At 38.8% G+C, this 144,179-nt stretch overlaps 1 protein-coding gene across 1 annotated transcript; it reads right to left on the reverse strand.

The window, feature by feature from the left end:
- Positions 1 to 8,517: 8,517 nt before the first annotated feature.
- Positions 8,518 to 77,002, reverse strand: LOC150076832 (ras-related protein Rab-37-like). Its single transcript, XM_090386777.1, has 8 exons — positions 76,206 to 77,002; positions 62,743 to 62,853; positions 44,481 to 44,522; positions 32,524 to 32,590; positions 31,624 to 31,676; positions 14,206 to 14,328; positions 10,983 to 11,059; positions 8,518 to 9,313 (listed from the first exon to the last, which is right to left on the reverse strand). Exons 1-8 carry the CDS (start codon positions 76,344 to 76,346, stop codon positions 9,196 to 9,198), a joined length of 732 nt encoding a protein of 243 aa, XP_090242903.1. The 5' UTR covers positions 76,347 to 77,002; the 3' UTR covers positions 8,518 to 9,195.
- Between the last annotated feature and the right edge of the window lie 67,177 nt (positions 77,003 to 144,179).

Consider the following 144,179-nt stretch of genomic DNA (forward strand, 5'->3'; position numbering starts at 1 on the left):
GGTATAAATTAGTCACAAAGCTCAAAAGACAGTCACCAGAAGTACAGCAAATGTCTCTACTCTTGATCTTTTCACGAAACTGCTTTTGGGTTTCTTGGCAGAAGGGAAAAAAGAAATCATTAAATAAACATAATGAAAGAAAACATATGGAGGACATTAGTGGGTAATAAGCATTCTTTAATCTGTGGCATGTTTATTTTTCCCTCTCTTGTTCGTACTTAGAAAGCTCAAAGTAATTTTGCAGGAAAATCTCTGAGAGACATTTACTTCTGGTGGCTATCCTTTGAGCTACAGCTAATTTGTAATTAACTGTTATCATTTTCCAGTATATTAGCCTTGTCAAAGTTAAGCCGTGGTTTATTAAATGTGTCATTTTTCAACTAATGTAGGATAGTGTATCATTTTATACATTACATTAAAACAGTTTATTAAAAGGCCCTTATAGTTATCAAATAGCAGAAAAGAGATTTCTCCATTTAATTTAATTTTCCCTCATAAATTATCATTTTGTGAGTTGATATTCAGGAATTTTGGGAACATCTGTTTATATGCTAGACACAACACAGTATGCAACACAGTATGTATTTGTGTATGCTAATTAACTAAAGGCCAGTCCCTAAGGGAATTGGATGGCTTTTTAAAGCATGTTTCAATATCTGGTCTAATCACTTGTTAGTTAACATTTCTGCTATTACAAATGAAATAAAGCAGTTGCTCCTGAAATAAGTAAACGGAACATCTTAAACATTTGTTTAATGCAAAAAATAGATTAATATTGGAAAAGAAACTACTTAAAACTATCGAGTATTTATTTACTTGTTATTACTGTTTATTGTACTTGTTTCTTTTCAAATCATTATTCCCTGAGTGAATACTCCTATTGCTAACCTCAAGTAAAAGTAATTTTCTATGCATGAAAAGTATATTAGTTTAAAAATTTGCATGATCATAGTGCAAAAATGTTTAATTCTTATCATAATATTAAAAAGACTAGAAAAGAAAAAAAAAAATCTTTTCAGGGCTTTAAATGTTTTGCTTGTATGAAATTTGATATATTTTTTAATGTATTTTCTAAATAATGAATGAGTTCCCTCCCCACCACATGCTGAATAAAAATCAGTTGACTGCTTTGTGCTTGTTTTATTAATGTACATACTTGCTTTTTTAAATTAGCACTGCTTATGTAAAAATAACCTAGAAGCTCAAGAAACCAGTTTACAAAGAAAATCATTATTTATTAAATCTGTTTTAAGTATACTGCATCACAAAATGTAAGCTGAAGATTATTATAAAATAATTACAGCTTGGTATATATACTGTAATGTAATTAGCTTAGTGTAATGAATGACCTTTGTTAGGAATCCGAGCTGTAAAGATTTTCCTATTTCAACTAACTTGTGCAGTGTAAAATAAATTTAAAAAAAAAATTGCACAAATAGCACATGACAAAAACTTTATGCATGATTTTTTAAAAACTTGAAGGCATGATTTATTCAAGTCATGCTTAAATTAAATAAGATTAATCTGAGCATAATACCTACTGTTTCTACCTTGTGTTATGTTGTATTGCTATCTGCAAACAAATCCATACAAACTACCTTAATTGTGGATTCTTGGTGCCAGCATCTGGCACCCAAGAATCCACAAGAATCTATGCTGGGGGCCCTGGCATACTTATTTTTAGATTCTCTAAAATATTTTAAGTCATCTAAAGCATCACCACGATAAATAAGCATCATGTTACAAACCCTATACGGTACCAGGTTCTTATTCACGTGCACAAGGATTACAAATTTGGTTTTCTCAAGTTGCTGATGTCATATTATAAGAAGTGTCACTAAGCAATTCTCATAGCCAATTGTTCTCCAACCCCCCACTCCTTTGCTCCCTACTTAATCTTATTGTTGAAAAACCCATTCCTGGGCTTGAAAAACCCTTTTCAATTCCCATTGAAAAAGTCAAATTTGCACTCCTTTTTTTACTCATTATGCACAAGTACACAAACCTGGTATAAGATTTTGTAGTGTGATGATCATTTAAAATATTGATCATGATGTATTGTGTCAGAATAGTTTATTTCTTGATGGATATCATCTGGAAAGAAAGCAGGTGATATTCATCATTCTTAATTCCAGTGATTAAAGCACAATCAGTTGTAAAATTTTTATCATTAAATTTCTTTAAAATCATTTTTACTAAGAAGTAATATCAAGTAAAGCTTTAGGAAAATAATACTCCACCCCTCATATCTTCATTTAAAATTACATTATTACAGATTTGTATAAATCACTGTGAATTTAATTTACACCTTGCCTCTTAAATGCACCTAACTTTTGCAAATATGTTTGCCATTTTAATAAGGAGTGAAGCTTCCATAATCAGTTTTTTGACATGAGGAATCTTCAGGAACTTGCAGTAATAGCAAGTTGTAGATAAGCTTAAGATTTGATCTATTTCTTGCAACAAAAATGAAGAAATCTATAACAGTAACTCATTTAATTCTCTCTTCCCCTCCCCCCATAAAAATGAACATGGAGAAACCATGCACATCACAGTAACAACAAAAAATCATTTCTTTAACAACCTTCTATTCTCAGAGTTGACTGTTATAATTGATCGAAAATGGCTTTTTAATCCACTTTTGCAAGAAGCTTTTGTTTAGTTAATAAATGTGGATAAATTGATAAAATTCCATCTATCTAATGTTCTAACAACCAAAACTTCAAACTTCTTGTAGTTGAAAATACTAAGCCAAAATGGGCCATTATTAAATTTAGCTGTGGTTACACTATTTCTAGAATCCAAATTTTTTCTAACTTTCAATAAATTGTCTTCACTACCAAAAGTAGCAAAGACAGGTAAATTACATTATTATAATCAAAAATGATCTCTGCTGTGAGATGCCATTTTATGGCAATTTGACCCCCCCCAACACAAAACACTAGCTTTAAGCAGATTTAGATTTATTGACAGAAAAATATTCTCAGCTCCTGCATTAAAACTAATCCACAAGCTTAATCTTGACCATTCCCTTATTCCTAATAATTCTAGCCATTCTAAAAAAATTATTAAACTGGAATAAAAAATTTCAGCTGAAAGTGTTTGTGAATCGTAGTGCAGTCCTACTTTATGCTATTAACTTTGTGCATTGCTATTTAAAATTTGAATATGCTCCTGCTCTCACATACTCAGAGAAAAAGGTCTCAATGAATATAAATATTAGCTACAGTTGTTTTTTTCCTGCTGTAATTAACATTTTTTTCCATTCCCCCCCTTTTTTTTATGGAAACCTCAAACATAAAAGGCATTAGAAAACCCTATAGTACTGAGTACTGTGCATGGGTTGGAGGCCAAGAAACCAGAAGATACTTGTTGACATTAGACTTGGACTGTGAATGGATGCTGACTGGATAAGGCATGTATTCAAACGAGAGTGAAGGAATTGCAGCTGCCAATTCAAAAAAACAGTGCCCATGGAAGTATCTTTAGAAAACGCATGCAGCAGAGACTGAATATTGATAATAGAGTGAAAGAGAATTGGAGATGTAAGAGACAGGTCATTAATTAATCTGCCCTCTTTTAGATGGAGTCTAGAAGCTTGATAGAGGTTTTGAAGGTTCTCACAGGGGTTTGGGAGTTCTGGGGTTCCCACCCCAGATGTGAGAACAATATTCCATGTAGGGCAGATTTGAGATTTGTAAAGAGGTAAGCTGCTTATAAAAAAAGTAATGCTGAAAGCAAAAAAAGAGAGAGAACCCAGTTTTTTTGTGATGTGCTTCTGCTAAGAGAGATTAGAAGTTTGGGTAGTACTTGATAGAAATAGGTGATCTTATCTAGAAATCTGAGTGTCATTGAAGATGAGCATAGTAAACTCCCCCCAAGAAATAAGACACTTAGGAGGACTGAAGTTAACTAGGGTCCACCCTTTTGGAGAATTACCTAGAGATCAGCATTTAAAAAATTGGTGGTGGATATTTGAGAAGTTGAAGCTGCTTGTGTAGAGTAAGACTTCTCAAACTGGAAGGGGGAAAGTAGTGTGCTGTCATCAGCAAAACTATGCATAATATTTCTAGTCAGTAGAAGGGTATTAATATACTGGAGAAAAAAGAGTGGGAGAACTGTACCTTGGGAAACACCAATTTAGTGGAGAAGTTAGAAGGCAACGAGCTGTCTATGATCACCTGCAGTGAGTGGTCAGAGAGAGTTTTTGCCAAAGTTTTCCATATAATTTGGCCAAAAGTGACTCCGACCTACATGCTTCTGGAATATGTAAATTAGTACGTATTAACATGTAATATTCTGAATGTCATTGACATTTGGGTGGGGGATAGGCTGTTTTCACAGTGGTAGAGTTTTTCAAGTGAGTGTTGCATGGTTTCTTTTTACCAAAAAGTTTGTCTTTTCATCCAGCAAACCAGCTGTAACATATATATGGTTTATAAACATCATGCTGATGAGCCATGGCCTTTAATGCATTGGTGCATATACTAAAAACACAAAATCTCAATGTAATATCAAGTTTAACATTGAAGTTTGCAGATAATACAAAGGTTCATCGACAGTAATTAACAGTAATCAAGGTAGGCTACTGCAACAAGATCTACGAAAATTAGGCAGATGGAATAACAAGTGTAAATTGAAGTTTAACATTGACAAATAGGTACTGCAAATGGGTAGTGGAAATCCTAGAATAACATGGCAACTCTACCACCACAATTAAGGTAGTAGAGAATGAAAAACACGTGGAGTAATTGTGCAGTCAGGCATGACAGTTTCCTTCTTTACACCTTAAATTATGATGCAGTCAAAATTGACACTTAGAGAAAGAGTATACAGTAATTGCAAACAAATTTGTTCAGAGAAAAAGAGAAAGTAGCAAAAAATTCTATAACAGTTTGGAATTCTTAACTTGTACTGAAAGCTTGGTTAGAAATAAAGGAATTGATCAAAAATTAGAATCTTTAGAAATCAAGTTATATGAAAAAAATTTGAAGTAAATCCAATCAAAAATATGCAAAACAAAGTTAAGATGATATATATAGAAAGTGAGGAAAAACAAAGATTATCTAAACAGATATTCAATGCTAAAATGAATTGTAATAGGCCTAGAGGCAAACAAAGAGGATGGTGGATTAATTGTGTTAAGCAAGCATTAGAGAAAAGGTCTACTGTGGGCTAAACATTTTACATGATTAAGCAGTAGGCCAGCATGGAAGAAAGCAGGAAGAGGTACAAATTTGGTGACACACCATTTTCTTGTTCAATCTTGTTCTTATTTGTGAAGGTTTCCTAGGTTTTTTTCAACTTGATAAATTCTTAACATTCAGGAACTGGTAATTAAGTTTAAAAAAAAAGTATCACTACATTGTATACACCAAAGAATTTATGTAGCCAGTTTTGGTACACAGCAGCATAACATATTTTCATCTTGGCTAATTCTAATATTACTGTTCTAATTTTTCCATTTAGTGTAAAAATTATAACAGTAATATTAGAATAATATTGAGAAATTTTTCTCTATGCATGTATATATTTTTGTGTTTATTATTATTATTATATGGTGCAAGGAAGCCGAGGAGCCTCCGTAGCCAGGTGGGCAGGAGCAGCAGTGTGTAGCACACACTTCTTGATCAGACAGGGGTTTGAGCCCGTGACCACCAAATACGGAGGATGCGGAAAGGTCAGGAAATGACCACCACATATCCCCGGAGCAATATGGCCTTAGTTGCTAATGCTCCTAAAAAAACCAACTAACAACAACAACAATAATAATAACAGCAAGGAAGCCTGAGGCTTATGCTGCACCAGCCAAAAAAAATTCCCAAGTTACCCTGTGAGAGAGAGAAAGACAGACAGAAGCAGAAGGGAATCACCAAGAAAGAGAAGAATCTGGTGAGTATGGGCTTGGCACACCCAGGGTCCTGAGCTGGATATCAATATTCTTCTCTCCCTCCTACTTCTCTCTCTCTCTCACAGGGAAACAAAAAATATTTTTTGGCTGGTGCAGCATAAGCCTCAGGCTTCCTTACACCATATGCTAATAATAATAAACACAAAAATATATACATGCATACATATATTTTGTGTTTTTCAGTAATAATTTTATTTTTATGAAAACATGCATAGAGAAAAATTGGTTTTCTATTATTGTATGTTTATTTTGATGCATTCTTTGATCTATGCCATTGACAAATTCGCTTGTAATTGTGATGGAGAGAGATGTGGCAGCATAACTTTATTTTTGTCATTTATTTTTTTTTAAAAATGATTTTTTTTTTTTTTTTTTTTTGTAGCACTGCATCTGTGTTTAAATTTCTTTTTATCACGAACAGTTTTAAACTCAGGAAATGAAAGCCAAGATATACAGAGCTGTGAAAAATGAAAACAAGTGTACAGTTTTGGCAAATGCAATGGTTAAAAACAGAAATCTAGTGGGTTAGTGCAAAGAAGAACATCAGCCACAGTACACTACTGCTTGTTTTTTTGCCCAAAGATTTCTTTTGGATAATAGAGAATCCAGGCAGAAATTTATTTTGGCGGCTTTTGTTAATTAGTTCCCTTTTTAAAATGGTGGGAAGAAGGTAAGAGTAATGCTAGAATTTTCACTTCTGTTTAGATTTCTAAAACAGTTGTTCCATACATAACCTGTAACTGGTCTTTTTTTTTTTTGTCCTTCACACTCATGCATGACACTTGATTAAATAGGATAAAAGGTAACCCCATTTTTAACCTAAAAATCGACCAAGGAATACCGTAATTCAAAATTGTTCACTTTTTGCCCTTTATTATTTTCAATCTATTATGAACACGAATGTATTTTTTGTGATCCATTTTTATATTAAAAGCATATAATTTTAATTATTTTTTGAAAATTACATCTCTACGGCACTTTATATTTTTCACCTCTCTCATTTCCGATCTGAATAATATATCCCTTATTATCTTTAACTGACAACAGGCAAAATGTCAATCAAAAAACTGTGTGCTTCAACAACTTTAAATATATTTGAAAGTCAGCCAGATTCTTTTACAACATGAAGCCAGAGAGCCTTAATAACTGGATGCACTGCTATAAATTATCATCGTCTCTTGAGAACACACTTCGATAATTATATGCAAGAGACAATGATAATTTTAAATTCGTGTTTTTCCAACACATGAATAAGCTTAACTTTATCAGAATTTTTCCTGTTTGCATAATAATTAGCATACTTTTGGGATTTTCAGTGGAAAAATCAAAGAAAACTTTTTTTTTTTTAAAGAATTGGGAGTTTTAGCTGTTGCAGCCTTAGTAGATATTATTATTATTAGCCATATGGTGCAAGGAAGCCTGAGGCTTATGCTGCACCAACCAAAAAAAAATTTCTCAATTACCCTGGGGGCGAGAGAGAGAGAGAGAGAGAGAATCAGAAGTAGAAGGGAATCACCAAGAAAGAGAAGAATGATGATATCCAGCTCAGGACCCTATGTGTGCCAAGCCCACCATACTTACCAGATGTGAGCCCCTGGGGTTGAAGAACATGAAATTGCTGAAATCATGCAGGCTCTCGAAGACTGTGCACCCAGCTCTGGGTTAAACAAGCCAGTTGTCAAATATCATTTCATGTTTGTTTTTTTTTTAATCTACTGTAATTATTTGTATACCATAAAATAGGAGTATATAAATATAAACTAATGCTGGGAAGCCCATGCCAAAACAAAAAATACTACCAAATGCTCTTATTTTCTGTTTATTCTGAAAAAACATCACTTATTAAAGAAATTTGGATATAGTTAAGTCTAGGGCAAAATTCTGAAGCCATAAAATCATTGTAATGGTTGCTCTTTATGATCACCGTACTAAGTAGTAAACCTAGTTTGCCAATAGCTATGCCTGACATGTACAGTAATTTTTTATAGCTTTCATAGCATGAAGCTTTTTGTCCCAGCTTAATGGTCTACTTCAGTTACTGCACCACCTGGTGTCATATTATGGCTCTGTCTCATGGGGTTGTTCATATCTTCACAGTGCCTACCTGCCCCAGTGAGATCATAAAAAAGGCTCGAAACCCAGGTCTGGGTAGTGGCATACACTTTATATAAAAAGCAACATATTCCTCGTTGGAATATGTTGAGTAGTGCAATACCAAAGTAATGCATGGTGAAGTGCCTCCACAGTATGAGATCAATGCACTAACAAATCCAGAAAGAGGCTATGCTCAAAATATGAATAATAACTAAAACAGTGTCCAGTGTGATAATTTTTCCTGAAAGGGCCACATCACAGATAAATATATTATCATCACAGTTATCCTTAAAAAGAAAATAATTTTTCCTTTCCTGAATAATCTTTATCTCTGTCCTGTCATTTTGAAGGTAGTTAACTAGTTTACTTTCATGTATGACTTATTTCATTTTTGAATATTAGAAACAGTCATTAAAGAATCACAGCACACATTTTTTGTTTATAATTATTTATTTTAAATAATTTAACAAGTTTTTATAAGGATATTTTTAATTTCTTCCAACCACAAACACGTAATTTAAGAATAAATGCATCAGGTTTTTGCACAGTAGGAATTTTTCACTTAATGACAAATTGATGTTTGTAAAAGGAGAGAAGGTGGGGGGGTTCCTTGATGTACTATAATTGTAGTGAAGATAAGGGAAGTTTCAAACTAAGAATTACAGCCTTTTCAGAGAAGAACTTGGACATTCAAGGATAGAACACAAAAATTAAATCTAAAAGTTTTAAAACATGCAAAAATCAAATAGTTTCTTTAATATGAAAAAATAAAAGGTCCTATCTTTGAAATAATTTTCTTTTGCGTGAAGCACCACAACGCCACCTATAAACGGCACAAGGAGGCTCATAAGCGGGCAACACTATATATTTATATATATATAGTATATATTCATTTTTTTTTTTCAAACAACTATTATATTATATCAAACATTAATCTTTTGACAACAATATTGCAAACCTCACAGTATTTTTTGTACCGTATTATTTCTTTCGGAAGCGCCACTTTATTTTGTCCTCAAGGATGGGAGAGTTCCGGATTTGTCAGCCAGTGTTTTTGTACTTGATTCCCACTTGTTTTGGGCACTAGGATTCCAAACATCTCGTTACCAATGACAGACACAGAAAGTTGCACTCGTTCAGTAGAGTTCGTAATTTGAATCATTCCCGGGTAACTAAAATTAGATGATATCTTAACTGTTACAGCAACCTCCACTGCTGCCATTGCTTTTCTGACTCTCTTGTCTCACAAATTCAGAAACATTAAAGCTGCTTTCATCTGGTTCCTTGTTTTGTCGATATAGAAGATCTCTGTAAATATAAAAATTCAAGCTAAAGGTGAAGAAACAATGTACTGTATAGTTGCAAATATTTTAACATTCATGTTATTAATATGATAGCATATTGTTTTCATGTTGGCACATATGTACAGGAATTATTCGGCAATTTTTTTTTTTTTTTATACAACTAGATTAATATAAAAAAAGGTTTTGTGATCACTGAATTATGACCACTCCATCTGCAGTGGAATGTTATGCTAGAGAAGTGGTAATTTGCATCTTGTCATGCAAGTCAAAGTGATAAAATAAGTCACAGACTTTCAAAAGGGCATGATTGTGGGAGCTAGCGCATTGGGTGCTTCCACATCAGAAAAGGCACATCTTGTCATTGCTCGTGGCATAATGTTAAGGTGTACAAAGAATGGTGTTGAACATGTAAAGCACCTCTCACCGACAGAACTGTAGAGGCTCACGCAAGGTGGATATTTATAGTAAGCACATATGGGTGGGTTACTGTGAAACAGTTGACATCACAATACAATATGGGGAATGCAAGAAAAATATCCCAAATGACGATGTGTTGTGCACTCAGACATATGAGGATCCACAGCAGGTGACCCAAGAAATGCCTTCTCCTCATTGCTGATCATCGTTGATGGTGAATGCTGTGGTGTGAACAATGCACTGGTTGGACACTGGAAATGAGTGCTGGTTGGTTGAGTCCAAATACCTGGTGCAACATGCCAATGGACACCTTCATATGTGATGCAAGCAACATGAATTAATGGACCCATTGTGCATTATTTTTGCCTACTATCCAGTAAGGTGGTGGTGGTTGCTTAATATGGGGCATGTTTTGCTGGCAAGAACTAGGGCCCCTGGTGTGTATGACCATTGTTTCACTGGTGAGGTCTATTGGCAGGTCTTAGGAAACCATGTGTACCCTGCCATATTGTATTTTTGCCTAGCCAGAAATGGGATCTTTCAAGAATATTTCAAGCTGATATGTGCTGTGTCATCATGCCTGCGCTGTGCACAAGTGATTTGAGAAACACTGAAGATATCACTCATCTTGATTGGCCATTTTTCTGATCTTCAATCCAATTGAACACCTTTGGGAAGTTTTGGAATGGGAAGTAAGGCATATGGACATGCAACTATCACCTATTCTGACACCGTGGAGTCTTGCAGGTAGCATGGCTGCAGATCCCTATGGACATCTTCAGATATCTAGTGAAGTCAATGCCTAGGTAAATAACAGCTGTTATCTATGCAAATGGTGGTCCAACACAGTATGAGGTAAAAAAAAAGTAAAGTAAAGTGCAGCCATTATCAACCCACTGCAGGATGGAAGCCTCCTCAACAATTCATGCTGAGGGAAATGGACCATAATCTGCCACGCTGGTCCAGTGCGGGTTGGCAGATCGACCGTATTCAGCAGTCAGGGGCTTGAACCCCGGTCTACTCAAAGAGCGTGTGCTACTGCACTCCCGCTCCTGACCACTCGGCTACGGAGGCAGGTGGTTATAATTCAGTGATCACTTAGTGTATGTCAATGTTTGGATTCAAATTTTAAGATACACCATTATTAACATTTTGAAATTAATATAAATATGAAATTAGATCAGAGAAGAAGAGAAAAGAGAAATCTGAGGGAGGGGAGAGAATTAAGATAAACAGCAGAAGGAAATAAGACTTACCTAGCAACTGCCATGAATGCTAATTCCACATTCATACCCGTCTTTGCACTGGTTTCCATGAAGGCAACTCCATATTCCTAAAATATAAAAATTATGATGTGCATGAATTTATGCACATTATATATATATTTTTTTGTTTTTTCATTGAAACTTTTGGTGCCATAAGTAATGGTGATTGCATTTATAAACTAAATTATTAAAGAAAAATTTTCAAGTGATGTTTCTGCTGTTATTTTTTCTGCTTATTTTTACAACTTCGGCAGTAGATTTTAGACGTGTATGCACAAGTGTCTGTTGTCTTCACCATATCTTTCAGTCCATCTATGTATAATAACTCTAACTCCTAATGTACAAATTTTCATGATATTTTATATGTAGGCTTTTGTAAAAACATTTGTCATGCCATCCCAAATTTCATTAAAATTGGAAAAACAGAAATTCATATATTATTATTTCACTGATTGGAGGACCGAATGGACAATACGGTGGGTACACACAAACAAAATAGTCTACATTCTTGGTTTGCAAGTAAAAGTCATTAAGGTTTGAGAAAGTCATGTTTCTGTAATCAGTTTACTAAATACAACATAAATCGTCAATCTATTGGCTTATGATATTAATCACAGCAGAAATTTTAGATATGTGTTATATTTAAATTGCTATTAAAATCCAGTAAGAAATAAACAAACTGCAATTTGATAGCATTAACAGCATTCTACAATTGTTTAATGTAACATATTCACAGAGCCTGAAATATGCAAATTGCCAATTAACCTTTTGAAGGTAGTAATACCAAGGCAACTCGTTGCAAAAACTTGTTTTTGCAACGAGTTGCCTTGGTATTACTACAGAAACAAAAACAGATGCACACAGTCCAACTTAGCTGGACTGTGTGCATCTGTTTCTGTTGATGTTAGTTTTTGTCCAAGTTGATGTTAGTTAATGCACACAGTCCAACTTAAGTTGGACTGTGTAACATCAACTTGGGGCAGTGAAAGCTGACTGAATTCAACAGAATGGAACCTTTTTTTTTTTGGCATGTTTGCACAAGCAAATGCATTAACCCCAGGGGCTCACATCTGGTGAGTATGAGCAGGGTCTCTCTTTCTCTCGCTCTGTGTGTGTGTGTGTGTGTGTGTGTGTGTGTCCTGACTGTTGGATTAACTATGGCTTCAGATGTGATACTGGTTTTCAGTATTTGCAACTGCAATGGATTTGCATTTAGTAGTTATCCACAAAAGCAATTTGAGTAAACAATATACTGCGATAATACTAGAATCTGTTCTGCCTACTGATCTGTTTGGTCTTAGTGAATTTGACTCACCTTACTTACAGCATCATTGCCACCTTGGATGCCCAGAGAGTTTTGCCACTTACCACAATTTATGTAAAGATTCAGCCGACCGGGCTAGCCAGGTGGGTAAAGTGCCTGCCTGGCAACCCAAAGGTCGCGGGTTCGAATCCCGCCTCGGGCTTGGATCAAAGTACTGCAAAAACCTTGGGAGGTGCACTATGGCCACAGAAGCCGATGCACCAACAACTACCAAAAAAAAAAAAAAAAATGTAAAGATTCAACATGATTTTTTGCTGTCATCTTTGATTTTGTTAAAAATAAAAATCCCAAAACAAAGAAAGCTAAGAGCCTAAAGAAAAAAGACAGGCTAACCAGTCACAAGACTCTTAGCTTAGTTTTAGATTTTTGCAGAAGAAACTTGAAAGTTTAAAATTACTAGAGGATGTTAAAGGTATGAGGGACATAGCTTTTGTATTGCAGGTTTCGATTTATTGTTGAGCTTTTGTTTAAAACTCCTTCATGCACATGCCCTAAGTGAGACAAATATATTCGTGGCATCTGTCAGGTACCTTTTTCAATTATAAAAAATTACTTTTTAGCTTCTTTTGTTGAATTTAAAATAGTGTTTTATTAATTATGATTTACATAACCATAATTAATAAAATAAAATTCCACTCTACAAAATCCCAATTCCACTCTCATCTCCACGGAGTGACCCCTGGGACCTGAGCAACCTAGAGGAAGGTTGGGTTACAATCTAGGTCAGATGCTGATGAGAGAAGGAAGGATATGTAGGACCTTCCCTTCAACATGCTATGAAGACAAGGCCTACATATCTGGTTACCAGTAGGTAGGTTGGTAATCCAAGTTTTGGTGGCGGAGGAACCTAAACAGGTCAGCAAACATGGCTTCAGTTAGAGGAAGCTACTATCAACAGGGAAAGAAACGGGAAATTACCCTGTAAACATATCCCAAGAAATCCAATGATGAGGAAGCAAGAGAAGATGAATGAACTGGAAAGGACAACGGCGGAGACAGCTCATCAGAGGAAGTAACCAGTCACAAGACTGACTTACTGGATAATGATGATGAATTAATAAAACTCAATCAAATACTAAATACTGTATAAGCACTTAGAAAATACTAGTGGTGAAAGGTGCATGAGAGTACATCATTTTATTTCAAAATCTATTCCATACAGAAATATTTTAAAAATGTGACATCGGTCAAATGCCATGCTAGTGGTGTTGAAGAGCTGATTTGATCAAATGCATTAAACAAATGGTATATTTTTTATATGATATTACTGAACCCTTTTTGTATGACTTTATACATGATTGTAAGTACTTTGGTGGTTTTGTGTATGGAACCCCTGTTTTGTCATTATATAATAGTTTCTCCAAATGTTCTGTTTATTGAGCTGTTTCTCAGCCTTGCTGAGAAACAGCTCAATAAACAGAAAAATTTAAAAACACACATTTTATGCACATATTCAAAAACAGCGAAAACAATACTGTGTGTCACAAATTATGCATCACTAATTGAAAGGTGTTACCACTCAACAAAATTATATAGTTTTTATACTAAGGCGCATTTAGGGCTAGAGCCTCAAGCTGCGAACAAATTTAGACTATGTATATAAAGTGCTTAGCATCATAATACACAGCCATTTCTGAATAAACAGAAAATTTTTAAGGTGGCATCGTTTTAGGTTATATCTCATATTGTGAATACCTTCACAACGAGTTGCCATGATATTGCACTACTTCGAATAAGCTGTATAGTTTTTATACTTATATCCTAATCTGACAAAAACAGAAAATCAATCTCCTAATGTTTCAGTTTTTGCTATTGTCTGGTTTATTTAATTTTTTTTTTATTTGGTACTAAATTCTCTAATTTTATCCTTGCTTTGTTCTTAGGACTTACTTTTGATAGTCTCTCGCCATCTTCATATCCTACTTGTCTCTCACACGAAGAATCTGCTTTATTTCCTATAAGCATGATGGCTACGTCATCTTGAGCATACTCATTAATTTCTCCAAGCCAGGCCTATAGAAAAAAGAGATGGGTTAGTTAAGAGGGAAAAAAATAATAATTGATCTCTATAAATATTCAAATCTGAAATGCCAATTATACACCAATGAGCCAAAATATTATGATCAGAGTCATTATGCAAATTGAAGCAACTGCAGGTGAACTATGACGTGTGTGAATCGGGACATGGTATAAAAAACACCTTAAACTGAGCTCCGTTAATCAGTGTTACTCTTGTTCTTCAGATGGGAAAGGCAGCGAACTTAAGCGAGTTTGACAAAGGCCAAATTGTAATGGCCAGACAACTGGGTCAGAGCATATCCAAAAGAGCACGGCGGGTGGGATGCTCACAGTCAGCCGTGGTTAGTATCTACTGAAAGTGGTCTGAGGAGGGAAAACCCACGAACCGCCGGCGAGGTGTTGGATGACCACGGCTCATTGATGCTCGAGGTGAGCAAAGGCTCTCCCGGATGGTACGTTGGCAACAGAAGGGCAACTGTGGTGCAAACTGCAGGCCGCTCCGAGTGCCCATGCTAAGCACAGTTCACTAGCAACAATGACCACAATGGGCACAGGAGCATTGAAACTGGACCTTGAGTGATTGGAAGAAGGTCATCTGGTCTGATTGATCATGTTTCCTGTTGCACCATGTGGACAGCTGCATACGTGTGCATCATTTACCTGGGGAAGTGATGGCACCTCGATGCACCGTGGGATGAAAACAAGCCAGTGATGGCAGTGTCATGCTTTGGGCAATGTTCTGCCGGTATATCCTGGGTCCAGTCATCCATGTGCTGGGCACTCTGACGTCCACCACCTACCTAAACATCGTTGCTGACCAGGTACACCCTTTCATGGTAACGGTATTCCCATCTGGCATTGCCGTCTTTCAGCAGGATAACGTGCCATGCCACACTGCCCGGATTGTTCGAGACTGGTTCGCGGAACATGAGGAAGACTTCCAGGTATTGCCCTGGCCTCCAAATTCTCCAGACATCAATCCCATCAAGCATCTGTGGTTTGTGTTGGAACGGCAACTCTGATCTGTGGCGTCTCATCCACAGACCTTACAGGAGTTAAAGGATCTGCTAGTTAGGTGTTGGTACCAGATACCACAAGACACATTTAGAAATCTTGTGGCATCCATGCCTCGCCGGTTACGAGCTGTTTTGGCTACACATGGAGGGCTAACATCACATTAGGTAGGTGGTCATAATGTTTTGGCTCATCGGTGTATGAACCAGTCAGGAACTGATATATAATGCTACCTACATATATTTTACCTATACAGACAATAATGCTTATTGTGATAACTTCAGGACACAGCTTAATTGATAACAGTAACCGATGAAACAAAACTGCAGCTGTTCAGTGTAGTTTATTGATGCTGAGCGGGCAAAAATGTGTATATAAAAAGTTGTAAATGGACAGAAAGAAAACATTAAAATCAAGATATATAAAATACTTTAATTTGACTATCCATTATTTCTTAAAAAAATTCATCAATAAAAATTTTTCTGGAAATAGTAATAGTCACATAGTACAAGGAAGCCACATGCTTTTGTTGCACTGGCCAGGGGGAAAAAAATGGGTAGATGAAAAAAACACAAATTATTTGCTTCCCTCCTCACTAATGTGAGGAGGGAAGCAAACTCACACCTTTGAATTTATTCAAACTGTCAGCCTCAACTACCTGCAAAGGCGACCTGTTCCAGCAAACAATGACTCACTGGCTAAAAGAAAACTTCCTACAATCTTTTCTAAACCTCTTCCCCTGTAATTTGAATTTATGCCCCCAAGTTCTAGAATTCTCTATAACAGTGAAAATTGTGCCTTCATTCTTTTAATAACCACTCTCAGAGACTTATAAACCTCAATTAAGTGCTCTGTAAGGTGGGTGGTTGCCAAGCTCTGTAGCCCACATATACGGAGTCTTTTTCATATGGTCGCTCTTTTGCCAATGTCACAGTGCAAGTTGCCTGTCTTTGGATCCTTTCAAGAAGCACAATGTCTTTTTTTCAGATGAGGTTTCAATACTTGAACACAGTATTCCGAATGTGGTCTTACAATTGCCTTATACAGTGGGACTATGACTTCCATATCTCTACAAGATAATGTTTGATAAATCATCAATACTAACACCATGGGCTTTCCTAGCCATCTGTTTACACTGCTTACAAAACTTTGTATCTGCCCATATTGTAACTGCCAGATCATTTTCTTCCTCTACTGTTTTTAATTCAACCGCATATTAACCATATAATAATATTATTATATGGTTATAATAATATTGTTAAATACTGAGGAAGATATGTAACACATAAAACAAGACAATACAGCAAAAATTAACTGTTACCAAAAATGGATATTTTCAGAAGTAAATGTGAAACTATAATTTGTGATATGTCACTTTTAAACTTGGAGAATGTATAACTCTGTGAAATATTATGCATCTCCCACATTGTAGGCCACATTTTTGCCATTTTCACTTTTTTTTTTCACATTTTTCACATGTAGATTACACACAATGCTATTAATGCAGCTAAGGCAATCTCTTATTGCTAACTATATGGGAAACATTGCATTCATTACATTAGCTGTAGTAGAGGCATATGATGCAAGAAAGCAAGCCTATGCAGCATCAGCCAAAAAAAAAAAAAAAAAAACCCGCTCCCATTTCACCCCTCTGTTTGTTCCAAAAATGGACGGGTGAAATTGGAGTGTTTTTTGGGAGCAAACTCCTCTGTCCAGCCCAGCCTTAAATTTATTTAGGCTATCAACTTCCACAACAAAGGATAGAAATCTGTTCCACCAAACAACTACCTGCTGGCTAAAGGCAAACTTCCGCACATCTATCCTACATCTGTCTTTCCTCAATTTGAATTTATGCCCTCTCAGGTGATTATTCTGAGCAAGAGGAAGAATCCCATCAGCATTGAGTATGCTCAAACCATTCAAGGCTTTATACACCTCAATCAGATCACCTCACAGGTGCCTAGTCTCCAGACACTGTGATTTGCAAAACTTAAGCCTTTCTTCGTAAGAGAAACCCTTTGTTCCATTCACTAATCTTGTTGCCATTCTCTGTACTCATTCCAACAGCTCTACATCCTTCTTAAAATGAGGCCTCCAGACCTGTATACAGTACTCAAGGTGTGGCCTAACCATTGCCATGGGTTGCACACTCCTGGCTCATGTTAAGTGGCAGCTGCATGACTGATTACACATAGGGTGGAATTGTAATTTGCAGAAAAGTTTTGCTGAGACCTACTGTATTTATACACAGTGTATAAACACAGTATTTATACAACTGAAAAATAAAAGTCAAGAACCAAAATCAAGCTTTTGTAAGTTTTGGATGTGCTAATGTTTCTTAATGGTGAATTTTTGGTGTAAACCGAATTTATTGTGTGTGTGTGGGGGGGGGGGGGTGCAATTCAAATAATTGATGCAATGTCACTATTTATTATCAGCATCTTTGCAAATTTGCTAAAAGCTACAGCAAGGACAAGTGAGAGAAATTTGGCCGGCATAAATAAATTTAGGATGAATCCGATTGTATGGTTAAGGGTATTCAAAGGTATGGTATTAAGGGTATGGTATAAGGCTATTCTAGGAGTATTCAAAGTTTTCTAGAACATTCTAGAATCGTCTACAATGTTTCACAACATTCAGGAATCTTCTACCACATTGCAAGTGCCTTCTATACCTTTCTGGAACATTCTCAATTATTCTAGAAATTTCTTAAATATTATTTAAGTTTTTTGATTTTTATACATAATAGAAAGTATTTTAATATAAATAGGTAAAAGAGTTGGTCCTATTTTAATAAAAATTTTGAAAATTAAGAAAAATTAAATGTGATTACAGACTTTTAGACAGGAGAGTATATTCACTTATTTAAGTGCTTATTTAATCACCACTTTAGAGTGTGTTCGACTAGTAGTTTCAAAGTTTACAAAAAAGAAAGGAGCACCAAAACGTATTTTGCATACAGCAAGAATACCTTGGTATGAGTCTGAGTATAAGTTACATTTGAAGTTCTGCTCTTTTACAATTAGTCATCAAAATGACATCAGATCCTGAGAGATCTGATGTCATTTTGATTACTAATTGTTCATACTGTTTGAGCCTCAGATCCTCACTGCAAACTTTTGTTGTCAAGGTTTTGACAACAGAGAATATACAGGGTGGGTATTTAATAAACTTTTGGCCATACTTTTAGGTGTGATTCAGATTTGAGATCTGAAAACAATGAAAACAGGTCACATAAACATGTGCCCGATTCTAAAGTTATAGTGCTATGGCTAAAAGTTTCTAAATTTTAAAAATGGCTGTGGAGTTTTGAATGGCAAAAAATATATAAGAATAAGTAAATATATATCTAGTGAATAAAAATTTTATTAGAGGTACATATCTGCATTTTCTTTTATTATTTATTACCATAATAATAAATATGAGAATTATCTCAATATCCAAATAGGGGATCTTTTTTCAATTTCTGGGATAAAATCAGGTAAATTAAAAACACTGAATTTGAATAAATAAATAACTTAAAATACCTTGATATGCTCGTACTTCCCATATGTGAATCCTCCAAGCACCGGAACATGCCGACATCAGCCAGTCCCAAACATCAGATAACCCACCCACTAAAAAAGACTGAGCACATTTCCATCAAAAATAAACCTTATTTCTTATTTTCTAAAGCACATTTCCATCAAAAATAAGGTTTATTTTTGACAGAAATGTGCTCAGTCTTCTTTAGTACGTGGGTTATGTGATGTCTGGGGCTGGTTGATGTCGGTGTGTTCCGGTGCTTGGCATGTTCCGGTGCTTGGAGGTTCACGTACGGGAAGTATGAGCATATAGAGGTATTTTAGGTTATTTATTTATTCAAATTCGGTGTTTTTAATTTAATGTAAATTTAATTTATCTGATTTCATCCCGGAAATTGAAAAAAGAAGATCTCCTATTTGGATATTGAGGTAACTCTCATATTTATTATTATAATTAAGAAAAGGGAGATAGATTGAGATTTTCATCTCTTAGTATATATACCCATCTATACCCATTTATTTTTAAAATTCAAATAGCCATATCTCTGTAACTGTTTAGAATCATTGCATGAAGAATCAGTAGTGATTCTTCATGCATTAAGAATCTGCAGATAAAGGAACCACTAAGTGGCAATGATCACAGTGTGCTCAAGTGGGATTTACTCAAAGAGGTAACTACCATCAGGGATAAAGGGAAGGGTTTTTGCTTTCGTAAAGGCAACTACGATGGTCTGAGACAGTATTTAAACTCTATACGGTGGGACCAACTGATGATGTTACCAACAGCAAATTCAAAATAGGAGACATTCAAAGAATTCATCTTGGAAGCTACTAGGCTTTTCATACCAACTAAGAAATATTGTTCAAGGTTTACGCCTAAATGGATGTCAGATGAACTAATTAGACATGTGGCAGAGAAGAAAAATGCATGGGATACATATAAATTAATGGGTGACATGGAAGCCTATGATAGATATAAGCTGGTCTGTAACCAATTCACAAAGGCGGTTAGGCATGCAAAGGCAGATTATGAGAAATCTTTGGCAAAGGATGCCAAGAAAAGCAGCAAAGAGTTCTTTACTTATGTAAACTCTAGAAGGAAAGGGATGAATCTGATTGGTCCACTGGATATTGATGGTTCAACTGTTGATGATCCTGCTCATGTGACTAACAAACTAAATGAGTATTTTGCATCTACATTCACACATGAGGAGTTATTCAGGGAGGAGAATACCAGAGGTGAATTAAACTCTGGCAGTGAGCTAGATGATTTTGTAATAACTGAGAGGAAAGTGGAGGAGAAGTTGTTGAAGATAAAAATAAAAAAGACACCTGGGGTGGATGGGATCTATCCAGTTATATTAAAGGAGGCAACAAAGGAAGTAAGCAAACCATAATTATGAGAGCCATAATTATGAGAGCTTCCTTGGACTCAGGGGAAGTACCCATGGACTGGAGATGTGCAAATGTGACCCCTATTCACAAAGGAGGATCAAAGGATGACACAAGTAATTATAGACCTGTTAGTTTAACTCAGTGGTTTTCAACCTTTTTTTAATAACGGCACCCCTAAGTAATTTATTTTATTTTGCGGCACCCCTACTCAATTTTCTGCCTGTTAGATCCAATTCTCTTTCTGTATATATCTATATATATATATATATATATATATATATATATATATATATATATACAGGGTGATTCACTACCAGTGCGAAAAACTTGCAGGAGGTGTAGGGGCACAAAGACGAATTGGAATCACATAGCATTGCAGGATCCGAAATGCCTTTGTCATGTGGTAGAGGACGTTGAACGGGAGGTCGTGCGAACAGCGATCCCACTGGAAGTCAGCATTTGCGAACCGTTTCTGTTGAAGAAACCAAGTAGCAAAAGTCCTCTGGAGTGGATAATCCGCAGGCTCCAATGATTGGACGCGTTGCAGATGGTATGAACTCATTTGGTTTGTTGACAGTATCTTCCATACAGTGGATTGGGAAATACCCAATCGTTGGCCTATTGCTCGAGTACTCATATTCGGATTGCCTTCTGCAAGACGTAGGACATTCTCCTCATTGTTTGGCATCCTCATCGTTCGCTCTCGATTCATGGTACCTCTCGTGAAACAACCAGTCTCGTGTAACCTGTGCACACGTGCGAAAATCGTATGACGAGGAGCACGCCTGTGTGGGAAATGTTCCTGGTACAAGCGCAGAGCAGCGCGCCCGTTACAGTCCGCAGCTCCATACGTGAGGTGCATGTCGGCCAGTTCAACGTTTGAATACTCGTCCATCCTACTGCCTCGGGAACTGGTTTGCAAATGCTGACTTCCAGCGGGATCGCTGTTCACGGAACCTCCCGTTCAACGTCCTCTACCGCATGAAGAAGGCATTTCGGACCCTGCAATACTATGTGATTCCGATTCGTCTTTGTGCCCCCTACACCTCCTGCAAGTTTGTCGCATTGGTAGTGAATCACCCTGTATAATATTAAAAAATATATATGTTAGATGATATTTATTACAATAATATAATTATAAAAATTACATTTCATAATACAAATTATATATATATACAGTATATACTTTTATTCTTTATATAGAGGTACTAAGTAAATATCAATTATAGATCACCACAAAATTAAAAAGATACTGTACACATTTTTATAATGAAATAAACATATAAATTAAAAAATAATAATAAGTTTATGTAACTTAAACCCAAATTACGTGGCACCCCTGGAATGTTGTTGCAGCACCCCAGTTGAAAACCACTGGTTTAACTTCTGTTCCAGAAAAATTAATGGAGACACTGGTTAAAGAAGCACTACAGGATCATCTAGACAAGACTTCAGTTATAGGTCGGACACAGCATGGTTTTGTTAAGGGAAAGTCTTGTCTGACCAGTTTGATTGGACACTGTGATGTGGTCACAAAGGAACTGGATGCAGGGAATAACTTTGATATTATATATTTGGATCTTAGAAAGGCTTTTGATACTGTTTCACCTGGAAGACTACTGCACAAATTGGAGCAGTGTGGCATTGGAGGCAAATTTCTGCTATGGATAAAAGGATGGTTGAGTGGGAGAAGACAGAAAGTGGTAATCAATGGACACTGCTCTTCGTGGACTAATGTTATTAGTGGAGTCCATCAGGGTTCGGTGTTGGGTCCATTATTGTTTTCTGTATTTATAAATGATATTGATGATGGTATATGAGGCTTAATGTGCAAGTTTGCAGACAATACGAAGGTTGGCAGAGTTGTTAATCACACTAATGACAGTACGCTGCTGAAACGGGATCTAGAAAAGTTGAGCAGATGGGCTGAGAGGTGGCAAATGAAGTTTAACATTGACAAATGTAAAGTACTACATATGGGAAGCAGTAACCCCAGAGTAACGTATCAACTCTGTGGTACTACACTGACAGTGGTAGAGAATGAAAAGGACCTTGGGATAATTGTGCAGGCAGATATGAAGTTTTCTGAGCAGTGCAGATGGTCTGCAAGATTAGCTCATGGTGTCTTGTCAATGATATACAGGAATTTTTCTAGCAGGGATGAGGAGGTGATTATCCCCTTGTATAAGGCAATGGTCAGGCCACACCTCGAGTACTGTATACAAGTCTGGAGTCCTCATTTTAAGAAGGATGTAGAGCTGTTGGAACGAGTACAGAGAAGGGCAACAAGATTAGTGAATGGAACGAAGGGTTACTCTTATGAAGAAAGGCTTAAGTTTTGCAGATTACAGTGTCTGATGACTAGGCACCTGCAAGGTTATCTGATTGAGGTGTATAAAGCCTTGAATGGTTTCAGCATGCTGAAATGCTGATGGGTTTCTTCCTCTTGCTCAGAATAATCACCTGAGAGGGAATAAATTCAAATTGAGGAAAGACAGTTGTAGGATAGATGTGCGGAAGTTTGCCTTTACCCAGTGGGTAGCTGATTGGTAGAACAGACGTCCATCTTTTGTTATGGAAGTTGATAGCCTGAGTTAAGCTAGACAGGTATTTGGAACGGACGGAGGGGTGAAGTGGGAGCGGTTTTTTTTTTTTTTTTGGCTGATGCTGCATAAGCTTGCTTTCTTGCATCATATGCCTCTACTAATGCTAATGCTAATCAGACCTGTGTTGATGTAACATTTTTTATTCCCTCATAATTACTTCAGAAATCATATTCATTCTCAAGTTATGCATATTCTTAATGACTCACATTATATATATATGCAAGGTTGTTGGCAAATTGAAAAAGTGGCTTTTCAGAGACATGATAGGATTTCTAACAGCAGGAATACTTACCCTTGGCTCATGATAGCACAAAGCCATTCAGGTGGAAAGAGTGTGTATAAAACCAGTAAATCTGCTAAGGTCTTTGCACTTCATTATTATTATTATTATTAGCCATATGGTGCAAGGAACTGCACCAGCCAAAAAAAAATTTCTGAGAGAGAGAGAGAGAAGTAGAAGGGAATCACCAAGGAAGAGAAGAATGATGATATCCAGCTCAGTACCCTGGGTGTGCCACTTGTGCTCAAAGAACCTGGCATATGCACACAACTGACATTTATTAGTTGTGCTTGAAACAGAGTTCCTGTATTCAATGTTTGTATACAAGCTTTTAAAAATGGATGATAATATTGCTTCAGGTCAGATCACAGTTTCAGATCAAAATTCTTTTTTCAGTATTAAAACTTTATGTGGTAAAATGCAAGCACAAATTTAAGAATTGTTGTAGGAAGCATTTGATGGGTCAATAGTAGATCACAGCACAATTTCATGTTAGTCTTAAAGGCTTCATTAAAGTCAGATAAGTGTTGAAGAAAAGCAACACTCAAGTAGACCACGGATATCTACAGACAATACATTAGCAGTCATTTTCGTCACCATTTTGGAGGAAGGCGGACATATAATCCTTGAAGAAACAGCCAAAAATCTAGAATACTGAAGTTGTCTTTTCACCAAATTTTAACTGAGGTGTTACAAAAATGAAACGTTTGTCCAATGGGCCCCACATTTGTTGTTAGATGAACAATGAGCGGAACTTAAAGAAATTGCAATGCAGTTACTTGCATGTTACTGACAAGAAAGATGAAGAGTTTTGCCATTGATGACATATGGACATGTGACTTTAACCTGAACTGAAATCACAATCAGTTCAGTGAAAGCATCCATCCTTGCCCTGCCTCTCTAAATATTGTCAGCATAAATCAAAAGCGAAACAAATGGTCATCGTGGGCTACAATTATGAGGGCATTATTGCCACTGACTTTGCTATACAAAAAGATCTGACATCTCTCAGACACTGCATGACAATGAGATTTGAGCACAAGCAAAAATGATATTATTACTTGCGTAGTGTCTGTTAAATGCCAAACAAAAAACAAATCAATTTTTTGAGAGTGTAGCAATAAAGTTCCTGGACTAGTGCAATAAAAAGAACACAAAGTGAAGGAGCTCAAAAATGGTTTTATTTTTATTCAAAGTAATCACTGCCTGAATGCACTTATTACACTGTTCCAAAAGTTTCTGAAAAGAGTTGGCGACAACATCCAAAGAGATAACATTCAGTTCTGTGATTACATTTTTATGTCTTCAATATCCTGAAATTTCTTTCCTTTCGGGACCGTTTTCACCTTGGGAAAGAGGAAGAAGTCCACTGATGCTAAATCGGGAAGTAGAGTGGATGGTTGATCTGTACAATGCCATGTTTCATTAGAGAGAGGGCGCTGACTCTATTTAAAAGTTACAGCTGACAGTTACAGGCTCCGCAAAAACGATAAGTGTTTGCCTTTTATTTACATGATTGTTGTTTTATATTGTACTTAATACGTAGTCATATAGTTATAGTTACGCTGGTTATTTTTTATTTTAATTTAGATAAAGAGTTTTTGTGGATTTTACTTACGATAGGTAAAACCGTTATTTTTGTTCGATTTTTGTAGCCATTGTTTTTGTATATAGGGAATTCAAAGTTTTTGTAGGGAATTCAAAGTTTTTAATTGAGGTAGCTAGGTAGCTCTAACGCATAATTATATAGTAATACGCTTCACTGTTTCTATTTCATAGTTTCTATTCAAATACTACTGACATTTAATTTATTGATTTTATTAATTTAAACTACCATGCCCCGAACTAGAGCAGCAAAGCAACGGGCACAAAGTGGCAGGAGTGTTGTGACTCGGGGGAGAACTGAGGGGGGCGATTCTCCAACGCGTCACAGCCTAAAAAAATGTACAACTTGTGAAATGTTTGCCGAACTCTCTGGAACGGAACATGATATTGCCATGGGGGATGTCTTTGTGTGTGCGCGATGTAAGGAGTGTAAGGAAATCAGGCGACAACTCAGCGTTGTTATGGGCCTATATGAGAGTTTGAAGGACAGGGTGGATGCCCTCGAAGGAAATAAATTGAGGGGCCCATCAAGCTCTCAGCTGCCCACATCAACGCCAGAGCGTGCACTTGGTCATCACGCAACACAGCGGCAACCCCCAAGGCAGAATGCGCTGGTCCCACAGGAACTATTAGTTGTTGGTGACTCTATTGTCAGGGAAACGGGGAACATGCTATGTAAAATGGATAGGTGGAACAGGACCAGGGTATGTCTGCCAGGGGCAAAGGTTGATGACGTTGTAGAGCGGATATCATCTTTCAAGGGCACAAAAGGTGATATAGTTGTACACGTTGGCACTAATGATATTAAGAGTAGGAGACCGGCAGAATTACTCAACAAGTACAGGTCACTGTTGAAAAAAAGCCGAGAATTAGGGTTGAATTTAAAAGTGTCTGCAATTCTGCCCAGACACGATAGGAGGGAGTATATGATGAGAGCCTTGTCGATCAATTCGGCCCTGGAAAGATTGTGCAAGGCTCAAGGGGTAGAATTTTTTTCAGCCTGGACTGTACTTGTTAACAGGAGAGATTGCTTCTACAGGGATGGGATACACTTAAATAGAAAGGGTGCAAGAATATTTGCTGATGCTATCGAGGCAGTGTTAGGTGGGTCGGAAAACTGCTAGTTTGGGGGGATACAAAGACTAATAGTTTAACAGTAACCGCAGGCAGAGGTGAAGGTGATTCTTGCACAACTTCTATTAGAATAAGAAGCGACCTGGAGCGAGGGGTGTTGGGGGTTTCAGGGACGGATGGCAGTCATCCTGGAATAGTTGGGTATATGGGATGTGTTAGGGTAACGAGGAATAGGCATAGGAGCATGTATGCTTGCATGTATACCAATGCTAGAAGTATAGTAAATAAATTTGATGAATTTGAAGTGTTGGTCAAGACATCAAAGGCGGATATTGTTGGGATAGCAGAGACGTGGTGTCACAAAGATATAAGGAATGCAGAACTGGAATTTGGGGAGTACAATGTGTACAGAAAGGATAGACAGGACAGAAAGGGAGGAGGTGTTATGCTGTTAATTAAGAAAAACATAAAATCAAGAGAAGTGCATCCAGTTGATATAGATGGACAGTGCACTGTTGAGTCAGTTTGGTGTGACATAAGCACTGCAAAAGCAAAAATAAGAGTAGGAGTGTGTTATAGGCCTAATGACTCGAATGAGTACAATGAACAATTGTACAGAGAAATAGAGTGGGCCAGTAAATCAGAATGTCTTATAATGGGGGATTTTAACTTCCCAGATATTGACTGGAACTTGTGGGTTGGTCACTCACACACTAGTCAGACTTTTGTGGATTTATTGGATGATTGTTTTCTGCAGCAGCATGTTCGAGAGGCAACCAGAGAAAGTAATACTCTTGATCTGGTTATCAGCAGTGATCATTCGTGTATTAAGAATTTGCAGATAAAGGAACCACTAGGTGGCAGTGATCACAGTGTGCTGAAGTGGGATTTACTCAAAGAGGTAACTACCGTCAGGGGTAAAGGAAAGGGTTTTTGCTTCCGTAAAGGGGAGTACAGTGGTCTCAGACAGTTTTTAAATTCTGTACAGTGGGATCGACTGACGATGTTCCAAACAATAAATTCTAAGTGGGAAGCATTCAAGGAATTAATCGTGGAAGCTACTAGACTTTTCATACCGATGAAGAAATATTGTTCAAGGTTTAGGCCTAAATGGTTATCAAATGAACTAATGAGACTCGTGACAGAGAAGAAAAATGCATGGGATGCATATAAATTATCAGGCGACGCAGAAGCCTGTAGCAGATATAAGCTAGTCTGTAATCAGGTCACAAAGGAGGTTCGGCAGGCAAAGGCGGATTACGAGAAATTTTTGGCAAAAGATGCTAAGAAAAACAGCAAGGATTTCTTTACTTATATAAACTCTAAAAGGAAGGGGCTGAATATGATTGGTCCACTTGACATCGATGGTTCGACTGTTGATGATCCTGCTCAGATAGCAAACAAACTGAATGAGTATTTTGCATCTACATTCACACGTGAGGAATCATTACAGTTTGAAAATGGAAGAAGGTTATCAAATTGTAGCAGTGTGCTTAATGATTTTATAATAACTGAGAGCAAAGTGGAGGAGAAATTGTTGAAGTTAAACATAAGAAAGGCACCTGGGGTGGATGGGATCTATCCAGTTATATTAAAGGAGGCGGCAAAGCAACTAAGCAAACCCTTAGCCATAATTATGAGAGCATCCTTGGACTCAGGAGAGGTTCCCACGGACTGGAGATGTGCAAATGTATCCCCAATTCACAAAGGAGGTTCGAAGGGTGACACGAATAATTACAGACCAGTTAGTTTAACTTCTGTTCCGGGTAAAATAATGGAGTCACTGGTTAAAGATGCATTGCAGGATCATCTAGACAAGACTGCAGCAATAATTCAGACACAGCATGGGTTTGTTAAGGGAAAGTCTTGTCTGACAAATTTGATTGGTTATTATGATGTGGTCACAAAGGAACTGGATGCAAAAAATAATTTTGATATCATATACTTGGATTTCAGGAAAGCTTTTGACACTGTTGCGCATGGAAGACTACTGTACAAATTGGAGCAGAATGGTATTAAGGGTAAGTTGCTGCAATGGATAAAAGGATGGTTAAGTGGGAGAAGACAGAGGGTGGTAATTAATGGGTGCTGCTCTTCGTGGACTAATGTTATTAGTGGAGTCCCACAGGGTTCGGTGTTGGGGCCACTGTTGTTTTGTATATTTATCAATGATATTGATGAAGGTATATCAGGCTTAATGTCGAAGTTTGCAGATGACACGAAGGTTGGCAGGGTTGTTAATGACAGTAATGGCAGTGTGCTACTGCAACAGGATCTAGATAATTTGGGCAGATGGGCTAAGAAGTGGCAACTGAAGTTTAACCTTGACAAATGCAAAGTACTGCATATGGGTAGAAGTAACCCCAGAGAAACGTACCAACTGTGTGGTACTACACTTAAGGTGGTAGAAAATGAAAAAGACCTAGGAGTAATTGTGCAGTCAGATATGAAGTTTTCTGAGCAATGTAGACAGGCTGCTAGGGCAGGTCATGGGGTTTTGTCAATGATATATAGGAATTTTGCTAGCAGGGAAAAGGAGGTGATTGTCCCTCTGTATAAGGCAATGGTCAGGCCACGCCTTGAGTACTGCGTACAGGTCTGGAGGCCTCATTTTAGGAAGGATGTAGATTTGCTTGAGCGTGTACAGAGAAGAGCAACACGATTGGTGAGGGGAATGAAGGGATCCTCTTACCAAGAGAGGCTTAAGTTCTGCAAATTGCAGTGGCTGGAGACTAGGCACCTGCGCGGTGATCTGATTGAGGTCTATAAGGCCTTGAATGGGTTGAGCACACTGAATTCTGATGGGATCCTCCCACTTGTTCAGAATACGAACCTACGGGGACATAAGTTCAAATTAAGAAAGGATAGATGTAGAATAGATGTGCGGAAATTTGCCTTTAGTCAGCGGGTTGTTAATTGCTGGAACAAACTTCCATCTGTCGTTGTGGAAGTTGATAGGTTAAATAAATTTAAGGAGGAACTGGACAGGCAATTGGAGGGTATGGTGTGATTTTTTTTTTTTTTTTTTGGCTGATGCTGCATAAGCTCCTACACTGCTTTCTTGCATCAAGTGCCACTACTACTACTACTACTACTACTACTACTACATCCAAAGAGATAACATTCAGTTCTGTGATTACATTTTTATGTCTTCAATATCCTGAAATTTCTTTCCTTTCGGGACCGTTTTCACCTTGGGAAAGAGGAAGAAGTCCACTGATGCTAAATCGGGAAAGTAGAGTGGATGGTTGATCTGTACAATGCCATGTTTCATTAGAAATGTCTTCACAACAAGTGCACAATGGGCAGGGGTTCATGCAACAAGAACCAGCTTCTTTTCTCTCGAAATTGCAACCTCACCCGGGAAATGCATTTCAATAGTTTTAGCAGCACCTGTATGTAAACGCAGCACTGACTCTCTTCCCTTTAGGTACAACTTCCTTGTGAATCACACCATTTTTCCAAAAACATGATCAGCATTGTCTTGATCCTGGACTTCTGTAAACAAAACTTTTTGGGCCTTGATAATGATTTTAAAGTCCACTCGCTGCAAGCTCTGATACTTTGTCTCTGGGTTGTACTGAAACACCCAACACTCATCTCCAGTGACAATACTATTGAGGAAATTAGGATTGTCTTGACAAGTCTAGATGAAGTCTTTGCATGATGACACGCTTTGTTGCTTCTGCTCATCTGCAAGGCTGTGTGGCGCAAACTTTGCACAGACTTCCTTTTCCCTAAATCTTCATGAAGAATTTGATGAATTGTCTCCATACTCATATCCCACTCATCAGGGGCTCCCAGGCTTGCCTGATAGCTCCAGTAAGAGTCTACTTTTTGGTGGTTGATCCTGGCTGCCTCCACATGGCTTGGGATGGGAGTCAGGGTGCGAGGAACCAGGTGTCCTCTGCCCCCTGGCTGCGAAATGCCAGGTGCTGGCACTCAACATTCAACACAACCCACACATACACTGTACATACCTACACACACACACACTTGCTGGCATTGGCACTATGTCTTGTCAGATGCATCAGTGGCTTATAGGGGAAACCCTGGAGACTGCTGTACAATACACAAATACTTTAAATACTTAAATCCCACTCATTAACCATCATTCTCGGGGTCAAATGACTATCTCCTGCTGCTATTTTCCAACCTTTTGCAACTCTGTCCTCATTTCGAGAGGTTTACAGACACCCACTTCTTGGGATGTCGCAAACATCTTTACGTCTATCTTTGAACTACTTATGTCATTCAAACACACACTGACATGACTTCATATTTAGTTAGAGGGGCATATGATGCAAGAAAGCAAGCTGATACAGCATTAGCCAAAAAAAACCTTTCCATTTCACCCATCCACTTGCTCCAAAAGTACGTCCAGTTCTTCCTTAAATTTATTTAAGCTATCAACTTCAACAACAGCAGATGTAAGTTTGTTCCAGTAATCAACTACCTGCTGGCTAAATGAAATTTTCCTCAGATCTATTCTACTACTGTCTTTCCTCAATTTGAATTTATGTCCCCTCCAGTGCATAATCTGAGCAAGATGAAGAATTCCGTCAGCATTCAGCTTGCTCAAACCGTTCAAGGCTTTATACACCTCAATCAGATCACCTCACAGGTGCCTAGCCTTTGGATGCTGCAATCTGCAGAACATAAGTCTTTGTTGTTACGAACAATCCTTTGTTTCCCTCACCAATCTCATTGACCTTCTCTGCGTTCGTTCCAGCAACTCTACATCCTTCCTAAAATGAGACCTCCAGACCTGTATGCAGTACTCAAGGTGTGGCCTGACCATTGCCTTATAAAGGGGATAATCACCTTATCCCCCCTCCTAGCAAAATTCCTGTATATCATTGACAAGACCCCATGAGTTTCTGTGGCAGCCTGTCTGCACTGCTCAGAAAACTTCATATCTGACTGCACAATTGCCCATAAACAGTTTTTAATATTTAGTATGTTTCTGTTGCAGATTATTCCAGTTTAAACAAAATTTGATATTCGTTTGTTGCTCCATTGCAAAATCTTGACATGGAATGTTAACACTACTAATGAAACTGGTTGTTACTTGCAACAATCAGTTTCATTAATAGTGGTCGTTACTTGCAACATATCGGCCTACTGGATAATCTCTGTATTATCATGTGTTGGACGAAGTTTGAATTACAACATATCACTTCTGTTTATTTTCAAACTCATTGAACATGACTGCAACAGTACCAGTCTGAAAAAAAATTTTCCCACACCTTGTATATCAAAATAAAAACAGAAAATACTGTACAATCTTTGGAGAATACTGGTGAGAAAAAGTATGTGGGATGATTTCATTTCATTCCAAATTTAAAAGTATGACATAAAAATTTTAAAGAGTGGCATCTGTCAGATGCCACATTAACAGCAGAGTGTTAATTTGGCATTTACCAATATTTAAAATAAATTTTGTCTGAAGAAAAAAAAAAGTAAGCGCTACTTTTCAGACATGCTCATTAAATAATGTGTGAATTATTTCTGCAGTAAGATGTGCCAAAATACAGTGCAGGTGGTAAAGTAATTGTTGTCGAATTTTACAAACATAAATTAGCTTGGTTGAAAGTGAAATACTCTACAAACAGTTTAAGTATAAAATATCTCTCAATTTACCAATTAAATTATTTGGCAAATGTGAGTGAAGTCAGTGGATGTAAAATCCTCTGATTGCACTATCCATTCTGAAACCACTAAACTTTGAAAAATTTGAAAATGCATACAAAATTTAAAATATTGTAGAAGAGAAATTTCATATACTTGCCCTTGTATTGTCAAAACTTGTTTTGTTTGTAACATCGTACAATAATAGAAGTGCTGGAAGACAAACAGGCAAATTCATATTAGTACTTTTTGGCAGCTGCTTTTAGAAACAAAAATAGTAAAAATTTCTAGTTTAAGTTACTGTATTACTAAATTGAATACTTTTAAAATGGATAATGACAAAGTGATACAGTGTTAAAAATTATTCTGTTTCAATTGTTTGATTAACCATTAATAATTTTGATATGTTTATCAATAAAATTTAAAGATTTTTGTATTATTTTATAAATATAATTACGTAAAAATTTTGAATTAAAAATTGTTAATTGCCATTATTAGGGTGAATTGGACATGGTCATACCATTGATCAGGCAAATTTCAACTGAGCAGGGGTGAATATTGTTCCAAGCCAAGTTAGCACACTAAGTTACACATGTGCTTGTGTTTCGTGTACAGCAGTGCTTCTCAAATTATCTGTAGTAAAGGACCGTTTCTTTTATTTCCAATCCACCGCAGAGTCGTACTTTTGTAAAATACAAATCTCATGGACCAGTAATGGATGAATCGTCAGGGACCATTACGTTCGTGAACCACAATTTAAGTAGCACTGATGTAGAGCATTCCTTGTGATTTAAATTACTTAACCGTTGTTGAAATTTCATCCCCACCTGATCTTTGAACTTTGCTAAAACATCTAAAAAAGACTACATTCCACCACTAACGTAAGCTTAATACTACTTTAATATGATACAATATGAAAGACCATTTTTACTCTTACTTAACTGTATGCCACATGCTATGATTTTGTTTACTCTATTAATGTGCAATATGATGTAATCAGGAAACGATAGGAATATGTGCTTGTCTAATGAGTGTACCAAGTTAATTAAAGTTTACTTACCATGAGCATCTCTATAGTATGCATGCGTCACACTCCTGAACCTCTCTTGGCCTGCTGTATCCCAGATCTATAAAAAATATTCCTTGATGATGAAAGGGCATTCATGAAAATTAAATACCTATCAATTATACTATCTTTTCTATTAGAAAACATATACACATTTTAACAAGTTAGCTAATGTTTGTGGTGCATTACATTTTCAGGCACGTTCCATTTTTTAAATTTAGTGTTTGTTTCCTATGATTAACAAAAGTGAAAATTAAATAATGAATTTTGCCAGTTAATTACTTTTTAATTTAATTAATTGGTAAAACTTCAGATTAGGGTACCCCATCCAACAGGGTGGCTAGCAAAACAGTGGGAAAGCAGTGATTGACAAGTTGTGACTCCACCACTGCCCTCCTAGGTTGATATGCCTAGGGTGTTTTCTCCCCACTTGCTGCTGTTTTTAGATCATGAACTCATTTTTCGATTCGAAAACAGCGGGATGGAGGATAAACGCCCTTCCTAAGCTAAGCACCCCCCCTTCCTCGAAGACACAAAACAATAAGAAAGAAAATGCCTCCCAAATTAAAACCCAATCACTTCTGTCTTTCCTCACTTTCATCAGTGTGCCCTATACTGGAGTTCCGCAAACTGATTTTTAGTTATTTTTAAAATTTTGTTTTAAAATTTTAAAATTTTAATAAATTTAATTTTAAAAATTTTATTTAAAAAATTAAAAATAAAAATGCAATTTAAAATTTTAATTAACTTTAATTTCAATTAATTTTAATTATTTTGCTAGTTAGTTACCAGTTAATTTTATAATATATAAAAGTAATTGTTTACTTCACAACATTACATCAACTTTATTTTAATATAACATTCAGGCAACTCTTTGTACTTCACTTTTTTTCTGTATTTTAACACAAATTGAAAGGCAGGGTGTATTTTACATTTCTACCGTGATTAATATAATAAAAAAACTGTCATATTAGGATTACCTGAGAATCCATCCATAAATTGCATGTGTTCTCAGCCAGTTTGCATGTTTTGGCTGCACAAAAAATTCGAAATTCCATGACAGAAAACCTGCCCATCCTCTCCTGAGACCGACTAACTCAGTCACGAAGTGAAAAAAAAAAAAAAACCATAATAGTAACTCATCATTAACGGGATTCAAATCTGCACTTTTTACCACCTGGTGTGAGGCTGATAACAAAAAAAAAAAGTCCAGAACAATTTTTGTTTGAGAACCAGAACATTTTGTTTCAGTGGATCAGCCATATTACTCATTCCTTCCCCCAGTTAGCACACAATATCCTGTGCTTTCAGATTCTGTATATGGATATTATGTATGAAAAAATAATAATAACAAAAATAATTAGCATATTTTCTCCATTTCAATGATTAGGAATGGCATAGCAAATATTTCTAAAAGTACTAAATATAAAATTTCATGAAAATCCATCCATCCATTGGGAGTTGAGTTGTTATATGAGGTCGGACAGACAGATAAATGGATGGATATAGTGAAGACAAGAGGCACTTTATGCATATATGGGAATGTGCCTATAAAAGATAAAGCAGCGAAGTTTACGGGTGGCTTAATTTTACACCTCGTGAGTACCACAGTTGGTATAATCGCCATTCTTTCCACATTGGGTGTTAAAAACCTGAGTTCCGATCTCGTCAATGACGTGAGGAATTTTTATGGCTATTTTTCACAATGTGGCTCAGTTAGTCTGTCTTAGGTGAGGATAACATGGTGTTTTTTTCCCAGAAAAAAACACCATGTTATCCTTGGTTCAGAAACTCGGGTTGATTGTTCAGCAATCGGCAAGTCAACCTTAGAACATATGTAATTTACAGACATTACATATGGCACCAGGGGCATATTAAGTGGGGGAGAGGGGGAATATGCCCTCTCTTAACCAAAAATTTGAAATAAAAAAAAAAAAGAACAGGAGGTGTTTCGCTTCTTTATTCTCTCAAGGGATTTTCGGGATTTTCAGTGTACGAAGAACTAACCGAAAGACCGAACGGAAATCATTGGATTTTCTGTTTTTCAGAAAATCCAATGATTTTGTCCAGTGGCTTTTCAGTGTACGAAGAACTAACCGAAAGAACTAACCGAAATCATTGGATTTTCTGTTTTTCAGAAAATCCAATGATTTTGTCCAGTGGCATAACTATTCCAATGCAGCTGCATTTGGGCCTGAGCTTGAAAGAGGCCCATGAAATTTGAAAGGCAGAAAGAAGAAAATAAAAAAATAATAGTAAAGAAGAAAATAAAAAAATAATAGTAAAGAAGAAAATTAAAAAATAATAATAAGAAGAAGAAATTTAAAAAAAATAATAATAATTAATAGGAGAAAAGGAAATGGACAACATTATAACTCGCTAGCTAAAATAAAACTTCCTGCAATCCAGTCTAAACAACTCCCACCATAACTTGAAATTATGGCCCCTAGTTCTAGAATCATTTATAACCATGAAAATTTCATCCTTATTCATTTTGCGTATGCCTCTCAGAGCCTTAAACACCTCAATCAAGTCTCCTCTAAGGCAGTGGTTTTTATGGCTATTTTTCAGGCCGGAACGACGTTTCGGTACTTTTTTCTAAATGTCATAATAGAAAATCATAAATGTACATACCTAATATGAAACAATGGCATAATCAAAGGGGAGGGAGAAATAATATCTATTTTACCCATTGCTACTAAAAATATATATTAATAGATTTCTTTAAAAATTTATTTAAAAACAAAAATATAAATTTTGCAATGAAACTTGAACGTTTCTTACTAAAGTACAATGTGTTAGATAAAGAGATCCAATGAATGAGATATACTGTGATGTGTGTGAACGCTGCATTTTGATTCGCCATGAGCTGAAAGCTAGAACTGGTTGTTCTATGAACCGTGAGTCTGAAGTCTGATTCAGTTACTGTACAGTCGATCTGGTGTTATCATATAGTCTTTTGGAGAACAAACGTTCCAGTACTATTTTTTTTTATAGCAATACACCTCTACTCTAAGGTGCCTAATTTCCAACTCTGCAATCCATATATTCAAAGTCTTTCCTCATATGGATGCCCTTTTGCTGATCTCACCCATCTTTGGACCCTTTCAAGAAGCATAATGTCTTTCTTTAGGTGCGGTCTCCATACTTGAATACAGTATTCCAAGTGTGATCTCACAATAGCCTTATATAATGAGATTATGATGTCCTTATATCTACAACTAGCGATTGTTCGATAAATCGTGGATAGGACACCATGGGCCTTCCTTGCAACCAAAAAAAAAAACCAAACTATTATTTTTAGGCCACCCGAATAATTAAACACATCTGCCGTGCTGTGTGTCTTATGTCTCTAAATTGTGTGTATTCTATGGTCGATTTGTCTGTTTTGCTGGATGAAAATCCCCAGTTTCTGGGGAGGAAAACCTTGCTATCTACACCTGAGACCGACTAACTCAGCCACAGAGACCACCTTGCAACTAAAATTATAACATACGGGTCCCCTGTAAATGATTACATCTACCCATATTTATTTTGTCTGTAAATCACATGTGTTCTCTGGTCGATTTGCCTGTTTGCTGGACGAAAAAACCCATGGGGGGGGAACCTTGCTATCTATGCCTGAGACTGACTAACTCAGCCAAAGAGTGAAAAAAGCCCACTAAAGTTCCTCGCGTCATCTACAGGATTCGAACCCAGTACCACTGTCCTACCCGCACAGACCCTCCTTGCAACCAGTCTACAATGCTCGGAGAACTTCGTATCTGACCATATCGTAATATCCAAGTCCCTTTCCTCCACTACCAACTTTAGTTCAACTCTGCCAAATGTATAAGTTATTTTGGGGTTACTGTTCGCCAGGTGCAATACCTTATACTTTGCAGGATTAAAGCATAGCTGCCATTTTTCTGACCATCACTGGTCTATCTAGGTCATTCTGAAGAAGCTCTGCTTGGCGGAAATCATTAACTACTCTACCAATCTTTATATCATCTGCAAATTTAGATGTCACGCCCTCTATCCCTTCATCGATGTCATTTATGAAAATCAAAAACAGCATTGGTCCTAATACTGATCCTTGGTGAACCCCACTTCTTATATCAACCCAATCTAAGGAATAACCATTTATCACAACCCTCTGCCTCCTGCCCTGAAGCCATCCAGCTATCCATGTTAGGACTTTCCCTGTGATTCCAACCTGTTCCAGCTTATAAAGTAACCGCTCATGTGGGACTGTGTCAAATGCCTTGCTGAAATCTAAATAAACAACTTCAAAAGTATTTCCTAGGTCCAGCTCTTGAGTGACCCTGTCAAAATAGCTAACCAGATTAGTTAAACACAATTTCCCTTTACAATATCATGCTGGGTATCCTTCAGAATTGCATTTCTAGCTAAGTGATCCTGAATTCCCCCTACCCTTGATCATAATCTCCATGATTTTCCCTACTACTGAAGTTAGACTAACCAGCCGGTAATTTCCCACTTCACGCTTAGAACTGCCCTTATGTATTGGAGATGTCTACTTCAGTCACTCCAAAATCAGCAGGGATCACACAACTTGTCTGTCCAACATGTCACTCCAAAGCATGCAGTTTCATTAAATTTATGGTTTTGAGGTCACTTATGAGGGCTGAACATTTTTTCCTTGTCTATTGCTTTTTTTTCTATACAGCCAACAAGACTGGACTTTGTCACTTTTAATACATTTTATAACTGTTTTATACGTACTGTATCTCTTCTGTTTTCACTTGTAGTGGGAAAATTTGTTGCAAAGTTACTTGAAAAGGAAACAAGAGTAGGGAACGAAACAAAAAAATTCAGCCAATCAGATATTTTAATTTTGCTTTATTGGCAAAGAAAGCTCTGCAGCTCTTATCAAGCATCGTGTACTATTCTGTGATTCTTAATTTTCAAGTGTAGTGATTTGCACCAAAAAAATTCAACTCAAAGACGCTAAATATAAGAACTGGCTCGATGATTATTTAAAATGTTTTTGTAAATATTGTAAATGCACGCTAACAGCCGAATTAAGTGATATTGAAAACCATCATAATACAAACGAATCACAAGAAAGCCAAAGAGCCCTTTAGTTTTTAGCATCAGAGACAGTGGTGAACTGTGAATATTTTGACAATGGGCTCGCAGTTTTTCCGACTTTCTACCGAGTAAATCTGATCTGTCACGGAAGTGACATCATCCGCGGCTTCCGCTAGAGGTGCTTCCCACGCTCACACTATTAGTAGTGTGACTAGAGCGCGTGACGCATTTTTCGTGACCGGTATGATATCTCGCGTCAGGGGCGGATTTAGGGGGTTGGACAGATGCGGTTTATTACTCCCTTAACCATGCGTATAAGTGAATGTGTAAAACGTTCCTAGGTCTATATAAAAAAAAAAAAAAAAAAAACACTTAAAAACCGGTTGTCATGCCTCGCCTTACGATGATAACTGGAAATGACAGTGTCTGGAGTTCTAACTTTTTAGAATTTTTGAATAGTATGACGTCACAATCATTCTTCCTGAAGTTACTACTGCCGTAAGTATAACTGCAAACAATACAATTATTTGTCAACAATTTCTTTTTTCGTCTCGCATTTTCGTTACATTCCATTGTTAGGTTGCATATGTTGCTTCAACTACAAGGTCGGTACATCAATCGGTGCTAATTTACAGAGATATTTAGATACGTTGCACTCTCAAGTATACATCTCTTACTTTAGTTATCATAAATCCATTCTATCTTGTCTTCCATAAATTATGAAAATCTGTGAATAATCAATAAAATATTTACAATAAAAAAGCTCTTTTTTTTTCGTAATCGATATATACAAATCAAAATACCTAATAGAAACGCGAAACATCCGTTTTTTTTATTTATTGGTCTTTTTTTTAACAACTAGAGAAATATAATTGATACTTTTTTCATGATAAAATTTTAATATTGCGAATAAAAAATAACACGAAATATTTCCCGTATCACAAAATTTTCGATTTTGATTGTTTCAAATTCTTTCCATTTCAACATGCTCTCAAATTTAGCTTCATAATTTTTTAAATTAGCAATAGCATTGATAGTTCGAATAATTAATTTATATGCTTTTACCATTGTCATTCTGTAAAACTTCTGAAAGGTAAGAGAGCCCCTGCAGGATGTCGACATTAGTGCTAAATGGTTAAGAAATTCCAAATTTAAAAGTCGATTTAATAATCCGGAATATTTAACTTCTGGTTCAAAATGTTTGCACAAAGCGGGATGATTCCTTAAATATCGGTCGTGTGGCCCGAACACACGACCGATCTTTATAGTTTCCACATCAAGCTCTTTAGCAATCATCCTTAATTCGCGCTGGGTTTTTTTTTTTTTTTTTTTCGGTAGATTGGGGATACACTTTTTTTTTTTTTTTAATTATTGCCTGTATGCCATTATATTGATGATCCAGCTCAGGTGGCTAACAAACTAAATGAGTATTTTACATCTACATTCACACATGAGGAGTTATTCAGAAAGGGGAATGCCAGAGGTGAACTCTGGCAGTGAGCTAGATGATTTTGTAATAACTGAGAGGAAAGTGGAGGAGAAATTGTTGAAGATAAACATAAAAAAGGCACCCGGGGTGGATGGGATCTATCCAGTTATATAAAAGGAGGCAACAAAGGAAGCAAGCAAACACTTAGCCATAATTATGAAAGATTCTCTGGACTCAGGGGAGGTACCCATGGACTGGAGATGTGCAAATGCGACCCCAATTCACAAAGAGCGACACAAGTAATTTTAGACCTGTTAGTTTAACTTCTGTTCCAGGAAAATTAATAGAGGCACTGGTTAAAGAAGCACTGCAGGATCATCTAGACAAGACTTCGGTTATAGTTCGGACACAGCATGGTTTTATAAAGGTAAAGTCTCGTCTGACCAATTTGATTGGATACTAAGATGTGGTCACAAAGGAACTGGATGCAGGGAATAACTTTGATATTATATACTTGGATCTTAGAAAGGCTTTTGATACTGTTGCACATGGAAAACTGCTGCACAAATTGAAGCAGTGAGGCATTGGAGGCAAATTGCTGCTATGGATAAAGGGATGGTTGAGTGGGAGAAGACAGAGGGCGGTAATCAATGGTCACTGCTCATCGTGGACTAATGTTATTAGTGGAGTCCCTCAGGGTTCAGTGTTGAATCTATTGTTGTTTTCTGTATTTATAAATGATATTGATGATGTATATCAGGCTTAATGTCCAAGTTTGCAGACGATACGAAGGTTGGCACGGTTATTAAGGATACTAATGACAGTACGCTGCTGCAACAGGATCTAGAAAAGTTGAGCAGATAGGCTGAGAAGGAGGCAAATGAAGTTTAACATCAAGCTCTTTAGCAATCATCCTTAATTCGCGCTGGTTTTTTTTTTTTTTTTTTTTCGGTAGATTGGTGATACACTTTTTTTTTTTAATTATTGCCTGTATGCCATTATATTGATGATCCAGCTCAGTTGGCTAACAAACTAAATGAGTATTTTACATCTACATTCACACATGAGGAGTCTGGGGGGGGGAACCTTGCTATCTACCCACGAGACCGACTAACTCAGCCACGAAATGAAAAAAAAGCCCATTAAAGTTCCTCGTGTGACCTCCTCTTTCACTCCGCTGGATATCGCTTGCAGCCTCGATATTCTAATCAGAATATCGAGTAGCGAGGTCCAACAGGATCTAAAAAAGTTGAGAAGGAGGAAAGTTGAGATAGGCTGAGAAGGAGGCAAATGAAGTTTAACATTGACAAATGTAAAGTACTGTACTACATATGGGAAGCAGTAACCCCAGAGTAACGTATCAACTCTGTGGTACTACACTGACAGTGGTAGAGAATGAAAGGGACTTGGGGGTGGTTGTGCAGGCAGATATGAAGTTTTCTGAGCAGTGCGGACTGTCTGCAAGAGTAGCTCATGGTGTCTTGTCAATGATATACAGCAATTTTTCTAGCAGGGATAAGGAAGTGATTATCCGCTTGTATAAGGCAATGGTCAGGCCACACCTAGAGTACTGTATACAGGCCTGGAGGCCTCATTTCAAGAAGGATGTAGAGCTGCTGGAACGAGTACAGAGAAGGGCAACAAGATTAGTGAATGGGACAAAGGGGTGCTCTTACGAAGAAAGGCTTAAGTTTTGCGAATTACAGTGTCTGGAGACTAGGCAGCAGCGAGGCGATCTGATAGAGGTGTATAAAGCCTTGAATGGTTTGAGCATAATCAGTGCTGATGGGATTCTTCCTCTTGCTCAGAATAATCACCTGAGAGGGCATAAATGGGAGAGTTTTTTTTTTTTTTTTTTTTTAGCTGATGCTGCATAAGCTGCTTTCTTGCATCATGTGCCTTTACTAATGCTAATGCTAATATTTTAAAACATTTTCTACACAAGGAAAGGCTCGACAAAGTTTCAAAATCTGCGAACATTTCATCTTCGTAAAGTTTATATAATATCTTAGTTGCCTCAATCCCCTTCCCCTCTACTTTGCTACTGCCACTAGTTCTTTGAATACGGTGCAAAATGTCGGAATCACAGGGATATTCAGCTACTGTGACCATGTAAACATAGACAGGAGAAATTTACTGGAAGGCAAGGATCACTCACTTCTCCGAAAAACATATGTCCCTTTGTCGGAGTAAAGAGGAACCACAACACAGGTTGACCAGAGGCTATAATCCGTGTCGAGAATCTTCTGAATCCTCTGATTGACTATGGAAAGCATATTGGCTAGTGCGACTTCTCGGTATGTGACTGCATAGGTTTACGAATACCACTAACATTGTGAAACGGTAATCCCTTCCACCCTTAATTCGCGCTTTCTAATTACCTAAATTGCCTAAAGGCCAGAGGTGAGAACAATTCATACACAATTGTCTCTCCTAACCCGTTCGTTACATGGAAATTTTCTTCGTTCAACGGAAACTATTTTAAATGTAATTACCAAAGCGGAATCAAAAAAATTCGCTATAAAGAAGTTCGTTAAACAGAGGTCGGACTGCAATTAAATCAAAAATGAAGCAATTTTAAAATATATAACTGATCGATTGCGTCATTAAAATGCTGGGTATGGGGCCCCACTATAGCTCACCAGAGAGTATTGCCATTCAAGAAAATTGGAGATACAGAACGTTCAATGGCAGAAAGCAGCAGCATTTTTCATAGGGGGGTTGGAGGTTTTGTGGGGCCTAAAACTTATACAATTTCTGGGGCCCTCTTTAAGAAAAAGAATGCAAAATTTCTTTGTATTTTTCTTAAAGCTGGTGGCCACTCACACCATGGACGCTGGCAGCATGGTGCAAGTGCACCACCTTTGGATTTCGAAGTAATACGCAATTTTTAATATTTTCATTAATTTATTGAAACATTAAAACAATACAAATTCATTCTTTCAAAATACATGTCCTTTATTGCATGTATTCGAAAATTCTGTGAACAAAAAATTTATTCCCGCATGCACCACCTTGAAAATCCTTCAGAACTGGGTAGCCCTACACAAGCTAAGACTCTCACCCCAAAAGACACAATCCATTCTCCTGAAGGGATCACTTCAGCCTACTAGAAACCCCACTATCAAACTTCAAGGCCAAACCATCAAGCTAGTTTCCACGTTGAAACTATTGGGAATAGTACTTGACCCTAAGCTCACTTTCTCTCCGCATCTTTCACACCTCCACCCGAAAGTGAGAAACTACACTGCTCTCATTGCACGGGTGAGTCGTCGTGATTGGGGATTGTATCGACGCACCCTTAAGGTTCTGTACAAATCAATCTTCCTTCCCTTCATAACGTACGGATCTGGGGTCTGGTTTCTCAGGGCAACTCTTTACAACAACAAACGTAAACTGGGAACCATTCAGTGCACCATCCTTCATACTATTACAAGGGCATGCTGCACAGTTAGCAACCCCAGCCCTTCAGGTTCTTGCGGGTCCATCCGCTCGACCTGAAGGTTATTCGAAGGGGCCTCCAATATCTATCCAGGGGCATACTAGCAATTATCCTTGGACACTCCATCAATAACCTGAATGAAATCAGGCAGGAAAAGAAACAAATTGCCATCCCACTACTTCAGATTTGGCAGGACAGATGGACTGAGCCTAGCTACCTCCTAGTGCAGTGGTTTTCAACTGGGGTACCGCGGCACACTAGTGTGCCGCAACAACATTCTTGGGGTACCGTGTAATTTTGGTTTGTGTTGATCTGTAATTTGATCTTTATTTTAGTACCTCTATTTAAAGAATAAAATTTTTATATAGGTATATATTAAAAGATCGAAAACCACTGTGTTAGGTATTTCTTTTGGCCTAGGAGTGCCCGGAAAAAATTACTGGGACACTAGGGCGCCGTGAACCGAGAAGGTTTGGGAACCTCTGTCCTAGTGGTATGTGCGGGCAACGCAGAGTTCCAACAGGGGCCCTGCGGCCAAATACCAGGACACAACAGAACTTAACGCAATATGTCATATACAACACACAACACTTTTCTAGCATTTACACTAGTGCTGTATTTCATCACAGCGTACATATGGCGCAGATGTGGGAAACCACAGGTGGCGCCTGACCCTAATACTATGCACACTATGCACCACCTTGCAAAATATCCTGCCAGCCATGACTCCAACGCCACCCAACACGACAGTGTGAAGGAGGAGAAGTCGGAATGCAAAGAGACATTTTATTCTTTTCAGAATTTGAAAAGTAGTTCTCTCCTACTGAAAATGAAAAGATGGATTTCTCGGTGGCTGCCAGGCAGAAGGCAGAGGCTTGTGATTAATGGATAATCTTCAGATTAGTGTAAAGGAAGTGGGGTCCCCCAAGGATCGGTTTTTGGACCACTATTGTTTCCGATTTTCATAAATGACATCGACAAAAAATAGAAGGCTTGATGTCAAAATTTGCAGACGACATAAAGATTGGTAGAGTAGTTAATGTTCAGTACTAAGCAACACTCCTTCAGGATGAATTGAACAGGCTGCAAGAATGGTCAGTAAAGTGGCAGCTGTGTTTTAATACTAAGTCTTACACTTGGGAAATAGCAACCCCAAAATAAATTATACACTTTGTGGGGTTCAATTAAAAACAGTAGAGGAAGAAAGAGATGGGATTTAAAATATGGGCAGATATGAAAATTTCTCAGTAGTGTAAACCAGGCAACCAGGAAAGCCTATGGTGTCCTGTCGATCGTTTATCAAACATTATCCTGTAGAAATATGGAGGTCATAGTCCCACTGTATAAGGCTATTGTAAAGCCACATTTGGAATACTGTGCTCAAGTGCGGAGACCTCATCTGAAAAAAGACATTGAGCTTCTTGAAAGGGTCCAAAGACAGGCAACTCGAAAGGGCGACCATATGAGGAAAGACTCCGTATATGTGGGCTGCATAGCTTTACAACCACGCACCTTAGAGGGTACTTGATTGAGGTTTATAAGGCTCTGAAAGGGGTTAGTAAAATGAATGAAGGAGGAATTTTCACTGTTATAGAGAATTCCAGAACTTGGGGGCTTAAATTCAAATTACAGGGGAAAGAGGTAGATTGTAGGAAGTTTTCCTTTAGCCAGAGAGTTGTTGATTGCTGGAACTGGTTGCCTTCACAGGTAGTTGAGGCTGACAGTTTGAATAAATTTAAAGATCAACTGGATAGTTACCTACATGAGGAGGGAAGTGCATAAATTGCATTTTATTATCTACTTTTTTCCCCCCTTTTGGCTGGTGTAGCAAAAGTCTACACCAGCCAAATCGGTGTGGTGTAGCAAAAGTCTACACCACAGCGATTAACCTATATGGTGCAAGGAAGCCGGAGGCTTCCTTGCACCATATAGGTTAATCGCTGAAAAGTCAGGGACGAAACTTGTTTTTTGATTTGAATCGCCACCTTTTTAAAAGAAGGGATAACAATCATAACAAGAATTATTCATATAAAAATAACATACCTGTAGTTTCACTTTAGTATCATCTACGGTTACTACTTTGTTCTGAAACAAACAAACAAACAAACAAAAAAATAGTACGTTAATATACTCCTATAAAGAGAGACAGACACATACCTGATGTTAATTATACAGTTACATAATTTTATAAATGATAAACTTTTCCATATGTTTCTAATAATATGGTACTTTAGTGTACACAAATCAGTATAGGATAGGACAAAATAATGGGAGCAGTTGTGATAATAGTTACAGGTATACACTAATATAGCGTTGAGCCACCCTTTGTTTTTAAAAAAGCTTATATTCTATGTGGAATAGATTCAAATAAATCTTGAATTGTGTTAAGAGGAATATTGGACCATTGTTCATTGAGAAATGTTTCAAGCTCTTTCAGTAACCAAGGTGGAGGAAATCTGCTTCTCACTCTCCTCTCCAAATATGCCCACACAGGCTCAATAACGGCTGATGATTGAGATGCTAAGCCTCATTTTCACGCTCCTCAAACTAAAGTTGGACCATGAAGCATGGAGTCGCTTTTGGAAAACACTGTTTGTACTATGAGATGAACCTGACCATTCAGAATATCAAGGTAATCAGCGGCAGTCATTCGCCTGTTCAGAGTAATGATAGGACCTAAAGAATACCAAGATATTTCCGCCCAAACCATCGTTGATTCTCCTCCATATTTGACGGTTATACAACATTTTTATTCTTGTTATACAACATTTAGCATTAGCATTAGCATTAGCATTAGTAGAGGCATTTGATGCAAGAAAGCAAGCTTATGCAGCATCAGCCAAAAAAAAAAAAAAAAAAAAACCCACTTCCACTTCACCCCTCTGTTCGTTCAAAATACCTGTCCAGCTGAGCCTTAAACTTATTTAGGCTATCAACCTCCACCACAAGGGATGGCAGTCTGTTCCACCAACCAACCACCCGCTGGCTAAAGGCAAATTTCCGCACGTCTATCCTACATCTGTCTTTCCTCAATTTGAATTTATGCCCTCTCAGGTGATTTTTCTGAGCTAGAGGAAGAATCCCATCAGCATTGAGCATGCTCAAACCATTCAAGGCTTTATACACCTCTATCAGATCACCTCGCTGGTGCCTAGTCTCCAGACACTGTAATTTGCAAAACTTAAGCCTTTCTTCGTAAGAGCACCCCTTTGTTCCATTCACTAATCTTGTTGCCCTTCTCTGTACTCGTTCCAGCAGCTCTACATCCTTCTTGAAATGAGGCCTCCAGACCTGTATACAGTACTCTAGGTGTGGCCTGACCATTGCCTTATACAATGGAATAATCACCTCCTTATCCCTGCTGGAAAAATTCCTGTATATCATTGACAATACTCCATGAGCTACTCTTGCAGCCCGTCTGCACTGCTCAGAGAACTTCATATCTGCCTGCACAATCACCCCCAAGTCGCTTTCATTCTCTACCACTGTCAGTGTAGTACCACAGAGTTGATACGTTGCTCTGGGGTTGCTTTTTCCCATGTGTAGTACTTTACATTTGTCAATGTTAAACTTCATTTGCCACCTCTCAGCCCATCTGCTCAACCTTTCCAGATCCTGTTGCAGCAGCATAGTGTCAGTAGTGTCCTTGACAACCCTGCCAACCTTTGTATCATCTGCAAACTTGGACATTAAGCTTGATATACCATCATCAATATCATTTATAAATACAGAAAACAATAATGGACCCAACACTGAGCCCTGAGGGATCCACTAATAACATTAGTCCACGATGAGCAGTGTCCAATGATTACCACAATGAGCAGTGTCCATTGATTACCACGGTTGGCACAAGACAGTCAGGATGATGCTCTTACTTTGGAATTCGCCAAACGAAAACTCTCCCTGCTGATGGAAAATGTATGAATGATGATTCTTCTGAAATTATGACGTTTCCAATTATCGTGTCCAGTTTTTGTGCTTCTTACACCATTGAATCTTCTCTTTAGTATTACCATCAGTAACGAGTGGCTTGGCAATAGCGGCTCTGCCATAAATTTCAGCTTCATGAAGTTCTCGAACTGTTTTTCTAGAAATAAATTTCAGGATTGCTGAGACTCACATTAAGTTCTTCAGTTATTTCTGAGGCAGGAGTTTTACGTTTTCAGGCTACAATCCTTTTTCACTGTCTGATGGTCTTTTACAGTCAGCTTCGATTTTCAGCCATAATTCATCCTATCAGATTTTGTTTTAAAATGCTTAGAAAAAAAAACCGCTGCATATTCATAAATACGTCATTCAGCCATTACAAAAACCATTACTTATTAAGCGTTTCCATTATTTTGTCCACCCCTATATATCAAGATGTGTTTGGAGTTAAAATGACAGTTCATTAATGCAAACACAAAGTATTAATTAAATTGCTTCCTACACGCATTAGTATTCGTTCAGTTCTGTGCAGGGGTAGGTAGACATTTCAGGTATAAATAGATTTCTTGTATATTTTAATAAACACCTACACCGAACAACCTTACAGCAACCTTTTTATCCTCAAGTCTCGCAAGTAAACACTGAGATGCCCTCTGGTAGCAAGCGAGATTAACAGTAAAATCGATAGAGGACTTCAAAATCATAAGAGGCTGATTTATCTAATTTATTTCCTCCTAGGATGGCAGGAATTTTTATAGCATTTTTTTACAACGTGGCTGAGTTAATCGATCTCGGGTGAGGGTAGAATGGTTTTTTCTCCCGGAAACTCGGGTTTTTCGTCCAGCAAACAGAAAATTGACCTCAGAACACACAATAAACGCCGAGCAATATGGCCTTAGTCCTTGATGCTCTTAAAACCCTACTACAACCACAATAACCCAACAGATTTCATCCAAGTAGGAACGCCTTGATGGCAGTGCAATTACAAGCCCGAACTTACAAAGGTTCTGAACGTACTAAAATTGTATTTGAATTTCTTAATTCTGACGAAACTTTAATATTAAAATATTTTTCAGAGTGACACTCCTCATGTGTCCAATATATACGGCCCTACAGTTTTCCAAGCTGGCTGTACATCGGTGTTACCAGTTTCTGTATACACGATATTTTGAATGCGATGTGTCTTCAATCGGCATAGTGTGCTAATCCCAACTGAAATTCTGCCTTTTACTCTTTATTGAGTCTACACCGAGATGGACATGGCTTTTTGGAACTAGATGCTTTACATAGTTCTAGGAAGACTAACCCAACTCGCAGATGGGTCTGTGGTCTGGGCACATATTTTTAGAAGTTCTAAGTTGCATTGATCCGTATTCCTGCGTCTTTGAGGTCTAAAAATTAGCACATATGGTTCGAGGATCAGTCTCTGTACTTCTGCGCAATTACAGTTCCCCTTTCAAAAACATGAATAGAACACCACCTCCACCGTAAATGTCCCTTTCTCTGATGGTCGAGGGATGATACCGCACTCCTGGTTGTCTCCAAATGAAACGTTTAGAATCTGTTTGTAGGCTAAAACGGGACTCATCAGAGAACAGACCTGTACCCAATTTTTATCCCGCTTCATTGCAAGCTGCACGAGTTACATCCTTATCTACGTGTTCTGTTAATTTTGTCGTGCAGTGTACATCATGATTATGTAAACTTAAATGGGGGAGACCTGACTGGAACTGCAGAGGCTATAAGTGAGGTAACAAATGTACAGGGCTAGGCAGAAAATAATGACACATTGTATATTCTCAATAACTTTTTATTTAAAAAATATATATATACATAGTAAAAAAAGTAAGCGATATAAAGCAATCTCCTACTCCCAAAATACCAGATTTGCATTTTTTTATGTCAAGGATAATTACAATAGGAGAAATAGTAGTTTTAAAATAATATTGCTCCGCACCTCATATTAAAAAAAACAAAAGAAGAAAATTATTTTAAAATTATGGCAGTTTACTTGGTGTTATCTGAGTCTGCGCATTGTATTAAAAACGCGAAATGACATGTCATTGGTTGTTAGTAAAATCCATCTGTTCCAAAAAATCAAACGCGCTTAAAACATTTTATTTATAAGAAGATAATTTGAGGATAATAAGATGGTAATTCCGCAAGTCATCGACTTTAAGAATTTTTCTGGTTTTTTTCCCAACGTGGCTGAGTGAGTTAATTAGTCTTAGGCAAGGGTAGCATGGCTTTTTCTCCCGGAAACTTGTGTTTTTCGTTCAAGGTTAAAATTACGAATGGAATCGAAAACCAGCTGTGATCCGGAATTAAGAACAGAACAAGAAACGAAAGACAATTGGTTTCGCAAAAGCATCCATCTCAGAGGTTTTTAATGAGTGGAAAGCAAGTGGTTCTTTCCACATCTCAAAGGCGTAAATGTGGCAGAAAACAATACCTCAAGAGCGAAGACTTCGTACTCTAAGGAGGAATTTACGAAAAATGGACATCCAGTGTGCAGAAAATAACATCTAAATTCAAACCACGCCCAGAACTGCCCTATTTCAACCAATACCATGCTCAGGGAATTGAAGAAATTGGTTATTGGCAGTCGCCTGTTTCTTTGGAAGCTACTTGTTTCAGAGAAAAAGAAAAATCCGCCTGCAGTCATTGGACACTGGAACGAAGTCGTTTGGTCAGACGACTAACGATACTCTTTGTTTTGCACTGATGGTAGGCAGAGAGTGTGGCGAGAACTTCACGAAGCGATGGACCCTGCTTGGCTTGTTGAGACAACCCAAGCAAGAAGGTGGTATCATGGTATGGTGAATGTTTTGTTGGTACGGACTGGGTCCGTTGATACTGGTGGAAGGACGAATGTCATCCATGGAGTACTTAAATTTTGTATCGGACTTGCCGCATCGCAAAGGTGATGGCCACTTTATGGGCTATGCAGCAGCGGATCGTGCAAGAATGATTTTGAACAAGGACAAGGATTTCCACTATCTTCCCTGGCCCCCAGATTCATCTGATCTGAATCCTATTGGAATTATATGGTATATGCTGAAGAGAGAGTTACTCAGCAAAGAACCCTCTTCCTTCAACTTCCAGCTACGATTTTGACCAGTGAGTGTATTTAGATATTCATGTGTAAACAAACAGCGCACAAATCGTAGACCAACCTTAACTATACCCCAATCTGGATTTACATGGCTGTGTATCATTTATTTCAGCCAATAATCATTCATTATTTCATCCAGTAATCATTTTCCCCATTTTATTTTACTTGCCCCAGTAATCCCCACCCCCCATTTCTGCACTATCTGTAAGAGCTGAATACGCACATAAATTGTATTTTTACGTGTTCAAATAATATTCGTTTCATTTAAAGTCATCTCCCACTCTTAACACATTTTGGCCATCTTTGGAGGTTCATCAGAAGGTCTGCAACTTCCTGATGAAACTCCAACTATCTGTAAACTGCTTGCAGTTTACAGAGAGATATAGCTAGGGCCGGCTTTAGGGTAAGGCCGAATAGACACTGGTCTAGGGATGCCAATTGGCAAAATTAATCATTCTAAAAAATGAAAATCTTCGAATCAGCTGGAGGGGGACCATCAGTCATTGTGGTCTAGGGGCAAAATATATCCTTGAGCCGCCTGGGATATAGTGATACATTATGACCTCGTTACTTGAGTTTATACAGGACAGCTGCCAAATTTTAGATCACCAGTTATTTGGCAATATAATGAAATGCATCACCATGGAAACGGAGCAGTCATTTTTGGCACTGTTCCAAAGATTATTCTTTTCTTACATGCATTCTTTCATTGAGATGTTTCTCTCCAAATATCTGAACTTAATTCAGGAATTCTGAAATCTAGGTTAATGAGCCAACAAAATATGCAAATTAATCCTTGTACTAACATGCACAAAGTAATGTATGATAAAAATCATATCCAGTGGACTAACGGTATGAAAGGTTCTTCAAGACCAAAGTGCCCATGCGCCAAGTGATTCTCATATAACCAAGTTTATACTATACTATACTATCCTCCAAAGAAGTATGCGGACATCCCTGGTTTCATAGTCCACTGGACCTTCCTGGATAAACAGGTGACTCTGACCAGTACACAAGGCGCATTGAGTGATGTAACTGAGGGGAATTCACTTTCCCATCATTCCATTGCTTTGAAGTTGAAGCCGATCTTTTAGGCACAAATCGCCCTAGAAGCCCTTATGTCAAAAACAACAACAAAAATAAAAATAAAAAACAGCCAATTTGTTTTAAAAATAATTTGGAGACAAATTCGTAAAATAAAATCCATTTTATTTTACAAATTTGATACGTTGTTCCACATGCACCAGAGGTCAAAGTTCCTGCCAGTGAAACATGCCCCACACCATACAACGGCCTCCACCGGCCTGCACTTTTGATACCAAGCATGATGGATCAGGAGCCTCATGTTGTTGACGCCAAATCCGTTCACGACCATCCACGGTGTGGAGTAAATAACGTGACTCATCCGACCAGCACACCTTCTTCCAGCCTTCTAACGTCCAACTTGCATGCTCTTTGCAGCAGGCGAGTCTTTTACGCCGATGAACCTTAGTTAAGAGAGGATACCATAGGGATCGTCTGCTGGTACAGCCCATACGTGTGAGTGTGCGACGCATGGTATTGCCACATACTGTTCCAGGTTATCCCACGTTATATTGAGTAGTCAACTCTTCAACATTGCTGCACCTGTTCGCCTGTACCAGTCGTCGTCGTACCCGGCGCTCATCTCTAACATCAACCATTTTGACCATTTTGACGGCAGTCCTGGTACACTTTAACAAAGGCGGCTCTCGAACACCCCACCAGTTCAGCCGTTTGGGAAATCGAGGCACCAGCTCGTCGAGTACCCACAATCTGTCCTTTATCAAAGTCCGATAAATCCTTCCTTTTACCCGTCACGCTCGGAATTTTAATACCTACTGAACCACTAACACCTTATCTATGCTACGCAGGTCGACTAACTCCGCACTCTTGTACCTCACGTGGTCAACGGGTTGCATTCAGTTTTCATAGGGTTGGTCATAATTCAGTGATCACTCAGTGTATATTAGTACATATATTTTTTTTTTTTTTTGTTTGTTATTTGGTTTTTAGGAGCATTAGCAACTAAGGCCATATTGCTCCGGGATATGCGGTGGTTATTCCCTGAATGACCTTTCCGCATCCTCCGTATTTGGTGGTGACGGGCTCGAACCCCGGTCTAATCAAGAAGCGTGTGCTACGCACTGCTGCTCCTTCCCACCTGGCTACGGAGGCGCCCTGTATTAGTACATATACTGATGTGCCAAAATATTACGATCACATCTCCTCTTGGAGATGTGATCGTAATATTTTGGAGACGTCTCCTCTTGAAGATGTGATCGTAATATTTTGGCACCCCCGAGCACTAGCGTGACGTCACCAACCAGCACAGCATATACAGTAACGGCACGGGTGGTGTCTGTCAGTTCGTTTGTTGTTGTTGTTTGGTTTTTAGGAGCATTAGCAACTAATGCCATATTGCTCTGGGGATATGCGGTGGTCATTCCCTGACCTTTCCGCATCCTCCGTATTCGGTGGTGACGGGCTCGAACCCCGGTCTAATCAGGAAGCATGTGCTACACACTGCTGCTGCTCCTCCTTCCCACCTGGCTACGTCAGTTCGTTAGTACGAAGTCTGAGCAGTGAGGAAAGGGAAAGTTAAAATTCCTGATGTAATTTTAACGGGAATGAGTTGAGGGACTAGGAAGGAGGAGGATACCAGTAATTCAACAAACACAGACAGTGTCCACTGTTCCAGGGCCGCCGGTAAGTGTGGCGGAAATCGTACGAAGAGAGAGAGGCATACAACCCAATGTGCTGGGATAAGGATCTCACCAGTGGTTGACAGTCCAGGTGAACGGCGGTTAGTAAGTGCTGTCCAGGACAACAGGCGGATCAGGATCCCTCAATTAATGGCAGTCCACAACTAGAGTGCACAGAGAAACGTTTCCGAGCACACCATCCAGCAGATGATTTTGCAGATAGCCCTAAGGAGTAGGCGACCTGTTCCTGTGCCCATATCGATCGATCATCATCAATACCTCCACTTGCAGTGGTCATTCGAGCACCGTTCTTGGACACTGGGTGAATTAAAAGAATTGCTTGGTATGATGAATCATCACGAGCCCAGCTCCATCATGCCAATTGACGGACGCGTACAGGCCAGTGGCGATGCGTATCATGGTTTTGGGAATGTTTTCATGGACATCACTGGGTCTCCTCACCCCGGTTGAACACACTCTGACCACCAGATCCTACCTCGGCATTGTTTCTGATCAAGTTTTGCCTTACAGGGTCGTGTATACAGATGACACTGGACTCTTTCAACAAAACAGCGTCCCTTTTCACAAGGACCGCATTGTGCAGGAACGGTTTAAAGAACATGTCCAAGCATTTCGTGTGTCCCTTGGACGCCAAATCCCCCTCCTCAACATCAATCTCTTGGAACATTTGTGGGATGCGGTGGAACACACCAGTCCACGCCAGTGCCTCGCTTCGTTGCTGAACTCTGGGATCTCCTTCTGTCCAGCTGGTCCAGAATACCTGAGGACAATTTCTGCGGTCTCGTGAAATCGATGCCACGCTGGGTTCAAACGATTATCATGGCGAGAGGCGGTCCAATACGCTATTAAGTAGATGTCCGTGATATTTTGGCTCATGAAGGAGTTTAAGGGGATCAACAAAATAGAGTCTGTACGAACACATAAAGTAAGGAACTCCTCAGCTGTGCTTTTCATGGGAAAGCGGCGGCGCATAAGCCAAATACCACAAACTGCAATCACCGATCCCACGTTACATGGCGCAACGAACGCCATAATTGATCCACAGAGAAATGGAAATCGGTTCTACAGAGTCACGAATCCAGCTACAGTCCGTTATAATTCAGACGTGTGAGTCTGAGGGTGGAGGGTGTGTGGAAAATGTCTGCTTCCAAAGTGTGTTTTCCAATAAATGGTGGTTGTGCCACGGTTTATGACCTGATGCCTATCTTAACATTTTGGACAGTACCATGCTCTCTACGATTTGGTAGTACTTTGGTATAGACCAATTTTTCAACAGGATAATGCCCCATGCCATGCTTCCGGCGCCAATGGTTCATGGACATGAATGTACAAGAATTGGAATGGTCATTACAAAATTCGGATTTGAACCCTATCGATCATAAATGTTATGAACTGGAAGAATGTTGTATGAGGGCCAGACCAACACGTCCAACTTTGGTTATTAAAGATTTTATTAAAAATTTCTTTTAAATCCTCGTATTTAAAGTTTTGCGGTTTTTGATTTTAAAAAGGTGACAGAAAAATTACATCACAGAGGAATATTATCGAGTCGGTTCTTTTATACTTGCATCCTCTTAAATGATGTTACCACAGCAAATTGCAGTGATCTCCTCCTGTAATTGAATGTAAATGGTGCTGTCGCTTATGGTTGGAAAGAGCACACCATATTGTGACAGTAAAAACGTTTTTCATTAGCTCACTCTCATCTTCTCACCCTGAAATCGATGCCTACAGTTGATATGAAGGCTCCACAGAGAAAGGCGCCATCCCGAAATCGCATTAACAGACAAGTCTTGCCAACACCAGAGTCACCAATCAACATCACCTGTGGGAAGATTCAGAATGAAATAAGTGGACAGACATGATCGGAAATTGAATAAATAATTCTCTCTCTCTCTCTCTCTCTCTCTCTCTCTCTCTCTCTCTCTCTCTCTCTCTCTCTCTCTCATTAGTTATTCACATATTAAATGAACTAGAATAAAATAACAGGGATATGTTATATCTATTTTACGAACTACCGTATTGTTCGGTATATACGAAGCATCCGTTTAAAAAAAGACTTTAAAAAGTTTCATAGGCTACAGAGATGTTTATTAGCGTTTATATTTTACTACTTTTATTAACTCTATTTATGTAATAAATAAGAACGGCATAAAATATATTTTTATACATCATTAAATATATATTTTTACTTCTCTGTAATGTTATTAAAGCCAAAAATTTTTATCTGGAGAGAATCTCAATTTCTGCGTTACCCCTAGAAATCACATTTTTACCAAATAGCTCGGTGCCATGCAGAGAAATCACTTTTTATCACTTTAACAAGTTTTGTTGGATTTGGAACTGTGTTCCAATGCCACTTATGTATTGTAAATTCTGCATTCTAAAGAGCGGTTTGTCTGTTATGGGTATGCCAAATTAATCCTGGATAATAACAATACATTATACATACACTTACGCAACTGAAATTTTAATTCAATTCTCAAAATACCTCTCGATAATGGAAGGAATTTTTATGAGCCTTTTTCACACCGTGGCTGGGTTAGTCGGTCTCAGGCAAGGGCAGCATGGCTTTTTCTCCTGTAAACTCAGGTTTGTCGTCCAGCAAGCCGAAAATTGATCTCAGAACACACGCAATTTATAGATAATATACAGGGAGCAATATGGCCTTACTCGCTGTCGCTGATGCTCCTAAACCCTACAACAAGGTCTTTCTGGACTGTAGACCCATGGAAATATGTGCTCTGGAGTTATTAATCACGGTACATGATCTGCCAGTGTGATGGTCGTACCTGGGTGTCCTTAGTTGCTAATGCTCTTAAAAAAAAAAACCAAATAGCAACCTGGGTGTAGCAGATGCCCGGAAAAAGCTATCCTGGACTATATCGGCCTGATAATGAAGTTTGGTGGAGGCTGCGTGATGGCCTAGGGCTGTTTTCGTGGTTTGGTCTGGGACCAAACTGATTTGAAGACGCGCTGAAAAGCTGGACTGGGCAGCTCAGAGTCCTGACCTCAATCCAATAAAGAACATTTGGAATGAAATAGATTATCGGGTGCGATGAGGAGAAACTGTTCTGCTTTGAAGGCCGAAAAGATGGGAGGATTTACAAAAAACAAAAAACTGGTGGAGATTGTTCCATGGAGACTAGTGGCTGTTATTGAGGCTAAAGGTTTTACCATACCCTATTAGTTTTCCTGTAAATAAAGGTTATTTGTAGCCACGAAGGTGTCCGGATATTACTGGCAGAGCAGTGTATGACAGTTCATCCTGAAGGCACAGTTAAGCCTGTCCCATCAGCATAATTTTCATTCCAAACGACAACCCGTGATCTAGATTAGTGATGCAATCGTGAGCAAGCATGGAGCAGAAGACATTAAGATGATTAGAAAAGAGACAGCCTGATGGATTACGTGATGACTATGAATTATACATTGTAAGCCACATCTTGTGGCAACACGCCTGCAGTAGGCAATATTCTACAATTAGTTTTGGAATGACATCTCAGTTAACTACACTTGCACTTTAATATCCTTTTCAGTTTCTCCGCTTCAATCACTTTTTTCCCCAAGATTGGCAGCACTGTCTGTGTTGGTTACAAGGTCATGTGCACGGTGGCATTCTGGAAACACCTGCTGAAAGCAGAACAGCACACCCTCTTGCTTCCTTATTTATCTTCCCATAATGCAGACCACGCATGCGCATAAGGACAAAGCAAATGTGTCGAGAAGTACAAACGAATTCTTTCTTTGAGATCATGCTACCAACGTAGGGAAAACGACTTTTGACCTTAATAATTAATTTTGTGGTATTCTTTTCTAAAAGTATTGTAATATCTCGAAGGTGAAATTTTTCACCAATTAAAATGCAATTTTTAATTAACATTATCACAAAGAAAATATATTGCGCTACCTATGAATGACGATCGTCTGCTATCACTAACAATATATTGTTATCTTAAATCGTATGCTATCGTTAACGCTCTTATCATTTTATTACAACCTACTATCAATTTCTCGTCTGCCATCACTATATTACACCGTTATTACTTTATCGTCTGCTATCACTTTATTTGCTGATTTCAATACAGTACACTGCTATTAATTTATCGTCTGCTATCGCTATGTTACATTGTTATTAATAACTATCGTCTGCTATCATTATATTACATTGTTATGAATAGCTATCGTCTGCCATCTCTATATTACAGGGCTATCACTCATAGCCCTCGCGGGTAGCAGAGTGGAACATTTAGATCATTTGGGGGGAGCATCGTGCGCCTATGTGTAAATGTGCTTCTGAGGGGCAGATTCATGTAGTTACGATCGCTAACCTTCCTCACCACGTGGAAATGGGGTAATGAATCCCTCAATACAGGAGGAAAGTTTGGAGGCATTTTTCACACCATGGCCAAGTTAATCGATCTCAGTAAAAGTTGCTATTATCAGCTACCATTATTATATATTATTAGTTTATTGAATACTAATTACATTGTAATTAGTATTCAATAAACCTGTGTATATGGCCTCTGTAGCGGAGCGGTCAGGAGCGAGAGTGCAGTAGCATGCGCTCTTTGAGCACACCTGGGTTCAAGTCCCTGACGGCTAAATACGGTCGATCTGCCAATCTTCTCGAAACCAGCGGCATATTATGGTCCATTTCCCCTCAACATGACTTGTTGAGGAGGCTGTCATCCTGCAGTGGATTGACAAGGGCTGCAGAATTATTTATTTACCTACGTTTATTGTGTCTGTAAATTGAGTGTGTTCTCTGGTCGATTTCCCTGGACGAAAAACCCCAGATTTTTTTCAGGGGGGAAATAACCTTGCCATCTACGCCTCAGGCCGACTAACAGCCACAGAGCGATAAAAGTCCACAAAAATTCCTCGCGTCGTCGATGGGATTCGAACCCGGGCCTTTTCCACTCGGTGTGCGGAGAATGGTGACTATATCACTGTGCTACCAGCGCAGACTGTTTAAATTGCATTTATTCTGTGATTTGCTGTTTGATGGACAAAACCAGAGTTTCTGGGAGATAAAATCACTGAAGCGTCATCTGAATTCGACTAACTCAGCCACGTTTGGAAAAAAGCCCATAAAAATTCCTCGCATCATTGATGATTCAAACTACGCTTTTTATACTCGGAGTGGAGAGGACGGATTATATTCACTTATTACTCGCGAGAGCACTCTATAATCTGCTGCTACCATTAGTTTCATCGTTGATTACTTAGTTTGCCATTGCCATATTATTTTTTAATTATATATTCGAAATTCCTTAATAGTGATCATCAGTGATCTGTCTTCTCCCTTCATAAAAAAAATCTAGGGTAATACTTATATGTGCATATAACTTAAAAGAAAGTTCTCCTTCCTCCAAATAATCTGATCACAATGGTAGCAGATTCTATCACACACACACACACACACACACACACCTCAGAAACTAATATCTGCTTCTTCAACGATTTCAAAAAGATCGGCGCGGGTTGCTGACGCATTTAGTTAAAATGCCAAAGCAAGATTCCTCATATCATCCTGTCAATGATATGAGGAATTTTAATGGGCCGTTTTCACAATGTGGCTAAGTTAGTCGGTCTAAGGCAAGGGTCTTGTGGTGTTTCTCCCAGAAACTCGGGTTTTTCGTCCAAGAAACAGAAAATCGACCTCAGATAATCCTTATAGGGAGCAATACGGCCTTGGTCGCTGATACTCCTTAAACCCATATTAAGGCATCAGGAAAATCATTTCATCAACTTTGTCCGCTTTACGAATCAATCCGGTGGTCTACTTAGTCATATCCAATATGATGATCTCATATGATCATCTCATTCCTTTAATTTAGAAAGCAGACGTCGACTTATGGCTCAACAAATTAATAACGGGTGATATTGATTCCTTAAATCATCTCTCACCAACGTGACTTTTACTGTCACGATAAACTTCATCATCTTTCACCCCACACCGGATGGAAAACGCCCGTGTTCAAATTCCGTCAATGACGTGAGGAACATTTACAGACCGAGTTAGTCGGGCTGATATGTGAACATAAAGGTCCCCCAGAAATTCGGATATTTCATCCAGAAAAACAAGCAAGCTGACTAGAAAACACACGCAATTTATGAGCACAGTACATTGTATGTACTTGTGGAAGCCATTCGGGATTAAATTGCCCATATCGAAAGTTGTTGTTGTTGTTGTTGTTGTTTAAGGTTTTAGGAGCATCAGCGACTAAGGCCATATTGCTCCGTGTATATCGTCTATAAATTGCGTTGTTCTGTGGTCGATTTTCTGTTTGCTGGACAAAAAAACCCGAGTTTCTGGGAGGAAAAACCATGCAACCCTCGCCTGAGATATCGTAAGAAATCATCGCTAATAATAAAAAATAATAATAATAAACTTAAAATACTAAAAATCATGTTAATGTGCTATTTTCCTATTCCATACCAAAATAAATAAATAAAACTCTTAAAAATACAAGAATCTTCTATTTGTCATGTTAGCCATAATTATGAGAGCATCCTTGGACTCAAGGGAGGTTCCCACGGACTGGAGATGTGAAAATGTATCCCCAATTCACAAAGGGGATCGAAGGGTGACACAAGTAATTACAGACCAGTTAGTTTAACTTCTGTTTCGGGTAAAATAATGGAGTCACTGGTTAAAGATGCATTGCAGGATCATCTAGACAAGACTGCAGCAATAATTCAGACACAGCATGGGTTTGTTAAGGGAAAGTCTTGTCTGACAAATTTGATAGGATATTATGATGTGGTTACAAAGGAACTGGATGCAAAAAATAATTTTGATATCATATATTTGGATTTCAGGAAAGCTTTTGACACTGTTGCGCATGGAAGACTATTGTACAAATTGGAGCAGAATGGTATTAAGGATAAGTTGCTACAATGGATAAAAGGATGGTTAAGTGCGAGAAGACAGAGGGTGGTAATCAATGGGTGCTGCTCTTCTTGGACTAATGTTATTGGTGGAGTCCCACAGGGTTCGGTGTTGGGTCCTCTGTTGTTTTGTATATTTATCAATGATATTGATGAAGGTATATCAGGCTTAGTGCCGAAGTTTGCAGATGATACAAAGGTCGGCAGGGTTGTTAATGACAGTAATGGCAGTGTGCTACTGCAACAGGATCTAGATAATTTGAGCAGATGGGCTAAGAAGTGGCAACTGAAGTGTAACCTTGACAAATGCAAAGTACTGCATATGGGTAGAAGTAACCCCAGAGAAACGTACCAACTGTGTGGTACTACACTTAAGGTGGTAGAAAATGAAAAAGACCTGGGAGTAATTGTGCAGTCAGATATGAAGTTTTCTGAGCAATGCAGACAGGCTGCCAGGGCAGGTCATGGGGTTTTGTCAATGATATATAGGAATTTTGCTAGCAGGGAAAAGGAGGTGATTGTCCCTCTGTATAAGGCAATGGTCAGGCCACGCCTTGAGTACTGTGTACAGGTCTGGAGGCCTCATTTTAGGAAGGATGTAGATTTACTTGAGCGTGTACAGAGAAGGGCAACAAGATTGGTGAGGGGAATGAAGGGATCCTCTTACCAAGAGAGGCTTAAGTTCTGCAAATTGCAGTGGCTGGAGACTAGGCACCTGCGCGGTGATCTGATTGAGGTGTATAAGGCCTTGAATGGGTTGAGCAAGCTGAATTCTGATAGGATCCTTCCACTTGTTCAGATTACGAACCTAAGGGGGCATAAATTCAAATTAAGAAAAGACAGATGTAGAATAGATGTGCGGAAATTTGCCTTTAGCCAGCGGTTGGTTAATTGCTGGAACAAACTTCCATCTGTCATTGTGGAAGTTGATAGGTTGAATAAATTTAAGTAGAAACTGGACAGGCATTTGGAGGGAATGGTGTGATTTTTTTTTTTTTTTTTTTTTTGGCTGATGCTGCATAAGCTCATACATTTGCTTTCTTGCATCACATGCCACTACTACTACTACTACTATTTCAAAAATTCTAACCACAAACAAAATTAATATTATATTTTTCTAGTTTTCGGACAATGCAGATAGAATTGAAAACTGGATGTCGCTTATTTCGCCTCTATTACATTTAGTATTGGAATAGTTCTGATGTGTTATTTTTAAACAGAAATTTTTAAACAGTTTATAAATATTTACAAGGCGAAAATTCCGTTATATTCGGACAGAAAGTATGGTAAGGAATTTCAAATATTTACATTTGTAATTTCGAAAATGAAATATTTGTACATTAATGAAAATACGTTACTTTTATTTTGTAATAAATGAATGCAGCTCATGCACGAGATTTCAGCAAAATTTCTGAATCCGATTATTACGTAAAACAGATAAATATATAACTGATTTATAATATATTTTATAATATCTATTTTTGTATGTACATTGTAATGGGGCCCTGAAAGTCGCAAATTAATTTGTTTATAATTATTTTCTAATTTAATCAAATTGTAAATTAGCCTCTAACAAAGTGAATTGTCATTTTTATACGCGCCCCCTTTCGGGAAAATGGTAATATGCATTATAAATTTTTTGGGCTGGAAAATGGTTATAAATTTACATTTTACTGTATGTAAATTAATTGTAGACGCAACTGGATAGAAAAACTTGTTTACCTAAAGAAACCGGTTAATATATATATATATACTGCTAACTCCAATTTATGTAAAAGAGAGAAAATATTAATAATTTTAACTATATTTAGCTTTATCATTATCATAATAATTATCATCACTCAATCGTCTGCTATTATCTTTCATTCGGCTGCTATTTTTGTCTTAACAAGGCACACGTACACATTATATATCTGGAAATTCCCTTTAAGTGGGTTTAAACTTTCAAAGAACAACTTACCTTGAAGAGAATATTGTACTCTTCTCCGCTGCTAAGGGTCAGTTTCTGTGGTGCATCTCGAGAGGAAGAAGGGACTAGTGGACGTGACGTTGTAGAAGATCCAGATGTTGTCGATGTAGTGGTCTTATTACTTTCCCTGTAGTTGGACGCGCCGTTCTTTTCCTGCTGCCTTAGCTTGGTTAACGACATAACATCGATGCTGCGAATAATCCAACTTATAAATTTTTCGCACACAGTGGGGGTTGGGGGGAACGAGATCTGTGTCGCCAGTGGATCGCGTGCGCTGGGATATGTGTGTTCAGCTTCCAGTGAGCAACAGTTGGTTGAGTTCCAGTGACCACTACGTGACACTTTAAACTGTAGGCTTTGGTTAAAACATTAAAGCGCATGCGCTAGAAAGCAGATGACATACAATTGGTATATATATTTTTTTCAGTTCTAAATATTATTTCTTAATACTGCAAATTAGACCAAATTGGTTTATGGTTTAAATGAATAAACATATATTTTATAAAAAGAGTATATTTAAATATATTACAATAACCAATCGCATTTGCATATTAATTCAAATATTATATGACGTATTTAAATATAAACGTATGACAGATGGCACTGTACTTGACATTTGGATGTTATTTAATAACTGGAAAGGCTAATGAAAGGCAGTCTATCATTCTATTGAAATTATTTCAGAAAAAATAACTTTTTTTTTTGAAGAACGATTCAATTATCGTTAATTAAAATGAAACGTTGATCGATGGGATGCAGCCAATCGATCTTTAAAAGGTGATCCCCTTCCCCCCTTTTTTTCCATGCGATTGGATATTGGATATATGAAATATGGATATCAATTACTAGTCACCAGTGTTCTTCTTGACCTTGACATATAACTTCGTCTGCAGGGAATGCAAACGTGAAGACAAGAAATGGAAGAAGCAATCAATTCTCATCCAAAAAAAGAATAATCGAAGATTTTGAAGATTGGTGGTGTTTTTGTTGACGACTTTGCGTGCTAACAACAGACGCCCTAAATTTTATTATGACTGAACTTTATATAATTATTTAACCACTGAGGGCTCTTTATGTAAAGTGTCGATGTGCTTAGAAGCAGAAGTAGCCTAGTGGTCAGGCGCGCGGGTGTATAAGTACACGTGCCTTGAGTGAGCGGGGTTCAAGCCCGTGACTACTGAATACGGTGCTGTTTCTTGTATTCTGTCTATCTTGTGAATTCCTCTGACTGTTTGGTCGTCCCGGAGTATAAACAGAAAATTTATTTTCCACAAACTGATTGAGCGCGCACACCAAAACCAATCATTGGTTATATTACATTGGTGTAAGAGATATTAAGTTGGGGATTTATTTTAAGTATAGTAAGAATAAGCAACTCTTGACTCCAAATAAGGTGAATAATGTTCGGAATGTTTCCTTACATCCAGTATGCGCAATATACTATACTGACAAATAATTAACCAATCGGGTTGTATTGTGTCCGGGATGAAAAATTCAGAATACATAAGGGGAATTACTACAGTTCTGCTTGACACAAGCGACGAAACCACTGTATCATCAAGGAGGATCCACCAATATCTGGGAGCAATGATAATATACGCTGCAAGTAGAAAGAAGGGTAAATTAATAGTGTAAAAAAGAAATTACACTTACCGTGAAGCCGATTCCTACAGTAGCTGAAAACGATCCACTCTGGAACTTTCCTTGGTCAAACTGCACGAGCAAAGAAGTCTTCCCTACTCCGCTATCTCCAACAAGAATAGTCTGAAAATATTTCATTAATAAAGTGAATCTGAAAAGAAAACAAATGGTAGGATGTTTCTTTAAAGTTTAAATTACTACAGTTTGTTTACAATAATCGATTAATTCCGAGATCTACAATAATAGAATTAGGAATCTGATTCGCACTGGCGTTTTAATGGTGCGAGTCCAGTGTACTCGTGGGGTTGTGTAAGTGGGGTGAGCAGCAGGAAAGCAAGCAAACAACAATATGCAAAGCTTTCAGAATCTGACGAACAACAAGAAGCATAGGCGTCGTTCACAAAAAAAAAAAAAAAAAAAGAAGTCTAGTTTGGGTTGAGAAAGTGGGAGATTTTTCAAAGATTTCATGGACAACGAGTTCCTTTCTCCAGCTTAGTAACATTACAAAGAAACACCTTTACTAATCCTTATGCTGTAAAAGACGAGAAACTTTGGTAAATCTTATGCCCCAGCAGTATCCATGACAACGTGACTATTAAAGACTTCGATTCAGATACAGATAAGTGGTCGCTGCAGGGGGAATAGTTGAGCAACTCCCTTGTTCAACTGGTTGCCACGGAAACGGGTAATTGTTTACGTTTCTCTAAGTCTGATATTTCATTGGAGACACGCGTCATCCAACGAGACTTTCTATTCTCCTTCTGCACTCTCCCCGACGAAGCTAACCTCCTTCTTATCCCATTAACGTAAAGAGGGCTGTTTACATCCTGTCCGTTGATCGCCCTTGTGATCCTTGAACCAGCAATGCCTCCACTAATGCTATTGCGACCAACTTTTGTGTTTGTATAAGCTGTTTGCACGGTCTCTAAATCCATGTTATTTTTATAACCTTGTGTTAAACTTATATACGATATGATCTTACTCTATTTTATACAGTCTTATTTTATCCGTATCATTTAAGAACATCCCTGGAGTGCGCGCGTTTAAATTTAAGTGACATAGTTTTATATTACAGAGGCTCAATACTCTCTGTGGTATCATGGAGAATACTGAGAAGGCTTTTTGTCAGAAAGCTGAAAATGTGTTGAATTAAAAAAAAAAAAAAATCATATACACTACAATACCAAAAATATTGAATTGTGTTGTGTTAGCCTGTAGAATTCCATTGCTGGACAAAGGCCTCCACCAACTTTCTCCATTCTTCTCGGTTCGTTGCCAGTCTTGTCCATGTGGGGCCCCATAAAGGATGTTAACTCAAAAATAGCTGGACCGCGGGTCTCAGAAGAAATTCTGTGAAATGCCCAATGCCTCCAGAAGTCAACCCCACCTCCTAGTGGTATGTCCTGGGTCACGCTAACAGGGAAATGAATATGGTGAGTCTCGGGCGCCTATAATTAACCTGAGCAATGCGGGGTTGAGTAGCAGTGACACCATCTTCTGGCGGAAGAACATCCAGGATGTCAGCGGCGGAATGGAAGCTGGCTGACAGAAGAATCTGTCACAGATCAATTGCAGGCAGCAATATCCCAGTTAGTTGGATACTGCAAAGTTGGCGGAAGAACATCCAGGATGTCAGCGGCGGAATGGAAGCTGGCTGACAGAAAAATCTTTCACAGATCAATTGCAGGCAGCAATATCCCAGTTAGTTAGATACTGCAAAGTTGGCAGATAGCTTTAAAAGGCATCTCCCAAGTCACCTGGTCAGTGTGGTAGATTAAACCCATATACTCCCCATGGAATAAAAAGAACCAGGAGAGGCCGTACAGCTCAATGCCAAACGGGGCACCTACTTAATTTGACAAGTTCTTCCCAAAAATATTGGATACTACGAGAAAAAGCAACAAATGTTTACGGACCAAAAAGGACGATCTTGATTCTAAGCTTATGGTACTCATGTGAATAAATTGATATATATATTAGCTGTAAACTCGCACAGTATCTACAACTTTATTCACACTATGGTACAGTTAATTAGTTCCGGGAAGGCTGCATGTTTAATTTTCCTCAATATTGGGTTTTTCATCCCTAAACATACGCAAAACGATCATAGAGCACAAGCAATTGACAGGTGCCATATACTGACGCATTATGGCATTAGCTGCTCCTGCACAATAAACAGTCCAACTCAGAGTAAAATTCCTACAACAGAATCCTCCAGTACAAGTATAATGGTGCCCAAAAGTTAAGTTGTAACTAGAAAATGTCAGATATAAATAAAATCCACCTGCAAGATGGAATTTTTCGATTAGAAGAGTATTACCATGCATCAAATTGAACTTACGAGACTGTTGAAGAGCCTCACAGAGCCCAAGGTTCTTGTTCCTACACCTTTGAGTGATGAAGGCTGCCTCCCTGCAGGATGTAGAGATCAGTGCAGCATTTTCAAAAGTCTGGAGATACTGTGAACGATGCATCATATTGCATAATCCTAAAAAAATTCAAGAACTCAAGTTGCAGAAATCAGCAGCTATTCAGATGTGAAGTACTGCTACTTCATGACAACGCTAGGGCGCTTAAAAAGGGTAACGAAAGTAACCATTAATGATTTGGAGCAGAAACTTCATCATCCTCCCTACACCTCTGACCTTGTCCCTAGCGATTTCACACATGTGTGGGCCACTAAATAACTTTGCTTTGTGGTAAAACTTTTTTTTGAAATGATACGGGGTTTAAAATGACGTATGTCACTAATTACGTCAACTTTACTAGAGAGTACTGTATTCGGAAAAGTAGTACAACAATCTCATCAGGCATCCGCACAAAACATCAGTCAGAAGTTTCAGGCGCCATCACGGATTGAAATCTATACAAACACACTATACATGGAGTTCCACAGCTTTGGGCTCTATGGGAAAATGAAGGCGCATAAGCCAAATATGACTAACCGCAATCAGCGGTCCTGCTATGGCCAGTCGTTGGACAGTGGAAAGCTTACCCAGGAGGGTGTTATAGATGCGAAAAGGTGATCGATGCGCTACAGATGCGAGTGGCATCGACCTCAGTTTGAAACGGACCTATGTCCTCATAGTTTTTGGAAGATAGTATTTGCCAATTGCCAATTGTGCACAGTGACGACAGAAGTGATACATACAGACAGATATTCTAAAGATGATGACCGGTGTTTTGAAATTAAAATAGAGTCAGCAAGGAGACGAACAGGCGCATAAATTTGAAGGTCACTGAATGCCATAAGAACGCAGTTTAAATAAGTATTATAATAATACTATTACTTGCCTACTGATAATAATATGAGTTGCTGATATGGCTATGTCCGCGCGGTAGCACAGCGGTTATAACCATCGTTCTCCCCACACCCGTACTCGGGTAGAGGCCCGTGCTCGAATCCTATTAATGATGCTAGGGGGAAAAATGCCCATGAAAGGGCTGAATTTGTCGGTTTCAAGAGTGGATAACAAGTGAAAAATCCGAAAACTCCAGTTTGTCGTCCAACAAAATAGGCAAACTGACCAGGGAACACACGCAATTTACAAACATAATATACACGAGTAGATGAGATAATTTTCTGTGATAATTTTCTATGACAGTCGATATGAATATTGACGTTTGTTTCATAATTGATATTGTACCTGTATCTATAAGAAAAGAGGAGTGGTTGCAAAAAAAAAAAAAAAAAAAAATACAAATACAGCTAACAGACAAAAGGAAGGGATGCGCCGTTTGTTTTGATCGATCGAGATTATTACCTGGAGACCACAAGAGGAATTGAAGTGAGCAGGACATTCTAACAAGCTTATGTGCACGCAGATCACGCAACAAAGCGGATGAATCCCCACTCACACTTCATGCAATTCTTAGTGAAAGCCAACGTAAACTGAAGGCCAGAGAATGTTCCAAATTTATGGATAAACTCCAGATAAAAATCAAACAATACATATTCTGGTCTCGACTTAGCGCCATCTGTCGATGAAGTTATAAATTTGAAAACTCAGCTTCGAAGACTTGGTGAAAAGTATTGTGTGCAAGTAAATATATTTTTTCTCGCCTGCAAAGAATGTGAAGAATGATTCAGTCCTCTAAGGAGTTCTATTTTAAACTGCAGGTAATATTTACATCGCATCACTTCTAAAGGAGAAGCAGTCAGAATGAAGACAGTGGACTCTTTCCCAAATATTAGTACACTAGCAATGTCAAAGATAGCTTGGAATTTTTAAACTGAAGATTTGTTATATCCATCTTTCAGAAACTGTCCACGCCCGCCTAATACTTCTTTTAAAAAGAAGAGAGAGATGTTGTACACTGCTCGACAAAATTAACAGAACACGTAAAAAACGTGATGTAACATTTGCAGATTGCGATGAAGCAGAACAAAATTTGGTATGGTGGTGTACCGGAGAATAACATTGAAATAAGGAGACAGCGAGACACTTCGGATAAGTATAAGGGGCATTTTTAGGGTTCTATAAGAATTGCCAAAAAAGGTCACATTACGTTTCTCGTGGGACGGAATAATGATCAATGGCCGCATTCCTCTTCATGTTTTTGATAGGAGCCGTAATTGCGCAAAGGTACCGAGAGCAGATCCTGAAACTCTATGTGCGACTGTTTAGGGTGCGGTTGGCACAGATTTTCTTTTCATGCACGACATTGCCACTGCATATAGAGCTCAAGTGGTGAAGGAATATCTTGAAACTGAAGGTGTCCAACGACTGCAGTGACCAGCACCATCACCAGACTTAAATTCCATCGAACATGTGTGGAACGCCCTTGGATGTCGCATTGCACGCGGACAGCCAACCCCTAGGTCACTTCGTGAGCTAAGGTTTGCGCTGGTGGAAGAATGGCCTGTTTAGTCGTTGGAGGGCATCATACGTCGTACTGTTGTCATGTGACTTGTATCGACTTCTGTAATGTAACTTTTTTGGTAATTCTTATACAACCCCTATAAATGTCCCCTATATCTATCTGAAGTTTCTCGCTGTCTCCTCATTTTATCGTTATTCTATGGTACACCACCATACCAGATTTTATCCCATTTCATCGCAAGCTGCACAAGTTTCAAAACGTTTTCTGCATGTTCTGTTAATTTTGCCAGGCAGTGTAGTAGGGTTTTAGAAGCAGCAGCGACTAAGGTCATACTGCTTACTGTCTGTAAATTGTGTGTGCTCTCTGGTCGATTATCTGTTTTCTGGACGAAAAACCTGAGTTTCCGGGAGAAAAAGCCATGCTACCCTCATTTGAGGTCGGGTAACTCAGCCAAGTTGTGAAAAAGGGCCATAAAAATTCCTTACGTCATCGACGGGACTCTAACTCAGGTCTTTTCCACCTGGTGTGAGGAGGATAGCGATCCTACCAACTGTGCTACCAACGAGGGCAAAAGAGAGAGAGAGAGAGAAGAGCATGAGTCCCTGGTATCTAACATATATACGACTAACTGACATCGTAGTTTACCCTTCTGAAAAGGATACAGGACGTAGGATCAGTTGGAAGTCACAGAAAGCAAAGTAACTCGTATAACTCTATTGCCTTGATTGATTAATTTTTGCTTGGCTTAATCTCTTATATCTTGAAAATTATCTGAATTATAGTTGCTACAAGATCCACTTGGAATACTTTGTCCGAGGAAAGCATGACTCGGATAGGAATGATGGTAAGTGATTCGCGAGTGGGTCAGGAATTCATCGATTAGCCTGTGGCGTGTTCCAAGGTCGATCTTTAATCCTGTCTCAACTGACGATTCTTTCTTTATTCTCCATCTTAAATTTAACCAATCTTAAATTAAAACTTGGTTCATTTGCTAGATGGAACTGAATCACCGAACGGGCGATTGACCTAGTGACAAATAAAATGGGGTTTGGTCAAGGACTAAAATATCCAGTGACCTGTCAGGAGACACAACCTCATTTCGGGCTCAGTGTTGTTGTAGAATTTTAGGCGCATTAGTAACTTAGGGCATATTACGCCTTATATAATGTCTGTAAATTGCGGTTGTTCTGTGGTCGATTTGCTGCTTGCTGGAAGAAAAACCCAAGTTTTCAGGAGGAAAAACCATGCACTCTACCTGAGACTGACTAACTCGGCCACGTTGTGGAAAAGGCCCATAAAAATTCTTCGTGTTGTCGACGCATTCGAACTGAGATCTTTTTCACCCGGTGTGGAGAAGGAGTAGGGGATCGGTGATTATACCAAGTGTGCAACCCACGAGGCCGACAGAAGTGACAACATAATGCCAATTCATAAAGGTGACGTGAGAGCGAAGTGAGTAACTACTGACCGGTAGCCTAACTTCAGTGGTAAGGAAAATCATGGAGTCAATGATAAAGAGTGCAATACAGAAATATTTAGATAAAAATGGAATTCTGCAGGATATACAGCATTGTTTCGTTAAGGGAAAATCTTGTTTAACTAACTAACTTGGTTAACTTTTTTGACACTGTTACTTGTGAGTTGGATGCAGGAAATAATTTTGACTTTGTTTATTTGAATTTTTAGCAAAGTATTTGATCCAATTCCCCATGAGCAGTTACTTTATAAGCTGGAGCATGTTGGAATTACAGGAAAAATCCTTAGCTGGATCTCAAACTGGCTGCAGGCAGGAGGCAAAAGTTGTTATTAATGGTTACTCTACAGATTGGGCTAATGTAAGAAGTGGGTATTCCCAAGGATCGAACCACACTTGTTTCTAATTTTCTTAAATGACATCGACAAAGGGATAAAGAGCAAGTCTTTATCCCTTAAATGTTAAATTAAATAATACGAATAATAATAATATGAAATTATTATCATTCAATGACATTAAGCTTCTAGTCCAGAGACGGGCAACCCGCTTGGTGAGATCGATGAGGATTGTTGTTGTTGGGTTTTGAGTACATCAGCGACTTAGCCCATATTGCACCGTATATAGCCCTCGTGGGGAGCACAGTTAGTAGAATTGACGTCCTGCCCACACCGGGTAGAAAAGACCTAAGTTCGAGTCCCTTCGATGACGTCAGGAATTTTTATGGCCCTTTTTTAAAATGTGGCTGAGTTACTTGGTCTCAGGCGAGGATAGATGGTTTCTTCTACCGGAAACATTGGGTTTTTCGTCCAGCAAACAGAAAATCTACCACAGACCACACACGCAATTTACAGAGAGTATACAAGGAGCAATATGGCCTTAGTCGCTGATGCTCGTAAAACCCTACAACAACAACAACAACAACAGCACCTTATATAATATAGCTGTAAATTGCGTGTTCTGGGGTCGATTTGCTGTTTGTTGGTCGAAAAACCCGATTTTCCGGGAGGAAAACCCACTATCTTCACTTGAGACTGACTAACTCAGCCAACAAAAATTCTTAACGTCGTCGACAGGATTCGAACTTGGGTCTTTTCCACAGAGGACGATCGAATATGTGGACTAGCTACAGATCTTGGTAATTAGGTACCATAGAGGACACTTCATTGACGTGTATAAGGCTCTATAAGAAGAAAATAAATTAAATAAGAGCGAAATTTTCAAAAAAATCTATAACCAAGTTAATTAGTCATTGATGAAGGACGAAAGAATTCCGAAACGTATCTGAAAAAAAAAAAAAAAAAAAAAAAGATATAATTTACCCTGATGAAAGTCGGAAGAATACGAAACGCTACGAAAAAGACGTCTGCTTATATGTATTCCGTACTATCAATTTTCAATGTAGTTTTTACAGTGCCGTAATAGCCCGCTATTAAGATAGTCATTACGAGCACGAGTCTGTTTTCCTTTTCTGGACTGTACTGATTACAGGCATATCCCCCTTGGGGCATATTGTCATCAGTAGAGACTGTCATTATTCTGTGCAGGAGAAAAGCTAGATGCCTTGGCTAGCGGAGTTCTAATGGTTCTCAGGCAAAGAATGCAGACACAACTGGTCGCCATAGCAACGAAGTAGAAAGAATGAAGACAAAATGCGGGCAGCTGGCAACTCAGAAAACAATAACACATCCGTGGAATATATTAGTACAAATATAAGATCTTTATCGAACAATTTTGTGTTTGTATGCTTAACCAGCCGTGGTACACACCTAGCGATTAGTACCATAATGGCTGTATTTCGTGATTGTTTTAAAACGTGTTTGTTGTCATTAAATTCGGTATCTTATTGCGAGCAAAACGAGGAATATTATCATCGGGTAGGCACGTCTGGAACGTCTGAATTTTGTAAGATGCCTCTACTTCCTATTGATTATAAAAAAAAAAAAAAGTACGGATATTGCGTTATATCCGCTACATAACGGTTTGACGTCTGCGATAACTCAAATTTGTGTGACGGTCAACCTTAGACTCGTACTCTCCTCTCCCCTCCCCTCTCCCACCACAACCCACCCCCTACTAAACTAACGCCACAGATAAGGCGAACCTCTTCCAGAAGCAAAACATTTACCAAGAAGGAAAACGTTGCTATAGCAATATTACGTTACCATGACTACTATCTCAATTTAAGCCAGCATCTTTCGTTTGCTGTTTTTAACAATGATGCTGCTGTAAGGAAATGGACAAGTAAGGAAACGTGTCCAATAAAAATACGACTTTTGGTGTGACGACATTCGATTTTGAAAAAGGTCAGGGGTCACGTGAGTGGTATCCAGAAATATTTCGTTATTCACCCTAGATCAATGTAGCGTAATATCTTAAGACACCTGATTAACGCGATGCTTAAATTACCTTACGTGGTTGCCATAGCAACCGATAAATTGTATAATTCTGACACGACTTCTAGCGATATTAGCAAAAGATGGTTATGTTGGCAAGCGATAGCGTCCCTTTTTATGTTTTATTCTTTCAACCATACTATTAATAGAAAAAAACAAGGTGGCAGCAGATAACTCCCACCTCCATCACCAAACGACGACTTAGATATCGTACAATTTCACAACAGTACATCTGGAAAAAGCGATCGTTTGTAAAACGAGAAAATCCTGCTGTCGACAGACGTTCGCATCAGTTAGAACAGTCGGAGGGTGTAAATAACGCGAATCAGGTGTTGTGACGTCAAACTGTACACAGACGTTAACGTTTGTCTTCTGTCTATCTTCTCACCTTTTGCTACAGTCGGTTTGGTGAAATCGATACAGGTACGAGCAACCTCTACGGAGAATATAGATGGTACCCTTAGAAAAATACTGTAAAGACAAAACATGACTTTATACTTATCTTAATGTAAAGGTCACAAAGACGCTGGATATGGCCCTTTACTTTGATCAAAATACTCACTTAAGGATTAATAGCAACTTTATTGGCACCCGTTCCCCACCTCACCCCCTCCAAAGGACCGGTCCTCTCGCTGTGCAGGCATTCTGCACTCTTTCATCATGGCAATTTTGTTATCTTTTTCTATTGCAAAAGATTGCTTACCTAGTTTTTTTTTAAAAAATTAAGTAAACAATCTTTTTAAAAAATTATTATTTTTTAATTATTGCATTTTTTTAAAAATTGAAACGGTATTAGAGGTAAAATGGACGTTAGTGTATTATTTGGATGAACCTTGGATACTGAAAAGTTTCGATTATTAGAAGTGATACTTATTTACAGTTTCGCTCTCGATTATCCGAAGTAAAAACTCGATTATCCGAATTATTAAAACGCTTGCCAAAAAACTCTAATAAATTTCTTTCAAACATTGCCCGAATCTGACGATTTTTTTTTTTTTTTCTTTTCTTATCTGGACTAGTGTTCATTTTCATTAAAGTAATTAAAAAAAATACCGAATCTTATGGACTAGTACGTTAGTGGCATAGTATTTAGGGTCTGGCGCCACCGGTGGTTTCCCACATCTGCGCCTGTACAAATAGTACCATGGATGAGTTGGGATGAAAGAAGAGACGGAGAAATAAATAAAGAAAATTCAGAACAGGGTGCGCACTCCATGCTATCGGCGTTTCTTAATTATGTCGGTTGTTTTTAGTGTGGGTTTTTTAAATATACTTTCATTTTTGGCTGGTAAAAATAGGGATGGATTCAAGCACGCTAGCGAAAGAGGTTACGTTATGTTACACTGGAGGGCGCACCCTCTTCTGAAGTTTTACCAAGAAAATAAATAAAGGCTACTGTTTTTTGTTTTTTATTGGTGACTAATAAAGCCGCTCTAACACCACCGATGGGTTGAAGGTTGGGAGCTTGAACCTTCCATAAAAAAAACGCCACGTTCTTCATTTATCTCCGCAACAACTCGTGTACGGATTGCGCAACAAGTAGTACGCTCATGCGCAGTCTAATTTACTCCGAGTCTGGTAAAATTCACTTCAGAATCATCAAGATGTAATTTTTTGAATTATAATGCTGTCCAGGGATTAATAAGAAAAATAATTATTGTAATTATCGCAAAGCTAATTAGAGAAAAACTAATAAAAAAGGTCATTAACGAAGTAATTTAGGAGGACTATTTTATATCTTCAGACGCTGAAAAAATTTTAATAACGCTAATGATTAATTAAGGTTAACAACATGTAAATCGATTTGGGAATATATGCTTCTACACACATGCCATTATGCAATATGCAACAATCAGCATAAAATTATTCATGAATATCCCTAAACTTTTGGTAATGTAGTGTAAATTTACGAAATTTTTTAATGGGCAAAAACACTGAACATCTTATTATTATAAAGCCTTTCGAAGAGACAGCAAAAGAGGCCTAAATTACAAACAGAAGAATTTTAAACTTATAAATTCTACCTTTATAAAATCACGAATAATTTCTGGCCAAAATATTGGAACCGTTTTTATTATTGATATGGTTTGAAGGAAATACATTCAAATCAAGAATCAGAGAATATGGTCGGTAATAAATATCACTGTAATGGTCAAACCATCACAAAACCGACTTCCCAAAAAGGACTCATTATTGGTGGGCAAAAGACAGAAAATGGGGTCATCTATATGAAAATGAAAATAACAAATTTTAGATGGGGTCATCTAAAATTTGTCTCTTTTTCTAGATCTTATTAAAATAAGATCTAGAAAAAGAGACAAATTTTAGGTTTCCGCTGTGATCACTAGGTGTCATTACTGCAAGGACTGTGAATTATCCTAGAGTGTAGAATGACAAAGAGAGCAGGGGAGCGGCTCATGAACCCAATACGAACACTTAGACTATGCCCTCAAAATGTGGACCCCATCCAATTATTGTCCCATTGCACTTACCTCTATATTTTCCAAAGTAAAGAAGAAATGAATCAACCGCCAACTCTTAACTGTTTCGAAATCCTTCATCTAATCAATGATCACCAATATGGACTACGCCAGTGTCGATCCACTGGTGATATACAGCTTTTATGTTACCCATCTATTGACAAATTCAATGGAAAAGTTTGGTGAAACTCAAGCAGTTTCTCTTAACATTTCGAAGGTTTTGATCGGGTTTTGTATAACGGTCTTCTAAACAAGTTCCCATCTTATAGATTGTGGTCTTTTTTGGGGGGGTCGATTTTCTCTCTGAAAGTTCATTGCAGGTTCATGGCTTCTGTCTTCTAACTTCTCCATTAAGGCCGATGTTCCTCAAGTTCAGTTCTTTCTCCAACTCTTTCCCGCTCATATAATAATGACCTTCTTGCACTGACTGGAAATCCTGTCCATAACAGCACATTGCATTCCATCTTCCAGTTTGAGAAATTTTCTCCTGCACAAACAGCTTCAACTTCTCGAATAAAATAAAGGTAAGTAAAGGTAAATTGCAGCCATGATCATATCAATCCACTGCAGGATGGAAGCCTCCTCACGATTCATGTTGAGGGAAATGGACCATAATCTGCCACGCTGGTCCAGTGCGGGTTAGCAGATGGACCATATTTAGCAGTCATGGGCTTTGAACCCCAGTTTACTGCATTCGCAAACCAAACCATTCGGTTACGGAAGCCTTCTCGAATATCCATCACCAATTCCTTAAATGGTGATATCCAAGTAATTCTCCAATGGAGCGAAAAAAACTTAGTTAACTTCAATACTTCTAAAACTCAGTATTCTCTTATATCTCGCAAAAAGGAGATATAAGACGGGACTGTGTCTGTTTCTCCTTCTGCTCTTCAAAAGATGGTGCCTCCAAAACCTCAAAAGAGGGAGGCTAATCCTTCTCCTTCAAAGTCCCTCCATTCTTTGTCTCATAGCCATTCAGTTTCTGCTTCATGCCTTTTCTATCATGCCATCGGTAATCCTCCCATTCGTCCAAACCAGTTCGAATACGTACTACAAGCAGTCAGCATCTATTCAAACTCCAACTCCAAACTCACAGAGCCAATTTTTTGTCATTTATCCCTTCTACTTCTGTTTCCTCGAACAACCTTCTTCACGTGTTTCCCGAAAAAGTCTAATGTCAACAAATATCTTCCGACTTCTCAACCTTCGACTCATCCACAGTTGTAAGTACTACACATTTATCCCGTGCTTGGGGCTTACACGAAAAAATGAAAGATTATTTTAAGTTCCACGTACTAACCGTTCATTAAAAATCTACCCAGGATGGAGCTTCTTTTTATCTTAAGTTTTTTTTTTTTTTAGCCTTACCGACAGCCATAATTAGGATCGGCAACGAGTTATACACGCCAGGGATCATCGCTTGAGTGAACTTAACAAATTGAGGAAGGGGCACACTCGGCAGTTTCACACCTTTGGTGAAAATGGAATTTTAATTAGTTGCAGTGACCGAATACTGCTTTGACCGATGAGGAATGTGATTGAAAAAATATGTCGTCTGCATTTCTAAGGGGCCATAACCCTGCCCGTCTATAGAGGGTAGGCAGGGCGAGAAAAATGCATATATAATTAATGTATTTTGAACATCTCGTTTGTATATACGTCAATTTCTAGTTATAGTGAACCCTGAAGAAGGTTGTTGCGAAGATTTACCGAAACGTCTTACATTGGATTATTTATAATAAATAGGAATCCTCTTCTTGTATTTAGGTATTTGAGTCCGATATATTTGCTGTGCGGGGCGGCAGTTGTTAAAACTAGGGCGGATGTTGCAAAATCCCAACGTTGTACAGGCTACAGATGCACCTGACATTAATATACAGTATGGGGAAAACGAAAATGTCACGCCCATACACGTATACATCACGCGCAAATGATGAAGAACCAAATAAACACCACTACTAAGAAAATCCTCTCCAATCTGAGAGGATTAGGACCCTGAACGCTGCAAAATAACTTCCGCGAAAGGAGTAGTCTATTTATAGATCGATCGAGACACTCTCGGTGGCTGGAAAGTACACAAACACTTCAATTTCTCTTGTTTGTATTTGTTTCCACGCCCTTCGATTTATCAAAAATGATATTATGAATATTAGAAAAGTGGATAGCGTTTATTACTCACCAGATCTTTCGCAAAGACCCACGTCGGAACCGAATCCGAGTTCTCATAAGATGGGATTCGATCCCCATTCTTCCCGAATCTCACTTTCACCCACACAATCATATACATAAAAATATGAATCTCACCTTGTGGATGATTTCTTCCACTTGCGGATCTTCCATCAGGTACGAGTTCGACATCGCTTTGATGGGTGAACGGGCTTCGTTCTTACCGTTCGGCGCAACCCTTAGCCCGTACTGTTCTCCCGCCGTCTCTGTGTCGGCCATCTTGACTTCGATTGGCACTTATTCTGCTGCTAGATCCTTTAGAAAGCTTCAAACAGGGTCGAACCAGATATGACATTACAAACTGGTGCGCTCTTCATGTTATTTTCCTTACAACAGTCTTCGGATGTATTTATTCAAAGGATGAACGCTTCCGTGTTCGAAGCGTACTGAACCGGAACCCCCTACGTCACGGATTACAACGGCTGGTAGCGGCAATCAAGAAAACATTTACTTTTTTTCATTTGTGTACAACAATAAATCACAGTTATTTATAGGAAGAAAAATACCTGAGAAGTTGTACAAGATTGTACGTTTCGAAAGCTCCAGACGCGTACATTAAAAGTGTACACGATGAGAGAATCTGCCATATCAGTGTTCCTTTTAACGAGAATTTATCATTGCATACGAGAACACTTAAGCCTAATACTACCTTCAAAAATAAATGATCAATTTCTGGAACACAGCAGACGACTTCATCAGATATCGCACACGCGCATAAACGAGAAACTAACGCGTGCTGGAATGAAACAATATCAGTTCTCGTGCTAATGACGTCACACAACAATGTTTCCACTTGTTGTGGTTGTCAATTTCGGCTAAAACTCGCGACTACCAGCTGTGGTTTCCATGTTTAAAATAGGCCACGCACTGCAGCTCTCTAGTGATTGTTGTAGAGAGCGTGGAGACAGCGACTTCTGCACGCATGCGCACTTGCCGAACTCGAGACGATCGATTTAATCGATAGTAACGTGCTTCGGAAGACCGAGGCTAATAGTGAGACAAGTCTAAAAGGCTTTTTGGGCCACAGCGATATCCGGGCAAGGCAACTGCGTTTAAGTCGAAGTTTTTGAACCGAATTCCGTGGCGTTCGTTACTTTACACGTACGAAAAGTTTTCCCATAAGTTCACTTAGCTCTTGGTGACCGAATGGCCGATCCTTTTTTTTTTTTCTTGAAACTACAGAGCCTCGATTATCCGCGATCTCGATTATCCGAAAATGCATGAACGCTGATGAAAAAATTAAATAATAATTGGCTTTCTCATGGGTGAAAATTCGACGTATTTTTGATGTTATTTTGAGTTCCTTCTTATAAGGAGTTAATTTAAAATATTGAAAACATTTTTAACAATACTGCGCAATGGATTTTTTTTTAAATTATATTTTAAGAAGATAATTACTTTTAAAGGTACTGTTTAAGGTTTTTATCCTTACTGGAATTATTTTTAATGTTGATAAAAGTTTATCTAATTAATTTTGCTGCAATCTGAAATTTGTCAGATCGTCCACAGAGCCCTCTAATACAAAATATGTTTGTTAACCATGAAAAAAAAAAATAATAATAATATAAATTCCAGCCTGTAGATTGTCTGTAACAAATTTCCTCTAGACGTTTGCCAATATAAGCCATTTAAAGTTTTTGGTATTATATAATTTTTTTTAAAGATATGCATTCAGTGGCAGTGTACAATCTTGAGCTGACAGTGTGCGTGCAAGTGTCCACGCACGTTGCAGCTACTGAAAAAGAGATGATGAATGAAGGAGTTAATATGATAAGTTTTCCAGCTGAATCATGAATGGATGATTACTCCGTTAAAAAGAATTCGAGGATTACTTGGATTGTGATGATCAGTGTAGGCGCCATTTCTCGTTAGTACAGATAGGATGTTCCACTGGCCACATCCTTCCAATCCTATGATGTTTTTTTTTTTTTTTTTTTTTTTTTGGTAGTTATTGGCGCATCAGCTTCTGTGGCCATAATGCACCTCCCAAGGTTTTTGCAGTACTTTGATCCAAGCCCGAGGCGGGATTCGAACCCGCGACCTTTGGGTTGCCAGGTAGGCACTTTGCCCACCCGGCTAGCTCGGTCGGCCCTATGATGGCGGGCACTCAGTGGAACACACCATAAGTCATCTTGCAGATAGGGTCCATGTGTGTGGAGATGTCCATCCGTGTCTTCATATGTTTAGAGTACATACAGAAGGCCGCCGTAGCCTAGTGGTCAGGCGCGCGGGTGCATAAGTACACGTGCATAAGTACACGTGCCTTGAGTGACCGGAGTTCAGGCCTGTGACTGCTGAATACGGTGCTGTTTCTTTTATTCTGTCTATCTTGTGAACTCCTCTGATCATTTGGTCGTCCCGGAGTATAAACAGAAAATTTATTTATTTTATTATTAATCAATTATCCGAAATACCCATGATACCAACTCTCGGATAACCGGGATTCTACCGTCCTGTTTTATTCAGAAGGAAACTTAACTGAACATCTGGTCCCTTAAGTGACTAACTAAGCTCCCTCATGTGATTTCTCTCTCAAACCAGAGCCATCAGTGGAGTAAAGGTCCTCTCTTATCTTATCCTTTCTTTGGCAAAAACTAAAACTGAGTTACTCAGATACACACGCTGGCCAAAAAAATAAGAACCTCTATTCCTTGTCGAATCGAGACTTTGTTTCGAAAAACAGCAAGTGTGCGGAACGGCATGGATTCTATAAGGTGTTTTGCTGCATTCTAGTCTAATTGTAACCATTCTTCCCAAAACATGACGTATCTGCGACAAAGTTGAAGGAAGAGGACATCGTTGCCAAGTAACTTTCTACAGCATATTCCACACATTCTCTAGAAGATTCAGATTTAAAAAAAAAAAAATATATATATATATATATATATATATATATATATATTTTTTTTTTTTTTTTTTTTTTTTTAATGAAAACCCCAAACACAAGAGGTATTAGTAAATTTTTTTCCAGAAAACGGCAGTTGAACGAATAAACGAGGAAGATGAAAAGTTGGTTCCGTGAGTTTTGAAGTTGGACAGTAAATGGATGTTGGCTGCACGTGTTCGGACTGTTTTGAAAGAGAGAGCAGGAATTATAGACGGCAATTCAGAAGAACAGTGCCCATGGAAGTATCTGTAGAAAAGGCATGCAGCAGAAACAGTACGTCTATGAGACAGTTAGTGGAAAGACTCTGTTAGAGATGAATCATTAATTAACCTAACTGCCCTCTTCTGAATGGAATCAAGAAGCCTGAGAGAGAGATTTTGGTGGCACCGCCCCAGATATGGGAACAATATTCCATGGTAAGGCGGATTTGCGATTTGTACAGAGTGAACAGCTGTTTGGAAGAAAAGTAACTCCGAGAGTGAAAGAGAAAACCAAGTTTTTTTAGATCCAGAGGAAGCAATATTTGCAATATGCTTGTGCCAAGAGAGATTAGAAGTCAGGGTAATCCCCAAAAGAGATATATCATTTTGCCTAGAAATCGGAGTGTCACTAAAGATAAGCATAGGAGCAGAAGAATCCTTTTTGCGAGATATAAGACAAGACTGGGTTTTAGAAGTATTGAAATCAACTAAGTTGTCTTTGCCCCACTGGAAAATTACCCGGAGGTCGGCATTTAAGGAATTGGTAGCAGATATTCGAGAAGTTGAAGCTGATTGAGAAGGGCAAGGTTTTTCAAAATGGAAAGTGGAATGCAATGTGCTATCATCGGCAAAACTATGGATAGGATTTCCAGTCAATGGAAGAAGGTCATTAATATATAAGAGGAAAAGATTGGGGGAAAGAACTGAACCTTTGGAGACACCAGCATTAGTGGTGAAGTTAGAAGACAGAGTGCCATCTACCATCACCCTCAGTGAGCGATCAGAGAGAAAACTGGATAACAAATTTACAAAAAACAGTTGGCAAACCATAAGATGGAAGCTTGTTTAGAAGACCTTTATGCCAAACACGATCGAAAGCCTTTGAGATGTCAAGAGCAACTGCTTGTGTTTCACCAAACATTTCCATTGAATTTGTCCATAAATGGGTAACATAAGCCAGAATATCACCAGTGGATCGACACTGACAGAATCCATACTGGCGATCGTTGATCAGACGGAAGGTTTCTAGGTAGTTTAAGAGTTGGCGGTTAATTGATTTCTCCATTACTTTAGAAACAGTAGAAGTAATTGCAATGGGACGATAATTGGATGGGAGGGACTTGTCACCCTTTTTAGGAACTGGCTGGATACGAGCAAATTTCCAAGCAGAAGGTAAAACACCTTTGGAATAAGAAAGTGAAAAAAGGCGGCAAAAAACAGAAGTAAGTTCAGGAGCACAGGTTTTGAGAACAAGTGGAGAAATACCATCAAGACCTGCAGCTTTCTTAGCATCGAGATTCGTCAAAATCCTTCTGACATCCTTTTGACGGAAGACCACAGGACGCATTGAATGGAGCGTGTTGGGAATGGTGGGAAGTGTTTTACCAAAATCATTAATACATGAGTTGATAGAAAAATGGGATGCTAGCAGGTTAGCTTTATCCTTGGCTTAAGTGACAACAGAACCATGTGGTTTTGACAGAGGTGGGAGCAGAAACGGGCAAAAGTTCGACCAATAGCTTTGGCAAGAGACCAGAATGCTCGGCTACCATTAGGGCAAGAAGCAAGTTTTCTATTCGTAGCCTGTTCAAAATCTAGTTTGGACTGATTAATGACTGCTTTACAATTGTTGCGAGCTTTGGTGTAGGCAGAAAATGAAACTGGAGAATTGGAAATAAACCAATTACGATATGGAACATTCTTCTCTTGAACAGCCTTAGCACATTTATTGGAAAACCAAGGTTTAGACAAAGAACGAGATTTTAAAGTGGAGTGTGGAATAAAGGATTCCATTCCTACAAGAATAATTTCACTGACACGATCTGAGCAAACGTTGACATCAGAAGTTTTGAAACAGTATTCCGAACAAGGAAAAGAAGAAAAGAAATCTCGCAGGTCATCCCATTTTGCATTCTGGTAATGCCAAACAATAAAGGTTGGGAATAGCCATGAGATAAAGGCTCCATTGGAGAAGAGACAATCACCAAGTTGTGATCTGAGGTACCTAAGGGACCACTCACTTCGACCGTGTACTTAGAAGGGTTGTTTGTGAGAAAAAGATCAAGCGTGTTGGCTGTGTGGTTAGGATTGTCCGGTATTCTTGCAGGTAAATGAACAATCTGTGCAAGGTCATTAGGAATTGCATATATATATATATATATATCACAATAGGGCCACCTGGAATTCCGTGTGTTCTGTGGTCGATTTGCCTGCTTGCTGGACGAAAAACCAGTTTCTGGGGGGGGGGGGAGAACTTGCCATCTACGTCTGAGACCGACTAATTCAGCCACGGAGTGAAAAAAGTCCATAAAAGTTCCTCGCTTCCATTGACGTGATTCGAACCGGGCCATTTCCACCAGGTGTGGGAAGTACAGGGACAATGCCACTGTGCTACTCGCGCAGACAGAAGATTCAGATCAAGTGGGAGCCAGGGAAGATGATGATGGAAATTCATGTCATGTTCTCCGAACCATTCTTGAACGATTATGTCACGATGCACTGTTGCACTACTAAACTATTATATTTAGTCCACCCGAATAATTAAATTCATCTGCCGTGCTGTGTCTTATGTCTGTTAATTGCGTGTGTTCTATGGTCGATTTGCCTGGTTTGCTGGACGAAAAACCCCAGTTTCTGGGGGAAATCCTTGCTATCAACGCCTGAGACTGACTGACTCAACCACGGAGTGAAAAAAGCCCATTAAAGTTCCTCGCGTCATCGACGGCATTCGAACCCGGGCCTTTTCCACCGGGTGTGCGGAGGACGGTGACGATACTACTGTGCTACCCGCGCAGATGCACTGTTGCACTGTCATACAAAAAGTATAACATTGCAGGGTGCAGTAGATGTGATACAAAATTCAAACACTCCCTGGCTGACATTCAACCTTCCTCCGCTATCAACGGACTTAATCCGTGGAAATAAAACATTCCCCGTACCATGATACCACCTCCAGATGCTTGAGTTGTTTGTGTTAAAAAGTCAAGCAGAATCCATCGCTTCTTTATTCCAGTGAAAATAATCTGCACGGTAGCTCAGTGGCATCTTCACCGTTCGAATCCCATCAATGACGCGATGAACTTTTATTGGCTTTTTTCGATCCCTGGCTGAGTTAGTCGGTCTCTGGCGTAGATAGCAAGGTTCCACCTCTGGAACTTTGGTTTTTCTTCCAGAGAAACAGAAAAATCAACCAGAGAACACGCGCAATTCAAGAATATAATAATACCCTTGGGCAGATGAATTGATATTCCGGTTGATCCTGGAGTGTGACATTTATTATATACCAGTGAAAATTCCGTCTCAGATCGTTATAAACTTTATAAACTAGATCAGTGGTTCTCAAAGTGGGTGCCACGGCACCCTAAGGTGCCACTTACTCTTTATAGTGGTGCCGCGACGTCAAATTTAGCATCGGCTTACATCGTGGCCGTCGCTACAAAAGGTCATTGAATTTTATGGAACTGTGTAAATTAGAAGTCGTCATGAAATAATTGCTGACCGCATCGCAGTGTTTATGTACATACACCTACGTATACGGAACTGCCGAGCCGAAGGAAGGGGATGAATCCGATTGGTCCACTTGATATTGATTGTTCGATTGTTGATGATCCTGCTCATGTAGATGACAAATTAAAAGAGTATTTTGCATCTACATTCACTCATGAGGAATTCTGTAGAGAAATGGAGACCAGAAGTTTCTCTAACTCTAACAGGGAGCTAAATGACTTTGTAATAACTAAGAGCAAAGTGGAGGAGAAATTGTTGAAGTTAAACATAAGAAAGGCACCTGGAATGGATAGGATCAATCCAGTTAGATTAAAGGAGGCAGCAAAGGAAGTAAGCAGACCCTTAGCCATTATTATGAGAGCATCCTTGAACTAAGGGAAGGACCCTACGGACTGGAAATGCGCAAATGTAACCGCAATTCATAAAGAAGTAATTACAGACCTGTTAGTTTAACTTCTGTTCCAAGGAAAATCATTTGTCTTTTTGTATTACTGCTCATGGCTGCTGATTTAAATCCTTTGTTTTCCCTTAATGCTTGTTCTACTTTTCTTGTGTTAAATCTTCTTATGTCCTCTCTGAGTCTCTTTCTAATGGCTTTGCATAACTCAGTATACTCAATTTTCTCCCTGTCAGTGTTTTTCTTGCTCTTCATTTGTCGTCTTCGGTTCATTATGACAAGTGTTTCTTGACTAATTTTGTCTTCTTTGGATTTCTTTTTCCCTGTAGGTTTCTTGGGCTTTATCACTTTCAGAAAGTTGTAATATTCTTCGTCGATATCTTGGTCCTGAGCAGTCTGCAGAAGCTCAAACTTGTTCTTAAGTTCCAGTACATACTGCTTTTTCTCCTCTTCTGTTATCTCAAAGACCTTTGTATTATTTACTCGAGTCAGTTATTTCCTTTCCTTTCCTACATCTATATCAAGTGTACATCTTACCATTCTGTGATCACTTCCAACATTTACCTTATTCAGGACGGTAACATCATTCACAATATATCTTCTGTTAGTGAGGATGAAGTCGATTTCATTAGTTGTTAATCCATTTGGAATCTTCCATGTCCACTTTCTGTTCACCCTTTTCTTGAAAAAAGTGTTCATTACTGACAGTCCTCGAGATTCTGCAAATTCCACAAGTCTTTCACCTCTTTCATTTCTTTCACCAATTCCAAAATTTCCTATAGTTCCTCTTTCTGCACTGTTTTGCCTTTTTCCAACCTTAGCATTGAAGTCCCCCATAATAATAGTGTAGTGGGTTTTCTGCTCATCTAGAAGACTCTCAATTTCAGTGTACATTTCTTCAACCTCTTCATCATCATGGCTCGATGTTGGTGCATAAATCATTATAATCTTTAGCTTGTACCTCTTAGAAATCTTGAGTATTAGTCTTGACACCCTTGGTGATGTACTTTTGAATTCCAAAATGTTGTTTTTAAAATCTTTATGGACCAGAAACCCAACTCCACCTTCACTCCTTTCACTGTTTCCATTGGTGTACAGCAGATTTCCACTTGATAAACTTATAAGTGATTCATTTCTCCTTCTTGTTTCAGCCAAACCGATGATATTCCATATGCCTTTACTAATGCCAAAGCAGAAATGAATGATATTATTGGCGCCATCTTTCGACAACAAAAACAACTGATTAATTTTTACTAGTTTTTTTTTTTTTTTTTTTAATGTAGATTATGTAATAAAGTCAACAATAAAAATATTAAAATTGTGTTTTAATTATAAAATTTAGAAACGGTATAAACTATTGTGTCATAAATTTAAGAAATGTTACTAATAATTAGGATTTAGAAGTTACCAGAAAAGTTTCGAATGGTAAATAACTTTCTGGAATAATACATCATGTCATAAAATTCAAAGAACTGTTCCCTACCAAAAGAAAAAAAATATATATATATGGATCGAAGTTATATATGAATATATGAAAATGTTCACTTATGAATTTTAATTTTAAGGCATGTTTAAAGAGAGTACTTGCATATAGCAAAGTTGATAGAATAACCGTCCTCCCCACACCGGGTGGAAAAGATCTGAACTCGGAATCTATCAATGACTTGAAGCATTTTGATTGGCCTTTTACACAACGTGGCTGAGTCAGTCGGTCTCAGTCGAGGGTAGCATGGTTCCATTCACCCCGAAACTCAGTTTTTTCATCCAGCAAACAGACAAACATGAGAAAATACAGACATAAATACGGCGCAATATGCCTTAAGTGGCTGATAAAATCAAAAACAAACAAACAAACGTTTCAAAAGCAATAAAAACATAGTTATCACAACAATTACCCATTATGCTGCATCGTTCCATAACTAATGGAACGATGCAGCATACCAACGAATTCCCCACTACAACCAGCACCATCTCGCGGCAAAACCATGTATTACACACTACATTTCATTTATACTGACTGTATTTTCCGTTCATGGTGCATATTCCTCCACCACTTGAGCTCTGTTGTCGTGCATGAAAAGAAAACCTGGTCCAACTGCACCCCTTAAAAGTCGCACAAAGGGTTCGAGGATCTGTTCTCGGTATCTCTGCGCAGTTACTGTATCTCAATCAAAACATTAAGATGGCTGTCGTTGATCATTATTCCGCCCCACACGAGAACACCGCCCTCCACTTTAAGTGTCCTTTTTAGAGAGATGGTACCGCATTCCTCGTTATATCCAGATGAAATAACGCCTAGAATTAATTTCTAGGCTAAAACGTGACTCAGCAGAGAACAGAACCGTACTCCATTTTTCAGGGCTCAAAATCACATGTTCATGGCACCAGTTTCGACGAGCTCTGCGGTGGTTTGAGGTTAATGGGATACAAACCACCGGCTTCCTTGCGTATAGTTCACTTGAACTGAGCCTTCTTAACACAGTTCGGTTGAAATGTTTTCAACTGTGGCCGCAGTAACCTCAAGAGTCAGTTGATGACAAGACACAGTAGCATTCCGTCTTGCTGTTAGAGCCAGATAGTGGTCTATTCTGGTTGATGTCTCGGGCGGCCTGGCCAGCTCTTCGTGTAATGGTTCCTGTCTCCTGAAACTGCTTCCGTAGTGTCTAAATGACACTGCATGACACATTAAGCCAACGTGAGACTTCGGCTTGCGACTGACTGGCTTCAAGTCGTCCAACGGTCCGCAATCTGAAAGAATCATCTAAAGAACGATGACTTGCCATCCCGAGTACTGGAGATGTGGCTATTCCACTGAGGAAGCCAAAAAAAAAAAAAAAAAAAATGGGAATGAAGGGATGTAGTCGCAACCCGTTTTTTTTTCATAGGCATGAATAATTTGCATAATGTGTGGCTCTGTACGGTGGTAGATCAATTGCTATTGGATACTCTGAATTTGCATGCCAGGATATAATAAGCAATTATATCAAAATATAATTTTATATAATAGGCAATTATATCAAATATTCGCATAAAATATTAATGAAAATCATTTTGTTCTGTTAATTTTGTCGAGAAGTTTACAGTTACTGTACATACCTGATAGTATATTTCTGTACAAAAAATTCATTTAAAGAAGTAGTTCTAATGAGTTACCCTTTTTTAACCATAAAGAATCTTATAATACATGGTGACATCACGATACCTCTGACAACATTATTGCTTCTTTTAAAACTGGGAACGGAATCCTGTGATTCTTTGACTCCTATGGTCAAACAAATATTCGTCCACTTCTGGTACAAAATAGTCCAGAAAGCAGTCTGAGGAAAGCATTGCAATAGCCCATGCTTTCTTATTCGATTTCCAAATCCCTAGCAGTGAAGATTTTAAAAAAATTTTGAAGGCCCTAGATTTTCTCATTATGATACACTAAAAGTGGATTTAATTTCTCACAGGGATTCAAGATGCGCACAATTACAGTAATAGTTTACAAGGATAACATCACAGTGTGCCAAAGGCAGGATAATGTATGTATATCGGACAAACGGTATCAGTATAATGTACGTATCATCAGAGGTGGGTTAACCAGATGTGGGGTAACCGAGAGATAGATCAGGAAATTCCATCATCATATATCAACTTCGATGCCTCAAACACCATCAGAACTGTGAACAAGTAAAACGCATGCGCAAAATGCTTAACATTCGTGTTAATTCACCCTCAGACTTAGTTTCAACTGTGTTGCAGTGCAGATGTGTTGCGAGGACATGGGGTTTTGTCAATGATATACAGAAAATTTGCTAACAGGGATAAGAAAGTGATTATCCCTTTGTATAAAGCCATGATTAAGCCGCATCTTGAGTACTATATACTGTACAGATCTGGAGGCCTCACTTTAGGAAGGATATAGATCTGCTGAACCCGTTCCAGCAGATCTATACCCTTAAGGTTAGGGAGATCAAGGCTGAGCATGAGAAAGCAAAGAATGGGGACAAGGAGTTTTTGATGAATGCAAATACAAAGAAAAAGAAACAAATTATATCTGACTCTTGTGTACTGCTTGTGGGAAAGCTTAGATAACCCAGTTAATGTTTCTGATGAATTAAATGGTTTTCGCATCGGTCTTTACAAAAGGCCCAGAGTGTATTGAGCCATAGAGGTTAATTATGAGGGCATTTTTGGACTCGGGCAGGATTCCTTTGGATTAGAGAAGTGCTAACGTATTGCTAATACATAAAGTCAGTTCTAAGAGTAAAGTAGGTACCTATACACCGGTTAGTCTGATATCAGTGATAGGAAAAATCTTAGCGGCAATGATTAGGAGTGCAATCCAGGGATATTTAGATAGAAATAGTATTCATTCGGAAGGACGCAACATGGTTTTCTTAAGGGAAAGTAATTTTAATTAATCTGGTAAACTATTTTGAATTTCGACATAGTTTATTTAGATTTTAACAAGGCATGGGTTCCTCATCAGAGGTTGCTGGATAAGCTGGAACATGTTTGGATTACTGGAAAAATTCTAAAATGGATTGCTGGATGGCTGCAGGGCACAAGGCAGAGGGTTGTGATTAAAAGATATTCTTTAGATTTAGTCAGAAGTGGGGTTTCCCAAGGTTCGGTTCTTGAACCACTGATGCTTCTGATTGCCATAAACATCATCGACACCGGGTGGAAAAGTCTTTAAGTTCGAATACTGTCGATGAAGTGAGGAATTTTTATGGGCCTTCTTCACATCACGGCTGAGTTAGTCGGTCTCAGACGAGGGTAGCTTGGTTTTATCTCCTCGAAACTCGGGTTTTTCGTCCAGCAAACAGAAAATCGACCACAGAACACACGCAATTTATAGACAGTATACACAGAGCAATATGGCCTTAGTTGCTAATGCTCCTAAAAACCTACAACAACAACAACAACAACAACAAAACGATCAGGAGGGTTATGATACCATCTGAAATGAAGCTTTCTGAGCAGTGTAAACAGGCGCCCAGGAAATCCCAGAGTTTCTTAAGGATGATTTATTTAACGTTATCCTCTAGAGATAGGTCATAATCCATTGTATAAGGCAATTGTAAGACCGGAATACTGTATCTACGTATGGAGACCTCATCTGCAAAAAGACATTGAGCTTCTTGAAAAGATCCAATGACAGGCAACTCGCATGAGGAGATTGACAAAAGGGCGACCGTATGAAGAAAGACTTTGATTATGTGGGATACAGAGCTTGGCAACCCTTAGAGGGCACCTGATTAGAGGGTCTTGATGTTTATAAGACTCTGAGAGGGGTTAGTAAAATGAATGAAGGCGAAATTTTCACTGTTATAAAGAGTTCTAGAACCATGTGCCGTAAATTCAAATTACAGAGGAAGAGATTTAGACTAGATTGTAGAAAGTTTTCTTTTAGCCAGCGAGTGTTTGATTACTGGAACAAGTTGCCTTCGCAGTAGTTGAAGCTAACACCTTGAAGAAATTCAGAGTTCAACTGAATAATTATTTGCGTGAGGAAGGAAGCGGATAATTTGTATTTTCTTAACTGCTTTTCTCGCTCTCTTTTTTTTTTTTTTTTTTTACTGATACTAATACTAGTGTTGCGAAAATCCTGGATTCCATAGAACATTGTAAACTTTACTTTTTTAAGGTCTGTTGAGAGGAACCTGGTCTCTTTCTGTCAGTTGGTTTCATTGGAAGTGGATGAAAGCGGCCAGGTTGATATCATTTTATACAGGCCTGTCTCCAAGCCCTTCAATTCAATACACTAAACTCTAATGAGAACCGAAAAAAACATCTCGCTTCTACAACGATTTATTTCCACACTGGTGCTCTTCAAGGATCTTCTTTAGGACCACTGTTAGTTAATACTGTATTTCTATTGATGATTTAGTACTGATTCCCATATAAATGAAGTTAAAATGTTCTTACATGGTTAATTTTTTTTTTTTTCTTCGTGTTCTACAATTAATGATTTTATGAATTTGTAGTTCATTCTTGACCAATTCATGATTTGAGCTAATCAAAAAAACTTCCATTCCATTATTCATAAATATAGTAAAGATCAAATTTACACGTATACGAAAAAACCTCACTATTTCGAAATATTCCATCGACAAAAACTCTTTACATCAATCATCTTATCTGAATTAGAATTTACGTGTCCTGTTTGGTTTATTCATCCTTCCACATAGATCCGGAAATTAGAATACATTCAAACAAGAACGTTTTAAATATCGATTGCTTTTGATGACGAGTAAAGTTGATAACCAAAGATTAAATTGAAATATTAAAAATATTGAAATGATTAATAATAAAAACTTAATTAATAATTAAGTTTTAATAATTGCTAATGATTAATAGCAATTATTAATAGCAATAGATTAATAATAATTGCTTAATGATTAATAATTGCTTTTGATGACGAGTAAAGTTGATAACCAAAGATTAAATTGAAATATTAAAAATATTGAAATGATTAATAATAAAAACAATACTGGTTTTTCATCAAAATATCCTCCACGAGATTTTATCACATTGTGCAGATTAATTTTATAATAGTGTCTTGAATAACATTATTCCAAAAAATCTGCAATGTCCCCCATACATTTTGTGAAGATCGGCAGACTTCATGGATTTGACGGTCTAGATGGTCCCATAAAAGCTGTACTGGAATTACTTCAGGCGATTGGGATGACCATACCATAATTTGCAATACCCTTCCTGTTGTTTAGTTTCAATAAAGTCCCTGCACACCTTAGTATGTCGGGTCATTATCTCGTTGGAATATAAAATTTCTTCTACAAAGTCAAAGTCCAGAGGATATTGCATTATGTTCATGAATCTTTTTATAGCCTTCCTTTCTTAAAACTCCTTCAATTTTGATGCTGGCACTCATTCCAAAGAACAGAAGCAACCTCAGATCATGATGGAATCGCCATCGTGCTTGACTGTAGGCACCAAACAATGTGGCACCATTTTTTCTTCAGTTGATTGCCTCACATAAATTCTACCGTTGGATCCAAAAATTTCCAATTTAGAATCATCCGTCCACAGTACGTTTTACCACTCTTCAATTGTCCAATGTTGATGGCCTTAGTCCAAGCCAACCGTTTATTTCGATTTCCGGTTTTAATAAGGGTTTTTGTACTGCTACACGACCATGAAGTCCTGCTTGTTTAAGACGAAGTTTTAGTGGATACTTCCATTGTTAAATGCTCCTACTCTTACTCCTCAATTTATATTATTGCAAAACACTCCAGAATAATCTACAATCTTCTATAATGTTCTACCACAATCAAGTGCCTTCTACACCTTTCTGGATTCTCGAATATTCTAGAATTTCTTAAATATTTCTTAAGTTTATTGATTTTTATACATAATAGAAGATATTTTAATAAAAATTGGTAAACAAGTTGGTCCTATTTTAATAAAACTTTGAAAATTAAGAAAAATGAAACGTGATTCTAAACTTTTAGGTGGGAGTGTATGCATATAATGAATTGAAGCACGTTGCTAATGCAACATTCCTGATCAGATCACGAACATAAGCGGCTGAATCACTGGTTTCTGAAATTCAAGGAATCAAAGAGAGAGTCATTTTGAACAAGCAACCCTGTTTAATCTTGTGAACCAATAAAAAGTCTTTGAATGATGCGTAACATCTCCCTAAAATAGTTTTTAACATTCCTTGGGTTTCTGTTGCACTTTTCCCTAATTTAAACAAACTTTTATGCAAATTCGTTGTTCAATGAAATCACTCAGTTTAACAACAAGCGAAAGATAAAGCTTAAATGAGCTTCTTTTGAGGAGCTCATTTTTGTTATTAGTAAACTGATAACAAAAATGAGCTCCTCAAAAAGCAATGACTTTTGTGTGTGAAATGAGGATATTTCTTTTCTGAACACACGACATATTGCCCACTAATTCTTCCAACCATCTCACAGTAACAAGCATACTATCCAGTACTTCAGTTACAACATATAGATAGCCTATGTAAAATTTTATGAAAATCCGTCCATTACCAGTCTAATTGTTACGTGCGGACGGACAAACGGGCAGGTGCTTTACGCAATATACTAATGCGCTTAAAAATGAATTGACCTGTACGTATAGTTAGGCAAGGATTTTCAAGGCAAAATATAATCAACTTATACACTAGAATATATGGTAATTATTAAATACATAATAATGAATGAAGAGGGCGCTGTGATCGATTGAGAAGAAATACGTCGATTGGTGTATTGCTGGGAATTGAATTAATTGACCTTCATTATTATTATTTTTTTTGAGTTTTTCTAAGTACTGTAGCTATTTAGAAAGGAATGTGCATTCTGCTTTTGTATTACAGGCTTTTATTATTATTATTTTTTTTTTTTCGCCACAATGAGATGTAGTCGCGTGTGAAAGCCAAAATACAGTAACTCACGCGTTTAAGTTGACCATAGATCGAAAGCAGTGATCACAAAATACAGTTAATTATAACATTCTTGTGAAAGAAAAAATTCTGAACTTCTCTAATGGATGTTATCCTGCCAGGTTATAAATAAAATATTCTTCCCTTCTGATGAACTTTGTTCCAACTCTTAAGCGCCATCTGAGGCTTAATTAATAATGGTTCGTTCAAGGTCTCTTCTTTTTAGTTAGCAAGTACTTTTTGATTATGGTTGTCATTGCACAGAACCACAGATTCTTTTCTCTGTGATCACTAATAATAAAACAGAATATATTTAAAATCGAATATATTTAAAAAATCACTTTCTTTTGTAAAATTCCAAGAGATGGCAGCACAATCACTATATCTTCAGAACAGACGATCTAGTTCGGTGGTTGGCATAATATTAATAAATTATGTGTCAACATTTGGATTGGTTGGATTCATCGCAAGCAGGGTGGAGATAATGATGTTCTCTGGCTTCATTGGCTGTGCTCGTTTAGCTTTAACCAATAGCAGAGCAGAGCATTTCGTAATTGTCTAACTGTTCACCGATTAGAGGGTAAGAGAAAAAAGTCGCTTGGTGCACAAATTCAGGTTAGAAATAGAAGGAAAGAAAAAAAGTTAATGACTTCTGAGCAGAGAATTGATTATTCGGGCTCCTTGTAAAAACTGTCTGAACATATTCAACTAAGGCCTTATAATAGTTTTGTTCTGTTATGAAAAGATGTTCATGGTCTTTTGGCAATAGGCCAATTAATCAATTAATTCGCTAATTAATTGATATCTTCCATTATTATAGTTTGGGTAATCATATAGTATGTGTGTGCAACCATCACTGGCAACCCAGGAGTATAGTGGATCGTTTGAAAACTCAATGCCATGGAGTTTAGCCTTGAAGGAACCATGCCCCCGTTAAGCAGAAATTGATATATAGGCCGAGAGACAACCATTAATGAGGCTTAGGGTAGGCTATAACTACCTCAACTAAAACTTTTTAGTCACTTCCCCTTTGTGGTTTTACCATACAGTTTAACACTTTGATGGACTGTGATTGTGGTGATGGTTTTTTCTCTCCCTTTTTGGGATCGTTTGTTAAATTTAGTGATTTCCATAAAGTTAATTGGTATTTGTTGTTTTATGCAATAATTTAGGCCTCTACACACAATTATTGTGCAGTTGTTGTGCAGTTATACTAATTGCCCAACAAGCTCTGGTTACACGCTGCTCGACAAATTTAACAGGAAAAAATGTGTTTCACGAATATTTTATTGTGAACAGTGTTGCCGTAGGCAAATATTTGATATAATAGGCATACTGGCATGCAAATTCCGAATATCCAATAGAAATCGATCTACCACCTTACGATAGCCGGACATTATGCAAATTACCCCTGCATTTAAAATACGGATTGCGACCACATCACTTTATTCCCATTTTTTTGGCTTCCTCAGTGGGATAGCCACATCTCCAGTACTCAGGCTGGCAAGTCCTTTAGATGATTCTTTCAGATTGCGGGCCGTTGGACGAATTGATGCCGGTCAGTTGCAGGTGGATGTGGCCTGTTGGCTTAATGTGCCATGCAGTGTTGTCTAAACACTATGGAAGCAGTTTCAGGTAAGAGGAACCATTACAAGAACTGGCCAAGTCGCCTGAGGGCTACGTCAACCAGAATAGACTGCTATCTGGCTCTAACAGCAAGACGGAACCCTATTATGTCTTGTCATCAACTGACTCTTGAGGTTGCTGCTGCCACAGTTGAAAACATTTAAACCGGACCGTGTTAAGAAGGCTCAATTCAAGTGGACTCTACGCAAGAAAGCCAGTGGTTTCTATCCCATTAATCCTAAACCACCGCAGAGCTCATCGAAACTGGTGCCATAAACATGTGACTTGGAGCCCTGATAAATGGGGTGCAGTTCTGTTTTCTGATGAGTTCCGTTTTAGCCTACAAACAGATGCTAAATGTTATTTCATCTGCAGACAACGAGGAATGCAGTACCATCTCTCCAATATGAGAAAAAGGGACACATGATGGGGCCGTGCTCTCGTGTGAGGCGGAATAATGATCAACGGCCGCACTCCTCTTTATCTTTTTGATAGAGGTACCGTAACTGCGCAGAAGTATCCAGAATAGAACCTCGAACCCTATGTGCCACTTTTTTAAAGGTGCGGTTGGTCCAGATTTTCTTTTCATGCACGACAACGCCACTGCACATAGAGCTAAAGTGATGGAGGAATCTCTAGAAACTAAAGATATCCAAAGACTGCCGTGGCTCGAACATGTGTGGGACGCCCTTGGGCGTCCCACACATACAACGTACTGATCTCATGTGACCATATTTTAGAGCAACTTGTATCTACTTTTTGGTAATTCTTATACAACCCTTAAAATGTCCCTTATATTTGTCCGAAGTTTCTAGCTGTCTGCTTATTTCATCGTTATTCTATGGTACACTCCCATACAGGGGCATATTCAGGGGTGGACAGAAGGCATATGCCCCTCCTTAACCAAAAATTTAAAATTAAAGAAACAGAACATAGGAGGCGTTCTAAAAAAAACTCAAAAGCCTGTTCGCCATATCCCCCCCCCCCCTCTTACGATGTTACCTGGACCTGGTCGCCATGATCCCCTTAAGATGATACCTGGATACGCCACTGCTCCATACCAAATTTCATTCTGCTTCATTGCAAGCTGCACGAGTTACACCACGTTTTCTAAGTGTTCTGTTAATTTTGTCGAGCAGTGTAGTTAATGATATTATTCTTTGTAGAGAGTTTATTTTCCGTTTGATTTTATCCGTGAATGTCCTGTGGAACCAGATATCAGATATGTAGGTAATTAGTAGGAGTACTGCTTTAAAAATCAGCATTAAGTTCTCCTTTTCAGTCCTCCTTGCTTGCTGATTTTGGTGATGAATGGACACCCATATATCGAGCATGGTTCACCTTATATCGAGCGTGGTTCATAGTCGCGTTCCTTATTAGAGAAGTAAATAAATATTCTGTTTATACTCCGGGACGATCAAACGGTCAGAGGAGTTCACAAGATAGACAGAATACAAGAAACAGCACCGTATTCAGCAGTCAGGGGCTTAAACCCCGATCACTCAAGGCACGTGTACTTATGCACCCGCGCGCCTGACCACTAGGCTACGGCGGCCTCAGTAGTCGAGATGTGGGGAAAAATGACAGTTTAGTATCAACCACTACTCTTAGATGTTTTAGTTCTTGAACCATTTTTATTGAATTATATGATATTTTTATTAGAGGCTGTCTTCTGGGATCTAAGGTACATTTTAGAAGGATATTCTTAGTTCTTTTTCTGTGGATATTTTAAGTTTGTGGGCTTTGTTTGTTTGTTATTTGGTTTTTAGGAGCATTAGCAACTAAGGCCATATTGCTCCGGGATATGCGGTGGTCATTCTTTGACCTTTCCGCATCCTCCGTATTTGGTGGTGACGGGCTCGAACCCCGGTCTAATCAAGAAGCGTGTGCTATGCACTGCTGCTCCTTCCCACCTGGCTACGGAGGCGCCAGTTTGTGGGCTCTGGCTCATTTTAGTAGTAGTTTCAGTACAGACTTCGCTCGATTTTGAAGTGGTAATTCATTCGCCAAGAAGGACAAGGTCGTCCGCTAAGGCAGCATTGACCATTGGACTGAGATCTAGATTCATGAATTCATCAAGTATTGTGCTCCAACAATAAGGACCGAATTCGGAACCTTGTCACAGGGCAGGTGATCTTCTGATGCCGGTGCATAATGTGACTTTTCTATTTCGGAGGCAATCTTTGAGACAAAGGCATAGGTTCTGTGGTATATTAGTGTGGCGTAGCTTTCTCCGAACATTTAGCCACCATAAGCTGAAAAATGCACCAGCAAAGTACTTTTGCTCTGTTTTTAGCTTGAGTTATTATATGCATTGCATGCATGAATCCGAGTGGTGTGGACTTTATTATATTAGGGTTACCCGGAATTTAATACACAAACCTGTATTTTGTGTCTGTAAATTGCGTGTGTTCTCTGGTCGATTTTCCTGTTTTGCTGGACGAAAAAAACCCCAGTTTCTGGGTGAACCTTGCTATCTACGCCTGAGATCGACTAACGGAGCCACGGAGTGAAAAAAGCCCATTAAAGTTCCTCGTGTCATCGACAGGATTCGAACCCGGGACTTTTCCAACCGGTGTGGGGAGGACGGTGACGATACCATTGTGCTAACCGCGCGCAGACAGAGTGGTGTGGACAATCTCTTGCTTGCCAACTTTTTTCCTTTTTTCATTTCTTTTTTTTTTCTTTCTATTGTTTTTTTATTTGCTTTTTTTTTTTTTTTTCCCCAACGGTACGCAACTGTATTTTCATAAATAGTTTTTCGCGGCATTCCAGTTGCCAAATGTACTGGAATACCACTACGCGAAGGTAGTGAATTTAAGTATACTATTATGATTATTAGCCATATGGTGCAAGGAAACCTGAGGCTTATGCTGCACCAGTCAAAAAAAAAAAAAAAAATCCCGAGTTACCCTGAGAGAGAGAGAGAGAGAGAGAGAGAGAGAGAGAGAGAGAGAGAGAGAGAGAGGTACAAAAGAATCACCAAGAAAGAAAAGAATGATGATATCCAGCGCTCATGACCCTGGGTGTGCCAAGTCCATACTAACCAGATGTGAGCACCGGTGGTAATATATGCAGATAAGGAAAACAGATATAAAAGTGTGGAAGCCAATATAAGTCAAGGTAATCTTGAATGATTTGCAAAGAGGCATGCTTATTGAAACTTTGGTGAATAGTTGACTTTAGGGGGTACCTTCCATCTATTTTTTGAACTGTATTATAACTGGTGAACAAACGTCTTAGAGTTCCCTTTTATGTTAAAGCTTTGGGTACTTTGCATCTACTTTGAAACCCTTTTGGGTAGACCCTGCTTTTTTCTCAATCCAAGGTAGAGTAGGCAGTCTTGGGCCAGAGTTGTGATCTTTTCTTCTGAAAACTCCAATATTTAACTCACATATCTGAAAAAGTGGCCAATAGGAGTCATGCAATTTACAGACACAGTATTTTGTGACTTGTAGCCTTAGTTTCCTCATCGTAAATTATAAAGAACTGACTTAAATATATCTAATTCTGTTCTGGTGTGAAAAAAAGTCCATAAAATTTGGCAAATCCAGCCAGATTCGAACCCATGCCTCTGGTACACAGTACGGACAAAACGGGATTATAGTCGTTGTATAGTCATAATGGCTGCATTGATTTGCAACTTCTGCAATGGACCTTGGAAGTGGTTGAAAAGCAGTCAAAAGTCAGTGCTTCCTGCAACGGCCCTTACAGCATAGAAGAGCTATCGGCCTTTACACCATGAAAGAGAATAACCGATTATTTCTATATCGTGAAAGTCTTGATTTTGTCTTCTCGTGAGGAGGAGTATGATCAACCTGTGCGTCCAGTTGAGATTATGAAGAATTTTTATGGGCCTTTTTCACGACGTGGCTGGGTTAGTTGGTTTCAGGCGAGGGTAGCATTGATTTTTCTCCCGAAAACTGGTTTTTTGTCCAGCAAACAACAAATCGACCGCAGAACACGGAAATCGACCACGCAATTGGCAGACATGATATACGGTGCTACATGGCCTCAGTTGCTGATTCGCCTAAAACCCTACAATAAATAAAAAGATAAAGTGAGCGATAAAAGGAAGACTTAACTCGTCCGTGATCCCCTTAAAGCCAGCTACTGACATAACGAACTCGCCTGCTATTATGGTTGAAAGCAAATGCAGCGATATTCACAAATTCGCAAAAAACAAAATCTGTTCTTGTGCCTTGAGTTTGCTCAGGTGGGACCTAAACGAGCACAATTTGGCTCGTTTATTTCCCACTTTATGTGTGCTTATAGGAACAGTACTGAAGACTACAACGTTCTCAGATTCGCTTTCAGTGGTACAATGTTGTAGCAGGATTTTAGGAGCATCAGCGACTAAGGCCATATTGCTCCGTGTATAATGTCTGTAAATTGTGGGTGTTCTGAGGTCGATTTTCCTTTTGTTGGACGAAAAACCAGTTTCCAGGAGAAAAACCATGCTACCTTTGCCTGAGACCGACTAACTCAACATGCAATTTACAGACAGTATAGACAGAGCAATATAGCCTTAGTCGCTGATGCTCCTAAAACCCTGCTGCAACAACATATTTCCAATACAAATCTCCAAAATACAAATCTCCAATCCAGGCGTGTGGCTTTCAAGAGCGAATTATTCTCAGTCCCTTTTACAAAACCGTTATGTCTTGTGGAAAACGGGGTGATTCTCGATAGACAGGTTCACTTATTGTGGAGGTTGGATTGTTGATATCAATGTCCATCTGCAGTTTTGCATGATGCGGGAGGATGCTTTTAATAGCTTCGATATGAGGTGCAATTGAGATCTCTATAGAGGGATACTGCGCATTATCATTTATGGTCCCCTGACTTATTCTTTTTTCCTGCTTTATACAGTTTTCTTCTCTTCATTTGGATTTATAGGATTTTATCGGATCTCATTCTACAAAAACGCGAGGTACAGAAAAGACGAATGGTCTCGGAGTTCCATTGCACTTTCGTGAGTTCTTTTCAAAATATTCCTTCTAATTCAAAGCAGTTTTGTGTGTAATACGAGCAGAAGCGGTCGCATTGCGCAATACGTCAAATCGAGGTAAAGTTGAAGACCGTTTAATCTAGGCCTTACTATATTGAATAAAATGCACAAAATAAGGCTTAGGGATACCAAAATATTTTCCCCTAAAAAAGAGAAGGGGGAAGAAAAGTGTTTACAGTTAGTTCATATCCCAGACAGATGCCACTGTAGCATCTGTCCCAGACAGATGCTTCACTGGGAAAAAGAAGTCTGATTGGGCAAAGTCGGGACTGTGCGACAGATACACAACTTCCCATCCATTGGGTGTAAACAGCTATGTAAAATAGCGTGGTCATGAAGAAAGATCTAACATTGTCATTTTCATTATATTCCTGATCTCTTTTGTTGAAACCCATTCATCCTGTATTTGGTATAAAAAATCAGATGATGTTTGGAATCTCAACGTTGCCCAATTTCTGTCACTGCCATATGTGCTTTGAGGTCATCCTCAAAAAAAGGAATGCTATTATGTTCTTGCTGAGTGCTCGAACTACATAAATTAACGATTTTTTTGGAGTAGGATGAAAATGAGTATAAAGAGCAACTCAGAATCTATAAACTATATATTAGATAACTGCCATCTCCATTCTTCATCCTCCCCAAATTACACCCCCACTCTCAATACACCCATTATTTTTATTAAAAATTTTTTAAAAATTTTCGTTCCTACACCGAATAAATTTTTTTACAAGGCCCTATAGTGCCTGACTGAATCAAAAACAAATCACGCACAAAATATCCAGTGGATATGACTGTAGATCGAAATGGTAAATTTAAAAAAAATCGAAATCAATATACATTTATGTGCATTTCCGGTTTGCTTTTTTTTAATTTTTTTATTTCCGTGTTCCTGTGCAATTTAGGTCGGGAGATGGAGTCTACCTGTTAATGAGCAGCGGATAAGAGGAGCTACCTATAATTATCCCTCCCTCTTCCTTCTTTAGCAGCAACATCCAGCGTTTGATCACCCAGCACCGAATAGGCTATTATTATATCAACTGCCCTAATCTGTTTTCTTTCATTATTATTCTTTCACTCCTTGTAGCCAGGTGTTTTGAATGTACACAATTAATGTAGTGGTCTCTCCTAGAAAGAATTTCTTGCTTTAAAAAAAAAAAAAAAAAAAGGCACACCTTTAAAGGATTCCCAAGTAAGTCCATGCGCGCGCACTTAAAATGCACGCGTGCGTGGGCAACTCACGTCAGCTTGATGGCGTAGTAGCCCGGGGCATCAACAGATGGTGTGGCAGATGGTAAAAGCGCGTCGAAGGTTATTCCCTATTAATAGAAACGCGCACGTCTTTCTTCCTCCATTTATCTGTCTTTCTATTAGTATTTATTTAATTTTCTTCACCTTGATTTAATAAATCTATTTTAATCATATTCACTATTTACATTAATTTTTAAAATTTAAAGAATTCTTTAAGTAAAATTTCAAGAATTAATTTAAAATAATAATTCACTTACTAAATTAAATCCGATTTTGATTTAATGGCGCTTTTTTACTTTTCACAAACACTAGTTCGTTTGGTGATGCTAACGACTACAAGATATTCGTTGTACGCACGCAAGAGTGCGCACGCGTGATGACGTACTTCCTGGTGGTGCTAATTAGTGGCATGGAAAGAACACGATGTTGAAATCACCTTCCTGTTTACGTGAGGTGATGTCACGTGGGGAGAAAGCTCGTGGAGCATGAAACAGACGTGAATGGTTGCTCACAGCTTTAACACGAATAGTAAGATTTAAAAAACATTCCCGGATGACATTTGTGGCACCGTATACAAATTATAAATATATATAACTATTACATATAATTATTAATATAAATTGCAATTTACGTTCAAAATATTATTTAATTTTTTTTTTATTAACACTCCAAAACAGCCGAAGAGGAGGGGAAAAAAATAATTAAAATCCAGATACATTAACAATATAATACAGCAAATATTACAACTAGAATAAATTTCCATATAAAAAGAAAAACACAATGATAATAATAAATTGATATTTGCTTTTTTAACATAACCTTGGTCACTTCATTTAATTATATAATCAAAATAAATAATTAACTATGATATATATATATATATATATATTAAACAAAGTTCCTTTTTTCCAAAATTATGAAATTGAGACAATTGAGTAAACTCTAAATGTAACGCGAACTCCCAAATTACTTATGTTACCAATTATTTTTTGTATCTTAACTACACTCCTATTTTTTATACATAATTATTTTAGGTTTTTTTTTTTTTTCTATTTTAAACAGAATTCTATTTTTATTAATAAACCATGTATTAAGTTTCTAAAACGTCCTTATTTAGGATAGGTTTTTGTCAGCTGTTTTGTTGTGTTTGTTTCGGGTTTCTGTAAAATTTATAAATTTGATTGCTTTTTTATAAATTTTCATATCATTTGACTTTAATTTTAAAAAATAATAATAATAAGAGAGAAACTGTTCAAATAATGAGCGCTTAAACCTGCGTCTAGTGTAATCTGCCTTTAATTTCAGCCCCCATGGATAGCACTGTGGGTAGAATCGCCACACCACACCGGGTGGAAAAGATCTCAGTTCGGGTTCCGTCGATGACACGAGGAATTTTTAAGGGAATTTTCACAAAGCGGCTGAGTTAGTCGGTTTCAGGCAAGGGCAGCATGGTTTTGATCCAGGAAACTCGGGTTTTTCGTCCAGCAAACAGAAAATCCGCCTCAGAACACGTGCAATTTACAGACAATGTACGCAGAGCAATATGGCTTTAGTTGCCGATGCACCTAAAATGCTAACATAAGAATAATAAATACAAGTAAAGGATTCCATATCATTCTCAGACGTTTCGTGATACTTACTGCACCACTTTTTCAATGACTGTAAAGAAAGCAGAACCGATAAATTATGGTGACTTGACTTACATAAAGTTACATGAGAAAAATGAGTTCCTCGACCAACAAAAAAAATAATAATAATAAAACACCTATGTATCTCCAGTACTAACATACTCTTTGGGGTTATAGATTGGACTAACACCGACCTAGAGAATATCATGCGAAAGACAAGGACAGTGATGACCAAGAGCCGCCAACACCACACAAAGTCAGCAGTGGAGAGACTAACAATAGCTCGGAAAGAGGGAGGAAGGGGCCTGATAGAGCAACAGAAAACAACGATAGTTAACCTGAAGGATTACTTCGAGAACAACACCGCACCACTCCAGCAGGCTAAGGAATATAGATAAGTGGTATACCCCACTCAGCCTAAGTGAGGAGCCCCCTCCCGCCCAGATGGCACAATAAACGAAGCTATTATAAACATTGGTAAAGAAGACACTCCATGGCAGACACTACAATTACCTCCATCAATATCATATCGATAACACTGCTTCCAATGAATGCTTCACAAGTGGGACGCTCTTCCCAGAGACTGAATCTGGCCACCCAAGACCAGGTAATCAACACCGGAAACTATAAAAAATACATCGCAAAGGAGCCCGGAATGTCAGATGACACAAGTCGACGATGCCACCTGGCCTGAGAAACTATCCAACACATCACCGCAGGATGCGGCGCCTCCGTAGCCAGGTGCGCGGGAGCAGCAGTGTGTAGCACACGCTTCTTGATTAGACCGGGGTTCGAGCCCGTGACCACCAATTACGGAGGATGCGGAAAGCTCAGGGAATGGCCACCGCATATCCCCGGAGCAATATGACCAATGCTCCAAACAAACAAACAAACCGCGGAGTGCAAGGTGAGCACCCAGACTAAGTACACTCATAGACAGGACCAGGTAGCCAGGATAATACATTGGTCTGCAAAACTTAAGGACCAACACTATTTCTAAACGTTACAACCACAAAATCTTTACTTAAGGTACTCTTTACTGATGAGAGCAGATTCAGTCTCAGCAGCGATTCTGGAAGTCAGCTAATCTGGCGAGAGGTATATGGTATCACCCCGCAATCTGGTACACGGTATCACCCCGCAAACATCACTGAAAGGGATTGATATGGCGGTTGAGGTGTTATCGTCTGGGGAGGCGTTATCTTGGATGGATGTACACAACTCCAGATACTGGAAGGCGGTACTGTAACCGGTGCACGCTACTGTACTGAGGTAATCCTTCCCCATGTGCGTCTGTTCCGAGGTGCTGTTGGCCCCGAGGTCGTGTTTATGGATGATAACGCCAAACCCCATCTCACTGCAGCTGTTGATATACTTTTGGAAAGTGAGGACATTGTTCGTACGGATTGGCCTGCCCCTTCCACCGACCGATCTAAATCCCATCGAACACATATGGGCCGCTCTAGGGAGACGCCCAGCGGCACATCCACACCCACCAGAAAATGTTCACCAGCTGAAGATGGCGCTGACAGAGGCACGGACCATGTTACTGCAAGAACTTATCAACAACATTCTTTTAACTATGGACAGGCGGTGCAAAGCCTGCATCGACATTAGGGGTGGCCATATCTCCTACTGAGGACCACCCCTTCCCTTTGTTCCATCTTTGGCAGTGATGCATCTGTATCATGGCAGCCAGTGCTATGTTGCCATTTTTGAATAAAGTCCCTCTGTAATGTTTTTGTTTCCGTTGTTGTGTCGGTGTTTTTTCCTTCATAATTTCTGTACCTCACGAGGTTCCTTTGGTATGCTTTTCCCATATCCAGGCCACTCCTATGAGAAGCTACAGGTGAACACATGACTGGTCCTTAAATTTTGCACACCAGAAGCTAGCGAGGAAATACCAGTTGACCAAAGAAAGTGTACCATACTACAAGTACGAAACCCAGGCAGTACTAGAGACCCAAACCCACAAGCTCTACTGGGACTGCGCCATAATAACAGATAAGACGATCCCGCACAACAGACCGGACATAACCCTTGTGGACAGGATGGAAAAGGTTACCTAACTGATTGACATAGCGGTGCCCAGCGCTATCAATATCTAGAAAACCCATGAGGAAAAAATTAGGAAGTACACGAACCTGAGATATGAGGTCAAGGGATGTGGCATATGCAAGAAGTAACGACCATCCCGATCATCGTGCCGACCACTGGTATGGTGCCAAAGACCCTGCATAGCAGCCTAGCAGCAATAGGTCTCCCAGAGAACACCTACAAGGAACTCCAGAAAGTCGCAATCCTGAACACCTGTAGGATAGTTAGACAGTTGCTCGACCAACAGTAACACCAGACATTACAACCAACCTGTGTACTTGGTAGCAGTACCCGTCACGGAGTGAAATCCCCCAATCAGGGAGAAATAATATAGGAGCAACAACAATAATAATAACTGACCAGATATAACCCTTGCCGACAAGAAGGAAAAGGCTACCTATCTGATTGACATAAAAAAAAAAAAAAAAAAAAAAGGTAAACTGCAGCCATTATCAACCAACTGCAGGATGGAAGCCTCCACAACAATTCATGCTGAGGTAATTGGCCCATAATCTGCAATGCTGGACCAGCGTGGGTTGGCAGATCAACCGTATTTAGCAGTCAGGGGCTTGAACCCTGGTCTACTCAGAGTGTGTTATAGCACTCCCGCTCCTGACCACTCGGCTACGGAGGCCGTAGTCGTGTCCAACGCTGGCAACCGCCAAAAAATCCCATATGGAGAAAACGTAATAATAATAATGATTTATAAGAGGTGGGATTATCAGCATGGTAAAAATTAATTTGCTGAAATTCGCTGCAGAATTGCTTAAAAGGAGTACAGTATGTCAATGTATCAGAACTGCATTTTTAACATGAACACTAGAAAACTTTTCGGTCTTATTGTCGTCATATTTGAGAGATGGTTAATTGCTAGGACCAGCTCCAGTGCACATTCTTTGGAGGTATTGGAAATGATCTTTTCAACGAGGCTATCTTTGTGAAGATGTCTTACAACATGACTTTGTCTTGACCTGCAAAAGTAGCCCTTGCTCGTTTGTAATTCATTCTGACTTTGCGAATTAGGTGTTTCTTATAAGTCCGACCAAGATGTTCTTTGCTTGGCTGCGTGTTTTGTGGAGAAAATAAGGTTTGCTGGACTATGGAAAGGTCGTTACATGTAATACAGTGGTTATAATAACCGTTCTTCACACACCCGATTCTACTCTCCTCCCCGGCCGGGGGAGGAATCCGTTCCTGTCTCACTGACTTTCTTGGTTCGCTTTCTCTATCGTCCCCATACCTCTCTGTCCTCCCCCCCAGCCTTCAGTTTCCCCGCTACTCTGTCTAACTCGCAGTGTACAGTCCACACAACCTATCAATTAATAACGTCCAAATTTAAACTGCAGTTACATAAACCTCTCTCAGTTTTTTATATTCTAGCGTTAACCACCTTTTTTTTTTCACATATGCCTTTGCCACTGGAATCTTCGGAAAGTCGGTGGCAGGGACCCAGAGTACAAAAAATCTACTGGGTACCTGACCTGCCTCCCCGGGGCCAAGTGCAGTAACGGTGGGCCCAACGGTTAAATGGTCAGAACAACGGTACACAACACTACACATCCGTCCACTCCCCACACACTGTGCTACACAGAGTACACAACACGGAGATGGGGGAAACCCCTGGTGCCGTCAGACAACTAACACACTTTGCACTTTGCACCCGATTCTAACAGTACCAGCAAACTCAAGAGCTGAAATGGAGGTCCTCACTACTCTCCAAGAATGGACAAACCGAAACCACTTAAGAATATCCCTCGCAAAGACAAACTCTATCCTACTGAAGGGACGCCTCGGTCTCAGGCGGCCCCCACAAATAAAGATCGACCAGAAAACTATCTAATTCTCCAGCCAACTGAAATACTTGGGTGTGGTACTGGACTCAAACCTATCATTCCAGGATCACCTAAAATACCTAAGTGAAAAAATTAGACGTTATGCAGAAATGGTCGCAAGGGTCATGCGCAAAGAATGGGGTCTGAACAAGCATGTCTTGCACTTGTTCTACAGAACCATCTTCATCCCTATTACTACCTACGCATCAGGCGCATGGTACCAAAAAAAACCACAACAATAACCAATAGACGTATAGTTGACTCTATCCATAGATCTATTTTGCTAACCATCACCTGCGCCTACTGCACGGTGAGCACTCACGCCTCAAGTCCTCGCTGGCGTTCTCCCGCTGGATTTAGAAATCGTCCAATGGGGCCTTCTGTATCACCTAAAAAAAGGTACCCCACAGGCCTGCCTGGGATTTACCATTGACCTGACCAACAACAGGAATGTGAAAAAGAAAAGGCTACACGCTCACCTGCAGCGGGCATGGCAAGTAAAATGGACCACTTCTCAGGAAGTTTCTACCAGACGTCTATCAAAACTACCCAATATCGCCAAACTGGTTCTTCCCAGGTCTCCAAGTAATTTTCCTCCTGACTGGGCATGGGGCAATAAATGCTAAACTATCGCAATTCGGAATCCAAGATGATCCAAATTGCAGCTGCAGGGGGTTGGTGTGCTGGCAGCATCACATGCATGACTACCAGCTCTATGATGACCAATGCAGTGTCCTCATCACTAGAATCCAATACTTACCACAGGAACAAGAACATCACCTCCTAGACAAGAAGGAGGAATATCAAGCCTTCTCAAACTATGTGCAGACTTTGTTCGTAAGGAGGAGAGCCCAAATTGCTGCAGGCCGTAACCTACCACCACCATAAATCAGCGAATAGATGTAAATTCGGCATCACCACCAGTTTGGGCTAGGAAGCGCGACGCAAGTTCAAACTCCAAGAAGTGGAAGATTAAGGAAGCAAACCAAATCAGAACAGCAACTAATATGGACGAAACCCCTGTCCCATGGATGACATCCCGAATATGACTACCAAATTTGACTCCCTAGAGAGCTGGACTAGCAGCAGAAATCCTACAGTAGATAGACAATGCACAGTAGCAGACTCCCTCCTCTCCTTACCCCTCCAAGAAATGAAGAACCAACCAAGGAAACAAACTGAATAAGGACAAGCAACAAACACGGATGGGACCCTGTCCCATGAATGACATCTTGGACTCCCCACCAGCTGGGTCAATGCGCAGCATTTCCGCAGATGCCAGTTGGCGATTGTACCAGATTCCTTTTCCTGGTACCTTTCTCCTCCCACTCCCCCGACGGGGGAATGGTTCCTTCCGCCCCCGCCACCGCTTTCCTTCTCCTGGTGAGAAGGACTTGCCTGCCTGCCATGGGCCTACCTAACTGACCTCCTGGGGTCGCCTATCCTATCGCCCCCTCTATCTTTACGCAAGCGAATGTCTCACACACCTAAATCTAATTATGTCTAAAATACTATTCGCCCATATTTTCGGCCCTATCAATCAAGCGAAAACTCCCTCACGCAAATGGCGACATGAACTCAAATGGCAATTAATATAAATAATATGCATACACTTTTGTGTGTGCGCGCATACATAATTTTTTTTTATTATTTATTTAGGTCCTAGCTACTGAAATCTCAGGAAAGTAAGTGGCAGGACTTGCCAGAGTAAAATAGAAACTACTGGGTACATGGTCTGCCTCCACGGGGTGAAGTGTGGGCAACGTTGGGCTCCAGCAGGAGGCTGGCAGCTAAATGGCCAGAGGAACAATGGTACATAACACTACACATTAACAATATACACACACTTTTAAATCTCTGGCCTTCCCAGCGAACTGGTGCACCTACAATAAAAGCAACGCGGAGATGGGGGGGAACCCCTGGTGCCGTTAGACATCAATACACTTTACACCCGATGGAAAGGGACCAGGTTTGAATCACGTCAATGGCGCGAGTAACTTTTATGGATTTTTTTCAGTCAATGGCTAAGTTAGTCAATCTCAGGCAAGGACAGCAAACGTGTCCTCCAGAATAACAAGCAAACCGCCAGAGAACGCATGCAACTTACATAAATAATACACTCGGCTAGATGAGATTGTTCTTAGGTGGCCCAAATATTAGGGTTTTTTTTTTTTTTTTTTTTTTTGAACCATGGAAAAGCACTGATTGCATCTTTTCAGACGACAATACTGCAATGGTTGGTTGTTGTAGGGTTTTAGGTGCATCGCCTAAAATCCGAGAGAGCAATCTCATTAAACATTGAAGAGAACAGATTTCATGATTGTATTGTGTGCAATGGCGTAACTATGTCGATGCAAGTTATCGGGATCCATCATGAACGGTGTTCCCCAAGGGTGTTTTTTTATTTATAAAATAAATAAAAATAAATAATAAAGACAAATATAATGCAATGAAAGAAAGTAGTAAGTATTGTAACACAATACTTATGGTGTTACAATAACCGACCTCCTAACTCCCCCTCCCTCCCATATTAAAATCTGCAAATGAGTCTGCACATCATCATCGCAGGGGGAGCTGTTATCAATGATTGCACTGGGCCGATGTCACTGATAAACAAAAGAATACTTTTTTATTGTCACACATATCAAAGTAAATGAATTTGAAAGTATTTTTTGTGCTGATTTCCAATATTAAATCAGGTTTTGTCCATCACCCACAATATTAACAAGATTTCAATTTTATAGAAATATTAAAATAGGTGACACTAGAATACTTTTGCCCTCGTGGGTAACACAGTTGGTAGGATCCCCACATCGGGTGGAAAATACCCGAGTTCCAATCTCATCGGTGACGGGAAGAATTTTTATGGATCCTTGGCTGAGTTAGCCAGTCTCAGGCAAGAGTAACATGGTTTTTTTCTCCCCGGAAACTCGGGTTTATCGTTCAGCAAACAGAAAATTAGCATCAGAACACATGTAATTTACAGACAAATACACGGAGCAACTCGGCCTTAGTGGACGATGCTCCTAAAACTCAATAACAACAACAACAAAACACTTCTTTTTCTTTTTAAGATGAACTTACTTGTTATCTTTAAACTAAACTAGAATGTAGCGCCTGATGATTTCCTGTTGCATTTCGCCTGTGGAACATCCCTCCTCAACGTACAAAAGAATCAGTCAGCATGTTTTTGGCTCAACTTGCTCTAGTATCTCTTTTCCCTTATGAAAATACTGTTGTTTAATGGAAATGCTCCCCGTGCTCCTCACTTGCAGCTCCTAGGTTTTCTGGGAAGAAGTCCAAATGTGAATCCAATCTTTAGAGACGTTCCATTTAGAGATATTACTTTCATAACTTCATAGGCCTCGAGAAGTCATTGACTATTTCTTGAAATTTCCCAAAAAAATTTTAATAACGTTTTTTAATTGAGTTTCATGCAATTCGTTCAATTTCATTTAACTTTTCTTCAAAATGTTCATCTTTCATCAGGTTTCTTATTTGGGGTCCCAGAAATATGCCCTCTTTTGTTCTCACAGACCCCAGTAAATTTCCCTTTCAATTAACCTGTTCCATTTGGATCCATTGCCTTGATAAAATTTTTCATTAAAACAAGTTTTTCTTTCCTGGAATCAGTTCTTTTCTTTGAGGCTATTCTTTTTTTAACGTAATGGCTTTTCGCATTTCTGCTGTCCATTCACAAATAAAGCAGCAATATTTGGTATAGCTAACTTGTAGGTCTAGAAAAAGAGCAATCGCTTTAAGGTTAGCACAGATATGCCAAGAAAGCTACTCATATTTGATGCTTGTCAAGAGAATTTTCATGTTATCATAGGTTTCCTTCATTTGTGCGGCATAAACTAAGGGCACTGAGGTTAATTTACACTTGTGCCTAAAAGTTTGAAATCATAAGGAATAACAACAGTCGTAAGGTTTAATTAAAAAAAAAAAACACTGTACAAAGAACTGAAATGATTAATATTAACAATTATACTGATTTTTCATCAAAATTCCTTCAAGAGATTTTATAACTTCCTTACACAGATGTGGCATTTTGACTATTCATTTTATAATAGTGTCTTGACGAACATTATTAAATGCGATCTATAAGGTTTCCGATAAATTTTGTGAAGATGGGCAGACTTCACTGACTTGACGGTGTGGATGATCCCACAAAAGCTTACTGGGTTTAAGTCAGGCAATTTGAGTGACCACACCATAAGTTGTAATACCAAGAAATATTGTTCAGTTGCTGGAAAGTCCCTTGCATAGCTTAGGACTGTGCATCGAATCACTTTCTTGTTGAAATATAAAATTTCTTCCAGAAAGTTGAAGTGCAAAGGATACTGTATTATGTTCAAGAATATTTTTATATCATTCTTTTCTTAAAATTCCTTCAATTCTGACGACGTCACCGACTCCAGAAAACAGAAACAACTCCAGATCATGATGGAATTACCACCGTGCTTGAATGGAGGCATTAAACAATGTGGCACATTTTTTCTTCAGTTGATCGTCTCAACATGAACCTTTTGGAACCGTTTGGATCCAAAAATTTAAAATTTGGATTCGTATGTCCACAATACGTTTTGTAACTCTAACTGTCCAGTATTGATGGCTTTTAGTCCAAGCCAACCGTTTCTTTGAAGTTTCCAGTTTTAATAAGCGTTTTTGGAACGCTCCACGATCACGAAGCCCTGCTTGTTTAAGGCGAAGTTTTGCAGTGGATGTAGACAACGGAGTTTCTTTGTTCCTATTGAACTGAGCATGGATTCAGGTACAGTAAGTCGTCGATTACGTTTAAAAATTCATTTTATGGTCTTATCTTGTGCCTCGTTTGTTACGAGCGGTAGTCCTGATCGTGGTTGGTCCTTTAAACTGCCGGTCTCCTTGAATCGTCGAATGGTAGTTAGTATTTCTTTAAACGTAACACCAATTTTTTGTTACCGTCTGTTGGAGAAAAGAACAGACTTTTTCATTGTATCGTGTGTAATGTCATAATTATGCCGATGCAAGATATCGGGACCCATCACGAAAAGGTGGTACACAAGAGTGTTTTTTATTTATATAAAAATTAACAGGGGCATTTCTTTCTTTCTTTCTTTCTTTTTTTTTTTTTATACAGCGTTAAGATATCTCTTCTTTTTTCAACCCTCATTTCTTTATTTCTTGCTATGTTTATCACGAAACCCACAAAACTTACACCAGACACTTTCTCAGTGATTTGTGATCGATTTTATAAGTTACAGCTCTTACTCTTCAATTTATATTATTGCAAAGCACTCTAGATTCAGCTAAATCTTCTATAATATTGAAACAATATTCCCACTTTTTATATTCTAGATTTATCTTCAACGTTCTACCACATTCCGGAATCTTCTACACCTTTCTAGAATGTTCTTAAATTTTTTTAAATATTATTTCATTGTTTTGATTTTTATAGAAAACAGAAAATATTTTAATTAAAATCGATAAAAAAAGTTTATCCTATCTTAATAAAAACTAAAAATTAAGAAAAATGAAATGTGATTCCTAACTTTTAGGTGGGCGTGTGGGGTAACACTGCTTTCAAACTCGCTTTTGAGGAATCGATAATTAAACTCCAATCAACTCGATTATGCAGATGTTCTAGATTTTCTATTAGAGAATTTATATCACTATAGTAAACCAAATCGCCTTCTTCAGAATATGAAGGTGTAAATGGTTGCTGATGTTTACGAAAATAATATATTTTGGTGTTCTCTTGCAGGAGATTACAGCCCAGAAGCCAAAAGTTCAGCTTGATTTTTAGATAACTTTAGATCGCGAACAAGATCATTTAGTTCCTCTTGAGATATTAAATGTGGTTAAAAAAATTAAAACTTGCTGATCTTCTTCATATTCTGGGTCCCACCATCAAACTCCTCTAGTTGATCTTCTTCATCCAAATTGTAAGTTAGTATTAGTATTAGTATTAGTAACGGCCGTATGGTGCAAGAAAGCCTATGGCTTATGCTGCACCAGCCAAAAAAAAAAAAAAAAAAAAAATCCGAACAAAACAATGATAAAAACAAAAATTAAATAAATAAATAAATAATAATAATTAATAAATAAATAAAAATAATAAAATGAAATTAAAAATTAAATAAAAATGAAATTAAAAATTAAATAAAAAGGAAATTAATCCTATCATCCTATGCGCTTCCCTTACCCGAAAGTACTATCCAGATGACCTTTGAATTTCCCCAAACTGTCGGCCTCTACCACCCATGAAGGCAACTTATTCCAGTAATTTATAACTCGCTGGCTAAAATAAAACTTCCTGCAGTCCAATCTAAACATTTCCCCGCGTAACTTGAATTTATGTCCCCTAGTTCTAGCATCATTTATAATCTTGAAAATTTTGTCCTCATTCAGTTTACTGATGCCTCTCAGAGCCTTAAACACCTCAATCAAATCTCCCCTAAGGTGTCTAGTTTCCAAACTCTGCAACCCACATATTCGAAGTCTTTCTTCATACGGACGCCCTTTTGCCGATCTCACCAGGCGAGTTACCCTTCTTTGCACCCTTTCAAGAAGCTCGATGTCTTTCTTTAGGTGCGGTCTCCATACTTGAACACAGTATTCCAAGTGTGGTCTAACATAGGCCTTATATAATGGGATTATCACGTCCCTATCTCTACTTGCAAAAGTTCGATAGATCATCGATAGGACACCATGGGCCTTCCTTGCAACCTGTTTACAATACTCAGAGAATTTCATGTCTGACCGTATCGTAACACCCAAGTCCCTTTCCTCCAGTACTGGGTTTAGTTGAACTCCACCAAGTGAATAAGTTATTTTGGGATTACTGTTTCCCAGGTGTAATACCTTACACTTTGTTGGATTAAAGCACAGCTGCCATTTTTCTGACCATTCTTGAAGTCTATCTAGGTCTCTCTGAAGAAGCTCAGCTTGACAGTGATCATTAACTACTCTACCAATTTTAACATCATCTGCAAATTTAGACATCACGCGCTCTATCCCTTCATCAATGTCGTTTATGAAAATTAAAAACAACAGTGGTCCTAATACTGATCCTTGGGGAACCCCACTTCTTACATCAACCCAATCTGAGGAATAGCCATTTATCACAACCCTCTGCCTCCTGCCCTGAAGCCATCCTTCTATCCATCTAAGGATTTTTCCAGTGATTCCAACCTGTTCCAGCTTATAAAGCAACCGCTCATGTGGGACTGAGTCAAAAGCTTTGCTGAAATCTAAATAAACAATGTCGAAATTATTCCCTAAATCCAGCTCGTGAGTGACCCTTTCGAAATAGCGAACCAGATTTGTTAAACATGATTTTCCCTTTACAAAACCATGCTGAGTATCCTTGAGAATTTCAATTCGATCCAAATGATCCTGAATTCCACCCTTGATCAATGCCTCCATGATTTTCCCTACTACTGAAGTCAGACTGACAGGTCGATAATTTCCCACTTCACTTTTAGAGCCACCCTTATGTATGGGAGATACATTTGCACTTTTCCAATCCAAGGGAATCTCCCCAGAGTCTAGTGATGCTCGCATAACCAGCCTCAGTGGTTCAATGCACTCGCTTGCCGCCTCTCTCAAGATTATAGGGTATATTCCATCAACTCCAGGAGCCTTACTAGTCTGTAGGCTTGAAAGTTTTTTCATTAAATAATCTTGCGAAATTTCAATATCATTAATTACATATTTTTTAACTTCGCTCCCACAATTTCCCATCGCCACAAAAGGCTTTTCATTTGTAAATATCGATGCAAAATAACTGTTGAGTTCATCTGCAACGGCAGCTGGTGTATTTATTACTATCCCCTTTCCCTTACGTAAAGGTCCGATCTGGTTTGTCCTGCTCTTCTTGGCATTTATATATGTGAAGAATTCTTTATCCCCCCTCTTTGCTCTGTTTGCTAGTGATTTCTCATAAACTGCCTTTGCCTGTCGAACCTTTTCTGTGGCTCTATTACACATCACCTTGTAGCTGTTATAGGCTTCAGTACTTTTTATTGCTCTGTAACGTTTCCATGCCACCTTTTTCTGCTCAAGTAATGCGGCAACTTCACTATTCATCCAACTTGGAACCCTTCTCGTGGAGTATTTTTTTAATGGTATATACGCATTCAAGGCATCGGTGATTAATGTTTTAAAAGCGTACCACAGTTCAAATGTATTCATTATCTGCGCGATATCTACCCAGTTAATAGAGGCCATGTAGTACCTTAAGGCATCGTAATTTCCTTTTCTGAAATTAAAACCCATTCCTTTGCCTTTTACTTCTGCTACCTCTCTCGTCATCATCCACCGTAGAACTCCGTGATCACTTCCTGCTACTGGTTCCTCTACTGTCAGCCCTGTTATGTCATCTGATTCATGTGTGATGATGAGGTGTAGGATATTCTTTTCTCTAGTACTTTCCCTGACATGTTGATACAAATAACAGTCATCTAGTTGATTTAAAAATTTTGTTCCCCATGTCGAGTTTCCTTCCCATTTACTCCAATCAATTAGAGGCAAATTGAAATCACCCATAATAAGGCATTGACGCTTACTTGCCCATTCCATTTGCATGTAGAGGCTTTTGTCATAGTCTTCACAATCACCTGGTCTGTAGATTACGCCTACTCGCATTGTACCTTTGTTTCCAACTATCTCACACCATACAGACTCTATACTAGCATGTGAAATGTCTGAATCTGGGAAAGCTATCGTCGCACTCAGGCTGCTTCTGATAAGAAGCATTACCCCACCACCCCTTCTATCTACTCTATCCTTCCTAAATACATTATACAAGCCGTACTGAAACTCATCATCCCCAATTTCCGGGTGGCACCACGTCTCCGTAAGCCCTATTATGTCCAAAGTTTCCGGTGATTTTGGTACAATCAGTTCTTAACTGTGTAAAACAGATCTTATAGTCGACAATATATTTCGTATATTTTAGGGATAATTTCCAGAACTTATAGTTGATAATATATTTGGTTTATTTTAGAGACAATCTCTGAATTTGCAAGGAACAAAAGGACCATTCTGTAGAATGGTCTTTTGGTTCCCTGCAAATCATAGGAATTGCAAATGGCGCATGATGGTGAGATGCATTTATAACCAGACAGTAAGTAATTTAACACAACTGATACAGCAGAAATTAAGGGTCCAAGACTTATCTTGAGCCGACCGGGCTAGCCGAGTGGGTAAAGTACCTGCCTGGCAACCCAAAAGTCGCGGGTTCGATTCCCGCCTCGGGCTTGGATCAAAGTACTGCAAAAACCCTTGGGAGGTGCAATATGGCCACAGAAGCCGATGCGCCAACAACTACCAAATCAACAACAACAACTTATCTTGATCACTTTACATTTGAAATAAAGTTCGTAAGCTTTTTTAACTGGAGGAGTGAGTTTCTTTCTGTGATTTAAAAGTTAGCTCACCACATACATAACAAAACAAAAATTATTAGAATGATTTATACATTTACGAGGCATCCCACGTTGTAAATACGCAGAAACATCACAACTAATTTAAACCTTGCTGATTGACGGTATTCGAACCCAGGCCTGTTATACGCGTTGTGGAAAACAGAGAGAACCACTGTACTACATTTTTACTTTTTGCCCACCCGAGTGGTGAGAAAAGTGGTGAGCTGAGAATCTTATATTAACATTTAATTTCAATAAGCTTTTACATATATCAATTAAAAATATTACCTGTGATTGCATTGGAAATTTTTATAAATAGATTTATCGAGAATAAATACTGGTAATAATAAAATTTAATATACTTAAATATGTATTTGCATAGCATCGGCGATAATCCGATTATTCATTCACTTTGAAATTATATTTCATATCGATAAATTAACAATTAGGCTGGATAGTCACAATAGTGACAAGAATATAGGAACTGGGAATGCTCAGTCGATTCTTTTGTCACTACAGGCTTCAAATCGCTAATGTTACAGGAACTCGTTCGGAACTGTCACGTGTTGGAATTGTGAACATAATTACAGTACTGTTTTATATAATCGATTTATTTTAATACCTGTATTTCTCTAAATTTTTTAAGATATGTTTTCGGTATATTATTTATGTTTATTTTATATTATTATTTTATTGTTATTTATTTAATTTTTAGCTGATGCAGAAAAAGTGCGCCCCCTTTCATCATTTGGCATTACTAATACTATATTTTTGTAATTTACAAATTACTGCTTTATATAGTCGATTTATTTTAATATTTGCACTTCTCTAAATTTTTAAGAACTATTTTCAATATATTATTTATATTTATTTTATATTATTATTTATTCCAGTTTTATATTATTATTTATTGTTTTTTTATTTAATTTTTTGCTGATGCAGAAAAAGTGCGCCCCCTTTCATCATTTGGCGTTACTAATACTGGATTTTTGTAATTTACAAAATTATTAGATGTGGGTTAGTGTTTAATGCGTTATAATAGTTTAATATAAAAAATATTTGATGACGACACGTTTAATTTACATTTTTTTTCACTTTCTATATATATTTTTTTAAAGCAAAATATTGTGCTTAGAATTGCATTTAATTTCATGGATAATTCACTCTTCTGTGATCAGTGAAATATTACAAACCACAGCTATTCAAAAATGAATGGATCTACAGGTAGGACTATTCTTTTCTTTCTTTCTTTCTTTCTTTCTTTTTTTTTTCTTTTTTTTTTTTAGCTGACGTTGATGGTGTTTACCAGCTAGAGCGCGATTATTCTCTACTTGGCAGATAAACCGACAGGTGTGAGTAAGGGAAGGATTAAAGGAACAAACTGTCCATTCACATTCCCACGTTATACTTCCCGCTTTAAAGATAGAATAAAAAAAAAAAAAAACGAAAAAAAAAAAGTTAAAAAAAAATGCTTTTGAAGTACAGTGTCCTTTTAATGGTCATGGTAATGACCGCTAGTGTGGGGAGGGATGGAGTGCGTGCCCTTTGAGAGCGAAGGGTGGTAAGTTTATGGGAAAATTCTTTTGTGTTCTACAAATAAAAGAACTCTCGACTACATGCGGTGGCGGGAAGAAAGATGATGAATAGGTCTTAGAGATGTTCACGTGACAGATTTCAGGAAATCATTCTATATTCATTGGAAAGAACATGTTCCACGGGGAATACACACTTAATAAATTATTTTAAAAAAATTGATAAATTTAATTTTAAACTGGGAATAATTTATTTAAATAATAATAAAACAAGGCGGTAAACTCAACTTGTCACCAGGTGACTGTTCGAGAGTATATATTAAAACTAAATAATCTTTTTCTCGACTAAACGAGACTTTCTATTTCAGTCGTCTGCGCTCAGCTATCTTGAATATTGTGCATATTTTGCATCTCAACGCCGTCTATCGGATGACAGAAATAATACATAAACTAAATATAACTCGATAAATAAATAATAAATTACTAGAAAAACTTCGATAAATCTAATTTTGAAGTGGAAATAGGTTATTTAAATAAATACGAGGCTGTGAACTCGACTTATCACCAGGTGACTGTAAGAGAGTATATATTAAAAATAAGAACGAAATAATCTTTTCCTGAACCAAACGAGACTGTTTCAGTCGTCTGCGCTCAGCTATTTTGAATATTGTGAAATTTACACAATTACGCATATTTGGCATCCCATCGCTGTCTATCGGATGACAGAAATAATAAATTAATTAATATAAATTAATAAATAAACTTATACAGGGTGTTTCAGTTAAACGTTTCAGAACTTCTAAGAGGGGTAGGGTACATCCTGACAACTCGAAATCATATAGCAATGTGGGGTCGGAAATGCTTTCCTGAAGCGGTGTTGTACACAGAAGCACCATAAAGAAAAGAGACCGTAAGTGAGAAATCGTTTTAATAATACATGAAAAGAAGCAAAAGGTACATGGATTAAAGTAAGTGTTCGAAGTTTCTTCCACGGGCTACAATGCACGCCTCACATCTCCGACGCATGGACATCCGAACATTCTGGAATACTCCAGGCGAATTTCGAATTTCTTGAACAAGAACGCCAAGTTAGTAGGATGGATGATTACAAGAACGCAGAGTTAGCCGATATGCATTTGGCGTACGGGGCTGCAAATTGTAGTGGGCCAGCCGCACAGCGTTTGTACGCGGAACGATATCCGACGAGGTGTATTCCCAGTCATAATTTCTTTGCAAAACTGCACCAGAGGTTAGCTGAGAGAGGTTCATTTGAAAGAGCTGACAGGGACAGGGTAAGAACACGGACTCCAGCCGTCGAACAGAATGTGCTGCAGCATGTACAGGGGAATCCAAGAACGAGTACACGAAGTCTAGCAAACGCAGTCGGGGTTTCCCATTGCAGCGTCTGGAGGATTCTCCGAGAACAAGACATGCATCCGTTTCACGTGCAGCGTGTCCAGACACAGCAACCGGAGGATTATGCACCTCGTATTGCTTTCGCACAGTGGTACCTTGGAAAATGTGCTACAAATCCCTTTTTTCCTGCTGAAGTGTTGTTTTCCGATGAGGCATCCTTCACAAGGGAAGGAATTTTCAACCCGCATAACGACCATATCTGGGCGGTCGAGAACCCGCATGCAATACGACGTCGTGCAGCACAGATTCGATTTTCGGTCAATGTATGGGCCGGTATTATGGGAGATCACCTCATCGGACCTTACCTGTTACCGTGTCGTCTAACCGGACCTATCTACTTGATCTTTCTGCAGCAAGTATTGCCACAACGTTTGAGAGATGAACAGATTTCTGCATCGACGCAACAGACAATGTGGTTCCAACACGATGGAGCCCCTGCCCATTATAGCGGAGATGTTCGTAACTACCTGGATGTCACATTTGGATAACAGTGGATTGGACGTGGTGGTCCCGTGCGTTGGCCTGCTCGGGCACCTGACCTATCATGTCTTGATTTTTATTTCTGGGGTCATATGAAATCGCTAGTTTATGACACCCCTGTTGACAATGCTGAGGAGCTGGTTGCAAGAATCGCAGTAGCTGCCGAAGAAATTCGAAATTCGCCTGGAGTATTCCAGATTGTTCGGATGTCCATGCGTCGGAGATGTGAGGCGTGCATTGTAGCCCGTGGAAGAAACTTCGAACACTTACTTTAATCCATGTACCTTTTGCTTCTTTTCATGTACTGTATTATTAAAACGATTTCTCACTTACGGTCTCTTTTCTTTATGGTGCTTCTGTGTACAACACCGCTTCAGGAAAGCATTTCCGACCCCACATTGCTATATGATTTCGAGTTGTCAGGATGTACCCTACCCCTCTTAGAAGTTCTGAAACGTTTAACTGAAACACCCTGTATAACGTAACTAACTAAATAAACCAATTCTATAAAAACTTTGATAAATCTAATTTTGAAATTGGAATAGTTTATTTAAATAATAATATAACGAGGCTGTAAACTCGACTCTTCATTAGGTGGCAGTACGATTTTTAATAATATTTTAAAAAATAAATAAAATAAAATAAAATAACAAAATAATCTTTTGCTGAACCAAACGGGACTCTATTTCAGTCGTCTGCTAAGCTATCCTGAATATGTATGAAATTTACACGATTGCGCGTTTTTCGCATTCCATCGCCGTCTATCAGATGACAGAAATAATAAATAAACGAAAGATAACTTAATAAATAAACGAAAGATAACTTAATAAATAAACAATAAATTACTAGAAAAACTTTGGCATATCTAATTTTGAAGTGGGAATAATTTATTTAAATAATAATACAACGAGGTAGTAGACTGGACTTGTCACCAGGTGGCTGTACGAGAGTGTATATTAAAAATAAGAACGAAATAATATTTTGCTGAACCAAACGAGACTTTCTATTTCTGTTTTCTGCGCTCAGCTATCTTGAATATGTGTGAAATTTAAAAGATTACGCATATTTCGCATTCCAATTCCAACGCCGTCTATCGGATAACAGAAACAATAAATAAGCTTAATAAATAAACAATGAATTACTAGAAAAACTTTGAAATCTAATTTTGAAGCGAGAATAGTTTATTTAAATAATAATACCATGAGGGCTGTAAACTTGACTTGTCACCAGGTGGCTGTACAAGAGTACCAGGGGCTGACACCCAGGGCCCTGGCTGGATATCATCATTCTTCTGTTTCGTGGTGATTCCGAAGTACTTTTGACTCTCTCTCTCTCTCTCAGGGTAACTCAGAATTTTTTGTGGTTGGTGCAGCAAAAGTCTCAGGCTTCCTTGCACCATACGGCTAATAATAATAACCAATCTTTTGCTGAACCAAACGAGACTTTCTATTTCAGTCGTCTGCGTTCAGCTATTTTGAATATGTGTAAAATTTACACGATATGCATGGGTGACTGAGAAATTTTTTTATTTTGAAGGTGCAAGGAAGCCTCAGGCTTCCTTGCACCATATGACTACTAATAATAAATAAACTAACACAAAATTCAATTTTTAAAAATATATTCTCGAACTCTTTGTCGACGAAATTAAAAAAAAAATAAGTAAAATCATTCTTTAGCTATCGGTTATATTAACTGGAATATTAATTCGGTGTAATTACTTTCCATATTTTAATAAAAGATGGCGCACTGAACGGTTACCCAACTCGCGCAACAATATTGATTCTTTTTAGTGTAGGGCTGACAAGAGTGGCCGGCCCCATGTAGTAAACAATTCTAAGGCGTCACTTCGCGAGCTCTGTCATTCCATTGACGTCATGTATGACGTTAGCATTGATAGCTGTGCGCCTAAATTGATAAGTGTGTACTGGTGCTAAGTACTGTACCAATACGTGCCTGAAGAGACAGGTGCAGTCGGCGTCGGGTTTATAATCTAAATTGTTAGGCAGATTGAAATTCGCATTTATTTATTATTATTTTTTTTTAAATGTGAACAGTGGGGGTTTGACATTGGAAATATGGTTGCTATAGCAGCAGCCTGTAAAATTGTTGTGTTCGAAGATTGCTTAAATGAATTTTTCGGTGTATATAAGCAGTGTTAATCTAGAAACTGGATCAGGTACAGTTAGAAACAATGCGAAAACGCCTCGTGGACAAGAAAACACAAGGTCTCATATTCATTTTAGTTTATCTGTACATAGTCATCCCTAATTGTATACAAGAAAGGTGCATGCCTTATATTCGTGGCTGAAAAGCTCTATGCTTTTATTAGATTGATGCGGGGCACCCACCCTCTCTCTCTCTCTTATCCCCCCCCCTTTATTGAACCGACCCTGAATTTGAATACTTCGTTTGGTATAATATGCAATTGGAGTCACCAGTGCTGTTACTCCATATTTTTATCAAATCGGCTATCTTCAATTATTCTTTTAGAGACATTGGAGTACACTGAGTGGCCAGTTTATTAGGCGCATCGCTCTTGTAACTGTAACTGGTGGTTGGAAGTGGTGATGTCAGAAATAAGGCAAATGAGTGAACATGGTAGTTCGTAATTAAGTTTTCAAAAATTTTAACTTTTATTTTGAATGGTATTAAGGAGAAAGAAAAAATGGAGGCGCTGTTTTCAAAAAAAAAAAAAAAAAAAATTGGCGCTTGGTTTATTTTTCAAGTGTGGGGTTCAAAGAAGCAGTTTGTTATCAGCAATGATATAAAATACGAGGGGAGGTTGAAAATTCTCTAGCCTCTCACAGGAGTGTTGGAAATTTGCGAAAATCCAATTATTTTTCAACATAGTCCCCTTCTCCATTAAGCCAACACACTTTCTGATACGATTCACTAGCATCCGTAACCCGCTCAAATAAAACTCAGAAGACTTTGACTCAAACCAGTTGCTGACTGCATCCATCACAGCATTTTTATTGTCCAATTTCCGTCCTTTCAAGTCCTTTTTAAGATTTGGAAATAGAAAATAGTCCGATGGAGCCAAATTTGTGAGTCGGGTGGATGCTGCAATAACACAAGATCACAGTCACGCAGTGTTGCCCGAATCACAAACGCTGTGTGCGCCGGTACATTGTCTTGATACAACTCCTTTGATATCACTCCTTTAGCCAATTTCTTCTGCCTATTGAGCTTCAATTCCTCGCGGAAACCATAGGTCAGAATAATACTTGGCAATGATAGTGGCAACTAGTTCCAGGAAATCAACCATGATTACTCCTTCTGCATTCCAGAGGACGAATGAAAAGACTTTCCCAGCCGAATTGCACACTGAAAACCTTTTAGGAGAGGGGGGGGGGGGGAGGGAGAGATGCTTCTTTTTGTTTGTTTGGGTCGAAGTGGTGCACCCATGTTTCGTCCATAGTGTCATACCGTCCCCAAAACTCAGCATAAAATTTTCTGTGAACATACAAGAAGAGTCACAGCACAGATTGACAAATGTCTTTCACAAAAACCTTTGCGATCTATATTGGTCTAAAAACTATTCAAATCCACCTCGTATATTGCCCTCGTGGGAAGTACGGTTGATAGAATCACCATCCTACCCACACCGGGTGGAAAAGACCTGAGTTCGAGTCCCGTTGATGACGAGAGGAATTTTTATGGGCCTTTTTCACAACGTGGCTGATGTCTCAGGCGAGAGTACCATGGATTTTTTCTTCTGGAAACTCAGATTTTTCGTCCAGCAAACAGAAATCGACCTCAGGACACATGTAATTTACAGACAGTATATACGGAGCAATAAGACCACAGTCGCTAATGCTCCTAAAACAAAACAACAACAACAACCTCGTATATTAAAAAAAAAAAAAAAAAAAAAAAGGAGATAGAATCGTCTTTTTGGTTTCCTTTTGATAAAATAATGAAATGGTTTTAAAATTTGAAATTAGGGAAATTGTTGTAGGTCACTGTACCTAATAAACTGGCCACTCAGTGTATAATAACAAAAGAACCTAAATGTCTGTCTTTCAGGGCCATAACTCCAAAAAGACGCGAAAAAGTTTTTTTTGGAAAGTTTTTTCGTGGAGTATATATATGGAATATACCGCTGTACGGTGGTGAAATATGGTCAATAACAGCAACAGATTGGAGGAGAATTGAAGCATTTGAGATGTTTTGCTGAAGAACCTTGATGAAAATCAACTGGAGAGACAAAAAGACGAATGAAGGAGACCTCAGAGTAGCTGAGGAACAAAGAACAATCAAGAAAATCATAATAAAGAGGAAGATGCGCTTCCTAGGACATATCTGGAGACACAATGATTGCACAGTAAACATACCAGGACAGCTTGAAGAGAAAAGAAGCAGAGGACGACCAAGAATCACGCCACTTGATGACGTGCACCGAATCTGAAGAATAAACTATACAGTGAAGCAAAACAAAAAGCCCAAATTAGGGATGGGTGGAGAAAAAAGATCTCTATGGCGACAGGGCTTGGCCCTTAGAATGATGATGATGACTCCAAAAGCTTTAAATCAGTTTGCTTGAAATATATGAAATACTAATATTCGTTATCAAGAAGATTATGAAATATCGGCCAGTTGGAAGAAGAGATCCAGGACGTCCGAAGAAAAGATGGACTGAGACCGGAAAAGGCCATCTGGCCTAAATCCTTGAAAGGATGATGATGTTCGTTATCATTAATTATTAACCAACTACGTTTTTGACGCAATATACAGTACCTTTCTTTCCCGGCTTCTTTTCGATAAATATTTTTTGTAGAATTGAAATCATTCCACTTTGGACTTCATGTCCACCAGGATTATTTCTTATTCAGCCTTTGATCTTTTAAATAAACACTCCTAAAAATAACTTCACTAAAAATAAACCCAGTGGATGGTACAACTGATAGTGTCCATTTAGATGTAGCCAAAATATAAATTGTTTATTTCTGATGTCATTGTCTGGTAAACTTCAGCCCTTCGCTACAAGTGTACCAGAAAAGAATTCTCCTCTGAAATCCAGACTTAAAAAAGAAAAAAGAAGGAAGAAAGAAAGAAAAACCCTATAATTTATAGTTCCATTATTCACTAGCAGTCGGTTGGCTATAATTTTCAAAATTTCATTAACCAAGAAAATAGCGCCACCTAATGATAATTTCGATTTGCAGAAATGAATAATGCCAACTCCTCTTATTTTTTAAACTTTTTTTCTTTTCATGGGAGAAGAAATATAACCTTCCCGCTTTAACTTCCTCCCCCTACCTCACCCCAGAGTTAATTCATGCATGTAAAGCATCATTCGTGTTTCAAGGACATTTGAAAGGCATAGACACGGAACCTACAGGGTTAGTAGCCAAGCAGGACCGGCTCATTCACCCATCAAGTGCAGTCTGTTTTATGAGTTGTTAAACAAAGGATTTTAGAATGGGAAATACGACAGTTCTGGTTTTTCTTTCGCAATAGGCTTCATTATTTGGGGAAAGTGTTGACACAGAGTACATTATCGGGCATGAATGTCTGGAAGGAGAGTGTCGGTTGGGAGATGAAAGCACAATGGCGTACTTTCGTAGTACATATATTATTTTGACTTCCTCAAGTAACTGTAAGAGAAATTTGGGACATGAAATTGTAGGAGAGTAGAAGTTTTTCAGGATCTGAGAACTCAGCTGCGTTTTAAAGGCCAACTATCAAAGTTGCATTGCACCTACACGAGCTTTAATGAGGAAGATATGAAAAGAGGAGGTTGTAATGGTGTCTAGTCTTGGGGGAAGGGTTTTATAAACAAGACACAATGCACTGGTGCCTCATATCCTTATTTTCTTTGGCATAAAGACAAAACTGAGTGCACTACAGTAACTTACCATCCTGTACAGAATGGTAAGTGGTCATTATCCAGGGAGAAAATCAAGGGGTGATCGGCGTATAATAGATTCATTAAAAAAAACGGAAAAAACAAAGGAGAGAAGGTTTAGTTTTAAAAATACAGAAGAGAAAAAGTCACTTTATGGGGCAATCATAAAAAATTTTCAGGTGGGTCAAGTTCATTCTTTTAGCTATTCCTTAACGCATTCATACAACTTTTAAAAATGAAAATCCCAACAGAGTACTCGGTACCGTTCATGGATTGAAGATTGAGAAGTTGAAAGAAGATACTTGTTGACATTACACATGACTTTCTGTAGATTGTACGTGTGAAGTGAGGTTGGTCCAGAAAAACGAAGTTGAAGGAATACATCAGGAAGAAGAAAAGTTGGTTTTGAGAGTTTGAAGTTGGGCAGTAAAAGGATGTTGACTGGTTCACTTGTTCGGACTGGTTTGGAAGAGAGAAGGGGATTAAAAAAGCCGATTCAGAAGAATAGTGCCCATGGAAGGAAATATCTACAGAAAAGGCATGCAGCAGAAACAGAAAGTCTATGGCACAGAGAGTGTAGAGTGTGTTTAGTGCCAAACGGCACCAGGGGGTTTCCCCATCTCCGCGTAGTATACATTGTGGGTGCGAAACAGAACACTGTCAATGCCAGAGGTTTAAAAGTGTATGGATTTTGTATATGTGTAGTGTCGTGTACCGTTGTTCATCTGGTCATTTAGCCGTTGGGCCCCTTACGGGACCCAACGTTGACACAACGCACTCTGCCCCGTGGAGGCAGACCAGGTACACCAGTATTATAGTTATTTTCTCTGGCAGGTCCTGCCACCTAATTTCCTGAGATTTCAGTGGCAATGACCTATTAAAAAAAGGGGGGGGGGGAGAGAAATAGGGCTAGCTGAGGTAATTAAAAATTGTGTTAATTAAGTTTTTGAGTGTGGGGTACGATTACTAGGGGTTAGTTTGAACACTGGTCATGTAAATTTTTAAGAGAGAGCAAGGGGTGAAACTGAAGGCTGGGGGGAAACAGACAGAAATATGAGGTCGATAGAGAAAGCGACTGCAAGGTGTCAGTGGGGCAGCCCATGCCCCCAACAGAGGGAAGGAGGGATCAGCGTGGAGGGACAAAGAGACCGTCAGCTCTCCCCGCTAGGAGGAAAGGGGAAGAAAGGACCATGCAAGGGAGCATGGTTTTAAGAACCAAGATGGCTTTGAACATCAAAATTGTGGCAAGTCTTCTTAGGAGTTCCCGTTCAGTGAGTCCAGTCTGGTCTAAGAAATGTCACTTATGGGAACGGTGTCTCATCTTCCAGTTTGTCCTAGTTATGGTCTGAGTCTGGTCGTACTTGGGAGGTCTGTCTCGTCCAATTGTCACTTAAAATGTAGAGGGTCTGTTCAGTGAGTCTGGTCCGGTTTTGGTGGTCACTCTTGAGACTGATGTCCTGTTCTTTGTGGTGACGATGACATAGTGATTGGTTGGTTTGCACTTTTGTTGTTACAGCCTGGTTCTTCCAGGGTGTGTGATTTCCTTGCGGCAGTTTGACCAGGGCTTGAGGTTATATCTAAGGTGGATCCAGTAGGTTAGGATCAGCAGGTGGCGGAAGTGTCTGGCGTCTAGCAAACATCTTTTGGGCAAATTCAGAAATGGCTCTGTAGGTGATTTCATCCTCCAGTAGGTAATGCTCCTGATTTGTAGGTATAAAATGAAGTTGGGTGACAAGTAAACTACGGAAATCTTCGTACAACTCGCACTCATACATAAGATGGTGCCAGGATTCCAGGGTGCTGCAGCCACACCTTGGGTCATCAATAATTCCCAGTAGATTTAGTTTGCAGCGGATTGCTCCGTGCCCTGTGAGGAGGTAGGTTGTATATATGCCTGGGGAGGACCTGGACGGATACTGTGGATATGTAGTTTGTACACTTGGAAGGAACTTTCGTGCAATTTCTCCCTTTGTGGAGTGTGTCCAGCATTGTTGCCAGATGGTCATCAGATGGGTTTGTAGTCTCCTTTTCTCCATGAATCGGTTATTGGCAGGATCTGTGGTAAAGTTCATGAATGTAGTGCTAGTTCTATGGTTCAGATGGTAGAGCATACCCACACAGACAACCTCCAAGTTTGGGGGGGTAGAGCCTCCGCAATTACCTGAAGCGCATGAGTTTACACCATGTTACAGGCATGTGTTATGATCAAAGGGATCAGTCTTTGGATTATGCCCAGTTTTCTCTGGTTTACTGCTGTTGAGGATTTATGGTACCAGGCACCTAAGGCGTATGTGATGATCAGAATGAAGATTGCCTTGTAGAAGTAGCGATAGGGTGCGCCTCCTTAGCCCCCAGTGCCGGCAAGTGACCCTGGCGAACATTGCTGTGTACTTTTTTATTTTTGCACGAATGTTGTTGAGATGACGGACAAATGATAAATTTCTATCCATGATGATGCCTAGGTATTTTAATTCAGTTTTCAGCCTGATGGTCCTGTCATAAATTTTTATTTGTGGTCGTCTTGTTGGAGTTAGATTGCCTTTTAATAATATGGACTGGGTTTTGGTCGGAGAGATCGTTAATTTGTGCTTCTCTGCCCACATCAGGAGGGTTCCTACTGAGAACTCTGTTAGCAAGACTCTCCATCTGAACCCTGGAGTTGGCGGCGCGGATCAAAGTGAGATCATCTGCATAGGCCTGCGAATGGACGTTTCCAAGGTCCAAGCGAAAAAACTCGTCGAGGACGTAATTCCACAAAAGAGGACCAAGAACAGAGCCCTGCGGACATCCACAATAAATTTGACGTTCCATCCTGCAGTAGTAGGCCTGTGCTGTGATTTTTCGGTTATTCAGATAGTTCCGGAGGCAGTCGTGCGAGGACGCTCGGCCACCATAAGGTGTCGAACGCCCCCGCAAAATCTACCGAGATGACCAAAAGGTATTTCTGAACACAGTTTTCGACCAGACCCAGGATATTCTCCAATGTGTGGACGGTGGATCTCCCCAGCTTGAAGCCGAATTGGTTTGGTGCATGGAGTTGTGCCCGGGTGTAGTGTGCCTCTATTCTTTCTCTAAGCATCTGTTCCATCACCTTGCTCAGGACATAGAAGAGTGCAATCAGATGATAGGAGTTTGGTAGGTGTTGCGGCTTGGATGGGTTTTTTAATATGAGCTTAATGCTGGCCACCTTCCAGTTCATTGGGAAGCAGCCAGAGCGGAGGCAGTGGCTATATACATTCAGAAGCAGATTTGGGGTGTACTCTGCCACCTTCTTGACAATTTCTGGCTCTATCATGTCTATCCCTGGTGTTCTTCTGTTTCTGATTTTGTTGACTGCAGTTTGGAGTTCTAGGAGAGTGAATGTTTCCTCTGTCTGGTCAGATTGATAGGGGTCGTTGGCATTGCTAAGCAGCTGTTGTTCCAGGATGTCTTGGCCATCTAGGGTTTGGAAGGTGGCATTGAGGATATTTTTATGGATTCCTGCCAGTTTTTGGTCATATTTCCCAGGGGGTTTTTTGTAGATATCATCACCTCCCCTCTGGGTAGTTCGTTGGTTGTAATCCTGTATGTGATACCCCATTGGTCAATGTTTCCCGCTGTGGAAACCAGGTGCTCCCAGGACAGCTTTTTTACGTTGCCTGATCATTGCAGTGTAGGCATTCCTGGCTTCCCGGTACTGTTGATAATGATACTCAACCTCTGGGAGGGGCCAGGACAGCCTGACTCTTTGAAAAGCACGCCTCTTCTGGTTAGCCTGTCTTCTGAGGACTTCCAGCTCTCGGGACCGACAGCACCCGGTCGTGAAATCTTTTTTGGAATTGTTTGGTTGGGGTGGAGAGACTCTCCATTCTCTGTGTCCTTCTTTTGATTTTTTTTTTTTTTTTTTGATTTGGTAGTTGTTGGCGCATCGGCTTCTGTGGCCATATTGCACCTCCCAAGGTTTTTGCAGTACTTTGATCCAAGCCCGAGGCGGGAATCGAACCCGCGACCTTTGGGTTGCCGGGCAGGTACTTTACCCACTCGGCTAGCCCGGTCGGCCCCTTCTTTTGAATGGAGTTTTGAAGCCTGAGAGAGGTTTAGGGGGCATCGCCAAACTTTTCCAACGAAGTTGTCTACAGATGGGTACTGGCGAGCATTGATCAGATGGGAGGCTTCAAGATAGTTTAGGAGCTGGTGATTAATGGATGTCTACACTACTTTAAAGCGCAATGGGACTATAATTGGATGGGTGGGATTTGTCATTATTTTTAGGAACTGCCTGGATATGAGCAAATTACCAAGCAGAAGGAAAACAATAGTGGAATAAGCAAGTGTAAAAAGGCGACATAGACCAAGAGTAAGTTCAGGAACACAGGATTTGAGAACAGGTAGAGATATAACATCAGGGTCTGGAACTTTCTTGGCATCAAGACAAAAATTCTTCTGAAATCTTTTTGATGGAAAACCACAGGAGGCATTGAGTGGAGTGTACTGGGAATGGTAGAGGTGGTTTACCAAGATCATCAATGCAAGAGTTAGAAGAAAAGTAGGATGTATGTAGGTCAGCTTTATCTTTAGTTGAGGTGGCAATTGAATCATCGCATTATAATAGGGGTGGTAGTACAGTTGGGAAAAATATGAAGCCAATAGCTTTGGCAAGAGGCCAGAATGCTTGACTACCTTTTGGACAAAAAAGCAAGTTTTCTACTCTTAGTCTGTTCAAAATCTACTCTGGACTGATTAATAACTGCTTTACAATTGTTGCGAGCTTTGGTGTAGGCAGAAAATTAACCTGGGAATTTTGAATACAAGACAGTTTTGATATGCAACATTCTTTCTTTTCTTGAACAGCCTTAGCACATTTATTGAAAATCAACGTTTACATAAAGGACAAAATTTTAAGGTGGAGTGTGGAATAAAGGATTCCATTCCTACAAGAATAATTTCACTGACACGGTCTGAGCAAACGTTAACATCAGAAGACTTGAAACAGTAATCCGACCAAGGAAAAGAAGAAAATAAATCTCGCAGATCATCCCGTTTTGGATTCTTGTAATGCCAAACAACACTAGGTTGAGAATGGCCACGACAGAAATGATCCATTGGAGAAGAACCCATCACCAAGTTGTGAACTGAGGTGCCTAGAGGACCAATCACCTAGACCGTCTACTTGGAAGGATTGTTTGTGAGAAAAATGGAGTTGTGAACATTAAAATCACCAAGGAAAATTAACTGTTAGAAAAGTTGAACTGGAGAAAGTTAAGTTTAAAAGAAAGTAAGTCAGGGAGCTCCAAGTGATTAGTGGAGTTGGGAGAGTGATAGAGAAAGCAGATGAATTTGACAGAATGTGGTAGAGAGATTTTAACCAGAGAAGGTCGAAAAGAGATTCCAAATTACTGTCTCTGAAAAGGAATATCAGAGCACACATATGCTCAAGTACTACCTTTGAAGCAAAAGGAGTCGTACAGCAAATAATTAAGATAACTGAGATGAGCAGTGGTTGAATCAACCGATAATTGTGTAACTAAACATCTTACCACTCTTCTTACCCTTCTCTGGTCTCACGTCATCTTCTGCCATCTACCAGAGCTATTTCGACTGTAGCATTAGGTTTCCATTTTGTGATTACATCAGTCACCATTGATCTAGAGTACAGCGCTCCAAAGTGTCCCAAAGAGCATCACCAAATTTTGGAATTATATTAGTACTGTTTCACTCAGAGCTTATTGATATAATCCACTGGCGAAAATATAATTATTGATGAAAAAAAAAAATGCTAATACAAGTCCAAAATTTGGTGACACCCTATGGTATATTTTGGAAGGCTCCGCTCAAGATCAATATTTATTTCTTCACGTGCTTTATCTTTGGCAGCCGGTGAACTCTGGACACATTCTTACTCCTCTCTCTCATTGAAAGCTAATAATAGACGATTTCAGATGACCTTCGTTACATCTGTGCTGATTACCGCACATTTTACCTCTTTCTTACTCTTTTTATGTATATATTTTTTTCTCTTTTCTTTCTTCTTTCGTCAGAAACAAAGGAACTTGCATTTCGTTACTTTCACCATCAACTGTTGTTGTTGTTGTTGTAGGGTTTTAAGAGCATCAGCGGCTAAGGCCATATTGCTCCGTGTATATTGTCTGTAAATTGCATGTATTCAAACTCGGTTTTCTGTTTGCTGAATGGAAAAACCCAAGCTTCCTGGTGGAAAAAAACCATGCTACCCTTGCCTGAAACCACTAACTCAGCCACGTTATGAAAACGGCCCATAAAAATTTCTCATTATCATTGATTGGAATCGAACTCAGGTTTTTTCCACCCAGTGTGGGGAGGACGGCGATCCTACCAACCGTGCTACCCACGAGGGCACTAAATGTTGGACTGCGGACTGAGGTGTAAAATCGGCGATTTCATTAACTGCTTTCTACCAATTTAAGGTTTTTAATTACTCTTGGATTATCATCGGAGGAAAGGAAGGAAATAATAGCCCATAAACTATATTATAAATATCCCATGACAACCGCAAAGAGCCCTCATGGGTAGCAGAGTTGGTAGGATCGCCGTCCTCCCCATTCTGGGTGGAAAAGACCTGAGTGGACATAAAACCAGAGTTTCCGGGATAAAAATACATTCTACCTCGCCTGAGACAGACTGACTGGGCCACGTTGTGAAAAAGACCATAAAAATTCCTCGCGTTATTGACGTGATTCGAATTCAAGTCTTTTCCATCCAGTGCGGGGAGGACAGGAGGGAGATTCTTGACCACCAGCTGTACAATCTGTATCTTTTCCACTCTAACTTCCATCTGTTCAGTCTAAAGAAACATCTTCCAGAACAGCGATTTCAACCCAATAAGGATGTTCAACAGGGTTGGCTGAGGGACTCAAATTTAAATTGTTGGGGCGTTCAAAAAAAAAAAAAAAATACTTGACTGGACACTATGACAAATGTCTAAAAATAATTGGAGTATTATATGAAATGGTAGCCTTGTCCTGTAAACTCCATGTCATAAGTTTGTTGGTGAATAGTATTAAAAGTTTCCTTTTTTTTTTTTTTTTTATGATATATACTTCTTGAATGGAGAACTGCATAGGCGCGGCTGGAGAGTACTTTGAGGGGGAGAAACATTGAAATTGTTGTATTTAAAATAATAAATCATTTAAAAAATATTTCTCTTTTCTTTTTTAGCCTCACCTTGTATCATTGAGCATTCTTCAAAAAAATGGAGAACCAATTCTTTTTCACGATGTCCATACCATGGAATGTTCATGAAGCCAGCAGGAACGTGTCCCTTGCATCTGTCAAGGCCTTCCAACAAAAATATTAATATAGTTTTACATTTAATTTATACATTATACATAGACTTTATACATTTTATGATTCTCCACATTTATTATTTTAATTAAAATTTTTTAATTTATATATTCCAGTCTTGTTTTTGATGTTATTTAAAAAAAATAGTTGTTAAATAGAAATTAAAGACATTTTTCTTTCAAAATGATATAAAAAAAATACCCTTTAAAAGTGTGGGGGGGGGTTGCTCTTGAGAATTGAGAGGCGATGGACATTTCTAGGAATTTTACACAATTATACCTAGTTAGGCAGTCCTGGAGAAGCAAATTTAAACGAATATTAAGCACTGACAACTGGAATTATTTACATTATTCGCACTCAGTGGGCAAAAAATTAGAAACGTTTTGTAATTGGCGTCAAGAGATAATTAAACAAACGGTATACAAATGTAATACTAAGACAGTTCAAGATAAGAATGTTGCATATCTCAATTGGCATGCATTCAAATCTCCAGGTTCATTTTTTACCTACACTAAAGCTCGAACAATTGTAAAGCAGTTATTAATCAGTTTAAACTAGATTTTGAACAGGCTAAGAGTAGAAAACTTGCTTCTTGTCCAAACGGTAGTCGAGCATTCTGATCTCTTGGCAAAGCAACTTTTTCTTCCACTTCTGTTAAAACCTGTCGGTTCTGCTTTCACCGTCAGCTAATGATAAAGCTGACCTGCTAGCATTCTAGTTTTCTTCCAACTCTTCTATTAACGATCTTGGTAAACCACCACCAGGCATTCCCAGTACACTCCACTCAATGCCTCCTGTGGTTTCCATCAAAATGATGTCAGAAGAATTTTGAACAATCAAGATGACAAGAAAGCTCCAGATCGTGATGGGATTTCTCCACTTGTTCTCAAAACCTGCCCTCCTGCGCTTACTCCTGTTCTGTTTTGTCTTTTTACATTTTCTTATTCCACTGGCGATTTTCCATCTGCTTGAAAATTGCTCATATCTAAGCCAGTTCATGAAAAGGGTGATAAATCCCTCCCTTCCAATTATCGTCCCATTGCACTTGCCTCTACTCCTTCCAAAGTAATGGCGAAATCCATTAACCAACAACTCCTAAACTAACTCGAAACCTTCCATCTGATCAATAACCGACAATATGAATTTCGTCAGTGCCGATCGGCTTGATGTCAATTATGAAAATCAGAAACAACGGTGTCTCAGAATTCAGTTTCTATCTAAATAACCATTGTACCCTTGATCATTGTCTCCATGATTTTTCATACCCTGACGTCAGAATAACCAGTCTGTAGTTACCCACTTCGCACTTCGAACGACCTTAGAACAATCTTTATACATATATTGTGATACACCGGAACTTCTCCAGTCCAAAGGATTCTATTCTGAGTTCAATCATGCTCTTATAATTAATCTCAATATCTTAGTGGACTGCTTAGCTGCCTCTCTCAAAATAACCTGGTATATGCCATCAAATTCAGGAGCCTTACTTGCCACTGCTTTGCTTCACTGGCAGTTTCTCCTCATCATGAGTTGTTTTTCATTTGTAAAAATCAATGGGAAGTATATGCTCAATTCATCTCCAAAGTAAGCAGGTTTATCCAAGATTTTCCTGCAGCCATTACGCAAGGGTCCAATCCAAATCCTGCTTTTGTTCTTTGCATTCCAATACGTATAAAACTCTTTATCCTCATTCTTTGTTTCCTTAGCGTTTTCGAAGAACATTCCAAAGATATCTAATATCCATCCTGGAAGATTAATTCTCCAGACCTGAATCCGATCAAAATTTCTGGATATTCTGGAAAGGATAGGCTGGCTTCGCAGTTTTCTACCAACCATAATAAAGCAGCTAACAAATATCCTGCTGGAAAATGGTCAAATTTGGAACTAAACTCCCAAGATTGGTGTAATTCAGGCAAAAGGACCATAATACATATCAAATAAAGGTTTTTAATTTTTTGGCCATGAGTATAGAGTGATTAAAAACAGTGCCACTGGTTAAAATTTAAATAACAGTTCAATTATTACAGAAGTACTTCAAATATGCCACTGACGAAAATTCTATAACCGTTAAGTTGTGGTTCTAGAATTACAAACGTTCCGAGATGTTTTTAATCGCACATTCAGCAGGCCTTAACGTTTCAAAATTCTAACAATCGAATTCCGCTAATGCGAAAAACTTATTTAAGTAACCGCCTGTTATCTAATTATGCAGAACAGAATAGCAAACACATTTTATGCTCAGTTGAATTCAACAAACCACAAGCATACCTAATGATACGCCAAGGGAAAACCAGTCTGCGCATTCTCACTAAGGCAGACATTGTGGAAACAATGAATTAACCTCTAACCGGGCAATAATGTGGGTAATGGTTTGTATCACGCCATCTTCCTAGTCTCCTTTGATATATACGTACATATATCTGTTTCTCTGACTGTTTTATTGAAGTATCACGGAGGAATTAGTTTCTCCTGCGTGGTTTGACTTGAGCTAATTAATGGTGGAGTGTTAACGTATAATACCCACTGGAAGGAGAACTATTCATCCCTGTTGTAAAGGAGATTATTTGTCAGCGCAGTGTACTTCCATGAAGCAGCACTTTTGTAAGACGTAAAATAGGTTATCAAAACAGTCCACGTTGGTGCAAAAGGGCCGGTCGAATTGGCTGAATCGAAATTGGAATAGTTCATATTGATTAACACAACACAGTGGTGTTTACATTAGTAATTGTGGTGAAATTTCAAAGGTTCTCTACAATAAACTGGTTCCCTTGTAAATTATTGTAAGAGATTGTTGCCGGTGCTTACTGAAGAGCGCCAGCGCCCTCTCTGTTAATGCGCATCGTTGCGATATGAGTTAAGAATGAATAATTCGAATCACACACCAATTATCTGAATTTTGAAAATAGTCCAAATGGGTTAATAAATATATTTCATATTGAGATTGAGGACCTTGAGGATCATTTTAATCGTAGAAGTTAATAAGAAGCAGCAACGTGTAATCAAATTTTTGAATACAGTAAATGCCACCTGGCCTTTACTGTACTCAGGTCACCAAAGACTTGAGTACAGTAAAGGATTGATGCACTCTTGAAACCATGAGTGATGTACATTCAAGGATCCTTGTGAGAAAATGATCTCCCCCACTAGACTGGTCCTTGGGAAGAAGGAAATGGGAGTGCAATACACCCAGGCACTGAAATGAAAAGAACACTCAATCCAGGCAAGAACTTCTTGCTGTAATGGTTTGTATCACGCCATCTTCCTAGTCTCCTTTGATATATACGTACATATATCTGTTCTCTGACTGTTTTATTGAAGTACCACGGAGGAATTAGTTTCTCCTGCGTGACATGCTAACATCGTGCATTAAAATACGCATTAACCCATGAAAGTCCCAAAAGACTTAAACCATGACCTTGCCAGCCGACTTCTGGATATTCTTTGTGTTATTCCAGTCTCCAGAAAACGAAGGTGAATAAAGTGTAACAAAAAGTTAAAAAAATGAACTCACTCTCCTCTTTTAAACAAATCTCTAAATATCGATTTCGAGATAGTAAGAAAAGCATGCCAAGAGAATGAATGAAACCAAATATGTTTGGACAGTAAACTCTGGGATAAGCAAATAATAACCATACGCAACAAGACTTCGTCACTTGCTGATATTCTTGTCCGAACCTCTGCCTGGGTAGATTCTTCACTTCTCAGACTGATTTTTCTATCCTTAATTCAGCTCCGCCTTGGTCAACTATAATCTCTTGGGGAACCACCTGCAAAAGTCAACTCCTGCAAAGTTAACAGATGTGTACGTTCAATTTTAGGCCTTCCTTGGAATGCGTCAGTGGGCACTAGATGAAAGGAAGTAGGACTCCTCAACGTCTACCAACTGCCTCACAATGCATTAGCATTATCATTAGCATTAGTAGAGGCATTTGATGCAAGAGAGCAAGCTTATGCAGCATCAGCCAAAAAAAAAAAAAAACCCACTTCCACTTCACCCCTCTGTTCGTTCAAAATACCTGTCCAGCTGAGCCTTAAACTTATTTAGGCTATCAACCTCCACCACAAGGGATGGAAGTTTGTTCCACCAACCAACCACCCGCTGGCTAAAGGCAAATCTCCGCACGTCTATCCTACATCTGTCTTTCCTCAATTTGAATTTATGCCCTCTCAGGTGATTTTTCTGAGCAAGAGGAAGAATCCCATCAGCATTGAGCATGCTTAAACCATTCAAGGCTTTATACACCTCTATCAGATCACCTCGCTGGTGCCTAGTCTCCAGACACTGTAATTTGCAAAACTTAAGCCTTTCTTCGTAAGAGCACCCCTTTCTTCCATTCACTAATCTTGTTGCCCTTCTCTGTACTCGTTCCAGCAGCTCTACATCCTTCTTGGAATGAGGCCTCCAGACCTGTATACAGTACTCTAGGTGTGGCCTGACCATCGCCTTATACAATGGAATAATCACCTCCTTATCCCTGCTGGAAAAATTCCTGTATATCATTGACAATACTCCATGAGCTACTCTTGCAGCCCGTCTGCACTGCTCAGAGAACTTCATATCTGCCTGCACAACCACCCCCAAGTCCCTTTCATTCTCTACCACTGTCAGTGTAGTACCACAGAGTTGATACGTTGCTCTGGGGTTGCTGTTTCCCATGTGTAGTACTTTACATTTGTCAATGTTAAACTTCATTTGCCACCTCTCAGCCCATCTGCTCAACCTTTCCAGATCCTGTTGCAGCAGCATAGTGTCAGTAGTGTCCTTGACAACCCTGCCAACCTTTGTATCGTCTGCAAACTTGGACATTAAGCCCGATATACCATCATCAATATCATTTATAAATACAGAAAACAATAATGGACCCAACACTGAGCCCTGAGGGACTCCACTAATAACATCAGTCCACGATGAGCAGTGTCCATTGATGTCCATTGAATGCTGAGGCTGTCTTGGTCAACAGTACTCTGAAAAAAACAGACTTCCCTCCTCTTTCCGGATCCTTTTTCATTACAGAAAAAGAAATAGTGTACAACCCAAGAAAGCAAGCAGACCTCAAGATTCCGCTTTTTAGAACGTGACGTTTTGGTAGCCAGGTGGGAAGGAGCAGCAGTGCGTAGCACACGCTTCTTGATTAGACCGGTGTTCGAGCCCATCACCACCAAATACGGAGGATGCGGAAAGGTCAGGGAATGACCACCGCATATCCCGGAGCAACATGGCCTTAGTTGCTAATGCTCCTAAAAACTAAATAACATAACATAACATAACGTGACGTTTTGGGAACCTTGCCGGTACCCATCATCAGGCCATATATTGGCTGTTGTCAGGCCCAATGCTTGCCGAATGTACATACTCATAGGGATCGAGCATTATTATTATTATTATTATTATTTACGATAACGCAAGGTTCGTGTTACTAATGGCCAGCCTAATACTCAACGCTCTGTCTATCCTGGACCTCCACTATCTTTGCAACCATACTATGAAACTGAATTTTTTTTTCTTAAGTTAAGCGGCCCAAAGCCAAACTATGACAATTCCACCACGTGATTATTATGTACATTACTGCACCCAGCAAGACTGTTTCATGTTATGTTACACATCCATATTCTGATCCATAGCAAACTAGTATAATATATGCCATCACACATGTTGTTTCCAGTCCATACTCAGTACAGAAACTCAGTAATGACCTCGTGGGTAGCACAGTTGGTAGAATCGCTGTTCTCCCCACACCGGGTGGAAAAGACTTGAGTACAAATCCCGTCGATGATGTGAGGAATTTTTATCGGCCTTTTTCACAACGTGGCCAAGTTAGTCTCTGGCGAGGGTAGCATGGTTTTTTCTCCCAGAAATTCTTGTTTTTCGTCCAGCAAACAGAAAAGCGACCACACGCAATTTACAAACCGTATACACGGAGCAATATGGCCTTAGTCGCTGATGCTCCTTAAACTCTACAACAACCTCCCAAGCGTACATGCTTTTCATTAGAATAATTAGCACACAACTGGAAAAAACGTTTGGATAATGAACACCAAAATAACAAGCTGGATTGTTGTTGTAAGTAGGATTTTAGGAACAATAGCGATGTTCTGAGGTCGATTTTCTGTTTGCTGGAAGAAAACCCACGTTACCCTCTCCTGAGACCGACTAACTCGGCCACATTGTGAAAAATGCCGATAAAAATTCCTAACGTCTTCGACTGGACTCGAACTCAGGTCTTTTCCACCCGGTGTGAGGAGGAAGGCAATTCTACCAACTGTGCTACCCAAGAGGGCAAGCTGGATTGAAGATATTTCGTATTTCAAATACTAATGCCATTCCGAATAGAAAGAGGTTTAAATCAAGAGAGATATCAATACAGATGGCAAAAATGCTGTCATCGATTTATTAACAACTCCAGGATTTATTTACTAACGCTGTGGTCAAAAGATCAATCAATTAATTTATTTTTCCGGGAAACATCGACCAACCCAAAGCGCATCTTTCGATTATCTTAGATGATCACAATCCGCAAACCTGCATACACGTGACACAGACGTCACCTACAGCTACCACTAATAAGTGGAACTGGAGGAAACAATCCCGGTTTGCACCAATTGTGAGGTCATTGACTGCTCTGAGAGATCGCGAACAGTACACGGAAGTAGAGCGCAATATCACAGGAACTATTTGAAGCCGTTTAAATGTAGCGTACTTTGTTTAAATATGAGGTAAAACAGGGCATGAACGTGGACACCGGGGGGGGGGGAGGGAAATAAACAGCGTTATCTCCAGCGTTTGTAGTGCATCTCTTCTATTTATCATTGGAATATTGCTTCCTTATATACAGCTAGATAGAATATGTAGTCTTGTCTCCTTGGATTCTTTACCAATCTTTGCCCAGTTTGTTTGATTTCACAAATATCTGTTAACAAGAAATACATTTCCACCATTTTATTGTATAAATCCCTTTTAGGGGTACTACAACACAGGGCCGGTTTTCGGGAAGAAGGGAAAGGGGAAATAGTTCAAGCTTCATTATGAGTTTATTTACTTATTAACACACAGGACACCAACATAAAAATGAAAAAAGGAGGAAATATTTTAAGTGTCTCCTTCAAACAGAATTCTAAACATCAGCAAAATACTTTCCCACTCTATAAACAAATAATATTGTAACAGTAAAACTGCAAACATAAATTACTGTATCATTTTTTTTTAACTGGGGTTAGTACAAAATTATACGCTGAGTGGTCACTTTATTATAATCACGAAAATATCCCTATACATACACTCCCACTATTATTCCAGATCTGAAAGTTTCCATAAATTTTGTGAAGATGGGCAGACTGGCCACACCATAATTTGCAATACCCCCCCCCCCTCCCGTTGTTTAGTTGCTGGAAAGTCCCTGCGCAACTGAGAGCTTTGCTTCGAGTCATTGTCTTGTTGTAATATAAAATTTCTTCCACAAAGTCGAGGTCCAGAGGATATTGAATTAACATCAAAGATTAGGGGACCACGAAAGATGTCCCACCACTTTAAAGTTCTTGGCATGGTGTGAGTTTTTGACGCCTTGTGATGTAAATGCAGAATTTAAGTAAGATCCTATGTGGACATGTCTTATGTAAGGCAGCCCCTAGACGTTAGTTCAACTCTGCCATGGTTCTCTGTGATGACATACACAAAACTTTGTATAATGGCCAGAAGTGAGCGCAGTGTGTGTGTGTGTGTGTGTGTGTGTGTGTTGTTTAGTTGTTTCTTGCCACTTAGTTCCCAGGAAGCAGCAATCGCCACAAAGGCTGCTTCCCAGTACTCGTCCACGCCACGAGGAGGTGGGCACAACTATAAACGTACTAAACTAAATGTATTATTACCAGCACCCAGGAAGAAGTGCAAGTGGTATGGATGCAGCAGTCTCTTATAATCACGTACGGTTGTGAAGACCACAAAAAATCCCTCATCCACTGGAGACAGAGCAATACCAGTGGATGCCAGCAGTTCCAGTACCCATGAAGCCCAAATCAGGGAACTAGCAAAATTAACAATTTCAGAATAAAACTATTTAAATGGATAAAATAATAATTAAAGTTAAAAAAATTAAAAATAAATAAAATATTAAAACAATAATCATTATTACTGAAGTGCTTTCCACTTCACATACCACACGACCTCTTCAATATGTTGCAGATTTATGCATATAGACCAATCAGCTGTGGTCCTAATAAAGTGGCCAGGTGGTGTATTTAAAGAATGAAGAAACTTTATCGTATTATTTTGATGAGAATTTGCATTTGGCCAAACTTTGTGCGCATAGGAAGAGCATAATTTTGGAAATAATATGCGACTTGAACAGAGTCCCGATAATTTTCGAGCGTTATTTCGAAACACCGTTAAACGAGGTCTTCCGACTGGTAAAGTGGGGGAAAAGCCCAATGACTGGAGCTAGAAAGTCTGCAATATCTGCGAAGGACACAGCTGTTGATTGTACATTCTGATAGGTGTGTTGGGGGGGGGGGGTACAGGCTCTGCCTATATAACAAAATTAACAGACCTTGGACAGAAAGAGGCCTTGGATTGGATTATTATTAGGATACGCTATAATAAATGCTCTTAAAGTAGGTTACTGTTATTAGTGTAGTTCTGGCACGTTTTCAAATAATTACATTGCTGGCGTTACTAAGGCGGGAAGACCAGATGAGCCTTTAGTCTGCACCAAAATATCATTTCAAAATAAAAGGATAAAAAGGAAAGACTCTTAATTCGATTATCCGGCACGTCGATTATCCGAACCACATATGGAACTTTGAAATAACGCCACGCAGTATTGCTTATTCAAATTGTACAAATTTGATTTCTGGCTAATAAGAAGGCAAAAAAATATATTTTGTTTAGCATTCTTATTAACCACACCGTTTATTTTCTGTAGATTTCTGATTAGCCGTAATTTGAATCTTTCCACTTGTTTGGTGGAAAAATGCAAGCCTGAAGTGCTTTTGTTATCTTATACTTGTGATATAAGCTGGTTTTGAAATAATTTATACTAAACCATTTTTGTAGTTTCGTCTGTTATACTATAATTTTTTTATAATATGGGAATGATGGGATATGTTTGCTGATGTATGGAATTCGGTTTACTTGAAGCTCGTGCAAGGATAAATTTTAGCTCTCACAAAATTCAATATAATGTAGTCAGTCTCATGAAATTTGTAAACCGTATTTATATGTTTTGTTTACATCAAAAAGCAAAAAGTTTTGTTTATAGAAGTCCAGGATCAAGACGATGCTGTTCATGTTTTTCAACAAACAGGGTGTGAATCACAAGGAATTTGTATCTGAAGGGGAAAGAGTCAATGCTACATTCTACGTACATTTGCTGTGCTGCAACGAGGCTCATATCATATCTCATATCTGGCTCATATCTGGTGAATATGGACTTGGCACACCCAGAGTCCTGAGCTGGATATCATCATTCTTCTTCTTTCTTGGTGATTCCCTTCTACTTCTCTCTCTCAGGGTAACTCGGAAATATTTTGGCTGATGCAGCATAAGCTCAGGCTTCCTTGCACCATATCGCTAATAATAATAATAATAATAAGTCTACTGAAGTGCATTTCTAGGGTGAGGCTGCAGTTTCGAGAGAAAGTCAGCTGGTTCTTTCTACAAGACAATGCCTCTTGCTGCAAGACAATGTCCCCACCCACTCCTCACTTGTGAAGATATTTCTGAAGAAACGTGGCATTGTACAAATCAACCATTCACCCTACTCTTCCGATCTGGCAACAACAACAACAACAACGGACTTTTTCCTCTTAATATTCATTTAATTGCACCAATCCGAGAACTTTATTGCCACACCTTGTAAACTGTGAAGATTGATGAAGTGGGAACAGTGCACGATATACCAAAACCTGATTGATCTTGTAACTCAAAGACATGTTCCAATTTGGAACCTTTACAAGAAGATATCAAAGTCCAAAAAAATCTCCAAAGAAAGCAAAGTTTGAACTTAAAATACCGATAACAGAGGACTGGAATTTGCCGAACGGTTTTTGGATATGAGTGGTACAAACCCAGATATCGTTGACAATGTTTTGAGGACCGATGAGCACATTTAAAGTAAACTCAACTGTTAATCACCATAACTGTGTTTATTACTCTCTTAACAACTCCCATTTATCCTTTAAGAAGGACCTCCGGGCCTTGACAGACTGGGCTGGTATTTGGACAGGTGGTGTTCTTGGCCTTTTTTTTTTTTTTTGTTGTTTGAGGGAATAGTGGCAGGAGAAAGCTACTGGAGGCTGCTAAAAGACGAAATCCTCTTTAAGTGGACAGTGGTTCTACCTCACGTGACTACCAAATACGATTTTAATCCATGATTTATTGTAAGTTCCTTTCTGAATTAAAATTTTCTGGTTTCTGGCAGATGTCTCTAACGGCTCCAGCTGATAAAACTGAAGAGTGCCTATTTCCAGACAGGCGTAAATGCAAACTTCTAAGGCTTTAAGTAACTAATGAAATTCTAAAGACCATCCACTTTCATATTAACTCAGCTCATGGTCGTCCGGGGATAGGAAAAAAATGGCTCCTACAGTCACGCCCCTTTGTCTAAGGGGTTTCAGCTTTTCTCTGTATGCGTAGTACGGCAGGTGTGGTATGACAGGGAACCTAAGCAATTATTGGGTGATGAATCACTCTCCCTGTATACGCTACTGTATCAGTAGTAGTGACGGCAGAAGGGGGAGGGGGGTGCTATGAATAATTAATCAGCGTTCACGAAGCGGCTATCAGGTCCGCAGCAATTTTCCGCTCAATCAGAAACAATTGACTGCAACCTTGATCATTTTTTAATAAAAAATGACCAGATCCAGCACTGCAATGGGTGTCAGCGCAACGCTGTGTTTGCCTAAGGTAATTATGTGGCCCGGGCTTATTTTATTTCGTACACATAGGGTCTCCTGTGAGCACACGTCTGTATACTTTTTCATTTTTCTCCATCATAATTATGATCCTTTTTTTTTTTTTTTTTTAATTGTGTCGCAGCAACTTGGTGAACAACACATGGTCTTGAAAAGTCAATCCACCGAGAGTGCACTCACTTTTGGAGAGGAAGAAAAATTAAAATCTGTTTTTGTTAACCTGGCAACAGCATTCGGAAACGTTTCATCCGTGTTGGATACATCTGTCTCTTTAAGGATTATAAATGTTTTAAAAATCGATTGTGCATTTTTAAGAGACGAGTTCCTTGTATTATGTTCAAGTACGAAGAACTCGCCTTAAAAAAGACACCGAGCTTCTTGAAAGATTCCAAAGATGGTCAATTCGTTTGATGAGATCTGCAAAGGACACTCCTTTGATGAGATTTGCAAAGGGTCACCGTATGAGGAAAGACTTCGATTATGTGCACTAACAGAGCTTGGAAACTAGCCACCTGCAGCCCTGCTGTAGTGTAAACAGAAATGGAACCATACAAAGGCAATGCTCTCTTTGTGGTGCAGAAAGAGAACAATATATTCTATGGATGGAAGAAATGAAGTCTATGACGCAAGTCAATTGGAAATTTCGTACCAGATTCGGCAAAACTCCACCCAGCAAATAATGAACGTTTAATTGATATATAAAGCTGAAGACAAATCAGATGTCAGACATTCTGTTGGACATGTTTACCAAGATGTCAGAAGATGAAGAACTGCTTAAAGGCTTTGTGTTTATTAGTAACTTCAAGTTGTACATCAGGGTCAAGTTGAACAAACATATTGTGATAGTGTGGAAATTGAAACACCCATGGTTTTGGGAAGACGTTCGAGACAGTCCCAATGGAAAAGTTTGTGTGTTATGATATTCTGGAGAATTATCTGATCCCTAAAATTGCTCAAGATGATCTCGTCATCAATATGCTCTTCCAACAAGATAGCACATACCCTCATTTTCATAAAGATGTTTGGACCTCCGCTTTCCAGGTGAACAAACACATCGTGATAGTGTGGAGATTGAAACACCCAACATGGTTTTGGGAAGACGTTCGAGACAGTCCCAATGGAAAAGTTTGTGTATGATATTCTGGAGAATTATCTGATCCCTAAAATTGCTCAAGATGATCTCGTCATCAATATGCTCTTCCAACAAGATAGCGCATACCCTCATTTTCATAAAGATGTTTGGACCTCCGCTTTCCAGGTCAATCAGTAGAGAGTGAGGTCCAATTTTGTGGCCAGCTCCAGCACCACTGGATTTCAATTTGTGAGGTTAAAGGCTAATGGTACTGGATTGACTACAACAGATTCTATTCCGTTACCTGGATGAACCTACAAAAAACAACGCCCACATAGATCTCTTACTTCCGCATATTGTATACATACTTCCCCCCCCCCCTAGTATATCAACCATTCCCTGTATCTCCCCATTAAAAATCTGTGCAGCTAATACGATTTATTGAACAATTAAAATGTCGCGATAAACTATATTTGAAATTCATGGATGCGCTAAAAACAACTTTAAATTGATCGTGCAGCTGATACGACCAACCTCCCCTCCCTGGTTTCTCAATTATGTAACCCACAAGCGTAACGACTAGCGTGGTCAGTTACGGATAATAAAATCAAATAACACGCAAAGGAAAAGATGTATTCAGATTAGCCCAGTTTGCCTTGACTGTGTTATATCAATTGGAACATTGGCCTTGGATTCTCTCTCGAAGGGGAACATCTACCACACTAAATCTTCTTGGATGTAATTACTCTTTTCTTCCTTTCAGTGGTGTTGTCAGAAAATCACTTACTAACTTTGCCTATCTGCGAAGTTTCAGAAGCTGTCGACAGATGGCGCCGTGAATCTCTAGATTTCACCTGCTGCGGTGAAAATTTATATTCAGTACCTTCTTTTCTTAGAATCGTCAGGAAGAAATATTTCTATGGATGTTCTGAAATGAGTCATAAGTTAGAATTCTGTCCCATCCTCCGCTTTAAAAGCTGTCCTTTTCTCCATTAAAAATATTGGTAACAGAAACACTTCCCCCTCCCCTCAACTACGTCTATAGAAGGGAAACGAGAGGAGGGGGAGGGTCTAAACACCGTAATAAAACACAACAACCATTATTCTTGTCCCCTCTAGCAAATGGCAGTGAAAATGTTCCTCTGTCACCATTAATATATTGATCCGTAGGTTCGTATATCGCCCCTTATCCACCCCCTCGTCACGTCCCTTGACTATCTCTATTTCCTCACGCAAACAGCACTAGGAATGGG

This window comes from Mastigoproctus giganteus, chromosome 12, assembly GCF_048544385.1.
Source record: "Mastigoproctus giganteus isolate SK-2022 chromosome 12, ASM4854438v1, whole genome shotgun sequence".
Taxonomy (NCBI): domain Eukaryota; kingdom Metazoa; phylum Arthropoda; class Arachnida; order Uropygi; family Thelyphonidae; genus Mastigoproctus; species Mastigoproctus giganteus.

What these genes read in the sequence shown, in the direction of transcription:
- LOC150076832 (XM_090386777.1), bottom strand. Translation starts at nt 76,346, where the DNA reads ATGGCCGACACAGAGACGGCGGGAGAACAGTACGGGCTAAGGGTTGCG. An exon ending in CAAGTTTTGACAATACAAGG is followed by an intron (nt 14,329 to 31,623) that starts GCAAGTATATGA and finishes TTTTTTCTATAG; the next exon opens with GCCTGGCTTGGAGAAATTAA. An exon ending in ATGGCGAGAGACTATCAAAA is followed by an intron (nt 11,060 to 14,205) that starts GTAAGTCCTAAG and finishes TTTATATTTTAG; the next exon opens with GAATATGGAGTTGCCTTCAT.